At 42.1% G+C, this 143,748-nt stretch overlaps 1 protein-coding gene across 3 annotated transcripts; it reads right to left on the bottom strand.

Moving 5' to 3' along the window:
- Positions 1 to 82,689: 82,689 nt before the first annotated feature.
- On the bottom strand, positions 82,690 to 139,932 carry LOC145343007 (coiled-coil domain-containing protein 192-like). Of its 3 annotated transcripts, none has more exons than XM_080188732.1 (7): positions 139,756 to 139,932; positions 139,523 to 139,577; positions 134,580 to 134,684; positions 113,379 to 113,510; positions 100,823 to 100,879; positions 98,503 to 98,635; positions 82,690 to 84,246 (listed from the first exon to the last, which is right to left on the bottom strand). In XM_080188732.1, the coding sequence occupies exons 1-7, from the start codon at positions 139,851 to 139,853 to the stop codon at positions 83,864 to 83,866; spliced, it is 963 nt and encodes a 320-aa protein (XP_080044858.1). In that variant the 5' UTR covers positions 139,854 to 139,932; the 3' UTR covers positions 82,690 to 83,863. The 3 variants fall into 3 exon arrangements, with proteins under 3 accessions (XP_080044858.1, XP_080044859.1, XP_080044860.1); XM_080188733.1 differs by having other exon boundaries at positions 98,503 to 98,629; XM_080188734.1 differs by lacking the exon at positions 139,523 to 139,577 and having other exon boundaries at positions 139,711 to 139,861.
- Between the last annotated feature and the right edge of the window lie 3,816 nt (positions 139,933 to 143,748).

The following is a 143,748-nucleotide window of genomic DNA, read 5'->3' as shown; positions in this document are numbered from 1 at the left end:
ATATTTCAGAATTTGGGGTGGGAATCATCTGTCAGAACACTACAATGGCTGGGCAGTTGGTACTTGCTCACTTGTCCACATGTTTCTTTCTTCACTGAGGCTGCTGGATTCTGTTCCACTTTCAGATTGGTCCTTCCCCAGTTCAGGCCTGCCTGACTGCACACCATCTCAGCTGTTGACATATTATCAGTGTCCTGGAAATAGCTTTAATTTTTTAAGTGCTTTTTCATTTTGCTTCATGCTACAATCACTTCAGTCACTTACCCATGTCATGTTTTCCATTTTTGGGGTCATGGTATTCTCATATATGGTTTTGAAATCTATAAATCATGCAGAGCAACAAATTGCCCATGCAACTACCTAGATACCAGGCCCTGGAATTTCTTCCAGTGTCCTACTCAAGTCATCTAGGGCATTAGCAGACCAGCAGGGAAATCTGCCTGGTAAAACACACTATCACCAAGCCATCTCAATCTCATTTTTATAACCCCTAATCATAGTGAGACTGCTGCTGACTGCCCTTGCCCCACCAGCTAAATACAAATACCAGTGGTGGTGCCTGGATTCTGAGTCTATTTCTGTCCCATCTGCCACTCCCTTACCACTGCCTTAAGGGTTTTTACAACAGATGGGGGTTGTCCCAGGGTCATGGTGATAATAATGCTGAATCATAGAATCCCTACAGTGCAGAAGGAGGCCATTCAGCCCATCAAATCTGCGCTGATTCTCCACCAAAGCAATCCTCCCAGGCTCTATCCCTGAAACCTCACACATTTACCCCTCTAACCCTCCCCCCACCAACATACACATTTTGAGACACCAGGGGACAATTTAGCATGGCCAATCCACCTAACCTGCACATCTTTGGAGTATGGGAGGAAACCTGAGCACCCGGAGCAAACTCATGCAGACATGAGGACAACATACAAACTCCACACAGACAGTTACCAAGGCCGTGATGCCTCAGGGAGTATTTGTTGTCTCCTACTTACTAACAGGCACCTGGCCAGAAGACAATGATGAATGCATAATCCCTAGCCCTGAAGCCGGAGTTGAGGTTGTAGTAAATTCAGGGTACCTTTGTCGAGGCATGTAGATGAAAACCCCATTTCTCTCTGTCTATCAGTCAGAACTTGCCCGAGAGTTTATATGAAAGGGAAAGTAACTAACCACAACACATAATTTTATTGTTTTGTACACAGCTCAAATTGATTTTTATTTTACAAATTTATATTGTGTGTTTTCCTTTCGCTCCATGAATGCATTTACATTTGAGTGAAACAAGGGCCCACCCTGTATTGCAAATTATATGTTTGTCAGATTTATTTCTTTGACAGGGTTGTGCAAGAACACAGTGCGACAGACAAAATCTGTGCAAAGCTATAGCAATTCTGGTCACATGATTTTTGACTTGACAAACAACCATTATCTCAAGAGATTGCTATTGTCCAAGCAAACATCTCCTGTCCTTTCTCAGGAGCTATGAGTTGATTTGAATTCAACCTTGTGATAATAGCAAAGATGACATCCACTTGTAGTTTCCTTGCTTCTAGATTCTCCACGGCCCTTCTAATTGTTATTGCAGCCTAAAACCCAGTCACCTCACGATGTGTTTGTGTAAGCCAGGTGACAGCTGTTTCACGCAGAGTGGCAGTTTGCCATATTTGTTTTCCAAATACGAAGGTTCAGTAATGAAAAACACAGATGGATAATATTGCTGAAGCTCATTTCCCCAGAGTAATGGGAGCAACACATTGTATGGAGGTACAGGACAGAATCAGGGATCAGTGGCTTCTGGAAAATAAACCCCAACTGTCACTGGTTATACAACATGTACATGTTGTAGGAATAAATTATGTCAGTTCTCTCACGAGAGGGAAAATTCCACCCCAAGGTTAATAGAACCATGTCTGGAGGAAGCGAACAGGTCACAGTGACACAGCTAAGGATGTTTAACAAAATGACAGGTCGTGAAACATGGTATAATGTGGGAAAATGTAAAATTCTCCATTTTGATGGGAAGAGTAAGAAAGAAGCTTATTGTCTAAATTGGCTACAGAACTCTTGAAATGCAGAGGAACCTGGGTGTCCCAGTGCATGAATTGCAAAAGGTTAGTATGCAGTTGCAGCAAGTGATTAGGAAAGCTAATAGGATATATTGTTTATTGCCAGGGGAATTGATTACAAAAATAGAGAGGTTATGCTTTAGTTATGTAGGGCATTGGTGAGATCACAGGGTGGGATTTTCCCTGAATTGCACTAAATGCAGTAACAGGCATGAAAATCTGTGTTTTTTCCACTGTTTGGTGGGTTTTCACCCTGTCATCCTCTCGCTGCATTATTACTTATACAGACATGGGGAACTGCTTAGAATTGCTTAGAACATTGGAAGATAGCTTCTGATTCACCCTACACGCCATGATCCTTAGTGTTTCCTCACTCCAGGCACTGTATTTAAGCAGCTTCAATATACACCTATCTCAATCTATGCGGTCCAGGACTTAAAGTCATAAGCTGGAATTTTACTGTCACCTGCCACGGGAATCGGAGTGGGCAAGGGGCGGACGATGGAAAGGTCTGTTGGCCTCCGGTGGTACTTTACAGTTTTGGGACAAGGGAGGCTGTAAAATCCCATCCACAGTTATAGAGATACACAACACGGAAACAGGCTCTTCGGCCCAACTTGTCCAGGCTGACCAGGTTTCCTAAACTGAACTAGTCCCATTTTCCTGCATCAGGCCCATATGCCTCTAAACTTTCCTATCCATGTACCTGCCCAAATGTCTTCTAAATGTTATAAATATTTCCGCCTCTACCAACTCCTCTGGCAGCTCATTCCATATACAAACCACTCTCTGTGTGGAAAAATTGCCCCTCAGGTTCCTTTTAAATGTTCCCCTCTCACCTTAACCTATGCCCTCTAGTTTTGAACCCCCCTACCCTCAGGAAAAGACCTTGGCTATTCACATGATCTATGCCCCTCATGCATTTATAAACCTTGATAAGGTCACACCTAATCCTCCTACAGTCCAGGGAAAAAAGTCCCAACCTATCTACTCTTTCCTTATAATTCAAACCTTCCAGTCCCAGTAACATCCTTGTAAATCTTTTTTGCACCCTATTCAGTTTAATAACATCCTTCCAAAGCAGGGCAACTAGTATTGTATGCAGTTCTCCAAATGTGGCCTTACCAATGTCTTGTACAGTTGTAATATAATGTTCCAGCTCTTATACTTATTCTCTGACCGATGAAGGCAAGTGTGCCAATCGCTTTCTTCACTACCCTGTCTACCTGTGACACCACTTTCAAGGAACTGCATACTTGCACCTCTAGGTCTCTCTATTCAGCAATACTCTCCTGGGCCCTACCATTACTGTGTGAGTCCTGCCCTGGTTTGTCTTATCAAAATGCAACACTTTGTATTTATCTGAATTAAACTCCATCGACCATCCCTGGGCCCACTGGCCCTATTGATCAAAATCATGTTGTAGCCATCGATAACCCTCTTTGCTATCCAGTACGCCACCAATTTTGGTGTCATCCACCAGGCATCCTATATTGTCATCCAATCATTTATATAAATATCAAACAACAGTGGACCCAGCACTGATCCTTACAACACACTGCTGGTCACTGACTTCCAGTCTGTAAAACAACCCTCTACTACCATCCTTTGTCTCCTACCAACAAGCCAATTTTGTATCTAATTGGTTAGTTCTCCATGGATCCCACGTAATCTAACCTTACTGACCAGTCTACATGGGATGTCTTGCTAAAGTCCACGTAGACTACATCTACTACACTGCGCTCATCCATTTCTTGGTCGCCTCTTCAAAAAACTCTATCAAATGTAAGGCATGATTTCCCACATACAAAACTGTGCTGACTACAAATATCTCTGCTAGGGGTCCCACAATTTCTCCCCTAGCTTCCCACAATGTCTGGGATACACTTGCTCAGGTTCCAGGAATTTATCTACCTTTATGCACTTTAAGACATCAGCATCTCCGCTTCTGTATTGAGGACACTTTTCAGGACATCACTATTTATTTCCCCAAGTTCCCTAGCTTCCATGTCTTTCTTTATGGTAAATACTGACGAGAAATATGCATTTAGCATCTCTCTTTAAGGGGCTTTATTTTCTCCTTAGTTACTCTTTTGCCCTTAATATACTTGTAGAATCTCTTTGGATTCTTCTTTATCTGCCAAAGCTATCTCATGTCTCCTGCTGGCCCTCATGATTTCCCTTTTAAATGTACTCTTACACTCTGTATACTCCTCAAGGGATTCACTTGACCCCAGCTGTGTTTGTGTTAAAGAAGAGACATTTAATGTCTGACAGGCATATGATTGACATAGTTATCCTCAGGTGGTCTGCAAGCATTTTAAGGTGAGAGTAAATACAGCCCAGGATCCCTAACTAAGAGTTCTTGATGTCAGTGTGATTTGAAGATTGCACCACATATGATTGAGTCATCTCTAAATGGATTCACAGCAGGGAAACATCATTGGCTGTCTTGTCTCAAGCGTAAATTATCTGATTCATCATCAATGTTGCACTGAGGGTGTTGTTCTGTTGCTTCAGATGAATCTCCTTGACAATGCTTGTCAGATTGAAGGCAGACAGCTATGAGCTCACTGGGGATCATACAACAGCACCTGTCTCTTGTAGGATGGCATTGCAACTGGGATACTGGAGAGATGCTTGAAGAGAAAGTGTCTTTGGGTATCTGATGCCAGAACGCCTTCCACCAGTTAGCACCTCAGTTTAGCAGAGACTTCATCATCCTTCTAAGGATTAGGACAGTGAGCCTCATGTGTAACTATACACTCCCATATTGAACTGCATGGATGAAATGAGGTAAATAACAACTCTGGTGCTCATATAGACCCATGATGGAAAGCACTTGACCAAGAGGATATACTCACTGCAATTCATCATCCTCCTGGTATAAACTGGTGGCAATGAGGGCAAGCCTGTGCTATTACCTCTGAGGTTGCAGGATGAATTGAGGAAGCTGAGGTTGCAGGGAAAGCTTCCTCAATTCATCCTCTCACTCCCTTTGATACCCTTCTCATCAGAGGAGATGTGCAGCTCCTCTATCTCATCATCCAGCAAACCCTCCTCCCTCTGCAGCGTGCCACGATGATCCATGAGGCTCTGTGCCAGGTGATGGAAAAAATGTTCAAGCCTTTACCATCACTGTTCATGGTTCCAGTCCTTTAGGGAAGGAAATTTGCCATTCGCACCTGGTCTGCCCAACATGCGACTCCAGAGCCCCAGCAATGTGGTTAACTTCCAACTGCCCTTTAAAGGCAATTAGGGATGGACAATAAATGTTGGTTTGATTGCCCCTGTGTTTGGGCATGAGGATTGCAATTCTAAATTAGTCAATGCCACGAGTCCTCCTGAGGCAGGCAGCATGTAGATTTTGTGTTAGCTTCTCATCTGAAGGATTGTAATGCGCAGCCCCATACTGTGCATGCTGCTGGCCTCTGCATATTTAGTAAGGAGACAGGTAATGGCAGTGACATAGTGGTATTGTCACTCGACCAGTAATCCAAAAATGCTGGGTAATGCTTTGAGGATCTGGGTTTGAATCCCAGCACAGCAGATGGTGAAATCTGAATTTAATAATAATCTGGGATTAAAAGGCTAATGATGACCATCTGGTTCATTAATGTCCTTCAGGAAAGGAAATCTGACATTATTACCTGGCCTGGCCTATATGGACATAGGGCATTAGTGAACCAAACGTGTTTTTCCAACAGTCAAAAATTATTTCATGGCCATCAGTAGATTTTTAATTCCAGATACTTTATATTGAATTCAAGTTCCACCATTTGCCACGTCAGGATTTGAAACCCAGGCCCTAGAACATTAGCTGAGTTTCCGAATTAATAATCTAGCGATAATACCATTAGGCAATCATCTACGTTCTATTGAATGTACAATTTCAAAATTTGTAGGTGATACCAAATTGAGGGCATCATCATTATTAAAGAAGAATCTAACCAATCAACCTAACCTACACATCTTTGGAGTGTGGAAGGAAACGGGAGCACCCTAAGGAAACCCATGCAGACATAGAGAGGATGTGCAAGCTCCACACAGATAGTGACCCAAGGCCAGATCCAGGTCCCTGGCACTTTGAGGCAGCAGTGCTGACACTGGGACACCGTGTTTGATCAGGTAGAATGGAACAAATGTTTCCACTTGTGAGGAAGACAAAAATCTAGCAGCCGTAAATATAAGATGGTCAAAAAGTCCAATATGGAATTCCAGTGAAAGTTCTTTACTCAAGTTGACAGATCTAGTTACCACAAAGGGTTTTGAGAAAAAAATTATAAGCACTTTTAAGGTAAACTAGGTAACCACAGGAGTGAGAATGGAATAGAAGAGTATGTTGATAAGTTTAGATGAAGAGGGTGAGAAGAGATTCATGGAAAGGATAAACACCGGTGTAGCCGAGTTGGGTTAGCCAAGCAGACTGTTTCTGTGCTGAGAACTTTATGTAACTTGATATATTTAATAAACAATGTCAGATCACCGAAGGAAGAAGCTAGAGACAATCAATTTAAATTTTTATTGTACTGACTTATTGCCATGTAGCCCTCAAAGCAAACAGAATGTATGCCAAGAATTTCGGCAGGACCGGAAATTTGGCTACCTCTTCAAAGTTTCTGTTCTATCTGTGACTGGTCCCACTATGGACAGGATGGGAAAATCCCATCCATAGAACTTAGAGGTGGGAAAGTTGATTTGTTTCTTTTCTGAGGTGATGCGTACGTTATATTTGGCCATCATATTTTACTTTTAAACCTGATCTGGCTTTCAGGGTTAAAAATTAGCCGATACTTGTTTTCAGGCAAGAAAGCGGGCAATGCTGTTGCAATGGCTACTCAAGCCTAGAGGTCCGTAGCTGGTTTGGGTTTAATTAATTAGCTGAGAAAGCTGCAGAGGCCTTGTTGTGCATTTCCATTTGGACAGGTTGGTTATTGGGCCATTTCGATTACTGGTGGCAGTCTGGAGGCACATTCCAGGGCCAGCTACTGGGAAATTGGAGTTGCAGGAATATTATTGCTTTCCTTGACGTTATAGCAATGTGTTGGCAGGGATGGTTTACTAGACCGATTGGCTGCTGAAGAATCTTGTGCAGAACAGGCTCATCGCTTCCTGCACTCATCAGAATCCAATTTCCCAGAGAGGTTCATGAACAACAAGTTGATTTTATGCCTTTACTGTCATAAAATTTCCCAAGATGCTTCAATGGAGTGTTATAAAACAAAAATTAACATCAAATCAAACATAGCAAAAAAAGCGTAGGTGGCCAATAGCTTGGTCAAAGGTAGGTTTTAAGGAGCGTCTTAAAGGGAAAAAATACAAAAATCGAGAAGTGGAGAGGTAGAAAATTGAAGAGTTTAGGCAGCTAAACACACTAATGTGCAGAGAATTTAATATCAGTGATGCTCAAGAGGCCAGAATTAGATGAGTGCAGATATTGGAGAGTCCTGGGGCTGGAAAAAATCAGAGATAAGGAAGTAGTGGTGAATAAGTTCACAGACAGCAGAGGTTTGGATGGCCTCATGTTTATGGAGGGTGGAATGTGGGAGGAATGCATTGGGTCCAAAGATGTGCAGTTTAAGTAGATTGACCATGATAAATTGCCTCTTAGTGTCTAAAGATGTGTAGGTTAGGTGGATTTGCCATGGTAAATTGACTCTTAGTATCCAAAGATATGCAAGTTAGATGGATTGGCCAGCTGAATTGCCCCTTAGTGGCCAAAGATGTGTAGATTTGGTGGATTTATCATGATAAATTGCCCCTTAGTGTCCAACGATGTGTAGGTTACATGGATTAGCCATGGTAAATGCATAGGGTAAAAAGTCTGACAACACCAGGTTTTAGTCCAACCTATTTATTTGATAATATACTTACAAGCTTTCGGGGTTAGTCCCTTCGTCAGGTGAATGGAGAGTTCTGGCCTCAGACAGAGCATATAAAGCACAGACAGTTTAGAGATTACTGATTAGAATGCGAATTCTTACACCTAACCTGCTGTTCAAGACCTGAAGTGGCTGATAATGTGAGTGGAATGTGGTCACTGTTCTCCTGAAGGCTGGGTAGTTTGCTGCGAACAATGGTCTGTTTGAGGTTGTGTGGTTGTCTGAAAGCAAGAAGTGGGGGTGTGACCACAATACCACACAACCCTGCCACAGCAACCTCTGCAAGACATGCCGGATCATCGACATGGATACCATCATCACACGTGAGAATACCATCCACCAGGTACATGGTAAATACTCTTGCAACTCGGCCAACATTGTCTACCTGATACGTTGCAAGAAAGGATGTCCCGAAGCATGGTACATTGGGGAGACCATGCAGACGCTACGACAACGGATGAATGAACATCGCTCGACAGTCACCAGGCAAGACTGTTCCCTTCCTGTTGGCGAACACTTCAGTGGTCACGGGCATTCAGCCTCTGACCTTCGGGTAAGCATTCTCCAAGGCGGCCTTCACGACACACGACAGCGCAGAGTCGCTGAACAGAGACTGATAGCCAAGTTCCGCACACATGAGGACGGTCTCAACAGGGATCTTGGGTTCATGTCGCACTATCTGTAACCCCTGTGACTTGCCTGGGTTTGCAAAACCTCACTTACTGTACTGTCTGGAGACAATACACATCTCTTTAAACTGTGATCAGTGCTCCTTCCACTCACATTATCAGCCACTTCAGGTCTTGAACAGCAGGTTAGGTGTAAGGATTCGCATTCTAATCAGTAATCTCTAAACTGTCTGTGCTTTATATGCTCTGTCTGAGGCCAGAACTCTCCATTCACCTGACGAAGGGACTAACCCCGAAAGCTTGTGAGTATATTATCAAATAAATAGGTTGGACTAAAACCTGGTGTTGTCAGACTTTTTACTGTGTTTACGCCAGTCCAACGCCGGCATACCCACATCACAAATGCATAGGGTTACAGGGATAGCCTGGGGGAGATACACTTGGGTAAGATAACCTTTAGAGAGTCAATGCAGACTTAGTAGGCTGACTGGCATCCTACTGCACTGTAGGAATTATATCAATTATTTCGATTAATCAAGCCTAGAGGTAACAAAGGAATGAAAGAAGTTTTAGCATTAGATGAGTTGAGACAGGAATGAAGCCAGGTGATATTATGGAATGGAAATAAGCAGTTGGTGGTACACGTCTTCCAAATATTTAACTGGACAAAATTTCTACTGATCCAGTAGTGAATGTTTAATAAGCAATCTGATAATTTAGCAATAATGGGGAATTCAGAAAAAATATTGGTAAAGTAGAACTAGGTGTCGTCAGCGTTTATTTAAAACTAATGCTGTGATTTCTAATGATATTGCTGAGGGGTGGAATGGAGTTGAATATTAGGAGGGGCCCAGGATGGCACCAGAAGTAATATGAAAGTGAGTAGAGAAATCAGATGATCCTCTGGTTATGATAAGATCGATTAGTGAGGAACTAGGCATGTGCAGTCCCACCTGAAAGGATAACATTGGAGAGGCACTGGAGGGGATGGTGTGGTCAATCATTTCAAAGGCTGCTGATAGGTTGAGAAGGACAGGAAGCTTGGATTTTGCCACAGTTACATTGGTTTTCATTTGTGACTTTCATAAGAGCAGTTTTGGTACTGTGGCTCAGATAGAAACCTGACTAGAAGGATTCAATCATGGTGTTCCAGGAAAAACGGGCAATGATTTGTGAGATGCTTTTACGTGTCAGTCCTTCATTAATACACACAAGGGTTGTTCATGCTGATTTTAGGTGGTTGCCAAGAATGTCTAAAAAGAGAGTAATTAATTTAGTAGTGGTCTGAACAAGTGCACAAATTGGGCATGAGCTGCTCTGTTTTCCATCTCCCATCTTCTCATGTTCTTAATTTCTCTCATTTGTTTAATGTTTATTTTCATTGCTTGACTGAAATGATGTGTTCCATCCATCATCAAACAAACATTCACTAGTATTTCCTCTCATTATTTGCTTTTGTAATTGTTCTTTTCTACCAAACATATACTTGCTTATTTCTTAATTCTGAAGATGGCTCTGGCCCAGAATATTAGCTTGTTCATTTTTGTTTTCAGATGCTGTGTTTTTCCAGGTTATTGTGATAACGTTTTTGATTTACAGCTTTTTCTGTATTTTGCTATTCAATGAAATGCTGAGCTATTTTACCATTCAGTTCAGTGCAAGTCTCAAACCACCACACATAGCATTCTACTCAGATTAACTGGAAACAAACTCAACATTCAATTTGTAAAGTATAGTGGAAAGATCTGAACTCTGGAAATAAGGACCATGTGGCTGAAACTAAATACAGAGTGGATTTTGTTATGACGAATGATTAGAACAACACATTAACTTGTTGTGCAATAAATGAAAGGGACTTTGCAGTGCTATATAAAATGCCAAGTGGAATGTATTTTTTCAAGTTAAATGACAAGATGGAAAATGTCCAACGCATATCTCCAGGATATCACTGCAGGAGTTCCTCAGGGTAGTGTCCTAGCTCCTTCATCGCTGATTTTTCTTCCATCATAAGGTCAGAAGTAGGGATGTTCGCTGATGATTGCACAATGTTCAGCATCATTCGCGAGTCCTGAGGCAGTTCATGTCCAGATGATCTGGACAATATCCAGGCTTGAGCTGACAAGTGGCAAATAACATTCAAGCCACACAATTGCCAGGCAACGAACAAGAGAGGATCTAAACATTGCCTTTTAATATTCAATGGCATTACCATCACTGAATCCCCCATTATCAACATCCTGCGGGTTCCATTGACCAGAAACTGAACTGGCCTAGCCGCATGAATACTATGGCTACAACAGCCTGTGGTGAGTAAGTTTGCTCCTGACTCCCCAAAAGCTGTCCACCATCTACAAAGCACAAGTCAGTACTGCATTGGAATAATCTCACTTGCCTGGATAGGTGCAACTTCAACAACAGTAAAGAAACTTGGCATTTTCCAGGACTACACAGCCTGTTTGATTGCTACCCTTTCCACAAACATTCAATTCCCCACCACCAATGAACAGTGGCACTTGCGCACCATCTACAAGATGCACTGCAGGAACTCACCAAGCTTCCTTAGGCAGCATCTTTCAAACCCACAACCACTACCATCTAGAAGGATAAGAACAACAGCTACTGGTAACACCAGCACCTCCAAGTTTCCCCTCCAAGTCACTCATTATCCTGACTTGGAAATATATCGCCGTTCCTTTACTGTTGTTGGGTCGAAATCTTTGAATTCCTCCCATAACAGCACGTATCTATACTGCTGCAGTTCAACAAGGTAGCTCACCATCACTTTCTCATGGGCAACTAGGAGTGGGCAATAAATACTAGTCTAGCCAGTGACGCCCAGATCCCACAAATGGATTTTTAAAATGTACAAACGAACAAAATGCTAAATCTGGACTGATTAATCAAAAAGACTGATTTAATGTCTGGAATGAACTCTGGCTAAGGTTATAAAGGAAAGATCCTGGTATCACTGAAGTTGCAACTAGGTGCCGTATACTTTCTATTATATGGAAGGACAAGCCAAATGAACTGAATTGAACTGAGACATCCAATTCCAATCAAATGATATTGTTCTAGTAGGAAAGCTGAAAATATTTGTGTCAAAATTAAGATTATATAATCGTTTATACAATACCCTCAGCATCTCAACATTCTACTTTCCAGAGAACTTCAACTGCCACTTTCAGACAATATGTTTTCACAATACAGTTAACAGCACATAACCATGTTTAATGGTATCATTAGAATGCAAAAGCTAAACTGTAGGAAATGATATATTTCAGAATCCCAAAACAAGTGGAATCTTTTAAACAACCATTATTTACCAACAATTGGTTTCTAAAATTGGCATACGTTTTCTAAATCTAATCTCAGATTGAGTTTTGCCTCTTGTGATCTTGCCATTTGTTTTACCAGCAAGATCAGCCTCGTGCCCAGAAAGGGTATAGCGCTGATTTAAATATTAATGACACGTCATTAATGAGCCTGTGACGCAATTGCTCACATTATATATTAATGATTTGAAAGAGAGAACTAAACGTATTATCTCCAAATTTGCAGCTGATACAAAGTTGTGTGGGAGGGTGAGCTGTGACACCAAGGAGGAGGGTGACACTAAGAAAGATGCAGAGATGCTTCAGCGTGATTTGGACAGACTGTGTGTGTGGGCATTTGCATGGCAGATGCAGTATAAGGTGGAGAAATGTAAAGTTATCCCCTTTGGTAACAATAATAGGAATGCAGATTATCACTTGAATGGTTGTAATTTGACAGGGCTGGAAACTCAGCGAGACCTTGAAGTCCTCAAGCATCCATAGTTGAAAGTAAAGGGGCAGATACATCAGGCAATAAAGAAGGCAACTGTTATGTTCATAGCAAGTGGATTTAAGTATAGGGATAGGGATGTTTTGCCTCAATTGTCTAGGGCTTTGGTGAGGCCACACCTGGAGTTTTGTATGAAGGAAGGATGTCCTTGCTATAGAGTTAGTGCAGCAAAGGTTTACCAGGCTGATTCCTGGGATGACACATCTGTCACATGAGAAGAGACTCAGATGGTTAGGATTATATTTACCGGAGTTTAGAAGAGTAAGAGGGGATCTCATAAAAACTTATAAAATTCTAACAGGGTTAGACAGGGTAGATTCAGAAAGAATGTTCCCAGTGGTGGGGGAGTCTAGAGCTAGGAGTCATAATTTGAGGATAAGGGGTGAACTTTTTAGAACTGAGGTGAGAGAGATTTCTTCACCCAGAGGGTGGTGAATGTGTGGAATTCAGTACCATAGGAAGTAGTGGAGGCCAAAACGTTGTCAGATTTCAAGAAGAAATTAGATACAGCTCTTGGGGCCAAAGGAATGAAAGGAAATGGGGAGAGGGGGGATCAGGATATTGAATTCGATGATCAACCATGATCAAAGTAAATGGCAGAGTAGGCTCGAGGAGGCGAATTGCCTACTCCTACTTGTAATATCTATGTTACTATGTCCGGGCTCACTTACCTCTGCCCCTGCCTTGCCAGTCGAGGTCCTCACTGGTGAGAATCACAGCTGGTTCCTACCGACACGATGACCTTGCTGGTACCCACTGGGCTCCTTAGCACCACCAACCTGGAATCCCGGCAGTGTCAAGGGGCAGGGCTAGAGGATGTGGGGCGTGAGACGGTGGGGTTTGAGGAGGGGGCAGGACCTGAGGGGGCAGGACTAGACAAGGGAGGTGGGGGAAGTTCGTAGGAAGGAAGGGAAGGGGGAACTTCGCAGGAGGGGAGCTTGTCAGTAGGGGTGGCAATTGGTGGGGTGGACCAATTGGGGGGGCCTCAATTGGCCAGGGCGGTGATCGGGGTGGGGGGGGAGCAATTTAATTGACCAGGACAGCAGTTGGGGGAAGACAATGTCGTGAGGGAGGGGGAGGGTGATGTATATTAGGGCAGGCTGGAAGGGAGTGAGAGATCTCCCAGAATACTATGTACACACCCTGGTGGTTCTCTAAAATCCTGAGTGTGGTTTTGTGAAAGGGAAATAATTTTTGACTAATTATTAGAATTCTTTGAGTAAGTGAGAAGCATTGCAGATAAAGGGGGACCTGTAGATGTGGTATACTTGGATTTGATGAAGTTCCAAATCAAAGATTATTATGCAAAATAAAAACTTATGGTTTAGGCGGTATGATATTTATATGGATAGAGGATTGATTAACTAATTGGAAGCAGGGATTAGGGATGAATGGATCATTTCCTGTTTGTTAAACTGTAACTAGTGGAGTGCAACAGGGATTGCTAAAAGGACCTCAACTATTTACAATCTATATCAATGACTGGGATGAAGGGACTAAATGTATGATTGAGATTTTGTTGATGACGCAAAGATAGGTAGGGGAGTAAATTGTAAGGAGTACATAAGGCGTCTGCAAAAAGTCATAGATAGGTTCAATGAATAGGCAAAAAGTTGACATAATGTGAGAAAATGCGAACTTATCCACATTGGCAGGAAGAATAGAAAAATATTTTTTAAATGGAGAAAGATTGCAGAACTCAGTGGTACAGAGAATCAGGGTACCCATGAACGTGAACCACAAAATGTACAAAATGTACACCATGTGATTAGGAAGGCAAATGGAATGTTGTTGTTTATTGGAGGGGGAACAAAATATAAAAGTCAGGAAGTTTTCTCTAGTTGTACAAGCCCCAGTGAATATCTGGATATCATGTTTTGGGCTCCTTAATTGAAAAAGGATATAGTTGCATTTGAAGCAATTCAGATAAGGTTCACTTGACAGAGAGCAGAGTTATTAAATATTTTTAAAGCCAAGTTGGATAGATTCTTGAATACCAACTGAGCTAAAGTTGAGAGTGGATTGTCAGGAAGATAGATTTGAGGCCACAATCAGATTGGCCATGATCTTATCCAATGGAAGGACAGTCTCAAGAGGCTGAATGGCCTATCACAACTTCTAATTTGTACATTCATATGAAGCTTTGTCAACCTGGGAGACAATGTACGTCAGCAAGCATAAGGGCTGGGAGCACAGATGAACAGGACCAGAATACAGCAGCAGAGTTTTGGATAAACTCAAGTTTGCAGATGAGGGTAGGTAGGAGAAAGACAAGACCAGCATTAGATTATTTGAGCGGGATTTACCAGTCGCTCTCAAACCCAAAACCGGAAAATCTTGACCGGGGTCAATGGACCTTTGCGTGGTTCACCCCTTGCCTGCTATGATTCCTGTGGCGGGCGAGACGGGAAAATTCCCCCCTTTGATTTTGGAATAGTTGAGTCTAGAGCTAACAAAGGCATGGAAGAGTTTTCAGTTGCTGATGCTCAGCAGCCATCAATGAAACCAACAGGAAGTTGAACTACACAGCTAAAACCAAATACAACGTGAAGGAACTTATGTTCCGGTTAGTCCTTATCTTAAGCACTTTTAATTCACTGAAGCCAGTTAGTGAGAAAAAAAAACAGCCACCAATCTTTTACTCAGTTTAATTACAGAATGTGACATTAAAAATGTCTGCCTCCTCTCTAATCAACATCCAGTGTCCCAGAAGTCTTGCTTTATATTCCAGTCATGTGATGAGGTTGTGTTACGATTCACTCAGTCACTGTGACAATATACGCTTTTTAGAGCTACGGACAGCAGTGATAGAGGCTTCAACTTTCCTTCTATCACATGGTTAACCAGAAGTTTCTCCTATTCTTGCTGTCTGCCATTGGCATATGTTGGAATGATTTGTGGGCAATTAGTCAGTCTGTTTGATGGCATTATCAATGTGCCTTCCTTGGGCATCAGGTCCTCAGATGGACTCAAACCCAGAGTTTCTGGCTCACAGATGCTACCCTATGCACCATAAGTCATCACTGTATGTATCTTTTTATTAACTCTTCCATCAGTGTCATGGGATTTGAACACAGGTCCCCAGATTGGGCTTTTGGATTACTACTTACTATGCAATCATTGACCCACACCATCTGGTATTCCCAAGCAGTCTCTCATCCAAGTATTAACTAGGCCTGTTGGGTTTTTTCAGACTCAGTTATATGTATGGTCGTTGGCTTTTTTCTTAGGAGCACAAAGACAACCCAGTTATTGTTGTTTCTCTTCTAAACCTAATGGTGCATCAGGCCAACTTTCATCTGAGTCCACCTGTTTTTTTTTCCTGGAACAGGTCACTCCAGGCTTATAGCTTGAGGGGTACCATTCTGCATCAAGCACAGTCGACCAGGAATCTCTCCCACTTTTACTTCCTGCCATTGGCATGTGTTAGAAGGGTTTTGCAGGTTGATACTGAACCTGTTGGCCACGTTATGAACACATCTTTTTTGGCTATCAAGTCCTGGGGTTGGGACTCAAATCCAGAGCTTCTGGCTCAGAGGGAGGGATGCTACCCACTGTGCCACAAGACCTTATTGTAAATCTCTCTTACATGTGCTCAAGACCATAACCAGTGCATCCAGTCCACCTGTATACCTTTCAACATTAGTAATAGACTATACCATTAACAAGTGCTGTGCTTAGGCCCAGTTCCTGGTACAGACACTGTCATCAGCTTGGTAGAATGTTACCAGTGGGATCCCAGAGGAACCTGTTTATGGGATCTCTTTTGATAATATTATTATAAATGACCTGAAGCTAGGAATCGCAAGTACGATGATTAAATACACAGATGATGTAAAGGTAATTAAAATTACCAAAGTTAAAAGTCACCAAACCTGAACAGGATAAGCTACAATTGAATATACTTCGAATTGAGCGAACAGTTGGCATATTGATAAGTGAAGTTCAATATAGGGAAATGCAAAGTACTTCACAAGGACAGAAAGATCTATTGCTTAAATGGAAAGAAAATAATGAATGGAATGTTCCCTTCCTGGCCACCACAGGAATCATAACGGGTGGGATAGGACAGGACCATGTAAAGGTCAGTTGATCTCAGGCAGGAATTTTGTAATATGTATGGAACACTAAAGTTATTTGAGGCTCTGGGTAAATAATAAACTAAAGCTAATATAATAATCCCCAGTCAAAGTGAGTAAAGCAAATTAAATATTGGGATGTAGTTTAAAATAAGTCCATTTTGAACTAAAATAGTGAAATAATCTTACGTTTGTGGTTAGAATGTTGCATCAAGTTCTGGTTCAACAGTCTGACAAAGATATTGTAGTTATTAAAAGGATACAAAAAGAAAACCAGAATGATAGGCAGGTTGAAGGGTTTGGATTAGAAAGAGCAATTACAAAAATTGTGTATGTTCTCGCTGAAAAAGAGAAGACAGATACCTGATGTGACTATGGTCAGCGCTATACCAAACCTTTCACATCCTTCTCTCCACTATTCAAGACCCAAACGCTCTTTCCAGGCCAGCCACTTACTTACACTTGTTTCAGCTTAGAATATTGCATTTGCTGCTTAAAATGCAGTCTCCTGCATGGAAACCAAATGCAGGATGGGGAATTGAGAGCACCTCCATTCAGATCAGACTCCGAGCTTCTGGTTGCCTGTCATTTTAATTCGGTGTCACACTCCGTCTCTGACCTTAAATATATTCCTAAACTGTTCCAGCCAAGTCCACTGCACAGATTAATAAAGGCAAAAAACACTGCAATTATTTAAGAAACTCTTAGATTCAGCTACTGGCAAATTGTAGTAAGATCTACTCAGATTAATTAAATAGACTTTCTGAGCCTTAAGGATCCTGCAATGATGATTTCAGTAAAATGCAGCTTCTTTAAAAAAAATTACATACCTGCCAAAATTCTGCATGAGACAGTCATAATATTTTCAAATTGCAAGCTTAACTATGCAAAATCAAATCAGCCTTTCAATATACATAACTAATTTAGTGCCCATTGTATACATCTAAATTATATGCAATGTGGCATGTGGAAAGGACTATAACTGATGGGTAGCCTGCTTTACTTGTTTTTTTCATTAGTGTGCATCCTTATCTAACAATCCCAGAAAACTTAGGAATAGATAACTTTTGAAGCTTTGTCATGAGGGAAAATGGGGCAACCAATTTGTGCACTACAAAGTCCCACAAATAGCAATCTGATAGAGGCAGAATTGGCTTTATATAAATATTAATTCACATATTGTGCTCTGTTTAAGTATGATTCTAAGCTTGTGACCAGTCTAAGATGACCACTTTGGTCTCATGTACCCTGCCTTTCAGAAACTGTTCTTGGTCTTCAGCTTCCAGACATTATTATTGGCAAGGTTTACCGCTCCCATGGTAGCAGATGGGAGGTAGAGACAACAGTAGAATTGCTTGAGTCACATCAGGAGGCAGTTTTTTATTGTTTTCCAGCCACCAGAAAGCTTCCCAGCTGTGGGGCGGACGAATGGATCAGTAGTAGTTAGGTAATAAACACTGTTAATCAACCAAGTAACAGTGATTATGTTTTAGCTAATTGGGATTTTGCGAGGAGCGTACAGGTGAGTGGTGGAGGGAAGTAACAGCTATTCCTAGCAGCTGTGCACTAAACTAGGCAAACTGTGGGACAAAGAAGTGAGAGTTACCCAATGCTATTACAGATGGTGAGGCTGCTAGTGGAAGGGTATATTCCAGATCTGATGTGCTGCAGATGGAGGCAGGGTTAGATGTTTGAAAGACTCGTGGCCACTAAGGCTTTATTTGCCAGGGTGGGGAGAGGGGGGTGGGGGGGCCTTGTACTTAGAGTTTGAATCCTCCAGTGAGAAGGAGAGTGGCAGAAAGATGGGATTACAGCCACATGGAGTGCGGGAATGAATGAAAGCGGCGAGGGAAATTCCAGTGGCCTGAGTAAGTTATGGATGTAGACCAGCAGGAGAGCACATGGAGACAAAAGGGCAGCATCACGGCTGCAGAAGAAGCCACCAAGCTAAAGGGGTTAACCATTAGAGACTATCTCATGAAGACTCATCTCTCCAGGTAGGAGTAGAACCCGTGGGAGGCTGGAGCAGGAATTCAGGTCACTGGGGTGTGGTGGGCATCTACTATTTGCTGTAATGAAGGTGACACCCAATTTTTCCACTAATAGCTCATTCCATGGATTATCTGGAGGTATATGTGATATTTCTCTGTCAGCGTCAGGCAGGTAACAGATGGCATGTGTAGTCTGGTTGGTCAATACATCAGGTTCACCATCGATGAGACCATTTAGACTGAGAAGGTGGTCAGCTGCAGCACCATGGCCGGGTTCCTTCAAACGGAGGAACTGACCATCAAGGATTCTGCAAGGCAAGCCCCTTTCTCAATTGCTCAATATGCTCATGTGTCTGCAAATACTCTTAAGTGTATCCTGGAAGTGTGCCTGAGGTTTCCAGGAAGCTGCCGTGGTGCTTTCAGCCTTAGACAGTCCCAAATGCCTCAGCTCTTCAGGCTGAATGGCTTTGCAACTGAAAACTGAGGGGATAAGTGGCTATCCACTGAGGACGTGGCTACTGAAGCCTGAATAAAGAAGTATCACCCAATGATACCAGAAATGTTAGTCTGTGGATTTACACACTCACTTGGTCCTCTCCTTCCATCTAGAGTTGATATGGGAGTCTGCTTACTTTCTTGTTTTGGTGTATGAGATAACTGCAGCATGTGCCCTGTGGTTGCTTGAGCTCTACAGGGACCCAATCCATTCAGGGCCACTCATATTTGTGCAGACAGTGTCTCAGTCATTGGATCAACAAGTAGCATGTATATAACCGTCAAAAAGATCTAGGCTCTGCCTCCATTGATGGAAGTGCCTTGAGAGAAACCCCCATTGCCTTCAACTTTCCATTTCCTGGCACTTGCAGAATCCACATGTCTTCCAGCGGTTGCCTGGAGTGGTTCATTTCCTGGCAATGGGAAGATGCCTGGTGGCCCCATCTCACCAACTCATCGCTGCACGCGTATATGGATAAGGACATAACTGTGAAGATCTGTGCACATTTCCTGCATCTACATGGTGATATGTTCTATACATCTCTCCAAGAGGATAGGCATTCTGTCAATGGAGGAGGCCGTGTGCCATTTCTATGTAGGTGCATAGGATTAAAAAAGATGTACAACACAGAAACAGGCCATTCAACCCAGTCAGTCCAGGCTTAGCCTCCTTCTTTCCAGCGAAAACAACCCCAAATGCCTCAGTCTCTCCTCATAGGACCTCCCCTCCATACCAGGCAACATCCTGGTAAACCTCCTCTGCACCCTCTCCAGGCGCAACATCGTGGGCCGAAGGGCCTGTTCTGCGCTGTAATGTTCTATGTTCTATGTTCCATGTTCCACTCGAGCCTTTTCCTGCCATTTGTCATCTAAACCTACCGTTGCAGCTACCTATTCCCTTCTCCCTCATATATTTGTCTAGCTTCTCCTTATATGCATTAATGCTATTTACTCAAACCATTCCATGTGGTAGCAGTGCTCAGCAGTTGGTGTCATCAGTTTTATACGTGCAACAATTGTCCACTGAGGATACCTGCTCTAGTGGAGGGTGTACAGAAATGAAGTGACGCTGTCTCTTCAGATTTCAATAAATCTGGAATAGTTGTCCAGTGGAGCAGATGCCCTTACGTCCTTGCTGGCAGAGAGGGGTGGTGGTGGTTTGCGGCGGGGGGGGGGGGGGGGGGGGCGGAGTTGATATGAAAGATCTGCTCCTTCAACCATCACCTGGTGCTTCCACTTGATTGCAAGCTTCTAGGGACGTGAAAGACCTTCTAAAGGCACCACAGGTCATATACATAGCTGAAGGGATAATTGACATGAATACTGATTCATTCACTCTCTGTTGCTTCCACACCTATGTCGCCATGACTGACTGGTTGCCCTGCCGTGACCCATCCCATTTCCATTGTTTCCTCCTCTATTGAAGTCACCACAGCAATGAATGACACTCCACTTCCAATCCCTTTACGTTTCCTGACATAGTGGGCCCTATTTTACCATTTTGATTCAAAGTGCTGGGTGGACTTGAAACTGGGAGTGTTTCAGATCTGGCTTTTAGATCCGTTCTCAGATGCCCCCACATGTACTCTGCCTGAAAAAGTATCACTGATTCTGAATCATGCTGCAGGAGCTTGTGGACAGGGCTTAATGTGCCCAAAACCCTGCAGCTCCAATCGGCACCTCCAACCACGCATGCGCAAAAATAAATGATCCCCTGCCAGTTCCCTCCCTGGCCAGATAATGCTTCCCCCTGGCCCCCACAACATTACTGACCCCCTTATGCCCCACCCCCTCCCACTACCCAGACCATTCATAGACCACCCCCCCTCCCCCCACTGATTTCAGGCAGAGTAACAGCAGACCCCCCTTCCCCCTCACTCAACTCAGGCAGAGTAACAGCAGACCCCCCTTCCCCCTCACTCAACTCAGGCAGAGTGACAGCGGGCCCCCCTTCCCCCTCACTGTTCTCAGACAGAATGGCAGTGGATCCCCCTCCTCCCCACCGATCTCAAGCAGAGAGCCATTGGATACATAATTCCCCACTAACTGGAGTGCCCGAATTGGATTTCTGTGGAGCATCTCTGTTTTGTGCCGATTCTGGATGGTGAAAGTGGTGGTAATGTTGGGAAGTGCTGGTAAGGTTGGGCATGCAGTCCATTAAGTCAATTTAACTGCATACAGATTGTGCTACTCACCTCACGCCTGACTTTTCAGACCTGAAAACGGCGCAACTTGATGGTAAAATCTGGCCCTGTGAGTGCCCTTCTCCTGCCAGGACAGTCAGGCAGTGTTACCCCTGTCTCATGGCCCAGCCATGCTGTTTACCCTGAGACTAGAATGCCTGCATTAAACAGCTACTCAGCCGTTGGGGGAGGATTTTCTTGGACCGCTAGCCCCAGCCGGGAATCCCAATAACTCTTTGAATTGAACGAGATGGCCAACTCAGGATTCTCACTGGGCTCCCAACCGGCAAGAGCAGGCAAGAACCTGATCACTGCTGATTTAAATCTATTTAAATGTAATTATGCATTAAAAATGTAATGGATGCTCCAACCTCCTGGTATACTCTCAGCACTCCAGCTGGAAATCCAGGATTTGACCCAGTGACAGTAAAGGGACGTCGATATATTTCCAAGTCATGGAAGGTGAGGACTTGAGGGGAATCTCCAGGTGATGGTGTTCCCAGCTATCCACTGCTCCTGTCCTTCTAGATGGTACTGGTTGTGAGATTGGAAAGTGCTGCCTAAAGACCTTGGCGAGGTCACGCAGTGCATCATGTAGATGGTACACATGGCTGCCACTGTTCATTGGTGTGGAGGGATTGAATGTCTATGGAATGAATAGCAATAAATTGGGCTACTTTGTCCTGGATGGTGTCATGCTTCTTGAATGCACTCACCCAGGCAAATGGAGAGTATTCTATAACATTTCTGACTTATGCCCTGTAGATGATGAACAGGCTTCGGGGAGTCACAAGGTGAGTGACTCACCACAGAATGTTTAGCCTTTTACTTACCCCGGTAGCCACAGTATTTATATGGCTGGCCCAGTTCAATTTTTGATCAATGTTAACTCACAGGATGTTGATAGTGGAGTATTTAGTGATAGTAATGCCATTGACTGTCGAGGGGTAATGGTTATATCCTCTCTTTTTAGAAATGGTAATAGTCTGGCACTATTGTGGTATGAATGTTACTTGCTATTTGTCAGCCCAGCCCAGATATTGTCCATGTTTTGCTGCATTTGGACATGGACTATTTCTGTACCTGAAGAGTCGGGAATGATGCTGAACATTGTGCATCATCAGCGAACATTGCCACATCTCACCTCACATTGGAATGAGCTGAAGATGGCTGGACCCAGGACTCCACCCTGAGAAACCCCTGCAAGGATATTCTGGAACTGAGTTGACTGACCTCCAATCACCATCCTTTTTGCCAAGTATGACTCCGCCAAGAAGAGTTTTCCCCCTGATTCTCTTTGACTCCAGTTTTAGAACAAAGAACAAAGAACAACACAGCACGGGAAACAGGCCCTTCGGCCCAACGAGCCCGTGCCGCCATTTTAACATTGTGAGTTCCCTCTTCCACCCATGACCCTTGTCTACGCTTATGGCACTCCACATTGGAAACCAGATTGAGGGGAGACTAATTTAGGGACAATTTGTTACCCCAATCAGCCTAAGAGCACATCTTTGGGGTGTGGGAGGAAACCGGAGCACCCGGAGGAAACCCACGCAAGCACGAGCAGAATGTGCAAACTCCCACAGACGCCAGCCCAAATCCATGTATCTGCACAGCAAACAGTGATAGTCACTGAGCTGTCGTGTTGCCCATCAGCTGGTCCAGTTTAAGCACACACTAATGACTTTTTATTAGGGCTGCTCAGTGCCATGCTCAGACAAATGCTGCCTTGATGTCAAGGACAGTCACTGTCACCTCTGGTATTCAGCTCTTTTGTCCACATTTGAACCAAGGCTGTAACAAGGTCAGGAGTTGAGTGACCCTGGAGGAACCCAAGCTGAGTGTCAGTGAGCAGGTTATTGCTGAGTAGGTGCTGCTTGATGATCGAGAGTAGACTAATGGGGGAGTAATTGGGCAGATTGGATTTGTCCTGGTTCTTGTGTATAGAACATATCTGGGCAATTTTCCACATCGCTGGGTAGATGCCAGTGTTGTGAGTGCACTAGAATAGTTTGACTAGAAGTACGGCAAGTTCTGGAGCACAAATCTTCAGTACTATTGCCAGAATATTGTCATGGCCAATAGCCTTTGCAATATCCAGTGCCTTTAGGCATTTCCTGATATTAATAAAATGAATCAAATTGGCTGAAGACTGACGTCTGTGATCCCATGGACCTCCAGACGAGGCTGAGATGGATCACCCAGTCAGCACAACTGGCTGCAGTGGAGACTGTTGAAGTAAATCCAGTTATAACACAAAAAGATTGACCTCAGAAAAGATGTAGGATGAAGTATTTCCTGCATTAGTGTGAGACCGGGTTATTCATCCTTCAGATACTCAGAAAGAAAGAAAAGCAGGAATTGTTCTTCAATATCAGTTGAACAGCTGATCACTGATCCAGGAGCCTCACACACCTGGCAGTGTTTTGCCCAGCATGATTCAAATGAGGACATTTTTGAGTTTACAAGTGGTTGAATCCAACCTCGGCAAAGCTGCCAGTGCCAGTGGGAAATGTACTGGTTGTCCTGCTGGTGACAGCACTTAGGCTGGAACTCTCAAATGCCCCGCTACTGCTGCCAGTGAGAACGGAGAATTTGTCACTTGGCCACATCTCCATTCACAGCAGCAGGACTGGAGAATCATCAGCGAACATTGCCACTTCTCACCTTACATTGGAATGAGCTGAAGATGGCTGGACCCAGGACTCTACCCTGAGAAACCCCTGCAAGGATGTCCTTGCCATGGGCTAGGTTGGAGAACTCCAGCCTTAGTTTTTAACTAGGAGAATCACGGTTTATTTGATTTATGGTTGGGTCATCCACACAAACAGTAAAGTCCAGTCCAATGTGTTCATTGAGCGATTGATGTGAGAGGTGTGTAAGACACTCTTTGGAGGATCCTTCAATCTGAAAATGGGATTATCAGAGGAGCAATTATGTGATAATAGACTCATTGGATCCATACAGTGCAGGAGAAGGCCATTCAGTCCACTGAGCCTGCACCCACAACAATCTCACCCAGACCCTATCCCCATAACCCCACGTATTTACTCTGCAAATCCCCTGACACTTATGGGCAATGGCATATAAAGGCACAAACTCAATGTGGAGATGCCAGCCTTGGACTGACGTAAACATAGTAAGAAGTCTCACAACACCAGATTAAAGTCCAAGTTGCAATCAACCTCACCCACACATCTTTGGAGGATCAATTATTAAAGTTGTAATAATTCTACATCCAACCAGAATTTACCACACATTCTATGGATTTCAAAGGCAAATGAGACTTTCATTCTCAAGACTGAGTGAGCAAAGGAGAAAGACTAAGATAACGATGGGTATAACAGAACTGAAAGCAAATAATAGAATGTGTTACTGTTTGGTTAAAAAAAAACTCCAACTACATTTTACAAGACCAGAAAGCAGTTTTATAATATTAGTTTTTTTACTGTTGTGAACGTGTTTGATGTTTTGCAGTCACCCTATTTGTTTAATTTCTGTAAACAAATCTTGTTAGTTCATTCTAAATATGATCCCAGCTTGAATATGGCATGTTGATAAAGAGGTTAACTGGAGAAGGCACTAATTTCACATTCTTTGAGCCTTAAGTGTTATAAAGTCTCTGCCAGAACTCAAGACCTCAAGGCTCAGCTTCTGGTCTATAGGTGAAATTAGATTTTTTTCATAGGAGGTGAGATTGGGACAAGAGGGAAGTGCTTATTAAATATCTTGCTGGTGAGTTATATCTGTCTTATCACATTTGGGAAAGGATGCCCCAGATTCAGTATAGCTGCCTTTTTGATGGAAAACCCACTATTTTATATTTCTGCTGTTGACTAAAGACCTAATTATTGGCCAAACATCCACTATAGCCCTGTTCTTTGAAGGCAATGTTGCAGTGTCCTCTGCTACCATCATCATTACCACTCGAATCTTTTTCTCTTCCTCTAGATTCATTGCAGTGCACTGAAAAACCCAAAGCTATGAATTTGGCTGAATCACCTGGAGACGGCAAAGAAAATTTTCAATATTGCTTTTCTTATCATTAAGTGCTGCATCAAGCGGTTAAAAGGGATAAAATTGATACATTTCTAAGAAAAGCCTGGAACGATTCTCCCAAAAAGAATTCTAAGCCTGCAAAACGACCTCCACTCAAGTCTCCTGGCCCATTGCACTACAAAAGGATTGCAGCGGGCTGAGAGAATCGCTTCCATCTTCATTGGTTTCAATCTGTAAATTGAAATAGTATGCTTGATACAAGGACACAATTTTTGCACAGTTTACAATAATTATATATAAATTGCACTCCTTCTATTTAAACCTGTTAGCCAAAATGAACTAAAGTAATGTGATTAGAAGTTTTTAAAATTTTATATACGTGCATAAAATTTTCATTTTTGCCAGATTCCAATACTGGCCAACATGATGAGGATAGTTCCAAATCAGACCAAAGCAAGTTCTCATATTGCATTTGATTAAAATTTCAGTAGGAGTTGCAGAGCCCATAAAATACTAATCTCAATGTTCTTGGGCTGTGGAGATGTCTTGAGGAGCCTGGGCAGCTTTAAAATTAAAATGGTAAAATGTTTCCTCTTAATAAAGAATGTGTTTATAAGATCTTTCTAAATACAAGATGTGGAGGGAACTTTGCTCCAAAATATCTACAGTTTCTGAACAATATGAAGCAAAGTAGTCTAGCTTGAAGAAAAGTTTAGTTTAGTGATAGATTAATTTCAGAGGGTACTTTTTGGGCAAATCCAAAATAAGGGAACCAAAATTCTAATCATAAACTGACACAATCAGAAGCTAAATTTAACAGATTATCATTGGCAAAGATTTCCCAATTTGGCATTCCACTTAGTCCCTAACCCTGTCCTTTTCAGCAGGATGATAGTAATTTAATTAAGTTTGGTAAATTCTCAACATTAATCTCGCCTTTATTGGGGTTGCTGCTGGAAGGTGGATGATTAAGTAGCTGTTAGGAGCCCCTGCTGCAGCCGTACAGTCCAATTCCAATTCTCTTTCTGCACCTAGTGGTGCACTGAGGCAGACGTTCATCAGTTTCCATTGCTAGTTATTTCTGGAATAGGTCGCTAGTCTATTACCAGCGGCTTATAGCTTGAGGAGCGCCGCTCCACATCAAGCGTGGCTGACCAGGGGTCTCTCCTGCTCTTACCATCAGCCATTGGCATATTCAGAAGGATTTGAAGGCTGACACACTCGACCTGTTTTGACTGTGTTATGGACACACCTTCCTTGGCCATCAAATCTTGGGCTGGCACTCAAACCCAAAGTTTCTGGCTCAGAGGATGGGATGCTACCCACTGCACCACAAGACAACTGCAGCAATATAGTGAATAAGGCTAATTATTTTCTCTTCCTATCTAAAGCCTGGTATCATTTTAATTGGCCTACTGAATTGTTGAATGTAATTTTCAAATCCAGGTAAAAATCCAGAATCCACATAATTAAACCAGATATTGATTTGATTGTTATAAAATGGCGGTCATGTCTATGCTGGAACTTTCAATGATGAAGATACAACTACGAGTTAAATTGTAAACCATCATTGCAAACCTGGACACTAGGGATTCTTACTGCATAGTGTTGCTAGGCACAATTGATGCAGAGTATGTCAGATGATTTTCTCTAACCATTTCCATCATTAATGGTTGTTCACCAATATTAGAGGCAATGTATTCTGTCAGAACATGTTAGAGTGCCAGGCACTGAATGCAGCTTTGGACAGAGTGTGAAAGTATGGTGAGGAGAGGCGGTTCGTTGAGGAAGGGACCCTGTAGGAATTGGTTTCTGCTATCCTACAGTACAGTCGTACCAAGTCGTAAGGGGTAGCCCATTTAAGACAGAGATGAGGATAGTAAATCTGTGAAATTCTTTACTGCAGAGAGCTGTAGAAATTGGGTTATTAAGTATGTTCAAGACTGAGATACACAGATTTTTAATCAGTAAAGGAATCAAGGGTTATAGGGATGATGGGTAAGTGGAGTTGAGGATTATATAAAATCAGTCATGATCTCATTGAATGGCAGAGCTGACTCGATGGACTGAATGGCCTACTTCTACTTCTTTGTCTTAAAGAATCATAGAATCCCTACAGTGCAGAAAGAGGCCATTCAGTCCATTGAGCCTGCGCCGACAACAATCCTTCCCAGGCCCTATCCCCGTAACCTCATGTATTTACCCTGCTAATTTATCCTGACAATTTAGCATGGCCAATCGACTTAGCCCACATGTCTTTGGACCATGAGGGGAAACCGGGGCACCCGGAGGAAACACACACAGACAGGGGGAGACTACACATAGACAGTCACCTGAGGCCAGGATTGAATCAGGTTCCTGTGGTGTTGACAGACTTTTTGCTGTGAGGCAGCAGTGCTAACCACTGTGCCACTGTCTTATGATGCCAGGAGGAATGGGAGTTTACATAATTTTAGAGGAAAACACAGCTTGTTGAATGTGTGTAAAGTTACTGATTGGAGCAGAGAAAAGAGAAAGCACAACATAAAAGTTCCTGGTGCTGTTGCTGAAACAGGATCTGAATAAAAGAGCACTGGCTGCACTTAATGGTCTTGTACCTACATTCTTATTTCTTAAAGTGTGTTTAACAAAGTAAAGATGCAATGCTAAACAGCCATAAAATAAATTTGTCTGTGAATATTTTCTTTGCAGTTGTGCTGTTTGAGGAAGAAGAAAATAAAATTGTATTGCAAACCTAAATGTTTTATGTAGATTGCTTGCTGCATATGCAATGACACTACAAGAAGTCTGGCAGTCCAAGCACAGTTCAGTCAAATATGTGATTGTTTTGTGGAAACATGCATGAAGTCTTGAACATTGACTATAAAGATATTCTTAAAATAGTCTGAGTGGCAGGCAAAGTAGTAGTAATAACATCATTGACTAAACATTGCCTATACTAAACAATAAAGTGGAAAGAAAGGACATTTGTGAGGACTAATTGTAGCTGAACTATTCAAAGGTAGTCCTGAAGATTCTTTTAAAAGAGGAGATGGGGCCAGAGCTGGTCGTGAGCCAGTAGACCACTGAAGCACTTCTAAACTGCAGACTGTTCTTGAACAAAGTGACACTGGCAAGGAAAACTCTGAATGATCTCATGGTTCAAAGGCACAGAAGACTTTATTATGGGAATATTCATGGGTAATCACACATTTTATCGGGAAAATAATGTGTAGAAAAATGGGAAGAAATCTGAGGCAGCCTGATGATATGCAAGGAAATGAGGAAGAGAAAGAAAGAGGGAGAATGTAAGAACTGGTGTTTTACTAAAAGATGAATTATAGATTGTGCAAATTTTAATGTTATATTCATACATTTCTCTGTATGATTAGTCTCACAGAACTGCAAGCAAAACACATGGGCCTAATGAGAGAAAAGAGAGATATCCAGAAACAAAAATATTTACAGAAATAGGTCAGTCATGATCTGGAAGCACTATCCAAGTTAGCTATCCAGATACTTCTTTCATGTTTGTTCTTCATACTGTTCTGAGTGCTCACATACTGTTCTTCACGGATGTAAAAAAAACAGCAAAACATGCAACAATGAACAAAGACAAGTCTCGTGCAGTAACTTAAAAGAACTACAATATCAGGATCAGTAACCATGTAGAACAGGCTTTGTTCTTCTCTTGTGCCATGAGTCTCATGCACAATTGTTGAACTTGGCAAGCTCTATATGTTAGTCAAGCATAGGATGTGTCCCATACATGAAAACAGACCTGCTGTGCAAAGCTACCACCATTCTGTTTTTTGTAGGTGATTTTAAAATTGGCCTCTCACTTCTTATTAATTAGTTGGGCTTAATAAAACAATATATTAGAATTCACTTCACGTTATTTTAAATTCTATGTGTTGATCTTATGTTATTGTGTATAAAATAACTTTGCATGATTCTTCCTTTGTGACTGTTTCGATGTGTTTCTTGATCTTATTCCAATTGTGTCTCACTCTCTTGTTTGCTTTCCTTTGTCTGGTTCTCAAATATTTTCCGTCATTGTTTACATTTCTTTCCAATTGTCAATGCTTTTCTCTTTTTTATCCTTCTTTCTGTCTCCTCTTCTTTTTGCATGTATCACTCTTGCCCTTTCTGTCTTCTGTGGTTTTCTCTCTTGAAGTTCTCTCCCTTCTCAACTCCAAAAGACAGCACTGGCCTCAAGCACTACTGAATCCAGAGACTCCAAACGCAAAGGAACACCAAGAGAATTTACAGGCCTCTCACATGTTGAAAACATCTTGAGAGGGAATTGAGGCAGACCTCATCAAAAGCAAAATCTGTGTGTTCCCCAGCATTTTCCCCATGCTTTAAGATCTCTAAATGATCATCTACTAGCCACATACTAATCTATGAGAATTCCACTAGTGCATTAAGTATTTGTTTAGGATGATTTAAGTTTTTGTTAGCTGAATGGGCATTAGGAACTATTCCTTTTGGCAAGTTAAAGCTGCCACGTTGTAACACATTATTACAATGTGTCATGTGCATTGTTACTTCTTTTTGAAGTTTTCAAAAAAGATTCAATGACGCAAACAGGACAAATAGCATTATACAGTGCTAAAGTCATGAAGAAAGTTGCTAATCAGCTTCCTCGTTTCATACCTGGAAAGGAAATAAATTAATATATTGTAGTCACACCCAAATATCAACTGGTGTGTTATGAAATAGGTGTAAAGTTTTTTTCTGATGCAGTCATTTCAGTTGTCTTTTGAAGAGGTTTGTACGAATAAACTTATTCTTACTGTAGCTGATCAGTATTTTCATCTTTACAATTCTCTGTTATCTGCCATTATGCACATGAAGATCTCCTTCTCACAATATTACTTTGGATTAATTAGATCTGGACAAACACAAATAAAAACACCCATTTTCCATGCTTTTATTATTATCTTTCTATTTTTCAATATTGGCCAGGATTTTCCGGGCATCATCCGTGGCTGGGATCTTCCAGACCCACTGCTGTAATGGAGATTTGGCTGAGCCCCAAATTCTCCGTTCTTGCTAGCAGCAGTCATGGGACATACACAATTGGAGCATTCTGGCCATCGTTTACCTTTCTTTCAGATTTTAAATGCTATCAATTTATGACCATCATACTGTTCAGTAAACACAATGGCCCAAATTCTCCGAACTTGTCCACAACTGGGATTCTTCAGTCCCGTTGCTGTGAATGGTGATTTGACTGAGAACCAAATTCTCTGTTCTCGCTGGCAACATGCCAGGACAAACGAGACTGGAGAATTCTGGTCAACATTTCCTTACAATCTACTCACACAAACTTGAATGGGTCTGGATTATGGCATTGTGTATCACAGTAAACTCTGTAATGTGTGGTTGATTACTTCCTTTTTACATTGGAATATGTTTAGCAAATTGAGCTAGTTTGACATTAAAAATGGATCCCAATTGTGCTATGACACATTTTGTTCAGCGTTGGTTTTTCCTCAGGATTCGTCTCCCATTTTGTTAATTTACTTCACCTCTCTAATGCTGATATGTCATAGAGTCATTGAGTCATAGAGGTTTATAGCATGGAAACAGCCCAACTTGTCCATGCCGCCCTCTTTTTTTTAAACCCCTAAGCTAACCCCAATTGCCTGCATTTGGCCATATCCCTCTATATCCATCATACCAATGTAACTATTTAAATGCTTTTTAAAAGACAAATTTGTACCTGCCTCTGGCAGCTTGTTCCAGACACTCACCACCCTCTGTGTGAAAAAATTGCCCCGCTGGATACTTAGGCATCTCTCCCCTCTCACCTTAAACCTATCCCCTAGAGTCTTAGACTCCCCTATCTTTGGGAAAGGATATTGACTATCTAGCTAATCTGTGCCCCTCATTATTTTATAGACCTCTATGAGATCACCCCCCAGCCTCCTACGCTCCAGAGGAAAAAGTCCCAGTCTATCCGGCCTCTTCTTATAACTCAATCCATCAAGTCCCAGTAGCATTGTAGTAAATCTTTTCTGCACTCTTTCTGGTTTAGTAATATCCTTTCTATAATGGGGTGACCAGAATTGCTCACAATATTCCAAGTGTGGCCTTACCAATGTCTTGTACAACTTCAACAAGATGTCCCAACTCTTGTTTTCAATGTTCTGACCAATGAAACCAAGCATGCCAAATGCCTTCTTCGCCACTCTATCCACCTGTGGCTCCACTTGCAAGGAGCTATGAACATGTACCCCTAGATCTCTGTTCTGCAACTGTCCCCAACACCCTACCAATAACTGAATAAGTCCTGCCCTGGTTCAATCTACCAAAACGCATTACCTCACATTTGTCTAAATTAAAATCCATCTGCCATTCGTCAGCCCACTGGCCCAATCGATCAAGATCCCGTTGCAAATGGAGATAACTTTCTTTACTGTCCACTATGCCACCAATCTTAGTATCATCTGCAAACTTACTAACCATGCCTGCTATATTCTCATCCAAATCATTAATATAAATGACAAATAACAGTGGACCCAGCATAGACCCCTGAGGCACACCACTGGTCACCTGCCTCCAGTTTGAAAAACAACCCTCTACAACCACCCTCTGGCTTCTGTCATGAAGCCAATTTTGTATCCATTTAGATAACTCACGCTGGATCCAAGTGTGGCATGTTGCCATTGTGATCAGTAGCCCTTAATAATTAAACTCAGAGGCACAAACTTGGGTTCATCCTGAAACATATTCAGATTAATTTGAAAGTACTTTTATAGATAGAATTTTTCTGCAGAGTAATATTTAGATTTTGGTAAATTAAGTGCTATCTGCCATTACCTTTTGCAATTACTACTCATCTTTCATGCTCCATCCTATGTCCTTTGAATAATCTGATTTTGAATTAATGTAGTATTTGCAGCAGATGCTCACAGGCCAACAGCATCACATGTCCTGATATTGTCAAGGAACTATAATTGAATGGCAAAAGATAAAAACTAAAATCAGATTAAAGACTGCTAGTTGGACTGCAGCCACTACAAGGTGGTTGCTACAGAGCAAGAAATCTGGAGTTTTATGGACATCATCTGGATTCAGGTGTCAGATCAGATCAGTTTTAGGTTGAACAGAGGCTAAATTGGTGTCTTGTTAGGTGAGCAGGCTGGATTAGAACAGACTTGGTTTTAGCCCAGAGAGACAATTACGCAAAACAGATATTTTTAATAAGCTAAGTAATAAAAGAGGAAAATAACATGTCAAATCAGAAATTTGAAAGCTACTGAAAAATAGAAAGCTAATAATAAAAGCATGGAAAATGATTGATTTATTTGTTTTTGTCCTGAAATGATTAGGCCAACGTATTGCGTGATTAGTATAGAACACATTTCCAGAAGGCGTTTGACAAGGTGCCACACCAAAGACTGTTACATACAATAAAGGTATTAGAGTTGATAGAGGATTGGTTAACTAACAGAAAGCAAAGAGTGGGGGTAAATGGGTGTTTTTCTGGTTGTCGATCAGTGATTAGTGGAGTGCCTCAGGGGTCAGTGTTGGGACCACAATTGTTTACAATTTACATAGATCATTTGGAGTTGGGGACCAAGTGTAGTGTGTCAAAATTCGCAGATGATACTAAGGTGAGTGGCAGACCAAAGTGTGCAGAGGATGCTGAAAGTCTGCAGAGGGATATAGATAGTCCAAGTGAATGGGCGAGGGTCTGGCAGATGGCGTACAATGTTGGTAAATGTGAAGTCATCCATTTTGGGAGGAATAACAGCAAAATGGACTATTATTTAAATGGTAAAAAAATTGCAGCATGCTGCTGTGCAGAGAAACCTGTGCAAGAATCACAAGGAGTTAGTTTGTAGGTGCAACAGGTAATTAAGAAGGCAAATGGAATTTTGTTCTTCATTGCTAGAGGGATGGAGTTTAAAAACAGCGAGTTTATGTTGCAGCTGTATAAGCTGCTGGTGAGGCCACACCTGGAGTTCTGTGGACAGTTTTCGACTCCTTACTTGAGGAAGGATATACTAGCACTGGAGGGGGTGCAGAGGAGATTCATTAGGTCAGTTCTGGAGTTGAAAGGATTTTGAGGAGAGACTGAGTAGACTGGGGCTATACTTATTGGAATTCAGATGAATGAGGGGAGATCTTATAGAAACATACAAGATTACGAAGGGAATAGGTAAGATAGGAGCAGGGAAGTTCCACTGGCAGGTGAAACTAGAACTAAGGGCCATGACCTTAAAATAAGTGGAAGCAGATTTCGGACTGAGTTGAGGAGGAACTTCTTCATCTAAGGGTTGTGAATTCCCTGCCCAGTGAAGCAGTTGAGGCTACCTCATTGAATGTTCCTAAGGCAAGGACAGATAAATTTTTGAACAGTAAAGGAATTAAGGGTTATGGTGAGCAGGCTGGTAAGTGGAGCCGAGTCCACGAAAAGATCAGCCATGATCTTATTGAATGGCAGAGCAGGCTTGAGGGTCTAGAGGGCCTACCTCTGCTCCTAGCTCTTATGTTCTTATGTTGTGTTAACACCAGTGTTACAGGTTCACTACAATATAAAGGAGGCAAAATTGTGTGGATTATATAGAGGGATGCAGACTTAATGGTGAGCAGTACCATGGTGTTCTTGAATGGGAGACTCCTTTAGGATGCATTGAAATGTTAGGCTTTAATTATATGCTCAAATCCATGATAGAATATGAATCCATAACCCTCTTAAAAATTGTTCTTTTGAAAGATGGCCCAATGAACACAATGGTTACTGGGGCCATCAAAAATTGATAGTGTTGATTTTTTCAACACAAAATGCAGAATTGTCAGGTCTCCACACCGCTCCAAGAATTGAGCAGGATATCCTGGTCAGTGAGTAGACAGTAGAAATCAAACTACTGACACATGGTAAGCAGTAGAAAATTACAACTTCTTAAACAATTGTGTTATTATGACAAGGTACCATTAAATGGTTGCAATAAGCACTAAATGTTGGAGTGGTTCTCTTTATGTGAGATGCAGTGTGCAGTTCTGGAAAGAGACAGGATGTCCCAGAGCAATCTAGGAAAGGATTTATTTGTTTAGAGCTAAGAAGCAATAGAAATACCATTACACTACAGGGCGTATTCTACAGACCACCATCAAGTGGGAAAGATACAGAAGATAAATATTGCACAGAAATTATAGCAAAGTGCAAAAACTGTTCAGTAGTTAGTATGGGGGATTTTATACTATCCCAGCCCATATTAAAATAATTGTGTAACAGGCAGTGAGGAGGAGTTCATGAGAATTTTCTAGATCAATATGTTGCTGGCCCAGTGGTAAAGGAGGCATTGGTGGATCTGTTTCTTGAGAATGAGATGAATCACAAGGAACTTACAGAGAACAATTATCATGGTATCATCCAAAATAAACATAGTTAACTGGCAGAAGGCCAATTTAAGTGGGGTGAGAATGGATTTGTCTCAGGTAAATTGGGATCGAAGACTGACAGACAAAGCTATGGGCTGTCTTTAATGGGAAGATGTTTGGGTACAGTCAAGATACATGCCCACAAGAGGGTAATGTGAGACAAACAAAGCCAGGGCTCCCTGGATGATGAAATGGATAGAGAGTACGATGAAGCAAGCAAAGTGTTCATTTTGTCTGTTCGATAATGCAACTGAGAGCTGGGCTGAATATAGAAAATTCAAAGGAGAAATGAGAAAAGTAATGAGAAAAAAAAGAGAGAATGTGAATAGACTGTGAGTTGACACAAAAGGGTACCCAAAAACATTCTTTAAGCATATAAATAGTAAAAAAAAATTTGGAATCGCTTAGGGACCAAAAGACGGATTTACTCTTTGGGACAGAGAACATGATCGAAATATTGAATGAAGACTTTACACCTGCCATTACCAAGGAAAAAGATGCTGTCAAAATTATAGTGAAAGAGGAGGTACTTGGAACACACAATGGACAAAAAAATTGATCATGAGGCAGGATTAGAAAGACTGGTTATACATTTAATATTTTAAGTCATTAGGACTGGGTGAAGTACATTTGACAATACTGAGGGTAGTGAGGGTAGAAATAACAGAGGCACTCAACAAAATCTTCCAATCCTCTTTAGATGCAGGGGTGATGTCAGAGAAGTAGAGAACTGCATATGTTACACCCTTGTTCAAAAAAGGGTGTAAAGATAAGCCTAGCAACAACAAGCCAATTAGTTTAATCTCTGAGGTGGGGTAAACTTTTAGAAACAGGAATCTGTAACAAAATTAACAATCATTTTGAAAAATATGTATTAATTAAGGAAGGAAAGCCAGCATGCATTTGTTCAAGGTAAATCATGGGTGGGATTCGCCAGCTTTCCAGCTGCATGTTTCTCGGCAGTGGGAGATGATGCACCGTTTGCTGGCGGCAGGATTCTCTGGTCCCACTGTTGTCAATAGCATTTCCCATTGATGTCACCCCATGCTGACGGGAAACCCGTGACAGAAGGTGCACTGCCAGTGGGACCAGAGAATCCTGAAGGCGTGAACAGCTGGAGAATTATGGCACATATTTAACTATCCTCTGAGTTTTTTGCTAAGGTAACAATGAAGATTGATGATTGTAATGCAGTTGACATGGTGTACATGGACTTCCAAAGGGCATTTGATAAGGTGCCACATAGCAGGCTTATCAGCAAAGCTGAGGAATGAAAGGAAAAGTAACAAGGTGGATATGACGTTGGCTGAGTAACAGGAAACAGCAGTGCTGAATGGTTGTTTTTTTTGGACTGGAAGAAGTAATACAGGGGTCGGCATTGGAGCACTTCTTTTCTTGATCTATATTAATGACCTGGACTTGGAAGTGTATGGTACAATTTCAAACTTTGGAAACATGCTGAACTGTGAGGAGGATAGTGATAAATGTCAAGAGGACATAGGCAGGCTGGTTGAATGGGCAGACACGTGGCAGATGAAAATTAATGCAGAGAAGTGTAAATATTTGTTGAGGTATCTAAGAAGCCTAAAACAATATATTTTAGAACAATGGGTGGGATTTTCCAGCCTCGCTTACCCTGAAACCGGAAAATCCTGCACAAGGCAACGGACTTTTCCATGGTCTGCCCCTTGCCCATTCCAATTCCTGTGGTGGGCAGGACGGTAAAATTCCAGCCTATGAATTTAATGATTGACCTCATTAAAATGATATTGAATATCATAATAGAAAGAAATAAAAACACATTTGAAGCAGAAAGCGGTGAAATGGAGTTTGAATTATGATCTGGAGCAAGAACCAGAGAGGGAATATTTAAGCTAAGGACAATTTTCAATCATTATCTAGAAGTGAATAAGAACATTTACATATGCTTGATATGAAAAAGCGTTCAATCATGTTTATCACCCAAAGTTAATAGATATGTTGATGAGATTGTGTCAATGAAAATAAAGATGTGAGATTTATCCAGAGCCTATACTGGGACTGAATTGTGAGCATCAGGCTAGGAAGTGGACAATCAGAGATGTTTCCAGTGAGGAAAGGAGTATGACCAGGCTATGTATTATTGCCAAAATTAATCAGTTTGAACACAGAACAAATATTCAGAGAGTTTGATGTGCTTCTAATGGTAAAAATTGGAGAACATATCAAAATTGCGGTACACTGACCACACAGTGTTACTTGCAGGATCAATAGAAGCCCTACAAGATATCATGGATCAAGTAAAATCTAGGGCCACAATTCTCCCATCTGCACCCACCACTTTTCTGGCGGGCCTGGCTGGGAGATGCGCATATGTGGCTTTGAATGGGAATTTGCACAGGGAACACATACTCATCTCTCAGAGCCGGTGGGCAGTTACCCACTAGACCACACAGGAAACCAGCAGGTAAAGCAGGTAAGTAATTTAAATTTTTAAAAACCTATTTTAAATATGTAGATTAGTTAATTATCAGGACCTTTCAGGTCCTGATCGTATCTCCCACCCCGCCAGGAGTACTTCATTCTGGTGGGGTTCAGATTAGCTCCCCACTTTCGGGGAACTACTGGGAGACCCTGCCGGAAGGAAGGGGTACAATCGGGGCCCCCCCAGTGGGTCGGGCGGTGGGCGGGTGGTGCCTCTTGGGAATGGGCAATCTGGCAATGCCAGCCTCTGCCTGCTGGCACTGCCCAAGGGGCAACGTGCCCATGCCCAGGGGCACTTTGGCACTTTCCATTGGACATTGGGCAGTGCCAAGGGGACAGGGCCTATTGTGTGCGGGGCCTGGGTGCGATCGGTGTGGGTGGAGGGTCCCGCTGCCAATCTGCATTGGGATCAGTCTGGGATGGAGGGAGGGCAGCAATTGGGATGTGCTGGGAGGGAGGAGGGCTGCCAGGGTGAGGGAATAGGAGGATCAGCACTGCTAGGGGTTGGGGCCTGGATATTGGGGTGCTCCAGGACAGGGGAGTTGGTCAGAACTGGCCCAGGAACTGTTGTGGGGGCCACAATTGGGCCGTGAGGCGGGGGTGGAGGGGCAGCACTGCGGATGTCCCAGGCTGGCCAGTGATCGGGCTGACCAGAAAATGGGAGTTTGACAGTTTGGGGCCACTGCACATGTGCAGAGTTCCAGGACTATCAGACTCTGGCGCAAATAGGAACCCCCCCGCCCCCCAATCCCCGGCCCTGGCTTTTTAATGAGATTCATGACTGGGCTCTCTGTGTTGCACAGAGTGGGAGATTTAGGTGAGAAGCTGACCTGTCAGAACTGGCGCAATCTAGAACAGCTTTGTCTCTAATTCAGCACTTCTGGGAGAATCGCCTCCTACAAGTTTAGAATATGGATTGAGTATGAACACCGTAAAGGCAAAACTAGTGGTATTTGAAAGGTACCAGAGTGAAGATTGAAGTGGATATTACCACACGGAAACACGTAAATAAGTTTGTCAACTATGATAACTGAAAGTAGTGGATGTGATGCTGAAATCAGAAAGATAGAACTAACAAGAAATAATGTGAAGATGAAAAATGTGTTAGCAACAAGAAAACTCAGCTTGTAACAAGGAAAAAGCTCGTAAGATGCTATTTTCTATCCACTCTGCTGTATGCCTCAGAAACCTGGTCAACAAATAATAATCTATAGAGGCCTTTGAAATGTGGAAATTACAATGCATGTTTAAAATTGCATGTACAAACCTCAGGAAAAATGAGGTGGTGGTTGAAAATGCAAAAACTCTTCCAAAAAGTGACATCCAGAAAACAAAATGTCAATATTTTGGCCATTAGATCAGAGCTGAAAAAGAGATCTCTTCATAGAATCCCTACAGTGCAGAAGGAGGCCATTGAGCCCATCACGTCTGCACTGACAACAATTCCACCTAGGCCTTATCCCCCTAGGCCAACATATTTACCCTGCTAATCCCTCTGACCCTAAGGAGCAATTTAGCATGGCCAATCAACCTAACCTGCACATCTTTGGAGTGTGGGAGGAAACCAGAGCACCAGGAGATATGGGGAGAATGTGCAAACTCCGCACAAGCAGTGACCCAACCTGGGAATTGAACCTGGGTTCCTGGCGCTGTGAGGCAGCAATGCTGACCACTGTACCATTGTGCTGCTCTAGAAGATGAAGTGGAGGGCTGCAGAAAGATGGATCAACACACACACAGTTGAACTATGGGCATCACAAAGTAATTACAGATGAGCTACAATAGATGTGTGAGAATAGCAAGAAAGACAAATGTGACAAACCATAATAGCAGATCTACTGACAGGAGTAACTACAAACAGAAACATTTCTGGGTATTGAGGGTATTGAGTTTAAAAATTGGCAAGTCATGTTGCCGCTTTATAGAACCTTAGTTAGGCCGCGCTTGGAATATAGTGTTCAATTCTACCAGAAGGATGTGGAGGCTTTGGACAGGGTTCAGAAAAGATTTACCAGGATGTTGCCTAGTATGAAGGGCATTAGCTATGAGAAGAGGTTGGAGAAACTTGGTTTGTTCTCACTGGAGCAACGGAGGTTGAGGGGACATCTGATAGAAGTCCACAAGATTATGACAGGCATCAGAGTGGATAGTCAGCAGCTTTTTCCCAGGGTGGAAGAGTCAATTGCTAGGGGGCATAGGATTAAAGTGTGAGGGGCAAGTTTTAAAAGAGATGTCCGAGGCATATATTTTAAAAAGAGAGTAACTCATTGGCGGGGGAGGTAGTGGAAGCGGATACTATAGTGACTTTTAAGGGGCATCTTGACAATTACACGGATGAGATGTGAGTAGAGGGATATGGTCCCTGGAAGCGTAGGGGGTTTTAGTTAAGTCGGGCAGCATGGTTGGTGCAGGCTTCGAGGGCCAAAGGCCCTGTTCCTGTGCTGTAATTTTCTTTGTTCTTTGTTCTTCCTGCAGAACATAAGAACATAAGAACATAAGAAATAGGAGCAGGAGTAGGCCATCTGGCCCTTCGAGCCTGCCCCGCCATTCAACAAGATCATGGCTGATCTGTCGTGGCTCAGTTCCACTTTCCCGCCCTCTCCCCATAACCCTTAATCCCCTCTCTTATCAAAAACCCATCAACCCGCTTCTTAAAAATATTTAGCGAGGCAGCCTCCACCACTTCAACGGGCAGAGAATTCCAGAGATTCACCACCCTTTGAGTGAAGAAGTTCCTCCTCAACTCCGTTCTGAACTGCCCCCCCTTTATCTTGAGGCTGTGCCCCCTAGTCCTACTGTCTTTTTTGAGCGGGAAGAGTCTTTCCACCTCTATCCTATCCATCCCATTCATCATCTTATACGTCTCAATGAGATCTCCCCTCATTCTTCTAAACTCTAACGAGTACAAGCCTAGTTTATTCAGCCTCTCCTCATAGCTCAACCCCCTCAACTCCGGTATCAGCCTAGTAAACCTCCTCTGCACTCCCTCCAAGGCCAAAATATCCTTGCGCAGGTGCGGCGCCCAAAACTGCACACAGTACTCCAGCTGCGGCCTCACCAATGCCCTATACAGCTGCAGCAAGACCTCCCTACTTTTATATAAGTTCACTAGAGGAATTTCACACTCACTCGAATAGGAGTGGGCATTAAATTTTCTTTGTCCAAGATTGGGTGAATTACATTGTTGAGCATAGTCAGCATAAATGTAGCATTATACCATGAGGACTTGAATGCACATTATTTAGAGGGTTAGGATGGGGGGGTTAATATCTGTACAAATTGGGAGAAACAATGCCTTGTTGCATTGTTGGAGTATTAATCAATCATTCCAGTGAATTATAATTGGATTTTGTATTTTCCATGTTGTGCAAATATTTCTAACAATACCATGAATGGAAAGTGTCTTGTATTTTTTCTAAAAAATAGTGATAAACTTATACCTCAATATGTCCTTCTGCCTGAAAGGGTGACTGCTTTCCCAAACATTTTACACAAGTCAAATGTACATTTAATAGTATAGATTGAGGCAATGAATGAAATGGCCAGTATAGTATAGAAACAATGGACTGAATCCAAATTCTGAAAAACAGATGGGCTGGTTTGCATCAAGGGTTAAAATGCAAAAAACTTCTGTAGTAGAAACAAAAACCACCTTAAATTCACCCACTTCTGGTTTTAATAGGGGGTAGCACAAGGGGCGGGCAACCAATTATTTTGTGTGAAGCACCCAGCAAGGTGGCACAATGGTTAGCACTGCTGCCTTATAGTGCCAGTGAGCCAGGTTCGATTCCAGCCTTGAGTGACTGTCTGTGGGGTTTGCACATTCTCCCTGTGTCTGCATGGGCTTTCTTTGGATGCTCTGGTTTCCTCCCATCTCCAAAGATTGCAGGTTAAGTTGATTGACCATGCTAAATTGCCCCTTAGTGTCAGGGGGATTAGCAGGGTAAATACATGGGGTTATGGGGACATATAGGGCCTGGGTGAGATTGTTGTCAGTGCAGGCCTGATGGGCCAAATGGTCTCCTTCTGCACTATAGCGGTTCTATTCTAACTTTCTCATTTAAATATTATAATAAGCCTGCTAGTCTTCATTTGAACTCTCATCCCATTTTTAATCACAGGTGGCTGGGTTTCCCCAGCCTTGTGAAACTCAGTAGCTGAAGGATGGCAATAAAGATTGACTCCATGAGTTAAATGCCTTTACAACATTGCCTGCTGGCCAGGAGGAACAGGAGTGGTTCCTCAAGGCCTGACAAATTCTCCGACAAACCAGCTCCCTGCAATCTTCCTTCTTCTCCCAACCACCAGTTATTATTTGCCCCTTTTGAGTCAACAGTTGCCTCAGCTGTTTCTAAATGGCCAATGTGCAAGTATCTGAAAAAACAAAGGATTCTTACTTGGAATTGGAACTGTGTCCTCTTAACTCATATCGTCCATGGTTTCTGGGCAAGTTGCAGATCTACTAAGAGAAGCATTGATGGTATCCAAAATGGGATTCAAATCATTAACACAGCTGTAACGATTTCAATCAGGCAATTGAGGTTGGCCTATTTCCAAATTAATGGTCCAATCAAGGAGCCCCATGCTCTATATCTAAAAGAAGCGTCAGTTCCTCTGCCACTCCAGCTGTAGACTGCATTCTGAGTGCGCTCTGTGTCGTGTCATTGGCCCTTCTAAATAAAGGAATTTTGGTGAAGGGATTTTTGTGTTGGAGGGCTCATTACAGCAGCACTGGCTCCAGATTTGCATTGGTTTTGGATGGCAGCACTTGCTTCAAGATTTGTTTGACATCATATTGGGCTGGCTTAATTTGCCTCAGGGCAAATTTTTAAAAAACTGAAGTTGTGGTGAAAGGAAGGGTTGTGGCCAGATGAAAATTTCCCCCATCTTCCCTTTAAAGATCAGAAGAACGTGGCAGAGCGTGGTACTTCTCACAGAGGGAAAATACTGGGATCTCAATGTCATCAAGTCGAATACACTCAACATTTGCACAGATTCATTCCTTTGTATTTAAAATAATTCTGGACTATTACGTGATCATTTTCACACCTGTGTTATTGTTTTTTTTATTTTTATTGGTTCGACTCACCGTCTCCATCTGTGGAATTACAGTAAATGGCCACAGGGGAAAAATACACACAGGATTAACTGTATCAGTGACACAGCTGCATTAATCATTCTGTGTTTAAATTCAGTTCTTCTTTCACACACGAAGCAATCTTTCAAGTGCTTTGGAAATTCATTCATTGATTTTTCCTGTAAGCATTATATTACGGTACATTTCAGAAAGCGTATCTTCTATTAACAAGTAAACAACACACAGCGCAGAATGTCCATAAGGCCACTTTTGAGCAAATGCAACACCTACAATGAATTGTGATTGAAACCATGAAGTAGTAAGTAGTGTTGCTCTATGAATACAAAATTTCTGATTAAAATAGATTTTTCCTGACTGCATTGGCTGATTACTTGGAGTGTGGCACACAGGATCTTTTTCTGAAAAATGGTGAAGGAAATTCTGTCATTATCATGTGTTGTAATGGTGCTAGGATTTTTAATAATCAAACGTCCGATTATAAAAGGAAAAAAACTAGATGTATTATGGCTGAAAACAGACTTACACAATACAAGCTCCATTTGCAGATGATGTATTGCAGATTTTCTCTAATTGGTTTCTTCATTGTAACTTCCATATAATATTTGCTGATTCTAAGGGAACATTGTTAATTACTTGTATCAAACTAACACATAAGTGAAATGCCACAGTATTATTTTATTTATTTTATCATTTTACCATTTTATTTATTTTATCTGATTATTGCTATAGCATGCTTCTGCACTATTGCACTTTAACTGAAACAGCAGTGCCATTTACCACATAGAACAGGAGAGGTGCAAAAAAAATCAATCCTTTCCCTTAAAATATCCAAGTCCAAAATAATAGGTCAGGAATTTGTCTTGGGCGGTAGCATGAAACAGTCAGCACTGATTCACTGCCCATACTTCTCTCCACTCAATATTCAGTTCCACTGACTTGAATAGAACTGAATATCAGGCAGGTTTCTAACAAGTAGCCAAAGCAATATTACCAACCAAGATGAATTTCTGCATCAATGACTAAAAACTGAAAGCAGCGTTGTGAAAATTTAAGCCCACAAATCCACAAAGCCTTTTGTGGTCAGATCCGAGATGGAGTTAAAGTGCTGCCCAGTCCATAGATGCATAACTGACTCAATTTCAAATCCTGCAATCATGAATATTTGCCCAAGCCATCTTCGTTGCAACTTGGGTGATTGCTTCAGCAGGTAGAAGAGGGAGACGGATTACATTGTGTCATAGCAAATATGCCTATTTTGCCAGAAATGCATTTGCATGGGAGCAGATAAAGCAATATTCATCCACTTTGGCAAGAAGAATAGAAAAGCAGCATATTATGGAAAAGGAGAAAGATTGCAGAATTCAGTGGTGTAGAGGAATCTGGGTATCCTTGGCAATGAATCACAAAAAGTTAGCATGCGGGTACAGCAAGTCATTCAGAAGGCAAATAGAACATTGGTGTCTGTTGCAAGAGGAATGAAATACAGAAGTTGGGAAGATTTATTGCAGCTCTACAAGACGTTGATGAAAACACATCTGGACTACTCTGTATAGTTTTCATCTCCTTATTTGAAGCAAGATATAAAAGCAGTTCAGGGAAGATTCACTCAACTGATTCCTGGGAAGAAAGGCTTATTTCATGAAGAAAGGTTGAATCTATTGAATATGAGATGACCCCATTGAAACATATAAGATCCTGAGATAACTTGGTGAGGTGGATGCTGGTTGTTTTTCTCTTGTGGAGAAGACTAGAACTAGAGGTCACAGTTGAACAGTCAGAGGATTCTGTTTTAAGATGCCCAGTCCCCAGACCCCATTGGCTTGCCCCACTTCCCCCCCAACCACCCCCCCCCCAACAGCGTCCCCAATCCTTTCCTGCCCCAAAAGCCCGTTTCTTACCTTAGTCTGGTATCTTGCAGTCTTGGCAGTGCTCACTACTGAGTGTTGGCACTGCTCACACTGCTGCAGTTGCAAACCATCAGATTGACTGGCAGCTTTTGAGGATGGGACATCCTCCCACTGAGCCATTAGGGTGTTACAATCCATTTTGTTTTCATTTATCTTTATTTTTAGGGTTGATTGACTTAAATGATCATTTTCAGTGCACAGATGTTCTTGCAATGTAGGGAAACTTTCCTTCCTCAGTATTTCTTGCTTCTCACAAGTTAAGACAAGTCAAGAATGAGGAAAGAATGAAGAACGATGAGGAAAGTTGTAGACTGCAGGAAGACATCAATGGACTAGTCAAAATAGGACTAGTCAAACTGAATTCAGTTCACAGAAATGTGAGACAATGCATTTGGGCTGGCAAGGCAAGGGAATGCAATGATAGGAGACCGAAAAATATAGAGGACAGAGGAATTTTGGAGTACATGCCCACAGATCCCTGAAGGTGGCTGAACAGGTAAATAAGATGATCAGGAAGGTGCACAGGGGTGGAATCTTATGACCTCATCGTGCCCATTTTGTGGCGGGACAATGTCATAAAATCAGGCATGATGCGACTAGTGGGAATGGTGCCCATTTTCACATACAGATGACCCAGATGCCTCACCACAAACATGGCCCACAGATGTGAGAGTTTCTGGAACATCGAATGAGGTGGAAGCTGACCCAAAACCGGCCTCGGAGGTCCCATCAGCTGCTTCTCTGAGGAGTCTCCTGAACTGTCAGGCGTAGGATGGGTAGCAGCAGAAGTGGGGGCTGTGATGCCAGATGGCCTGGGAGGTTGGGGTCACCTTTCTACAACATAGGACACAAGGTTAAGTGCAAGGGAAGGAGAGGAATCTAAACTGCGTGCAACTTACCTGAGATTTTTCCAACAAGTAGAGGATTGGCAGGTGTTCACTTCTATGCTCTAACCTGATCATGGTCCACATCCCCTTCTCTTCTGCAAGCTGCAGTGCCCGCTCCTCAAAGGGGGTCAGGACCCGGATCTCAGGCACGCCACCCCCTGTCTTCACCCTCTCCCGATAATTACGGGCATTCTTCTCCTGTGGGGACAGAAAGAGCCATGTAAAATATAATGACACGAGCCCTGAAGGCTTTCAGGGGATAGCCCTCAGAGGGGAAGGGGTCTGATACTCTTGGGTGGGGGAAGGGAGCTTGGAGGTCAGGAGCTGAAAGAATGCAGGATGCTAGGGGTGGGGGGGGGAATTTAGGGGTCATTTAGGGGGAAGATGCTGGATGAGGTAAAACACTCATCCTTGATGCCCGGATGAGGTCATTCAGTCTTTTTGCGATACTGCTTCCTGGTTCTCCAGACCCATATCCTGGCACTAACACATGCTGCCACAGCCTCCCATCCTCTGGGATGGCATCCTACTGGAAGACAATGTCCTGCCTTGTCCCCACTGCCTCCAGAAACCTGGCAAGATCAGTACTGGAAAATCAGGAGGCTGCCTTCCTTGGGGTTTTTAATGAACTCTCCCCTGTTAGGGCAGATCAGCTGCAGGCAGATTAGGTGAGCCACACACCCATTAGAACATTCCAATGAATTTCATGCAGTTTGCCTTGTTACCATGGAGGAGAAGTCGTCAGCACTTGCAGATGTGCTGATGGGTGGGGGTGGGTTGCAGCGGGGGGGGGATGGATTTGTACCTCTTTTGAAAAGAATGGTTCGATCAAGCAGACATAGTATGGATTCATGAAGCGAAAGTCGTATTTGACGAATTTACTGGATTTTTATGGAGATGTAACGAATGCGGTTGACAGAGGGGAACCAGTGGATGTGTTGTTTTTAGATTTCCAGAAGGCGTTCAGTAAGGTGCCCCACAAAAGGTTGCTGCAGGAGGCTAAGGTACATGGAGTTGGGGCTAAAGTGTTAGCATGGATTGAGGATTGGCTATCTAACAGGAGGCAGAGAGTTTGAATAAATGGGTGCTTTTCTGGTTGGCAGTTGGTGACTAGTGACGTGCCGCAGGGATCGGTGCTGGGGCCTCAACTGTTTACCATATACATAGACGATCTGGAGGAGGGGACCAAGTGTAGGGTAACAAAGTTTGCTGATGACACAAAGATGAGTGGGAAAGTGAATTGCACGGAGGATGCAGAAAGTCTGCAGAGATTTGGATAGGCTGAGTGAGTAGGCGAGGATCTGGCAGATGGAGTATAACATTGGCAAGGGTGAGATTATCGCTTTGGAAGGAATAATAGTAAAATGGGTTATTATTTAAATGTGAAAAATTACAACATGCTACTGTGCAGAGGGACCTGGGGGTCCTTGTGCATGAATCACAAAAACTCAGCCTGCAGGTGTATCAGATGATCCCTGCAGGTGTATCAGATGATCAAGAAGGCAAATGGAATGTTGGCCTTTATAGCGAGGGGGATAAAATATAAAAGCAGAAAGGTCTTGCTGCAGTTGTACAAGGTACTGGTGAGGCTGCAACTAGAGTACTGTGTGCAGTTTTGGTCCCCTTATTTGTGAAATGATATATTGGCCTTGGAGGGAGTGCAGAGAAGGTTCACCAGGTTAATACCAGAGATGAGGGGGTTAGCTTATGAGGAGAGATTGAGTAGATTGGGCCTGTACTCTTTGGAGTTTAGAAGGCTGAGGGGGGATCTTATTGAGACATATAAGATAATGAAGGGGCTAGATAGGGTAGAGTCAGAGAGATTCTTTCCACTTAGAAAGGAAACAAGAACTAGAGGACACAGCCTCAAAATAAGGGGGAGTCAGTTTGGAACAGAGTTGAGGAGGAACTTCTTCTCTCAGAGGGTAGTGAATCTCTGGAATTCTCTGCCCATTGAAGCGGTGGAGGCTACCTCGTTGAATATGTTTAAGTCATAGGTAGATACATTTCTGATCAATAAGGGAATTAAGGGTTATGGGGAGCAGGCGGGTAAGTGGAACTGAACCACTTTCAGATCAGCCATGATCTTATTGAATGGTGGGGCAGGCTCGAGGGGCTAGATGGCCTACTCCTGCTCCTATTTCTTAAGTTCTTATTTTCTGTGATGATCGGAGATGGGGAGGGAGAGGGTCATGTCAGTCAGCCACCCGGGCCAGGGAATGATGAGGTGGCCATATGAAAGGGAGTTGGGGGGATGTTAAGGAGGTCAGTAATGTTGGGGAGTCTCCGATGTCCATGGTGTGGGTGCGTGGGGAGTAGTGTGAGAAGCTGCATGTGGCCTGGGAGGGTTCAGCCAGGAGAGCTGCTTTATTTTTTGCTTTTTCTGTGCAGTTTATGGCTCTGATCTGAGCTGTCTGGCAAGTTAAGCCCCGCTCACTGCCTCTAGTGGCTAGAAACAGTCCAGCCCATATTTTCAGAGACTGAGTGCATAAAATTGGACACGAAAACTCACCTGAAAAACAGATCAGGAACTTTCCCATTTTCATACTAGCTGGAAACTTAGAAAAAATCTCGTAAAATTCCACCCTGGATGTTTGCCTTTATTCACCAGTGATATAATATAGGAACAGGGAAGTTATGCTGAAACAGTATAAACATTGGCTAAGCAACTGTTGCCAAGTACTGCATGCAGTTCTGATGATAGAAAAGATTTGGTTGCATTCAAGGGGGTACAGAAGAGATTTAAAAGGATGTTGCCTGGACTGGAGAATGTTAAGCTGTGGGGAAAGTTTAGATAGACTAGAGTTCTTTTCTTTGGAACAGGGGAAACTGAGGGAAGCAATAATTGAAGTGTATTAAATGATGAGGGGTCCACATTAAGCAGATTGAAAGGTCCGATTCCTTTATCGATGGTTTCATAACTAGGGGACATACATTTACAGTAAATGGTAGGAGGTTTGAAGCATTTTCACCCAAAAGCTGTTGGGGATCTGGAACTGTTTGCAAGGGTCATAGAGACAGAAGCTCTCATAATATTTAAAAAGAACTTGGTGTGCACTTGTAGTGCTATAATCTTCGAGATTAGAAACTCAGCAGGAAATTGGGATCAGGCTGGATGACTCCATGCAGACATGATGGGCTGGCTGGCCTCCTCCCATTATGGATTCTATGATTCTATTCTAGCATTTATATAATTGGAATTTACAAATAATTATTAGAATAGTGCGTAAATGCTTGAACATATCAATAGATAGCGAACAACATTTGGATGACTTTACAGCTGGCTTCAGAACGCCGTATTACATTTCTTGCAACCTTGAGTTATTTGCAGAATACTGCTAATGTAATGTGTGCTTTCTAATTGCTGGAGTGAACACCAAGAGCCAAATTGCAGCCAAATCAAAGTGGGTACCATCTCGAGTCAGCTATTTTGAGATCAATTATATACTTCTCGTGTTTTATTACTGACATAATGGAATCGCTTGCAAGCATTTGGTCACCAGCTGAAGAAGAACATTTTCACTGGACTAAGCCTTCCATTCCCCCACCTCAGCAGCCTTTTTTATGGCAGCTGCTTAAATATTTCCTTGAGCTCAGATTTAGGTTAGATAGCATGTGGCTGGAATGATCTGTATTATGTAACGTTAACAATAATTGTGCTAGGTTACTTTGGGCAGTAATATCTGTCACGTTCATGTAACACTGACCCCCCCCTCCCTCCCCCCCTTGACTGCTATGGATAAAACCACTTGGCTGGATGGTGTAAGATTCCAAAAGAACAAGAACAGCAAACTCACTGATGTCTCCTAGATTTTTATGCATAAATGTGCGCCAGTGATTGATTGGTTCACACTTATGGATGTTCCAGGCCCCAGATTTCAATTAGCAAAAGAAGATAAATGGAATTAATTTTCATGTAACTATCGGTCTGTTTGTGCCTAAAAATGGGCCTATGAAATGGTAGAGGAATAAATGTTAGCACATGATGGTAAAGACAAGCTATAGTAGATGAATGGTTTTTCAATGAATCACCAGGTTGTTATACAAAGTGATTCGGCAATGCAAATATTTGCTGATGGGATTAAATTGGAAGAGAAAAGGAAGGGATAGAGCTCCAGAACCCTACCGTACGTGGTCACCTCCAATACTGTATGCCACTTTCCACTAATAATATTGGTGGTACCCCATCCATTGGTGGTAGGATCTGATCGGGCAGTATCTCCTCTGTTGTGGTGCGCCAGCTTCTCCTGCAAGAAGAATGGAAGTGGGTTAACATGTGCTCCCTTGTAAGGTTGAAAGAAATAAAAGGCAGTACAGCACGGTGCGTACGATGACACAAAAAAATGGTAGCACCAGCCAAGAGTGGGGCAGCATGGTGGCACAGTGGTTAGCAGAGCTGCCTCACAGCTCGAGTGATCTTGATTCAATTCTGGTCTTGGGTCACTGTGTGGAATTTGCATATTCTCCCCCTGTCTGTGTGGGTTTCATCCTGATGCTCCAGTTTCCTCCCACACTCCAAATATGTGTAGATTGAGATAGATTGGCCTTGCTAAAATTATCTCTTGGTTCACCAAGATGTGCAGGTCACATGGATTAGCCGTGGTAAATGTGTGAGGTTATGGGGACGGGGCCTGAGTAAGATACTCAGAGAGTTGGTGCAACTACAATGGGCCGAGTGACTCTTCTGCACTGTAGGGATTCTATGATTCTACGATTCTATAAATTAATGGTTGTAGGTTTTGAGGGTGTGAATAACAGCGGAAGGACATTCAATAAGTGCTCTGTGTTGATTTGAGGAGTGACATGGAGAGGAAGCTGGGACTAAAATAGAGCATTTTTTGAATTGGCAGGCAGTGACTAGTGAGTCACTAGTGCAGGTAGGTATCAGTGCTTAAGCCCCAGCTAGGCACAATATACATTAAAGATTTGTTTGAGGGAACCAAAAGTAATTTTTCTAAGTTTGCTGATGACATGGTGGTAGGAGGATGTACAGAGGCTTTAAGATGATTTAGATAAGTTGAGTCAGTGGGCAAATACATGGCAGATAAAGTTAAACATCCATAAATCTGAAGTTATCCATTTTGAATGGAGAAATAGAGTGGCAGAGTGTTATTTAAATGGTGAAAGATTGGGAAATGTTAATGTACTAAGGGACCTGCGTACCCTTGTACACTAGTCACTGAAAGCAAACATGCATTGACAACAAACAATTAGGGAGGCAAATGGTATGTTGCAAGAGGACTTGAGTATAGGAGCAAGAATACCTTACTGCAGCTATACAGCGCCTTGGTGAGACCAGTCCTGGAGTATTGTGTGCAGTTTTGATCTTCTTCTCTAAGAAATGATATACTTGCCAGTGTTGGTTACCAGACTGATTCCTAGGATGGGAGGATTGTCACATGAGGAGAGATGGGGTTGACTGGGCCAGTATTCATGGAATTTATAAGAATGCAAGGGGATCTAATTGAAATTCTAACAGGGCTGGACAAACAGGAACTTCCCCAAAAAATGGCCAAGTGTCAATTTTGGCATGAAAATCCGTGTGATTCCACTGGTCCGAGCGGCACGATTTATACAGAAACTTCTAGGGACTTCCAAAGAAAAAATTCTCCCACGTGAAAAAAGCTGCACCTGAGGTGCAAAGTGGGTGATTTGCCTGCCCCCGGGGTAGGTCTTCTGAGCACTTTAATCAAGGGACGCTTTAAATGGCTCCACAGCATTTGCTCTTAATCAAGCCAGGAGGGTGGAAATGAGGAAACCTGCTCCACAATAAATGGAGGGGGCCCTCACCTATATGCTGGATGCTGTGGAGGAGAAACGGCCAACAAGATACTCTTGGGCTGGCAGGAAACCTTCCAGCAAGATCACAAATAGTCGCAGCACTGAACATGTCAGCAACCTGCACAAGAGGACAGGGTTACAATGCCACAAGAAGATGAATTATCTACTCTGTTCTGACAGGGTAGCTGCTCCCTGCCTCTTCTCTGCCTTCAACCCTCTGAAAGTCACCTCAATCCCAGATGCTACCGCCTAGCAAGGCCCCAGCACCTGACTTCACACAAGCTTCCTCACACCTCCTGGCACTCCTCTTTAGAACACTGTGCTTATATGCAGTATCACGTATCCACACATGCCAAGTGTCAGCGACATCTGATCTGGCAGACTTCCACTCACACTGCCCCATTTGTGTCTCTGTAGGAGAAGTTTGCCCACAGCTGCCGCGAGTGAGAGAAGATGGGCGATGGGATGCCTGAGCTGAAGATCCTGCTTTCTTTTGAGGAGAAAACCCTGGAGCTTGCAGAAGAGGAGCAGGAGCGGGCCCATGTTAAGAGCAAGGTGGGCCTGCAAGAGAAAGTGAGGAGTCACCACACTTTCATCCAGATGACCAGTCTGAGGTGAGTTCTCTCTATCTCAAGTCTTTGCCTTGCCATAAACTATTACCATGTTACTTTCTTTGCAGAACATCACCTATCAGCCTGGCCAGTCCACCACCAGCGTCCCACTGACCATTCTGGACATGACTTTGGAGGAGATACCCGAGGAGGACACCAAGGATGCGTCACAGTTATCACTTGCAAATCCATCATCGCAGAGGCACACATGTCAGTGGGCAATTGTAGCAGGCCACTGACCATCCTGGACATGACATGGACACAAGTGAAGTTAGGCACTAGTAATCATGGGACATTGTCACTTGTCACACTTTGATATGTCACTGAATTAAATGTTACTGTTGCTCACCAATTTAATGCCTCAGAATCTTTAATCTCCCAGTGGCATGGCACTTCTCCCCATCAGGACACAGTTGTTCTCAGTGGGCCTCCATGCCCACCAGATGGTTAGGTCCTCTCATTTTAAATGTTTCATTCACAGTGATAGGACTCAGTCATGATTCAGTGAACTCTAGACCCGCACCCTTATCCCCCTAGAGCAAAGGGACAAAGGAATGTAGCACTGAAACTCACTCAGACATGAGCCAGAGAGTCAGCATGCTGGCAGCAGACAGACAGGAGTCAGACATGAGCAATAGCTGAGATGTGTCAAACTCTAGACATGCCAAGGCAACGGAACCGCATCTTCAGGCTGGTGCACCACTCATTATGCACCTTACTGTACCTGGTCCCTGAAGTGATCTGTGACCCCGCAGGAGTGTCATCTGCCATGACCTGAGGAACTGTCACTTGTCTCTAAGGAACCATCCCAGTAGCCCGGGCTGTCCCTCAAACATTCCAGGGATATAAGTATTTCCAACACTTTCTGTTTGATACCAACATCCACAGCATTTTGCTTTTATTCCCCACAGATTAATGAAGTACAAGCTGACAAGCATAGAAATCTGGATGACATTCTTGGCCTCCCTTAAGTGATCAGGTGAAATGTAAAAATTGAAAAGAAACTCAATCCAAAGCTCATTCAGCCTGTAAACTGCACAGGTGTGGTATTAGCTTATCTATTACAATGCAAAATTACTGCATGGTTAAAATTGTACAAGAACTTATCCCTATGCCAACATTTGGCTTCATTGCTGTTGTTGAATTATTTGCCTGGTAAATCCTTGCTATAAAGCATAAACTGACATTATTACCACCCAACAGCAAATCACATGTCACCCACATGGAATTTAGGCCAAATGAAAAAAATTTCCAGGTAATTATCAATCTTTTATTTTCAAACTCTGCAACCTGTTATTCTGAAGTGACCTTGTGTCCTCCAGTTTGTAATTCCTGCAGTATTCTGGCAAATAAGTTTCAACTCTTAGCTCTTAAACCTCGAGTTCCATAATGTAGGTTATCTGGAAAGTGACCTGTGTTGTGCATGCTACTCCATCAAAATGGTTGGAGAAGTGGATTGATTATTTATGCCATCTTTGTGCTATTCTCCTTAGTACTGAATTCTCCAGTCATTCATGCCGGCAAGATTCTCCAGTCCTGCCGGCCATGGGAATTTCCATTGACAGCAGTAGGACCACAGAATCTCACTGCTAGCAAACAACATGCACCTCCTGCCAGTGGGAATCACATGGCTGGGAGGCTGGAGAGTCTAGCCCGTGTTATACAGTTCCAGCTGATCTTCAGCAGTTTTGCTCATTGAAGCAGAGAAATATGCAGCATTATCAGGGTGACTAAGTTACAGTGATTAAGTCAATTGCTAAACATTGCATATATATGCAAATCATGATATGTTTGGGTTTACACCCTATAATGATGTGCTTTCTCCCCCCATGGAAACCATGCATTAGCGAACTTGGCTAATGTTTTAAGAAAACATTTTTTATTCTTTCGTGGGAAGAGGGCATCACTGGCTACGCCAACATTTAATGTCCAACCCTATTTGCCATGCTTGGGCCATTTAAGAGTCAATCTGATGGAATTTCTCTGACGTTCTTATCCATTGCTGCTACGTAATCCAGATCTCATAGCAGTACAGGAGTGTGGTTTTAAGTTTTAATTATTAGTGACACAAGTAGGCTTACATTAACACTGCAATGAAGTTGCTGTGTAAATTCCCTAGTTGCCATTCTCCGGCACCTGTTCAAATACATTGAGGAAGAATTTAGCATGGCCAATCCACCTAACAACTGATAATGACAACTGTTCTGTACACTCGGACTTTATTGACTTGCAGAGATCTTTGTTGTCAAACACTCGCTGCTGTAGTTTTTAAAAGGCTGAGCTGGCACAGCTGATCCAGTGTTGGATCCCCACGGTTAATAGCGGTCTTTTTGAAAGAAGTGGCTGCCAAGGAAAGAGAAGTACTCAATAGAATCAACAATTATGGGAAGTGGAATATTTGGCTGACCAGATGTGTAGATGCGTTTTGTTTAGACAACTTTCAAGGACAGACTGACGGTCGACAGAGGGTCGATGGGCAGGGCGAGCTGGTATGACCACAAGAGAGGCAGAAAATTGGGTTTGCACCTGATGTCTCACCTGTCACGATCTTACCGGCACCAGATATCCAATGAGATTAGCCTGCCTGAAAAGGGTGCAAGACTGATCTCAATATGGGGGAGCAGCATGGTGGCACAGTGATTAGCACTGCTGCCTCACAGAGCTAGGGATTCAGGTTTGATTCCTGGCTTGTATGGAGTTTGCACGTTCTCCCTGTGTCTGCATAGGTTTCCTCCAGGTGTTCCGGTGTCCTCCCACAGTCTAAAGATGTGCAGGTTAGGTGTATTGGTTGTGCTAAATTCTCCCTCAGTGTACCCAGAGTGTGGTGACTATGGGCTTTTCACAGTAACTTCACTGCAGTGTGAATATAAGCCTACTTGTGACTCATAAATAAACTTTAACTTTTTAAATTCTATGTGTGCAGTATGCCAATTACTGCCAATGCAGTAATCATCACAGTCTATATGTGCATTGGTGCTCTTCTGCATGCCACCTCATTGCAGTCCCCTCCAAAAAATGACTGTCTGCAACATCATACTCAAGTGAACTTGCTCATGCACTATCTTTCTCCCTAGTCTGGTTATAGCTCTCTTATGCCTAGTAACTCAACATGTGCTGGTTCCAACTCTATATTACCCTCTAAAGTCTGTTCAGTGCCAATGTCTGAGCTAGTGGCTGTAAGTGTTCGGATCAAGGTGCTTTATCAGAACACTATTCTCATCCGCCCTCCCAGTACTGCCACCCTGACGCCTGTCTTTACTGTTGCCAGTCATTCCAGTACGCTGCCACCCATATTGAAATGGGCAAGCCTTATGTTGCACCTGCAAAACCCAGAATTGCTCAAGGTCATCCTGCAAGACCATTTTCAGCCTCTATCAGCATAAACTAGCAGCCTTCCACCAGCCTTGCTGCAGCTATTTAGTCGCAATGTGAGGAGCACAAGGGTAGGAAAAGGCACCAATAAGACAGGCCCTAAGAGAATGCACAAGAATAATCAGTTTTGTATGTATTACTGGATACATTGTTCAGTAAACATGTTATGCAATGGTTTTTTGATGGTGTCTTGAACTTCAGGATTTTGGATAACTGTAGTAATCTATAGCAGATGGATTGTAAAATAAGAATTGTGAAGCAAAATTGATGTGGGGTTACTATCTCAAGGGAAGCACAGTCCAAGTATCTGTTCACAGAGGGCTCAACTGGAGCAAAGGGGGTTCCAGAGACCTCCTCCTCTTCCTAACCTGGTCTACAAATGGTTGGTGGCAGGGACGGCTCCTTCATAATAATCAATTTGTCAAGGACGCAGCATTCCACCATGAATTTCACGACACAATACAGCGAGTAGTGTCGTGCTCCCCTAAGCAGTCCAGGCAGCTGGAACATTGTGTGGGGATGTCAGTGGTCTGCTCCATAACAGTCTTGGCTGCTGCATGGTTCTCATTGTAAGCGCACTGTCCTTGCTTGCTTGACAGAGGGGAATCATTAGCTAGGTGTAAAACAGGCACCTTTTGTCCCCCGGCTGTCAGCCTCTGGTTGTTCATGATTTGCCAAAGACTTTGATTTGATTGATTATTGTCATATGTATTGATATACAATGAAAAATATTGTTTCTTGTGTGCTATATAGACAAAGTACAACATTCAGAAAGTACGTAGCATATCTTTTTCTCAATGGAAGAAGGTGGAAGAGAGTATGCCCAGGGTATATGGGGTCCTTGATTATGCTGGCTGCTTTTCCAAAGCAGCGGGAAATATAGACAGAGTCAACAGATGGGAGGCTGGTTTGCATGATGGAATGGGCTACATTCAGAACCCTTTGTAGTTTCTTGTGGTCTTGGTCAAATCAGGAATCATACCAAGCTGTGACACATCCAGAAAGGATGCTTTCTATGTTGCATCTGATGACAATCATAGCGGACGTGTCGAATTTCCTTAGTTTTCTGAGAAAGTAAAGGCATTGGTGGGCTTTCTTAACTATAGGTTCAGCGTGGAATGACCAGGACAGCCTGTTGTTGAGCTAGACACCTAGAAACATGAAGTTCTCAACCATTTTTACTTCATATCCGTTGATGTAGACAGGGCCTTGACCTCCACTATGCCTCCTGAAGACAATGACAAACCCTTTCATTTTACTGACATTGAGGGAGAGATTTTTGTCATTGCACCAGTTCACCAGATTGCCTATCTCATTACTGTACCCCATCTCATCATAGTTTGAGATCCGACCCACTACAGTAGTGTCATTAGCAAACTTGAAAATCAAGTTGGAGGGGAATTTGGCCACACAGTCATGGATGTATAACGAGTATAGTATGGGGCTGAGGACACAGCATTGTGGGACACCGGTGTTGAGGATAATTGTGGAGGAGGTGGTCTTTCGGTCTTTACTGATTGCAGTCTGTGGGTTATGAAGTCTAGGATCCAGTCACAGAGGGAGGAGCTGAGCTGTAGGCCACAGAATTTGGAGTGAGTTTCGTAGAAATTATGGTGTTGAAGGCTGAGTTGTAATAAATAGGAATCTGATAAAAGTGTATTTGTTATCTAGGTGTTCCAGGGCTGAGATGATGGGTAAAGCTGACAGCTATAGGCTGCTGCCAAGATAGTGGGCAGTCACTGAGAGGACCCTCTGTGAATGGTTACACACCAACTGGATGTAAATAGAGTGGATGTCTTTGCAGTCCCAATGCATTTCCCCAGTAACAGATGAGTTTCTTAGAGCCATGTGCATGAAATCAATGGGACATTGCACTATTGGGAATCCTGCTAGCCTGGCAAAGCTCCATGCTCTCTCCTCCTGCCTCTCTCCGGTCAAAGCTTTTTGTGGATAAGCACAGTATTAGTATTAAGCTTTGCATTTTATTTAATGTTATATTTTTCCATTTATTGAAACAAAGTCTACTGAGCCATATCCATGGTCTTTTCTACATCCACGTCAATCTTGCAAAGCCACTGATTGGACTCTTCACTATGGTACCTACTCATTGACCCCTACAGTATAGAAGAAGGTCAATAGGACCATCATGCCTGCACCTTACTGCGTGCCTTAATGACAATAGTCCAGTGTCACGGTCAGACCATGGTCTGCTCTGACCATGGAACAAGTATTTTCCTGTTGACTCAATGCCTTACTGTAAATTCATTTTTCCACTGTTAAATAAACCAAATAATCTAACATCACTTTGTAGAATTAGTTGCAAACAGTACAAGTGAAATAGTAAAACTAATGTACAATGTAGTACATAAGGTTTCAATTTTTTGTTCTTCTTCAAGTGATGAAAGTGACTAAAATATCTGGATAACTCATTGAATTAACGCAACCCAGCCACTTCCCACAGCTTCTTTATTGTTTAAATGTATTGACAATAGGACACACTTCAAATGGAGCTCAGGACCTTTAAGCCAAAAGAGGAAATGTTGGAAAATCTCAGTAGGTCTGACGGCATCTGTAAGGAGAGAAAAGAGCTGACATTTTGAGTCCAGATGACCATTTGTCAAGGCTAAAAAGCATAGAAAGTGGGAGATACTTATACTGCAGGGTAAGGAAATGAAAGATGAGTCATAGCCACAGAAACCAGAGGAAAAGATTGCTAATAGCTGTCTACGGAGAGAATAAAGGGTGTAAATGGCCAAACAGCAGAGAAGCTGTGAGATGTGACAGATGAAGATGTTGAGGGGGAGGGAAGATGGGACAGAGGTAAAATTTAGAAAAGGGGAAGCAAAGGGGGAGAAAAAGGAAGGGAAGTGGGATAAAGTAGGGAGAAAGAGTGGGGGGGGAAGAAAAATGAAGAAAGACAATAAAGAAATAAAAGGTAGATAACAGCAAAAAATTAAATAAAATTGAATGACTTTCATGTTGGGAATCCTTTTGCAGTAAGTGGGCTAAAAGAGGGTGGCCCTATTGTAATAGATTGAGGGCCACTCTCTACTTTAATTTTAAAGGATTAAATTACAAATGCAATTTCTCTTATGAACTCCCTGGCTCCAACTGCGAGTCCCTCCTCAACCTGTGGTCTGAACCCTCCTGCTGGTTAGCTCAGCTTCCCAGTGGGGAATTCCATAAAGTCCTCAACGATCATGTGGTCCTCGGTACATGCCCCCCATCTTCAAGGGCCACACTACTACACCTATGAAGACTACAGTTCAATATAATGTGGAGCTGCACAGAAAAAGCTTGATATTTGAGTCTATAAAGGCCCATATCATCCAATCTCCAGATAGCCGTAATCCATAGGAATTGTTTGAACTTCTGATGGCAACTCCTCTGCTCCCCAGAGCCCTCTGAAAAGTCTTCAACTCTGAGTTTGAGTTGGAGACTACGGACAGTTCCGACTTTGCATACTTTGTAGTTACCCAGGAAGTGTTGGGCAGATTAAAAACAAGTCCAACACCAGGACAACCACAGAAATGACCTTCCCCCAGTCACCCACACTGACTCCCATGCTCCTCACCAACTTCCCCCAAACCCCGAATATCCCCAAACCACCCAACTACCCGCAATCCTCTGACCAATCCCTGTGATTTCCCAATCTCCCACTGATGCACCTAACTCCTCCCCCAACCCTCCAATTCTCTCCACTGACCCCCCAACCCAAACAGTCAAGCCATCACAACTTAGCTATTCTGTACCCGCTGACTGTGCCCCAAACCAGACCCCATTAACCCGTTACCACCCGACTACACCGCCAATACCCATTTACCCACCTGATCCTACCCACCTATCTACCCTCCTTCACCCACCTCTAAGCCCCCTTGTCATCATAACCTCCCAAAACTTTCACTTCCTTCTACTACCTTCGCTGCTCCCACTCCACATCGAACATTCACCTTTGTCCACCCATATGCCCATCTCTTAAAAAACCCTAACACTATGCACTCCACAGCTCTTCCAGAATTCCCACACACCCTACAACCTGAAACATGGATGTCTTCTTTACTATTTTCATTTGTATCCTCAGCTTTAAAAAAGGTCAGATTTATTAGATGAAATTTAATAATAACCAAGCCTACACATGTTGAATTTCCATGGAAAAATGCACAGAATTATAGAATTTGAACTGAAAAATATCCATAATACAAAAATGCATTTGAATGAATCACTGCAAACCAGAGACTCTGAGAATACAAAGGGACAATTTTCCCAGTCTGCTGTGCTGCTCGAGCACTGCAGTGGGCCAAGAGACATTAGCGGAGGCCGTTTCGTGGGCTTCCAGCAAGTCTCCCACCCAAAGATCTTCAGCGTAATCAGCTCTGCGCTGGAAATCAGTGCGGAGCTGATTTCAATATGCTAATCCAGATTTAAATGTCATTAGCAGGCCCAGGACTGAGGTCTCCAAGTCTGCTAGCATCTCCACTCCCCGCAAAGGGTGTTTCACTACAACGGTATTTACAACTGCTTCCTACTCGCGGAGAACAGGTGGCTCACCCTCTGCAGGGAAGAGAGGCCATTAAGCACCCCCCCCCCCCCCCCCCCCAGGAGATTGGGAGTAAATGGTGTGCCGCTTGGGCATTGTTAGCTGGGCAGTACCAGCCTGGCCTCCCTAACAATGCCCAAGGGCACTTTGGCACTGTCCACCAGGCATTGGGTAATACCAAGGGGGCAGGGCCAGAGTAGGACCTATTGTAGGGCAATCATTGGGGGCAGAAAGGCCACTGCGCATGTGCCGATCTCTGCTTTGGCAGATTGGCACATGTGCAGAGACCCACTCAGTGCTGTGCTGCCGGCTTCTCAGGCGGCAATAGGCCCCACCCACAGATTTTGCAATGCACAGAGTGTCGGAGATTCACTTTGCAAATCAGGCTAAAAAAATCAGTAGGAGCTACTTCCATTCTCACGTGAATTGGGGATTTAAAATATTTTTGGGAGAATCCCAGCCCAAGTGCTACATAATACACTGAAGAGCAACTTGCATCCGATACAGTATATTCATCTGCTGCTGTTGTAGAATACAGGAGGATGTTGCAAGCATGTCCTACTGGACAATCCATTTCTCCAAGTGTTAGTTGGAACAGAACAGTTCATTTCACGTATTGGAACTCAGAGTTTAAGAGCCATGATTGACACTACAGAAATCCTACAGAATACTGCAAGGGTTGTAAATAGGGTATACAAGGTGACTTCTGAAATATAGGTTACATAATTTGAAAATAGAAAGTTGCTGATTTACCTGGAAATAATTTTAATTGGCCCCCAATTCCTTGTGGATAACATGTGATTTGCTGTCAGGCGGTAAAAATGCAAGTTCTTCTTTTATAGCAAGAGTTTACCAGACAAATAACTCAAGGGACAGCAATTAAGCCAGTGGTTGGCATGGAGATAAATCCTTGTGCAATTTTAACCATGGTAGCAATTTTTACATTGTAACAAAGTAGTTTTGCTTGGATTTTGGTGGGTGTACTCAGTTTATGATTTAAGTTAATGCCAGTCGATATATTGAGAATTGATTTTTTTTTGCCATATACAACCCCAATGACAAAAGTAATTAATCTTGCCATATTGATGCCACAGAATGCTTTCTGCATCATTTGATTGATACAATTACCCTTTTGCAGACACACTCGACATCATCCTTCTGCATGATCTAACACTGTCGTGAGAAAGGGGACAAACCATTCAAAAGTCTGATGGCAGCAGGGAAGAAGATGTTCTTGAGTCAGTGGTATGTGCCCTCAGACTTTTATAGGAGGAAGAGAGTATGTTGAGGGTGCATGGGGTCCTTGATTATGCTGGCTGCTTCTCCGAGGCAGCAGGAAGTGTAGACAAATCAATGGGTGGGAGGATGGTTTAAGTGATGGACTGGGCTTCGTTCATGGCTTTTTGTAGTTTCTTGCAGTCTTGGACACAGCAGGAACCATACCAAGCTGTGATACAACCAGAAAGAATGCTTTCTATGGTGCATCTGTAAAAGTTGGTGAGACTCAGAGCTGACATGCCAAATTTCCTTTTGAGAAAATAAAGGCATTGTTGGGCTTTCTTAACCACAGCATTGGCATGAAGGGACCAGGTTGCGTTGTTGGTGGTCTGGACACCTAGAAACTTGAAGCTCTTGACTATTTCTATTTTGTCTCCATTGATGTAGACCGGGGCATGTCCTCCACTACGCTTCCTGAAGTCGGTGATTATCTCCTTCATTTAGTTGACATTGGGGAGATATTATTATCACACCAGTTCACCAAATTTTTATCTTTTTCCTAAACTCTGTTGTGTCATTGTTTGAGATCTGACCCACTATGATGGTGTCATCAACAAACTTGAAAATTGAGTTGGAGCGGAATTTGGCCACTGTTATAAAGGGAAGATTGATCTCCCCTCTTTGAACTAACACCTAACTACTCAAAGAGGAGTACTTCACCTCATAATCTGTTAAAACTGTATGAAAATAGTACGATCTGCTTTTCAGCAACTTTTAGTGATTAAATCAAAATAACTATCTGAGATTTTCTTTTTAAAAACAACAAGTAACACTTTATTTATTTAACTAACAATAAACAGGTTAACTAAACTATTAACAAACCAAATAAAACATTATTCTAATGGAAAGTTGTTTAGATAAATATAATTCCCACTTATTAACAAAAGAAACTAAATTTTTTAGTCACTCTCTAAATTACCACCAGGATTTATTTTCCAGAACTTTGTCTTCTTTCTTCTCTCTGGAATCTCTGTCTTCTTTTGATACCTTTGCAATTCAGATGAGGCTTTGAGCTAAAAGCTATTAGCTGTAGCACAGAGCAGTTGCCGTGTGTCTCTGGAGCTGAGAGCTGTCTCTTATACCCCTGATGACATACCAACATCCCCCAAATAGGATTGATTCCCAGGTTACCAAAACATCAAATTTAAACCTCGTCCTCCGCTCACCCATGGCTATCATTCCCATGGTGGGTGCAACAGCAAAATTTGCTATCATGTCTCAATTTTACATTATTGATATGCTAATATTTTAATTTAATCAAAATGAGAGATCAGCGCAGTTGGTAACTTCCCTGCTTCTGAACCAGATGTTCGAGTCCCACCGTAGGACTTGATGGCCATGGAAGATGCATTCATAACACGGCCAATAGATTGAGCGTCAACCTGCAAATCCTTCCAACACATCGATGCCTGATGACAAGAGCAGGAGAGACTCCTGGTCAGCCATGCTTGATGCAGAGTGCTGCTGCTCAAGCTTTAAGCCTCTAACATCAGACTGGTGACCTGTTCTAGGAATAGCTAGCTATGGAAACAGGAAGTCTACCTTAATGTACCATTACATCCAGGAAGAGAATTTGAATTGAAACTGTGAGAGTAAGGCCAGTCCAACACGCAAACCAGCCTCCTATCCATTGACTCTGTGTGCACTTCCACTGCCTCAGAAAAGCATCCAGCATAATTAAGGATGCCATGCATCCCGGACATATTCTCTTCCACCTTCTTCCTTCAGCAAAAAAATACAAAAGTCTGAGGTCACATACCAACCAACTCAAGAACAGCTTCTTCCCTGTTGCCATCAGACTTTTGAATGGACCTACCTCGCACTAAGTTGATCTTTCTCTACACCCTAGCTATGACTGTAACACTACGTTCTGCACTCTCTCCTTTCCTTCTCAATGAACAGGAGACTTTGCCTGTTCTGTGTGCAAGAAACAATACTCTTCACTGTATACTAATACATGTGACAATAATAAATCAAAGCAAAGATAATTTTTGCTCACAATTTGTTCAGATATTGAATCCTGTGTTCTCAGGACAGGTGTTAAGCAATGATGCTTGGCACCTTGCACAGACACAGAGATAAAGTGCAAGGTGGAATCACTGCAGCACTAGCTTCTCTGAGCTAGTTAATATTGTAGATCCATCCCATTAGATCCATTGAGGAGATACTGACATCATGGTCATGTCACTGGATTAGTAATCCAGAGGCCCAGGCAAATGCTCTTGGCATTTGGGTTTAAATTCCACCATGGCAGCTGGTGGAATTTAAATTCAATGATTATAAGAACATAAGAACATAAGAAATAGGAGCAGGAGTAGGCCATCTAGCCCTTCGAGCCTGCCCCGCCATTCAATAAGATCATGGCTGATCTGTCGTGGCTCAGTTCCACTTTCCCGCCCTCTCCCCATAACCCTTAATCCCCTCTCTTATCAAAAACCCATCAACCCGCGTCTTAAAAATATTTAGCGAGGCAGCCTCCACCACCTCAACGGGCAGAGAATTCCAGAGATTCACCACCCTTTGAGTGAAGAAGTTCTTCCTCAACTCCGTTCTAAACCGCCCCCCCTTTATCTTGAGGCTGTGACCCCTAGTCCTACTGTCCTTTCTGAGCGGGAAGAGTCTCTCCACCTCTATCCTATCCATCCCATTCATCATCTTATATGTCTCAATGAGATCTCCCCTCATTCTTCTAAACTCTAACGAGTACAAGCCTAGTTTATTCAGCCTCTCCTCTTAGCTCAACCCCCTCAACTCTGGCATCAGCCTAGTAAACCTCCTCTGCACTCCCTCCAAGGCCAAAATATCCTTGCGTAAGTACGGCGCCCAAAACTGCACACAGTACTCCAGCTGCGGCCTCACCAATGCCCTATATAGCCGCAGCAAGACCTCCCTACTTATCGTCAATTGTAAAAAAAAATCATCTGATTCACTCATGCCCTTTAGGACCCACTTCAATCCACTGGGGGAGGTATGGTCCCGGGAGGTGCCTATTCCAATTGGCCCGAAGGAGGTATTTCTCCAGCATATCCACTCCTTTTGGCGCCAGGCTTTTGTCGAAAAGAGAAACAGAAACGCTCTTTAGGGAAAGAAATCTGCCATCCTTATCTGGTTTTTTGTCATTTATTTTGGCTACATATCATGTTTCTTATTAAACATAGATATTAAATAATTAATCAACACAGGGAAGATAAATAGCATCAGGAGATGCTGGAAAATCTCAGCAGGTCTGACAGAATCTGTGGAGAGAGAACAAAGCTAACATTTCAAATCTGATGACCCTTCATCAGATGTGAGCTAGCTTTTCAAGCGAAGGGTCATCCACACTCAAAACGTTGGCTCCATTCTGTCTACAAATGCTGTCAGATTTGTTGAGATTTTCCAATATTTTAACTGCTAAATTAATAGTTGCTCACAGAGGGTGAAAACTAAGAAATTTATACTTTGAATGGGAGAATCTAATTGTCAGCATCAATTGGTCAAGTATTTTGATCAATACCTAACCTCCATCAGCAATGTGCATGTGCTGCAATTGTTATGTAAAGGAACTAATTTGCCTAGAATTGTGTTAGCCTCCCAATTAGCAGCAGCGGATGAGAGAAGGTGAGTGGGTTTAAGCAATGGCAGGTCTAAAGGATGAGCTGCAAACATTGCAGAGGTGCACGGTGGCACAGTGGTTAGTGTTGTTGCCTCATAGCGCGAGGGACCCCGGTTCAATTCTGGTATTATGTGGCTGTGTGGAGTTCGCACATTCTCCCCATGTGGGTTTTCTCAGGTTGCTCTGGTTTCCTCCCACAGTCCAAATGTTGCTAAGTGGATAGATCTTGCTAAATTGCCCCTTACTGTCAGGGGGATTAGCAGGATAAAAATGTGGGTTTACGGGGACAGGGCCTGGGTGAGCTGTTGTCAGTGCAGGAATGAAAGGCTGAATGATCTCTTAAACTGTAGGGATTCTATGATTTGCCCAAAGAGGTGGAGGAAGATGCAGTGCAAATGGCAGTAAAAAATAGGTCCCTCTCCTCATTTATTGCTTTCCTCACGGAAGGTACTGATGGAGGCAGTGATGAAGAGAAGAATCATCCTTTTCCCCGCCAGCTGAAAGTCTGCAAGGCTCATCAATATGTGGAGGGACACACAAGGTCAGCAGCACAGAAACAGGAAGAAGAAACTGGGTGCAGTTCAGGGATTACTTCAATTTCCTATTGAGATCTAGAAAGGTGAGCCCACGGAAATGGCTTCCTGGTCAGCAGTTACCAGAGTGTAAATGAGAAGGCCACCTTGAGGACATATAGAGTCCTCCTGATTATGGAAGCAATTTGTGGTCAGCAACATTAAGGTCTCCCTCAATAAACCTCAGCTGCTAGGCAGAAGGCTAGAGAGCAGACTGCAGAAATTTAACACCAGGGAGAATGAGAGGGCATGCTAGGACAATAGGCTGCCGCAGTCAGTGTTGCTGATGCTTTTTGAGAAGCTGACGTTGACCTGACTAGACTGTCAAGCCATAGGGACATTGAATACAGAGAAATGCGAGTCCGCCTCAGACAGCATGTATCATCTCAACATCGCCATGTTCAGGGGAGGCATTGCTCTCTGCCCAATCAGCTATCAATTCATAAATGGCCATATCATTATTTTTAGCAGCCATCTCATTATTTTAGCACCATCCTTTGTCTTTTCCAATCTCTCATCACTTTCTTCATTCTCTTTCATCTCTCAGAGGGCCAGCAGCAGAGGGGAAGAAGCCCACATTACACCAATAAGTTCCTGAAGAGTCAAAGGAGGAGTCTGCACTATCAGATGATCCTTGCACACCCTCCTATAGCACAGATACTCACACCTCACAGGGTCTTCATGCATTATTGGAGAATGGCTGTAAAGATGCACTTTAAATACTTCATTTGAAACACAAAAGGTATGTGTTAATCAGAAAACAACAGCCTGGTGGCTGTAACTAGTTCCCAAAATGACCTTTTGCTGAAGAGAACTTCACCCACTTGGTGATTCCACCCTTTGAGACCTGATTTGTCACACAGACCATGCGACATCTACTGAGCTGTGTTGCCATTAAAGGGACAATCACCACAATGGTACAGGGTGAAGTACACATCACCATAGAGCAGGAGGATACAGAGTCGGATGTGGTCAATGACCATTAGAAGATGGAGGACAGGCACAATCCTGCTGAGCAGGGAGGAGGTGCAGTGCCTCAGAAACAGCTGGCCAGAGGTCAAAGTCAGCTAAATGCTATGGAGTATTGGGATTAGAAAAAAGGAGTCCATTTATGTCATGTGCCCCTCAGTGACCCATACTTTATTTGCACAAGCTTCTCCATTTAGAGAGTGATCAGCCTCACAGACAGCCACGTACAGCATGACTCATACTGGATATAGGATCAGTGCACGGATACCGTGATTTGTAGCATGGACTCATCAGTGACCCAAATAGCATAATGAAGGAAGGAGTGGGTGGCAGCCTGCATCCCAGCTGCTGGTTCCCTTCATGTCACAAGTTTATGAGAGGAAAGTGACTGGTATATGCAGCTTTGAACAGAGGACAGAGGAATTTATCAACCTATCAAACGTAGGTTGGAATTCTCTGGCCGTTCATGCCAGCGGGATTCTCTGGTCCTTCCAGTGGTTCACTCCATACCGTGGGTTTCCTGGCAGCCTGGGATGGCTTCAATGGGAATGCCCATTGACAGAGGTGAGACCAGAGGATCTCACCACCAGTGAACGGCACACCATTTCCCACACTGTCCCCTCACCAGCATAATGGGGCAGGAAAATCGTGCCCTTTGAGGTGTTGAGACATATTTGATTTAATACAGCATTAATTTTCATATATGTAAGCATTTTTAACACAGCAACACATACCAAGGCATTTCAGACAGGAAAAAAACAACAAATTCCAAACTATTACAGGGAACTTTGGAGAGATAACTGGAAGCTCACAAATGCTGTTTAACCTCTGTGATGAAGAGACAGTAAGTTCACACTGCTAGTTCCAGGTAAAGTGAAGACTAAGACCAACAGTTATCAAACTCTGAATAGACGGACTCAGATTGTGCACCTTAAGCTCAACAACATTTGATTCTTGTGGCAGTAATAACTTGCTAAATACCTGCATGCATAGATTTCCCTGCTTGGGAACAAAACTGCCAATTTTGGACCCATTGGAAAGTTCTTGGAAAGAGAATTGATTGGAGGCTGACTGCCATTTAACAGATTAATTTAAAAGCATCCATGATTCTGCAGTGCCTTTTGTTCTGTCAAATAAATATGCCATTGTTACTTTCAGAGGTGAGGCTGTGATCTGAAGCCTTGACCTCAGTGCCAAATCTTCAAAGCTATGTTAAAGAGATGCAACAAAGTACATATTACTGCAAACACCTAATACAACACCCATGACATTTGAAAAGTGTGACTAATTTGACTGAACAGGGTTTACACATGCTTCAATGCAACATACATGTGGGATCATCAATAATACAAGGTCCCTTGTCAATATTGTAGAACAGTTTGTGTGTTGTACCATCTTTGATGTAATACATTTGATACTGAAACATACACCGCAACATCTCTAAAACTGTCTGTGTGGAGTATGCACATTCTCCCCGTGTTTGTGTGGATTTCCTCCGGATGCTCCGGTTTCCTCCCACAATCCAAAGATGTGCCGGTTAGGTAGATTGGCTATGTTAAATTGCCCCATAGTGTCAGGAGGACGAGTTAGGGTAAATGCATGGGGTTATGAGGGTAGGGCCTGGGTGGGATTGTGAGGAGTGCAGAACCAATGGGTCAGTTGGCTTCCTTCTGCACTGTAAGATTCTATTTTATGCCACAGATAGCCATAAAACTGTTAACTTGTCACGTTGTTACTTATGCAGCCCCAGCTTAGAAGAGACTGGAATGTGCACTAATTTATAAAATTTTGTTGAAACAACTCAATTGAAATGTCCTGATTATTTTGATGTGTGGTGAGAGAATTTGTTGGCAGGTGTAATACTGTACAGAAATAAAGGACTGGATTTTGCAGCCCTCCCAGTGCTATATTTGAAGGTGGCGGGGGGGTTGTTTGGGGAGGGGGCTGGGAGCTGGAGCTCCCAAGAAACAATGTGTGATGTTCCCATTGCCTTCCCACCCACCTCTGGCCCGTCTCCCGGTTTATGATGGGGGGTTGGCGGGGTGGGGGGGGGCGTCAGTCAGATCACTCATCCTTTGGCATAATGAGGCCTGTAAGTGGCCAAAAAATGGGCGTTTAAAGGCATCATTTCACCTATGCCACCATTCGACCCACAGCAGGGGAGGACCAGGCCATCTGAGTAGCCTGGTAGAAGTGGGTGAGACCTCCTTTTTGGGGTTCCCTATTCTCGACCTTTAACAATTACCGCTGTTTCTAGCATAAAATGGCTGCAGGTGCTCTTGTTTAATGTCATGACTTTGTTTTGAAATGAGTCTAAGCAGGCTTGTCTACCTCACATAAATCCTGCTTTGCTGATTCATTGTTAATGTTAATCGATTAATATTTGTAGAGGTGGAACTAGGTATTCAGAAGCAGTAGTACAAAAATAAACCTGTTGAAATGACAGCCTTGGAAGTAGCAGACTTTTCTATTCTTCCTGACAATGTGGACGTTCAGAATTCCCACATGATACCCCACGAAATGCAATAGTGACCACATGATTTTCCACCAGCCATATGGATCTCACCTGCTGGGTGAAATTTGCAGGTGTAATTGGCAGCACAAACAATGTTTCAGACAAAAGGCAATAAATAAATGGATCTGTTGGGTAGAGTGTTATACTTTTGACTGTATCAGTGCCCTTGTTGACACCCAATGCATTTTGGCATACTACAGCACTAAAAAAGGCATTTAAGTCCAAGCAAGGTTGTTATTACAATGTTTTATTTTTGTTGGCACTATTCAAGTGTTTAATGCCTGAAATGTTATTTATTAGTTGTCAACAAGTGGAATTATATCCTCTATGGGGAAAATCCAGGACGTATGGTGCCACATATTTAAGAATTATATTTACAAAAAAAACTTCTGCAACAAGTGACTTGGGATTTAGAAGCAGGTGTAGGCCATTCAGCCCCTCAAGCTTGCTTCATCATTTGATAAGATCATGGCTGATAGTGGCTTCAACTCTACTTTCTTGTCCATCTCCTATAAACTTTGACTCTCTTGTTAGTCAAGGTTCTATCTAACTCAGCCTTAAAACTATTTCAATGACCAGTCTCCACTGCTTTCTGAGGAAAATAACCCTACAATTAATGATTCTTTGAGAAAAAAATCTCCTCATCTCCATCTTAAGCTGTGTCCTCGAGTTCTAGTCTCTCCGTCTCTCCCCCAAAGAGGAGACATCTTCCTGATATCCACCCTATCAAGTCCCTTCAGTATCTTACATATTTCAACAAGGTCACCTTTCATTCTTCTAAACTCCAATGGATATAGGCCCAATCTGTTCAACCATTTTTCAAAAGATAGGCCCTCCATCCCTGGAATAAGTCGTGAAACTTCTCTGCTTCTAACACAATTGTATCCTTTTCAAATAAGGAGCCCTTGTGGCGTATCACGTGGGAAATGTGGAACTTGTCCACTTTGAAAGAAAGAATAGAAAATCAGCATATTATTGAAATAAAGAAAGAAGTTACAGAACTCTGAGGTACAGAGGGATCTGGATGTCTTGGTACATGAATCAAAAATTTAGTATGCAGAAACAGCAAATGATTAGAAAAGCATATGGAATTTTGTCACTTATTGAAAGAGTTGTTTATCCCAATTTTAAGAGTCTCCCTGACACTTGATTCTTAGATGCCTTTTAAAGTATAGGGTGAAATGTATTCTGCATTTACAGTGAGAAATAGATAGTTGACTATTTCAAATGCTTCGGGAAAGTGTAATCCTTAAGATGGCATATACAAGCTTCCTGTAAGCTGATGTGAATGAAGTCTCTGATAGGCATTGCAGAACCCAAGGCAGATTGAAAATCTGGAGTCTCGTTCCACCAAGGCTGGTACATCATGTTGGGGGGAAGAGGGGGTTGGGGGGGTGCGGTTGGAAGGAAGGTTGAGCCAGGATTTACTCCAGTTTTTACGCGAATTCAACAGCTAGAATTTTTGGGGGACAATCGTTCCCTAAGCTTTTCATTTGGCTTCTTAAAATCACTGAACTACTTTTTCAGCTTTGACATAATGCAGAGATCATGAGAGAAGAGTCAGGCTACATGTAAAATGCACAATTAATATTATGTCCAAACCCTCCCCTCCTCCCTCCTCCCCTCTCCCTCCATCTCCCTTTCCCCCTTTCCCTCCCTCTGTTTTCCCTCTCTTTCAATGCCCTCCAGTTCCTTTACCTCCCCTCAGCTCCTTACATACCTCTTTCCCACCCTAATCTCCTTGATTACTGAAAGACAACAGAACTGTTGTGTTAAACTGAAAACAAACATTTTATCGCAAAAAACTTGGAAAAGATTAAGTAATTAAAGAAAATGTCGTACTGTAGCTACTGAAGTAAAATATTTAGTTAAGTGTTAACATGGAATTAAATTTTTGAATTTATAACCTTATTTTTGTTCATAAATATTTCCTATTAAACTTTACAAAATTCTACAAATGCTTCATTGAAACACTAAAACACAGCATTTAAATATGAGAAAATTATAAATGAATGACATAATTGAAATAAATAAGGCAGAAGGATACTAATGATAAGCACATAGTTCTTTAGATTTTCCACGGCCCCAAAATGTGACCTCTCTTTTGCTGAATGTCATGCAATAAGATATCCAAATCATTGTCTGAGAAATTCTGACCTCGTCTTCCCAACTACATTTTCAGTTTCCATATTCTAAATTAAAACAAACACAATTAAGCATGCCACGTGTAATGTTACATAATGACATAATGCAGATTAAACTAGTAGTTCCACAGATTTAAAACAAATAACAAAACCTATGTTCACTTATACATTTTAAGTAATATTCGGCTTCAATCATGAAATAAAATTTAAAATTAAACTTTAAATGAGCCAATAACTGCTTAAAAGATATAGCAAAAATAACTTCAACATATCTTTATAACAGCAGGGATCCTTTTGATCTCTCTGCCTCCACTTTAAAACTGCAGCTTCGAAGCATGACCTCATGGCACATTGCCAATCTGAACCCCTCATAAGGGGCTGCGTCTAGAGTCCTCCTGTGCCACGCTGGGGCCTGAGGAGGTTGTCCTGATACAGGCTGAATGTTGCTGCTGCCATCGGGAATTAAATCTGGATTTTTGAATGCAGGTAGCTTCGCAAGAAGTTCTCCTATTTCTGATGGCCCATGGCTTTCAGTCACTAGGAGGGAGTTAAGGGCTAGTACATTTTCAGCTCCCCACTGAGCATTGTCATTGGAGAAAGTGTGCCTTGTATCCAAATTGCTCCTCTTGCATCTATCAACCAAACACACTTCTTACTCATGGCAGTGAAAAGTAAATGTTGCTATGATGTAATTTAGTTTGAATCTATTCTCTTCTGGTGGATAGTAGAAAAAAAATTAGCCAGAACTTTGAAGCAATTGCAGTTGTTGCAAATTGTTCTTTTACAAAACTCCAGCTATGTTTATCTATTTAATGTTCATGTTCTTTTTCACTGAATAATAACAGTGTGTACGTGAAAAGATTTTGACAAATATTGTTTGTTTGCAGACCTGATGGGATGGCATCAGGAGGGCAATCATCCTTGACCATCTTATCCAAAATCAAATTGGGGCCTTGTTAAGGATTTTGAAAAATTGAGAGTACACAGGCCTATTGCCATCTCACTAACTGGTTAGCATTTCTTCAATTATCTCCACTGCTACTGCCGCTCAGAAGTGGCAGCAGGGTTGGTAGTGATGGTGGTGGGAAGGCTGTTGGGGGAAGGGGCTGCAATCTCTGTGGATTTTCCTGCTTTCCTCTGACTTACCTCTACTTTCTGACTGAGCTCCAATCATGTGAGTGTGCCAGTTAGCTCTGGCAAGCAATTGTAAACACACAAATGGAGTGACGTTGCCAACATTGGCAGGCACTGGTAGGTTCTCCCTTGATAGGAGGAATCCTGTCACGAGAATACCATGCCTCACAATGTGCATTCACCAGGAAAACGGGGAACTGGGACGACACAGAAATTGGATGGAAATACTGTACTGCTTCAACTTAACCCCAATGAGGGAAATCCTGACCTATGTATCTTAATGGAGTTCTAGCTGGCTTCCACCTCCTCAAGAATAAAGTGTCTTCTAATTACCTTTTTAAATAAAGACAATGCCCCTTTAAGCATAAAAATATGTTCATTTTAATTTTGTCCTGTTAACGCCCTATGTTGTAGACCAGTCATACTTAAAATTGCTGATAACCTTTTGTTTGGTTCTGGTTAAATCAAATACCTAAACTGTTGGAGAATTTAAAGTCTCTCCCCAGTCTGCCTCCTCTCCACGATCCCTCCACCCCTGACGGCTGGAAGAGAGAAGGAAAGGGGTAAATCAAAATGCTTTGAAATTTAACATTGGGCTCCCCAGACCCTACAGCTAAATGGAGATGGGAGTAGACCGTTCCATTCAGGAAGTGCTTTTAATAGCACTCCCTCCCAGTTGCAGGTTTAACTTCCACCCCAAAACGATTACAGCCAATCAGTCTGGCCGGCTGCCAGGAGGGGAAACAAAGCGAAAGATAAAGAGGCTCTGCTGTTAAATTTGGAAGCAATTCTACATCCCTGGCATTTCTCGAAGTTCCCATTGCTCCCTGCGCAAACACTGACCCTGCTCCCTCTTCCTCTCCCCTCAGGACCACAGTATCAAAACAGTAACTCATACACTGTGATACATTCCTCCCATTGCAGACATTTTATGCCACTTCTCTGAACCTTAGGAAATGTATGATCGCTGTGACACTTCGATGCTGTGTAAATGTAAATAGTTAATCAGTGATAAGCGAGGATCATGTACTTAGAATGAATTACTGTGTATTTAATCCCAAATAGCACGATAGAAAGTTTGGCAGGTAGTTGACAACAGAAATTCAATCAAGAAGCTTAGTCATAAGCCACAAGGCTAAAGCTTGAGAGTTTTATCAAGCTCAGCAGAATTCAGGATTGAATTATTGCCTTAAACTCTCTCTTACTGTTTGTTACTTTCTATAATATATAAAGTTTACAAAATACTTTATAATGTAGCATGCCAAGTGTGTTGAATGCAGTTGAGGCAGGATCTCAGTTTTTATATCACATTAGTAATACTTATTTTGTTTTGGCAGCAGATTAGCAAGAAATCTGCTAAACAGTGAGGCATATATTCAGAATTAAGTGTTTAAAGGTACAATTTGAGAGCACTGAATGACAGCCATGTTCAATTAGTACCAAACACAAATGCAGCATTCAGATCGACAACCTTTTATCTTTCACTGAATCGAAGTTAAGCCTTCTGATATGAAGCCACCTCAGCCTTTCTCCCTGGGTCCATCGCTAAGGACTTTGAACATGTAAGGAGTGATTTAAGATTGCTGGCTGTGCATTGTTCACCTGAAAAATAGCATCCAGCCATTGAAAATCAGGGAAGATGATGCCCTTTGCTGTGACATTCAAGGTCTGCTTGTTGTAAGTTTTAGAGAGGCCTGCAAATGGATGTGAAGCATGTCGTGCAGGAGGCTGCTGAAATAGACATCATACCACACTCAGCCCATTTGTACCAGTCTGTGCATAGCCATACCAATGTACCTTGAAGCGATCACTGACGGCCATAAGAGAAAAGACCTAGAAATTTTAAGAGGAAACTTTTGTAGAGCCAGGAGGAATATCCGCAATGAGCATTATTACTAGCCCATGCTCAATCCCCTCCAGGAATCATCTTCTCCCCAAAGCTTGAACTGCTGGTCACTTCAGAATAGAAGCCAAACCAATGACTCACCCTTCTACAGCCAGGAACCTACAATGTGGTGCCCAGAATACAGGCTAAGTCACAGTGCTGGACTTTGAGGCAGGCCTCATTCTTGCTGGTTGGGAATGTACTCACTGGCCTATGGATCTCCAGGCTGTAGCTCAGGAAACTCCCAGCTTATAGATGTCCCTTATTTGTGTCCCAGCCCTCTAATACGGATGACTTTAGTTATAGATAGAAGTTTCAGTCAAATAAGATCCAATGGTAACTGGTGGAGAAGACCAGGGTCAAGTGTACTCAGTGATGTTTGTTTCCCTTCATTATCAACGATGCCCATCTCTTGCATACATTGAGTGTTTTAACATGCTGTGGCGGCTGACTGCAGCCTTGCATGTCTTTCCACAGTACAGGTGAATATGAATTGCCTGATTTTGGTGGAACTGTCTGGTCTTTCTAGTTTGCCTTTTGTCCTTTGCTGCCTGTATTCTTTGCTGTTTGAAGAAAACAATGCCACTCCTTAAGATCATTCCCCAGGTAAGTCAGACAGCATGGTCAGTGCAGGCTTGCAGGGCCGAAAGGCCTGTTCCTGTGCTGTAATTTTCTTTGTTCTTTGCTCTTTATAGTTCTTTCTTGTGTATTTTGCTCCCACTATGTGGTAGACATCCCATATTTCCTGAAGTTCGCCTTCAAAGAGTCCCTAAACCTTATCCTCAGCCTGCCTCATGAGTGGTGTCTATGTTTAATTTGTGAATACATAGGGATTTTATCATCAGTCATGTCCAGTCTACCTGATCCAGGCTCTGATGATCAGTGGTTTAATTCCTGACTCTTGTCAAACTTACAGTCAGAACAGGCAGGAAAACATTCGTTTTTCAGCTCCACAATTACATCAATTCAAGGTGGATGAATGTCTATTGTAACTGTGCGATTAGATTCTATTCACTGTTGATTTTTTTAAAATTCATTTTTAGAATGTGGCTGCTTAGGTCATCATTTGTTGTCCATCCCTAATTGTCCTTGAACTGAGTGACTTGCTAGGCCATTTCAGAGGGCATTTGAGTGTCAATCATATTGCTCTGAGTCACATGTAGGCCAGACCAGGTGACGATGCAGATTTCCTTTCCTGAGGGACATGAGCAAACCAGATGAGTTTTACAACAATCAACAATTATTTCATTGTCATCATGAGACTTCTGGATTTCAAATTTCACCATCTGCCATGAACCCTAAAGCATTACCCTGGGTCTCTGGATTATTCAACCAGTGATAATACCACTACACTACCACCAATATGTGTTTAATGCTTTTGACTTAAAATGGAATTATGCTTTATTGCTTTTGAAGAGAAAATTGGGATTTATTAGAGGTGGAGGTATGAACAATTACCTAGTAATTACCAGGTAAAAACCAGGTATCATTCTTTCTGGTTGTGTCACAGGTTGACATGACTCCTGCTCTGCCCAAGACTGCAAGAAACTTCAAAAGGTCTTAAATGTAGCCCAATCCATCACGCAAACCAGCCTCCCATCCATTGACCCTGTCTGCACTTCCCGCTGCCTCAGCAAAGCAGCCAGCATAATTAAGGATCCCACGCACCCCGGACATTCTCTCTCCCACCTTCTTCCATTGGAAAAAAGATACAAAAGTCTGAGGTCGTGTATCAACCGACTCAAGAACAGCTCCCTCCCAGCTGCTGTCAGACTTTTGAATGGGCCTACCTCGCATTAAGTTGATCTTCCTCTACACCCTAGCTATGACTGTAATGCTACATTCTGCACTCCCTTGTTTCCTTCTCTATAAATGGTATGCTCTGTAAAACATTTCTTGGTGCAAGAAACAAAACATTTCATTGTATATTAATATATGTGACAATAATAAATCAAAGCAAATCAAATAAGATAGGCAAAAGCAAAATACCATGGATGCCAGAAATCTGAAATAACAACAGAAAATGCTGTCAGTACTCGGCAGGCCAGGCAGTATTTGTGGTGAAAGAAACAACCTGTTGACACTGGAAGAGGTTGTTATTCATTTCCTGCACACATTACTGAAAGATCTCTGCAGGCAATGAGATAGGTGCAGGGCTGGTGAGCTCAGAGTGAGCATCATGGAGAAAGCAATGAGGCTAGCACACCCAGTATCAATATTGACAAAATAACTTGCAATAAAACAACACATTTTAACAAGCACGTAGAATTGCACATTAACGAGGGTCACACAGAAATCATTAAATTTGTGAAGAGCTTGTATAAGCCACTTGTGACTCCCTGTTTTATGGGTTTACCCATTCCTAGATTATCCTTTATGTAATATCTAGGGCCTAGATTCAGAGAGTTGGTACAATTAATATCACTCCACATTGGAAGATATAGATTTAGTCACCAGCTCAATCTATTCAACAACAAAATATGAGTTTGCTTTTCAATATTTTTTCGCCAAGCATCTTTCAGTTTTGCTCTAACTAGACAAACTAAGTGGATTGCTCTGTGAAAGAGCAGCCCCCAGGCTTGATAGGTCAAATAGCTTTCTTTTTGTGCTGTGCAGTTCTGGGATTCTACTAAAGTAATTACTGCCTTTTTGAAGACAATTCCAGTTCAGGCATATTATTTTCAGCAGCAGTAAGAATGGTGGGTGAGGATCTTTGTACGTCAGCCTGACCTGATGTTAATGTCAGAGAATTGTCTACGGTCAGCATTGTTTATATATTTAAAACAAGCCTCTGGGAGTGTAGCCTGCATTTAGGAGTTCACCACAGTGGGGACAGGAAATGGATAAGCTTCAAGATTCCCTTAATGCAGCCGCTTAACAGGCCAGACTACATTCTTAAGGTTTCTCACTGAATGCCTCTACTGGAAGAGGAAATATTACTGATAAAGAATGTTAGACAGGGTGTGACCTACAAACCTTTCTTCTCATTTCCAGTCAATTAGATGGCAATGTGTCAGTTAAATGTTGGCATTGAGTCATGCCATGTTTCTCAAACTTTTAAAAACATTTTTGCACTGAAAGGGATTGAGGTATGGATTATTTTTAAATGTGCTTTTAAATTAAAGTTTGCTTTAACTCAGTTTGACCTACAGGACAACAAGGATGAGAACGATATGAATGATTGCTCTGACATGACATGATTGGATTGCACTGTGGCAAAGTCGTTTTTCTCCCAGGAATCATGCACAGGATGATGTCATTTGGCACCGAATACATTGTCACGTGTTTGGCCAAAATCAAGACGAGTTTGTCAGCTGTATGGCTGATGTTAACAGAGACACTATCACCTCCGCTTAACTCAAGATGCCTGCTGTAAGTGTTATTGTGTAGCAGTTAACTCGTCAGCTTTCTCATCAATATGTCCTGGAATAAATATCTCGCTCTCAGTTTGCTCAGGAAGTGGAACAGAGTAAAGGGGCAATTGTGAAGGTGAACAAGGCTTGTGCATAACCAAATATTCATTTTAAGAGTACATATTGAAACTGCACCATTGTATTTTTGTTGCATTTTAAATTGTTCAGAATAACCACTAAAAACACTGTGCACAAAGGAATTTTTTCACGTACAGCTCCCAGTTTTCATTTTGTGTTGTGGTCCCTCAGCACATTAAAAACCATTTAAACAGTAAAATCAATTTCAGTTGTTGAAGTCCTAACTGTCAAGCTTTCCACCCTTTACTACCAATATGCCATTCATTCCAGATGTTAGCAGGCATCATTACGTTCAAGCCAGTCATAATTTAATCTAAAATGTATGTACATTAAAAAATAGACAAATTCAAATACACAGACACACAATCAGCAGCTGTCAGTGGGAAGTGAGTGAGGACAGGAACTCTTGCTGACTTTCCCTCTAGACAAAGGGCATTAAGACCATCTCAGGCACCCTTACTGTTATCCTTAGCAACATATATTAACATACCAATAATCATGGACCCAGCTGTGTGAAAGTATATTACCTAGTTATCTTGTTAAGGCACTCGTGATTTCCTGTTTTATGGGTTTAACATTTTTAGATTATCCCTTATGTAACATTACATAATCCTTAGATTCAGAGTGTTAGAACCAATGCAGGCTGCTCCTTCACTATTCTATTTTCAGATGACCTTTGCCAGCTTCAGGGCATTTTAAGTCTTCCTTTGGTTTTTTTTTGTGTAGTGGTAATCCTGCTCTGGTATTGCCTGTCTTCTTTTGGGACCACTGGTAGGCACCTCCTTGCTGATGCATATTCCACTGAGAATCAGGCATAAGAGATAATGAATACTCCTTGGCTGCAACCAAGGAAACTGGCTAGGGTCATGATGGGGTGGGTCGATGGGTGGAAAAATCAGTCAAACCCTACAAAAGCAGGAACAGGAATATGCAGACCTCATGTCTTAACTTACACATGATCCAGGCTACCTGGATCAAGTATCAGAAGGTGCTAGTGCCTGCAAAATTGCTGTGAAACACCACTTTCAGGACAGAAAAAAAAGGAACATATTGGTGGAATTATTGAAGGAAATGAAAAAAAATTTAATACATATACTTACACTACAGCTTGTAAAGAAACAAAATTTTGGACCTTAAAAATGACCTCTTGGCAAGTTCCCATTTCCCAGGAGGACAGATTAGGAATAAGGAATAGATACCCTTGATGTCAGGTCTCCATCTTCTTTATATTAGCCGAGGATTTCTGGGGTTCTTTTAGGGAGCACAAGATCATTTCGCCGGGGCAGGTATTTCAATTTACATAAGAACATATAAGAACATAAGAAATAGGAGCAGGAGTAGGCCATCCAGCCCTTCGAGCATGACCCGCCATTCAATAAGATCATGGCTGATCTGTCGTGTCTCAGTTCCACATTCCCGCCCTCTCCCCATAACCCTTAATCCCCTCGCTTATCAAAAACCCATCAACCCGCGTCTTAAAAATATTTAGCGAGGTAGCCTCCACCACCTCAACGGGCAGAGAATTCTAGAGATTCACCACCCTTTGAGTGAAGAAGTTCCTCCTCAACTCCGTTCTAAACCGCCCCCCCTTTATCTTGAGGCTGTGACCCCTAGTCCTACTGTCCTTTCTGAGCGGGAAGAGCCTCTCCACCTCTATCCTATCCATCCCATTCATCATCTTATATGTCTCAATGAGATCTCCCCTCATTCTTCTAAACTCTAACGAGTACAAGCCTAGTTTATTCAGCCTCTCCTCATAGCTCAACCCCCTCAACTCCGGTATCAGCCTAGTAAACCTCCTCTGCACTCCCTCCAAGGCCAAAATATCCTTGCGTAAGTACGGCGACCAAAACTGCACACAGTACTCCAGCTGCGGCCTCACCAATGCCCTATACAGCTGCAGCAAGACCTCCCTACTTTTATATTCTATTAGTTGCCTAATTAGAGGAGCAACTGAGCAAACCAAGTATTGGAGCTAATTTTGGACCTGTGTGGAGATGGCTGAAGCTATCTGTCATTAAGTATTATAAATTAATTTGACATCAGATTTGATACTTTTTTCCCAAGGTGGAAGAGTCAATTATTAGGGGGCATAGGTTTAAGGTGCGAGGGGCAAGGTTTAAAGCAGGCAGATTTTTTACACAGAGAGTATTGGGTGCCTAGAACTTGTTGCCGGGGGAGGTAGTGGAAGCGGATACGGTAGTGACTTTTAAACGGCATCTTGACAAATACATGAATAGAATGGGAATAGAGGAATATGGTCCCTGGAAGGGTAGGGGGCTTTAGTTGAGTTGGGCAGCATGGTCGGTGCAGGCTTGGAAGGCCGAAGGCCCTGTTCCTGTGCTGTAATTTCCTTTGTTCTTTGCCCTTTATCACCTCCAGAATAAATTGAGATGCAGGAGGCCCAAAGCCATCAGAAGCATGTAGTTGCTCTCACACATCTTCCCCTTTTGCTGGCACTAGGCCTGTTATGATTAGCTTATGCCAGAAATGTTTTAATGACAGGAAATTTAGGCACACCTATGCCAATGCAGAAGCCAGCAGGAAGACTAGCTGGCATTTAATTTTTATTTTACTTAATCATATCTTTGAAATATAACCTAGTCATGTTGGTTCGAAAATAAAACTAAAATAATACAGTTGTGCAATGATTATACAATGATAGCAGTTTCCAAGCATCTGTATGTACTGATAAAGATTAATATGGATTTCTTTATTAAAATTAGCTAAATCATTTTGGAAAAGAAATGAATGAAGAAATTGAATTTCTGTAGGGGTACGGCCAATTGTTCGCCTCAACTTTGGTGGAAGAATCTCAAGGCTTTATGCAAAACCTCCATTGATGTTATAGTGGATATTCAAGAGGAAATTCAACATGAAATTCTCTCATATTTCAATAACACTAATCTTAGGCCAACCAGGTCATCTCATACATATTACCCGGTCTAGTCGTAATATAACATATCTGAGGTAAGAGCAATGGTGGAAAGGGTGGGAATTAAGCATGGAAAGATGGTTTAACTTGCAATGTGAGATGTCTTCATTTGTGAATAAGTTGCGAGTAGTTATGCTCAGTTTCATGGTGAGACAATGGCTGGAATTCTCCAGCTGTTCACGCCAGCAGGATTCTCTGGTCCCACCGGCAGTGCATCCTTGCCTTCAATGGGAAATCCCATTAACAGCAGTGGAACCAGAGAATCCCGCCACTAGCAAACAACACATCAACTTCCACCGTTGAGAAAAAGATGGCTCAGAAACCAGGGAATCTCGTCCACTAATGTTATTGCTACCAAAAACACATTTTGATTATTCCATTTTAAATTACTTCTAAATTCTTTAAAATTTAAATATTTCATTTTCTATTAATATTAATGAGAAATATTAAGAATTTGAAACCACTTGATTCTTGCCTTTTTGTTACATCTTTCATCTTCATCCTAAAGGTTTTCCTGATCAAGCCTTCAGACCGAACTCAACATTAAAATCTATTGCTGCAAAGCTAATTTAAATGTAATCCATTAAATTATGAAAACCTGAGACAAAGAGAATTTTTTCTGTGGTAAAACTGATGCAGCTTGTGTGAAATGTTGGGAACAGCAAAGGGTCAGTAGGCCTAATACAATTGTCCCATTCAGTTGAGGTAGCTTTTTGCTTGCAAGTCTATGTGGCAACTGTTCAACATATGGCACTGCATGGACTGGTAGGGGTTTTATCAGCAAGATTATAATCACACAAGCTTCAGTTTTACAGAATATTTTTAGAGCACTGGCTGCCATAAATCAGGCAGGTTTAAAGATCCAGCCAGTGAGAAGGAATGTTTGTCCGTTAAGTGTTTAGTTTGGGGTTAGGAGGTAGTGTCAGGCATTTGAAGGGTTGTGGAGAGAGGGGAAGGACAGCCGGGGATAGGGGTCAGGAGTGGACAGCTGGGGAGGGGGGTCAGATGGTATGAGGGAGTGGGGAGGGGAGAGGTGTATCTGACTGTCTGGGGGGGGAGGGAGTGGTAATAGGGAAGACGTCAGACACTTGGTGGGGGGGGGGGGCGTTGGAAGGTAGGACAGCTGGGGGCTGGAGGGGTACTTGTCAAAGGAGGAGGGCAGATGTTTGGCAGTGGGGGGATGGGGGCAAACAGTTTGGGTAGAACAGATGGTTGTGCCAGGCTCACGTCAGGGAGAGGGGGGCAGATGGTCAGGTGGTGCAAGGGGGGTTTGTTGGGGGGTGCTATTTGGGATGGAAGGCGGTGTTGAGGGTAGGTCTGTACAATAGTTATCCAGATGCTCAAAGTAGTTTTAATCCTTCTAACATTTTCTTGGTAAATATTGCTGTAACACATTTGGAGCCATCCAAAGTTTGTGGTTTAAGGATAGGCAATAAATGCTGGCCAGCCAGCAACGCCCATGTCCCACAGAAGACTAATAAACAAAAATGTCCAATCCTGATCTGGGAAACTTTGGGAGGGGGTTGGAGGTTCCCCAGTGAATCATTAGGGTACTCCAGTTACGCTTGAGCTCAAATGTTAGATCCCATCTCATCTGTTATGTATTTCTACATTTTTTGTTTTTATTCCAGATTTCCAGTGTTAATAACCTTTTCTGTTAAGGAGGCAGCAGGTGGAGAGAGCATCCTAAGAACCCAGGACATTTAAATGCTGCTTTTCCAGAATTTCTGAAACATTTCCACCCAGGTTATGGTGGATGAAAGGGAGAAATTCATGGAAATTCAGTCCCAAAAAGCCAAAGCTATGGAATCGGCGTGGGCAGGGTGGAAAAGTTGACAGACTATTGAAAGGTCCATTGACCTCAGTAGGTCTCAGTGGGAGACCTCCTCCTGTCTCGGGGAGGGTGTGACCATAAGATCCCACCCCATATTACCCAACCAATTAACTAACCACTCTTTCCTGAATTTCCTCATCAGTTAGATGTTAATCCTAGCACAGGAGTAGATGCATTTGTCTCTGAGTCAGAGAATTGTGAGTTCAGATCCTGTTCTATGACTAGCACACACTTTGGCTGACATTTCAGCGCAGTAATGATGGATTGCTGTCCTGTTGGAATTTCTATCTTTTGGATGAACTATTATTTTCATCTGCCCTTACATATAAAATTATCGCATGGTACTCTGTGTAGAAGAGGAGGGAAGTTTTCCCAGAGGCCTGGCAGTTAATCCTCAGACAACAGTGTGTTTTATCATCGATTTTGTGGGACCTTGCTGTGTGGAAATCGGCTGTAACCATTCTCTGCATTACAAGAGTAACTGCATTTCAAAAAGTACTTCATTGATTATGAAGTGTTTTGATCGGTTTTGAGATTATACAAGCTGCTTTATAAATGTGATTTCTTTTGTTTCTTTTCTGTACTCAATAACGTTGATGATTATTGCACACTGTACTTCTGGCCCCACAGCCAAGTTTCTCAATTTAAACAAGAACGTTCTTGAATCATTTATTTACACTCCATATTTTCATAACCATGGTGTCATAAGAACATAAGAACATAAGAAATAGGAGCAGGAGTAGGCCATCTAGCCCTTCGAGCCTGCCCCGCCATTCAATAAGATCATGGCTGATCTGTCACTGCTCAGTTCCACTTTCCCGCTTTCTCCCCATAACCCTTAATCCCCTCTCTTATCAAAAACCCATCAACCCGCGTCTTAAAAATATTTAGCGAGGCAGCCTCCACCACTTCAACGGGCAGAGAATTCCAGAGATTCACCACCCTTTGAGTGAAGAAGTTCCTCCTCAACTCCGTTCTAAACCGTCCCCCTTTTATCTTGAGGCTGTGCCCCCTAGTCCTAATGTCTTTTTTGAGCAGGAAGAGTCTCTCCACCTCTATCCTGTCCATCCCATTCATCATCTTATACGTCTCAATGAGATCTCCCCTCATTCTTCTAAACTCAAAACTGTTGAGTTTATCAAATTAATAAATGCTATTACAAAACTGGAAAAATTATCTTTCCACTAAGCAGTACTGAGGCAATAATTTGCATTTCTATAGAGATTTTAATACAGTAATGGATTCCAAGATGTTTCACAAAACCTTTATCAAGAAAGACCTGACACCAAACCATATTAAGGAGATGTTAGTAACTAAGAGCTTTGTCAAAAGTCTGAAAGAGCATCTTAATGAACACAAGCATTGAGGCAGAGAGGATTAAGGGCCATCAGTCTGCTGCAGAGAATGTGTTTCTAAGTAACAGATGCAGTTCAGTTACAAAGAAACATACCGTCAACACATGCTCACCCAGTGCAGCTGCCATTGCACGCAGGATTATTTTACTGCAACTGTGTTTGAACTACTGGGCATTTAATGAAGCAAAGCAGGTTGGACAAGGAGACACAGAGGTGTAATGGTTCTGCTGCTTAACTTCTGCAGGGATAAAATAACTCAGAGGACTAGACTTTAATATATTCAACAGAATTAGGGACAAAAATGGCCCATATGTAGTAATGTTATACAGGATGCAATATACTACACTTAACCTCTTTTGCTGCACGTTACTTGATTTTTGTAATTGCGCTGGGTGAATTTAGATTGATTCAGACACTACAATAGACGCCCATATTTTTAATGGTAATTTATATGCAAAGGTAAAATGTACATAAATTATATTTTTTATTATAAAGCTATGCAGACACATGGGGAAATGCAGACAATTACAGGGTAATATTGTTGCTACAGTTCCAATAAATTGTAAGTCTAAAATTGAACCTGCATGACTCTCATGCTGAAATTCTGTTGGACCAGAGCTGTTTCTGATGGGCATATATATTTTCTGATTAATGTTGGATGCCTTCATAAGTTTGAATTCAAGACTTTTTTAAAAAAGCAGGAGCACCTTGAATTTAGATAGCAACATTCACATCAGGATGTCCCAAAGCATTTTTTCAGCTATTGAAATGCTTTTGAAGTGTAGTCATTGTTGTAATGTAGGAAAATTGATTTAGTTCATATTATTCACATTTTCCAAAGCACCCGTCTCATCTGCTGCCCCAGATATCCTGTCTCAGTGGGCATGACAAAAGCAATTCAATTGCTCAGTTGATGTTCCAATGTACCGCTGTGACATGCTTATGAATTACTGCCCTTAACTTCTTTAAGATAGGATTAGCTTTGATCATTTTTATCATTATGAGACCTATCTGAAGTCAGGTATTCCACTGGAAAGGGCTGTAGTCTTAAACCTTGATCACTTTCTGCTGTGCAGGTGTTATTGTTGAGTGGTGCTGGTAAATTAGGCTGCAGTAGCCCATGTGCTGAGGCTCCACCAGCTGGTTGAGCGAACTGTTGTGTTTCAAGTCCACTCAGCCGCACTTCTTTCTCCTTCAAAGTCTTTTCCAGAAGGAATATCTTTTCTTGTTGTTGTGACAATTGACTTGACAGTTCAAGGACAAGACGTACTCGACTTTCACCTCCAATGCTAAGCTCGTGATGTTCAGTGTCATCGCTACTGCCATCTTCTTTGAAATGCTTATTGTTCAATTCCTGTTCTGCAAAATGAAAGATAACAAAGATAATAATCCGATTGTTCACATTTTCAATACGTTTAAATGTTTTATGATTCTATATTGTTGATTAGGACCTTTGCCCGCTAGCAGCATGGGCTTGTAAATGATCCATTACACACCCCCACTCACTTTTATACTGTTAGGCTTCAAGCCCCAGAAATCTGCACAGGTATGATCTACACAGTTATGGCAGGATTTCACACACTGAGAAGTTATACTGCTGACTTCACTGGATGTTGTAGAGTTGAGGGACTGGCCTCCCTCTGTGAGTCTTTGTTGTTGTGGGGCCAAATATGTGGAACCCCCCCGTTAAAGACATTTGAAACACAGGTAGTTGATCTTGGAGGAGAAGGGACTAGGCACATTTTATCAATGATGCTGCTTCAAAAATATTTAAACAAAAATGGCAGACCTTGGCAGCCCAGATCCCAACCAGTAACTGAACTGACAAGTTGCCACCAATTGTGGTAAGATGCACCTAAGTGGTAACAAATGTACCTGTCAGGATGCTGCTGCTGATCTATATTACAGAGCAAAGACCAGGGGACCCAGACATAAGGAGCCCAGATTCTGCCCCCAAGAGGCAGAAGTCCAATCTTGTTTACATTGTTCTTCATGATTTCTAACAAACCTTTGACAGGAATTCACCAAAATGGCTAGATATTTATATTTGATTTGATTTGATTTATTTTTGTCACATGTATTAGTATACAATGAAAAGTATTGTTTCTTGCAGGCTACATAGACAAAGCATACTGTGCATAGAGAAGGAAAGAAGTATAGAATGTAGTGTTACAGTCATATCTAGGGTGTAGAGCAAGATCAACTTAAGATGAGGTAGGTCCATTCAAAAGTCTGATGGCCAAAGGGAAGGGATTAGAATTTAAAAGCATAGAACAAGACTAAAAGGTAGAATTACAGAGTATGCTAGACACAGCTTGCAAGAAGTCACCAAGCTCCAACTCCATCTTGGATATACACCTGCTTCTCTCCTTCTCCTTTTTTGATCACTCCAACCCTGAAAGCAATTTATACTGGGGTACAAGTCCCATGGTTTCTGACAATATTCCAGTCACAGTCTCAGGTGGTCAATCTTTCTGCTTGGGTCAACACAGCAAACAATGCAAAGTTATTTCATCTAGGGAGGCAACACAGCTGATGCTGATCCAATATTCACAACATCTACATTTAACAACTGGTATTACTGGATAGCAATCAGCAGAAGGAAGCCTAACTGATATTGTGTCTCAGTTCAATGCTAGAGTATTAATGCCCATTGCAATATGCTGCTTGCAATTAGCTTTCTCAGAAACTGTCAATTGGGCTCATCAGATAGTGCAATAACCCACAAAGCCATTGAGAGAGCTTGTAATTCAGGCATTAAATTTAAGATGCTCCATGGGTATTATTATCCACACACCCTGCCTCACAGTTTCCTGATGCAATGTTCCAGCTCCCTGTCCCTGGAACCACATTACGTCATGTGTCCACAAATCAAAGACAAACTACAAATTAAATGTGTGATTGCATATGGAGGAAAACAAAATAACTAAATGCAACAGGCACGACAGGGTCGACCAGTTAATTAGAATGAGGTAAAGCCAATTCTTGGCAATGATACAAGGCTTTAATTGTAAGGGAGTATTATAGATAATCAAAACAATTATGAGTAAAAGTTCTGTGAGGCGCTCGTTTTCAAGCCATGTCCTAAATATAGCTAGTTTTCACGTTATTTTCCCCCAAAAGTTATACAGTTGTTCAATTGAGTCTCTTGTTGATGTGATTGTATTTGAAGATGATGTTGTACTTATATTATCTGTTGGACATTTATCTTTTTGTGTTTTAAGTGTGTTTTGTAGAAGTTTTAAACAGAAATAACCTTGCCCACTGAAGTGCCTTTCACAACTTCATAGAAGTGTTTTTTAGCTACTAAAGTACATTTTTGGTCAATGCTGTTATGTAGGAATTTTGAAACCCAAATTATACTTAACAAGATTCACAAACAGGAAGAATCAGAAGTTGGAGGTGAAATTGGGTTTTTGGGTGCTATGAGTCTCCTTCAAGTTCCAAAATGGCGTTTGCAGCACATGCACACACTTCTGAGGCAAAGTGTGCCAGACACCATATTGGTAAAGGGGTTAGTGACACTAACCTAATGTTCCCGGATCTATGTACAATAGGCAGATCATGTGTTCAACTGCAAAAAAGACATCCCACCTTGCCCCCACCTCCAGCGCTATTTAAAGATATCAACAACTACTTGCAGGTTAGTTACTGTTTTTTTTCTGGCTGTTGCTGCAATTCAACTGGTTTTAGTTGCTTTCAGGCATGTTTCTAAATGTTTATATGCTGACTTGAAAGCTTCTGCATAGGGGAGTTGTTCCCGCACTAGACTAGGAACCTTTTCTTATGGTACTGAGCATGAATGGGTGAATGAACAGAACAGATCAAGCTGCTAGAATAAAAACAACATGACCAGATTGGAGGTGGAGAGATGGGGAAACAAGACTCTTAAAAGGAAGCTTTATCTGCAGAGGATCTTAGAGAAGCAGATTTGTTAGACAACTACATGGAGATCCTATCCCAGTCCTATCCTGTAGATCAGTGGTGGGCAACCTGCAGCCGAGGGGTCACATGCAGCCCATCTCGGTTCTGAATGTGGCCCATGAGACATCGTTGGGTGGGGCGAACAAGTAAAATTCTGCCCATTGTGTGTCACCTTCTCCTGAAAATAGCAAGTTTGTTTGTGAATGCTGTGCAATCTATGTTGGTGATCTGGCCGTCAAGTTTGAGCAGCTGGTAGTGTGTGCAAGCTGTGAGACAAGGGAATGATGCTTGAAATGGTGCTAAGATTTTGAGGGTGAGATGAAGCATACAAATTAGTTTGTTATGAATCCTGACCTATAGATCGTTGGTAAAGGAGTGACAGAGGTGTGGGGAATTGAGTAGTTACTGAGGCCGATGATGCAGTAGGCAGGATGTCACATTTAAAGATGCAATTGCTGACCTTGACCATTTGTGTGCTTTCATTAAACTTCTTCCTGCACTGCATCCACGTTCTTGGAGTTAATGTCATGGTATTGACCTCCTCCACCATCTTTCCAAGTTTCTGTCTGGATACAGTTTGACCTCCTTCACCAAGATTTCCAGTGCACCATCTGAAAGCTTTGGTGCCAGCCTCTGCCATGGTCAGCCATTGTCAATTGTTGCACAGCACATAATTCCCAATGATCTTACAAAATGTGAATGCGGGAGGTATGATCAGTAAGTCCACAGATGACACAAGAATTGGTGGTGTGGTAAATAGCAAGGAGAAAAGCCTTAGGTTATAGACAAGGTGTTCAGATGGGCAGAATAGTGGAAAATGGAATTTAACCCTGAAAAGTGTGACGTGATGTATTTTGGACAGACTAACAAGGTAATACACAATGAATTGTAGGATGCTAGGAAATACAGAGGACCAGAGGGACTTTGGGATGCATGCCCATAGGTTCCTGAAGGCAGCAGGACAGGTAGATCAGGTGGTAAAGCAGACATATGAGATATTTGCCTTTTTTAGCTGAGGCATAGGATATAAGAGCTGGGATGTTATGATGGAACTATATAAAATATTTGTTAGTCTACAACTAGATTAATGCCTGCAGTTCTGGTCGCCACATTATAGGAAGGATGTGATTGCACCAGAAAGGGCGTAGAGGAGTTTCATCAGGATGTTGCCTGGGCTGGAGTATTTCAGCTATGAAAAGAGGCTGGTTAGGCTGGGATTGTTTTCCTTGGAGCAGAGGAGACTGAGGGGGGGTCTGATTGAGGTGTACAAAATTATGAAGGACATAGATAGGGTAGATAGAAAGAAACCTTTCCCCTGAGTAGAGGGGTCAATAATCAAGGCGCATAGATTTAAGGTAAAGGGCATGAGATTTAGAGGAGATTTGAGGAAAAACTTGTTCATCTAGAGAGTGGTGGGAATCTGGAACTCACTGTCTGAAAGGGTGGTAAAGGCAAGAACCCTCATGACATTCAAGAGGCATTTAGATGTGCACTTGAAACACCACAGCACACAAGGCTATGGAACAAGTGCTGGAAAATGGGATTAGAATGGATAGATACTTGATGGTCAGCGCAGACATGATGAGTCAAAAGGTTAGCTTTAAGTAGCACTAGAAAGTAATGATATCAGAGCCCCAGAAGCAAATGAACAGCGCAGACAACACTGACTGCATACAGAAATGGTTAGAATGTCCAGCTGCCTCAAAGTTGGCACGCTGCCAATGTTCCACTGAACGAGCGTAGGTTCGTTGTACATGATGGTCCCCTCACCTGCTTTCCTGGATTAAGCCATCTATCTCCCAATCTACTTTTGTACCCTTACTTGAAGGGTAAATGTTGGCCAAGGCAACAGAAACCCCTTGCTTTTCTTTTAATGGTGCCATGAGATACTTTACATTCAGCTAAAACAGTGAATGTGGCCTCACTTTTAACAATTCATCCAAAACCACTGCTCTGATGCGGTTGGCTCAGAACCTCGAAACTGTGACCATCCGATTCAGATGAGGAATGCTGCCATTGCTCCAAAGGATGGCGACTTTACATTATTTATTTGGTGATAAGTTTAAAGAACCTTAAATTGCATATTTTTAATGCTTGCATTTATTTTTCATGAATAGTGCATTTTGAAGTTTTATTAACTAATAGCTGTTTTCCAATTTATAATCATAATTAATTGAGACCAAGGTGCCTTGTAACTAATCTCTTACCAACCTCCTCTCCTCTATCCAAACTTGCTCCACTGAAATCATGGAGAGATGTTGAGAGAGATGTTAATGTGCAATAACATTCAGTTCAAAGATCTTACTACGACACAGGTTTTTAGAACCAAGTCAAAAAGAGCTATGTTGAAGCTGAAGAGATTCTATGAAGAGTTCAAAATGACGGGCTGGACCCATATCCTGTTCCTGTTCTCAGCATTTCTGATATTGGCAGCTACGTGACTAGGGATGGGGCATAAATTGTACATATAGTATTTACCAATCAGCCTGGCTATTTAAAGAGACAGGAGAAACAGGAAGTGGTGAGAAAGTTGAATAATTGCTGTGTGTTCTAGGATTTGGTACTGGAAACACAAACAGCTTTAAAGACCCGGTGTAAAGAATTCTCAGCCTTTTAATGAGCTGTGTGAAGTTTCAGATTTATGCTGAATTTGCCTCTGAGATAGAGACTGCTGTAGATCCTCAGGGAAGAGAGGGGTGAATTGGCTGGAAAAAAAATCAAGGACCCATTCCCATGCTATCTCTTCATTATTCTCACTCACCTGATGGAGCCGCGCTCTGAAAGCTCATTAACATGTTGGACTTCAACCTGGTGTTGTGAGACTTCTTACTGTGCCCACCCCAGTCCAAACCGGCATATTCATACCTTCATTATTCCTTGCCTCATAGGCTTAGAGGACAATATTTCAGACTGCCAGTCGCACTGGGTGTGCAGAGTGTTGTCCGTGAAAGTTGAAGAAATAGGTGCAGGATCCTCAAACGAGGCATGTAAAGAAAGGTGTGACAGAAGTGTGCAGCTAAAGCCATGGGAATAGGGCATGAGATGGTTGAACATTCCATTAGAACAGCAAGAAGGTGAGTTATTACCCTGAGCAAAGAGTATATTGGAATAGGTACGACTTCTCTGAAATTAACTGAAAGGCAGTGCAACACTTAGAATATCTTGGGGAATGGTCAGAGAAATCTACACCATATTAGAGGCAGACATCATACCTCTAATAGTAGGTGCCTAAGCTCTGCCAATTGCAGTGAAAGTAACCATGGCCCTCAACTTTTATGCAATTGGATCCCTCCAGGGTTCTGCTGCAGACCTCTGAGGCATCTCACTATCAATCAGGTGCCTCACACCAATGAACACTGTCTTTTTTGATAGAGTGGGGGAGCAAGTTACTTTTCTAACAGATCAGGCTCTTTATAGTAACTAGTGCAAGGTGTGATAGATAGCACACACATCTCCATCAAAACACCATCATAGGAGTTGTAAAGATATAAGAATAGAAAATCCTTTCATTCCATCAACATGCTGTTTGTGTGCGACTACAATAAGGGTTTCCTCCAAGTCTGCACACAATTTCCTGGAAACTGCTATGGCTCTTTCATCCTGAGGGAATTAAATCTGTCACACGTTTTTTGCCACACCTAATGTCTATGGCTGGCTAGTGGATGTCAAAGGTTACCCTTTGAGGACTAAAATAGGAAAAAGAAAATACTGGACTTGCTGACAATTTGAAATAAAAACAGAAAGTGCTGGGAAAACTCAGCAGATTTGGTAGCATGGAAAGAAAAACAGAGTTAATGTTACGAGTTCAATAGAACTCTTCTTCAATGTAATAATAAGTCACCATCAGACCAAAACACTCATCGGGCAGGCTCCTGGCTTTTTAAAAATGCATTTCCAATGCTCAGACCACTCAGGAGGTGCACTGCAATACTTTCCCGTGAGAGTTTCATGGATAATGGTGACCTCCTGCTTCGCTGTATAATATGGAGTGTAACAGATTTGAAATCCAGAACCCAGTGAAGTAGAGCACTCATCAGAGGAAGAAGGAGATGGAGCTAACTCAGATAAGATGTAACCAAGAACGGAAAGTTGGTGGATGAGAGGGACACAGGGGAAAATGATGCCAGGCATCCCCAGGTACCTAGGGACTGCTCAGCACATTCTGCTTAGTCGTAGTCAACAAGGGGACCTAATTCAGAGATGCTTCTCCTAAACAGCATTGAGAATATCAATACACCCTTGGAAACAAATGGCTGTTCAGCCATTGCTAGATTTGATAATCCTGCCACCTCACAACTTACAGGAGAAGCCCATTCCACCAGGAGAAAGAAAATATAAAAGCATTTGTTGAAACCCTTTGGCATCACAATGGGTGAAGTCTTCACCTTCATGAGGCAGCACTCAATCATCTTGAGGTACAGGCCATAAGATGCTCTCAGACAGAAAAACCCTGTGACAGAGGGACACTGTGACAGAAAGACCTGTGACAATGGGATCCATAGAAAGAGGGAGTTGCATTGAGCACTCCTTTCATAGTTTGGTGATCTTTATACCAGCTGATGGGGTGGTTACATACAGCAGAAAGATTTTACTGGCTCCCATTACCCAAATGTTGAAGGAAGTTACACACACCCATTAGGTAATGGTATCCTGTTGGACATCAACACAAAATCCAGAGCCAGTCAGCAATCATGGAATCCATCTGGAATGGAATTTGAAACCCGCACCATTTGATTCAGTGGCAAGTCAGGTAAGCAGGTAAGCCAAAGGTATACTTCTTTCTGTGTGATATTCTACAAATTTTATGTATGAATGTAAAGCTCTTTGATTGTGCCAGCTGCACAACACGCAAATGTATATTTGCTAGAAATTCAACGCAAATGAAAAAAAGTGCAATTTAAGGTACAGCAGTGAAACTCGGAGGCTGGGGGAGAGGACAAGATAAGCTGACATTAAGAATTACTCATTAAAGTCTTAACTTGATAGAGTATTGTTTAGATATTTTGTGAGTTGTCTCAGGGATATGCTTGCATTGAAGGCAGTTCAGAGAAGATTCACTGGACTGATTTCTGTGACGAAGGAGTTGTCTTATGGGAAAAGGTTAAGTGAGTTGGGCCCATACTCATTGGAATTTAAAAGAATGAGAGGTGATTTTATTAAAACATACAAGATTTTTAGGCGGCTTGATAGTTTAGATGCTGAGAAAATGTTTCCCCTCCTGGGAGAATCAGAGGTCACTGTTTCAAAATAAACAGCCACATATTTACTGAGGAGAACAGGAACTTTGTCTCACAAAGGGTCATCAGTGTTTTGAAGTCTCTCTCCCAGTGAGCAGTGGAGTCACTGAATATATTCAAGGCAGTGTTAGAAAAGAGAGTCAAGGGTTATGGGGGCAGGTAGAAAAGTGGAGTTAAGACTACATCAGATCACCCATGATCATACTGACCAGCGAAGGAGGCTTAAGGGCTGAATGGCACACTCCCGATCATTGTTCTTATGTTTACTATCCTTCGTTATCTTGAATTTAAAATATAATTGTCTCTCCCTTCATTCATGTGGCTGTTGTTGAAAAACATTGTGACCAATAATGCCCCGTAATCAAATCAGAGTTCACGACCTGGCAGAAAGCCATTTATAGTAGTGGTTTCCATGACCGAAGCCAATGTTGGTTTTAAATTAGAAACAAAGGAAAGAATCAACAGACCACAAAACATCATATACAGAGACAGTTAATCACGGGATGCATTTACCAGCGCAGTCATGCATAAAGCTGTGGAACTGGCTCAGACACCCGGCAAGGCATTGCATCCGCCACTTTTAAATCATGTTGACTGCACTTAGTCCTTGTATGAATAAGCCCTCCTGTGGACAGGTGCAGACCAAACTTGTATGGATACAAACTCCCTTCAGAAGGCATCTTGTTACTGCTCGTTTGGAAATTCCTAATCACAATGGGTACTCTGTGAAATACACTGTCATTTCTGGAAGGTTCAATCAAATATAGCTTAAATGAATACTGCTTTTGATATTCAAAGAGGATGTGAGCACAACCTGCTGCTTTAATGTGTTAATGAGTATTTTCGCTGTGTGAGTGGTTGTTCAGAGGTCTGGCTGCAGTTTAGCTTGGTGATTTTTTTCAGAATTAATTTCACGTTTTTTCCACAGTTAGTAATTGATTACATTTATTTGTTTCATTTACTCATGAAGTTTTAATTTTAAAAAAAGTAGGCTTTTAATCTTTGGTTAGATTGACAAATTTACCAATCCCATATTCCCATTGGAAATCTAGGCTCAACTTGTAGTCTAGGTGGACTACAAGTTGGAAAATCAACATGGCAGTGTTGTAGCTTTTTCTCCAAACCATAGAAACCCTACAAAAGTGCAAAAGGAGGCCATTCTGCCTATCAAGTCTGCACTGACAACAATCCCACACAGGCCCTATCCCTGTAACCCTATGTATTTACCCTGCTAATCCCTGTAACCTATGCATCCCAGGACACTAAGCAGCAATTTAGTATGGCCAATGCACCTAACCAGCCCATCTTTGGGCTGTGGGAGAAAACTTGAACACCCAGAGGAAACCCAGGCAGATATGGGGAGAATGTGCAAATTCCAGACAGACAACAAGACCTAAACGCGTCACAGACCCAAGCCAGGAATCGAATCCAGGTCCTTGAGCTGTGAGGTAGCAGTGCTAACCATTGTGCCATCCCACCATGTTCCCTTTAAGGTCAGTTCTCCACTAGAATATAGAATCAGTGAATTTATTTTTTATATTGTTTTCCCCTAAATTTAAGTTAAAAGAAATGAAATTTATTGCACATTATCCATGCATTTTTGAGTTCAAATAAAACAAAAATTTGCAATTAAATTTTAGATTCAATGAAGAAAAGCAATTTTAAAAGGAATTAATTCAAATCCTTAGTAAATGTTAACAACTATCTGTTGAGAATATAATGCTAGAAAGAGTTCACATAGAACATTGCATCCTCAATATCTACACCCTGTGGAATTTCATTCAGCTATCTACGCAATACAGGTGGATGAAGCTGAACTTTAAATGTATCTTCACTTATCAAATAGTATTGAGAAAACATGAGTTCCCTGTTCCAAACAGGGAAAGCAGCTGTGTTTGTGCTGCACCTGAACTGCCATAATGCTCATGTTGATGTTTCCGTGTTTTATCAGGCTCAAAACTAATTTTAGAATTTGCCTTTTATTTCTGGGAATGATTGCAAAATGTAATCATAAAAAAGCAGAATGCTTAACTAACTGTATCCTATTCAAATTTGGGGAGCTGATTTCCATGTAAATTGGCAGTGAGATGAAAATCAGGAAATAAATGCTGACTTACTGCTGGAAGTCTGCCCCAATTTTTGGGCAGAACTGGATTTTGGCAACCAGCACTGCTGTCAGTAACAGGCAGAGTCTGAATTAAAAACTGGATTCAACCAACATTATCCAAAATTCTCCACTGTCAGTAAGTATTGCCACTATTACCTCCTCACTTTTCTCACAAATCATAGTGGTAAAGGCCATCAAGCAGCCATTATATTCACCTGCACTAATTTTAAAAGTTGCAATTATCTTGGAGGTGCTTTGCTGACAATGTTTGGTTTCCTGGATGGCTTTAAAGTGTTTGTAGCACCTGTACAACCTCCTGAAATCTTAAGGGACTTCTGGCAGCAGGAGGATCCTTCTGACATTTCCCCTCTGGCCCGAGGAATAGAAACAGAAGTTATAACTGGAGCTGGCAACTGCAGGGAGGCCGGATGAATGAGGTATGCTTTCCAAAATTATTACCATTCTAACAGAGTGTGTAGGTTCAGGACAACTTACTTGTACTTACTGAGACTGATTGAAGGAAGCTGACTGGGATTTTCTAGTCAGTCTGGTCTCCGGTGGTGGCAGAGGACAAATTCAATGCCAGGAGGCTCAGAGGGTCTCCTTTGTCTGTATGGCAGCATGGTGGCATTGCTGCCGCACAGCGCCAGAGACCCGGGGTTGATTCTGGCCTTAGGTGACTGTCTACGTGGAGTTTGCATGTTTTTGCCATGTCTGCGTGAGTTTCTTCCACGTGCTACAGTTTCTTCCCACAGTTCAAAGATGTGCAGGTTAGGTGGATTAGCCATGGTAAATGCACGAAGTTATGGGGATAGGGTGGAGGGGAGGGCCTGGATGAGATGTGCTTTCTGAGAGTCAGTGGGTCAATTAGCTTCCTTCTGACTGTTGGGACTCTATGGTTCTACAGTATGAGTTCAACAACAGCTGCAGATCCTGTGAGGTGGTGCCCATCCCTCCCCCAACATTGCTGGACTGGCTGCAAAGGCCATTTTATACTTCACATTTTGAAAGGTTGGAGAGGGCACTGCCATTTTAGGATGCTTTCTCTCATTTACCTGCCATGGTATCCAACTACTGCTTTCAAGAAGCCTTCTATTGGCATCTCACCTGCCATCTTTAACTGGACAACAATTCCACCTTTTGCCCACTAATTGTCAATTTGTGTAAAATCACAGTGAATGACTGTTTTCCATTTGGGCCTGGCAGCAGGGCTCATAGGCCTGCAGGGCAATTCTGCCCATGGTTGTGTTATTGTTCACAAGGGGCCGGTAGCACTGCCACAGACATCATTACATTGACTATTCCAGTAAAAGTGACTGCAGCTCTGAACTTTGTCTTCAGCTCCTTCTTGGAAAATAATTATATCCATCAGATCAGATTAAAGCAGGTGGCAGATGTTGAAGCAAACACGTTCATCTCTTTCCCTGAGGAGAACTGAAAATAGCAGGAGAAGGCTCTGGTGCTTGCATAGACTGTAGGCATTCCTTTACTGTAGGGTATTACTTTGAGATCCTTCACTTGTTTCCATTCTATTAATGTGAAACTGGTATATGATGACCCAAAGCACATAAAGCAAGTCAATGTCCACTTTCCATACAACTACCATGATGTTTTCATCTTGCATCTGTCTTTGATCCATCCATTCTTTACGTCGATGCAAAGAGTGAAAGCTTGGCTGGTCAGGACATACATTCTCCTTTATCAGCACTGCCTGACATCGTAGGACTGCAGCAGGACTGCCACTAACAGTTTTTTGTGTCCTCATATCCACATGTGTTTCCTGCCAGTTGGAATCCTGCTGGGAGTCTGCTTTGCACGTAAGAAAACCCTCATCCAAGAAATGGCAACAGGATTCTGTTCACATTGGAGAAGTGAGCAGAAGTCCCAGCCCCCCCATGTAGTACATCGAGAAGGAAAGTAGCGGTCATAAACTCTATGTCTGGAATTATTAAGGAACTAACATATATAAATAAGCAATTCTGCAATTTCACAATGGGGCCACTAATAATATCTCTTTCTATATTATCTTTTCCCCACAAACTGCTCAGAAGACATTCTGAGAAAATCTCCATTGCTGACATTCCTCATGTCCAAAATAAGAAGGTAAAGCAAACTAAACAAAATCACAAGATCACAGCTACTGGCTCTATCTACACTGTGCTGCATAGTAGTAAAACGTCTGACAACACCAGGTTTAAGTCCAACCGATTTATTTGATAGTAAACTCACAAGCTTTTGACGTTTCTCTCTTCTTCAGGTGAATGGAGAGCTCTGGCCTCAGCCAGAGCATATAAAGCACAGACAGCTTACAGATTATTGATTAGAATGCGAATCTTTACACCTAACCTGCTGTTCAAGTCCTAAAGTGGCCGACAATGTGAGTGGAAGGAGCACTGGTCACAGGTTAAAGAGATGTGTATTGTCTCCAGTCAGTACAGTAAGTGATCTCTTACAAGTTAAAGAGATTACAGTAAGTGATCTCTTTAACCTGTGATCAGTGCTCCTTCCACTCACATTGTCGGCCACTTTCGGACTTGAACAGCAGGTTAGGTGTAAAGATTCGCATTCTAATCAGTAATCTGTAAACTGTCTGTGCTTTATATGCTCTGGCTGAGGCCAGAACTCTCCATTCACCTGAAGAAGAGGGAAACCTCAAAAGTTTGTGAGTTTACTATCAAATAAATTAGTTGGACTTAAGCCTGGTGTTGTCAGACGTTTTACTGTGTTTACCCCAGTCCAACGCCGGCATATCCACATCATGACTGCATAGTAGTAGCAGATATCCTTGCAGCATCTCTGTATCCACCTCTTCATTAACTTGGGGCCTATGAAGACAGTTTCTTGGGTAAGCTCATTAACACCTGCAGATATGGTTGTTATCACCTTGGCAAATGCAGCCAAGCACATGAGACTTGCTCTCAAATCATACCGAGCCACTTTTTTTCAAGCAGTGTTGCTGAAAACACAGATTGGTGTGATTTGTGTGCTTCCAAGTGTTAGGCATTTTCGTATCTATGCGATCAGGTTTATTTTCACCCATCTTGGGAATAGAAACCTTTGCCTACTTTAGTCCTTTTCAAAGGTATGAGCATCTTTATCAGGAGTCCAGAAACCAACAAGTGGATCCAGAACACCTTTGGTGTGGCATAACTTGTTCGGCATTTCTCTCTTGGGCCTCTGTCCTTCCCTTCATAAAACTTGGAGAAATTTGTGGTAGCACTAATCGTGGTTATTGGGTAACAAAGGAGCCTCAAAATAAGTCACTAAGGTTTATGAGAACCTCACAGCAGCAGAGAAAACAAAGGAAATGCAGAGAAACAGAAATGGTTTTGAGATTATCCTCTGAATCATTTTTATTAGGCCTCCAAATCTATTTCTCTATATAGCTCATTGCCTCTTGGCCCTGTGGCCTGTTTTAGGCATGAAAACTCTTCAAACATAATATTGGTAAATTAGTCATTTGAACACTATAGATCTGAGTATGGGAGACATGAATCACAAACTCAGCAGTCGTCTGGTGAACTTATTTCTGATGTGGAGGTATTTCCGTCAAAGTTGCACTCATCTGTGCCTCACTAGCTTCAATGTCTGGAAACCAAAATCAGCTTCGCTTTTTCTCTGTAGTCTTAATTATAAAGAAATACATATCCTTGCTAATGATCATGGAAAAATCTATGTTAGTATAAAGCAGGAGTAACCCACTGCTGGGTTGGCGTAGTAGCACTGTAGCTCGCACTGCTGCCTCACAGCGCTAGGGATCTGGGTTCAATTCCTGGCTTGGGTCACTGCTGGCGTGGAGTTTGCACATTCTCCCTGTGTCTGTGTAGATTTCCTCCAGGTGCTTGGGTTTCCTCCCACATTCTGAAAGATGTGCTGGTTATGTGCATTGACCCGAACAGACGCCAGACTTGGTGACTAGGGGAGCTTTACAGTAATTTCATTACAATGTTAATGCAAGCCCTACTTGTGACTAACAAATAAAGTTTAACTTTACTTTTTTGTAAGCACTAATAGAGGAAAATAAACGTCAAGATTTCGGAACTGAAAGATCAAGTGAGGATGCAGCGCCACTCAGTACAGTGCTGCCATCTCCTGGCTACACCCAAAGACACACAAACACCTGCAGAATTGCCACGTGGGGTCAGATATCTGCAGTTTTTCCGACACACTCTTGTCATTTGTTCAGACAGCAGCATGGAACATTACTGTCACCAATGGATGTTAAAATAATAAATACTATCAAGCTGAATTACAGGACTCCACACTAGGCGGGGAGGCTCTGTGCTTATGCAATTTCAGTGAACAGTGTAATAGCCATATATGCTTCATCATCAATGTGATACCTACCTCTGGCAAATTGAATTTGTTTTTCCAACATCTGAATTCTCTCTCTTGCTTCCATTGCGCTGATTGCAGCATCTTGCTTGATCTGAGCTAGCTGAATCTGTAGCTTCTTCACCACTCTTTTGTGCTTCTGTTTCTTGATTAAAATTAAAATTCAATGTCAAGTAAAAGGGTAAATAAACGCTGTAGCACTGACTGTCCAATCCACAATTCCTATCAGTGTTACTCTGAAGTGACAGATGTTAAGTGGGCGAACACATCGGCTGCTTTGTGCACAGTAAGGTCCCACAGATAACAATGAGAATGATCTAATCCGGTTTGGTGGTGCTGGTTGTTAGTATTCAATAAGATGCTGGAGAAACACTCTGTTTTTCTTTAAAGAATGTCATAAAATATTCAATATCCAACCGAACAGACATACAAGGTTAGTATTTTAGCTGAGGTACTCTCTTGGTACTACTTTATGTATTCAAATCTCAGGGGGTAATTTTAATCTAAGCCGCTGCTAGGAATCTGATCAGATTGGCATTAATTTAATTCAGCATCCAATCATATTTTCTGGTGAAGCCAATGTACAGGAAGTTTTGGGTGGTGTATACGATGGGTAGCATCTGAACATGTCAGTGGTTTAGGTTAAGCCCTGCTGCAGTGGGTCCTAAATCCACACTTTAGCATGTGACTGTCACCAGCCCAGCTTGTCAGCTCATCAGTACACTCCTCCACAAAGTTTTCAACATACTTGCAAATATTGGAAAGAATGTTAAGCCATTCAAATCTGCTAGAAGGCACAAAGGGAAATCATTGTTCAAAGCTTAACACCGTCATGCCGAAGGAAAAAGAGAATCATTGTGAAATAATTTCCCAATGTGTGAAACACACAGGACACCTAGATTGGTTGGTGCCAAAACCAACTGCTATTCCGGCAGCATGTACAATGGTGCACTGAATCGGTGATGCCCAAACTAAATTGCTACTGACCACCAGTTCAGTGCCATCCTAGTTCCTAATTCATTAAATGCAGCAGATGAGAAAGTGGCAGGAGTTTATTGAGTCCACAGTACAGAAACAAGCCATATGGTCATATGGTGTAGGCCATCGTTTATGCTCCACATGAACCTCCTCCCATCCTCCCTTATTTCATCCTATTAGTATACTCTCCGATTCCTGTTTCTTTCTCAAACACTTCTCCTTAAATGACATTGATGCTATTTACCTCACCTACTCCCAGTGGCAATGAGTTCCACATTCTTGGGCAAATTCCCTATTGGATTAGTGAATATCTTATTTTTATCATAGAATCATAGAATCTCTATAGTGCAGAAGTAGGCTATTCGGCCCAACAAATCTGCACCGACAACAATCCCACCCAGACCCTACTCCTGTAATCCCACACATTCATCCCGCCAAGCCCTCTAACCTATGCATCCTGGGTCACTCAGGGGCAATTTAGCATGGTCAATGCACCTAACCTGCACATCTTTGGACTTTATGACTTATAGTTTTGTATTCTCCTCCATAAGTTGAAGCATTTTTTTTATCTCATCAAACCTTTTGTTATTTTAATAAACACCAGTCTTTTTTGTTCTGGAGAAAGGAGCTCCAACCTGTTTAGACTTTCCTGATAGCTATAAATGCTTGGTGTTGTTATCAGCCCTGCAAATCTATTTTTGCGACTTCTCTGGTACCTCTATGTTCTTTTTATACTCTGGAAACCAGAAATATGCAAAGTACTCCAAGTGTGGATTAACTGAGCAGTATGTTCCATTTTTCAAATCACAACTCACCAAGAATTGGTAAGTATTTTAGGAATAAAAGAAAAACATTTGGTCTGACAATCCTGTCTTTCTTGACTGACCTGAAAAAAATACTTTTGCTGAATTATCCCCAAGATTTCAGAATTAATCCTGTCGTAAGTGAGCCACTAATGTGACAGCCACAGGTACATGACCAACATTACAGCAGGAGGCAGCCAGTGGCAAAAAGAGAAGAAATAACCCTCAAGAGCATAACACAATTTTAGCGACAAAGTATTGCTGCCTGGTGGCATTCAAGCCAATGTACAGTAACAATGGGTGGCATCTGAACATGTCAGTGGATCAAACTTCCTGATTTCTTTAGTAATCTAAAATCAATGGCAGACAACAAATTCTGCAAGATTCACTGGGATTAATAATTTTCAAAAAAATAATTTGAGTTGCAATTCATCGTGATGACTAAGGAAACTTATTAATTTATATCAAACACATTTATTTGATTTGTAAACCTCTGGACTGAAGACAAATATATTGGTAAATTGGAATGATAATAATTTAACCATACTTACTAATTGTACCAATTGTCCTTGGACACATTTATTTTCTGCTTCTAACCTCTGGATGTACTACAAAGGAGAAAAGCAAAGCAGTTTTATAAAAGATAGCCCCTTGTCAGAGAAATACAGCCTGGAAATTACAACATGTAACACCTCTTGTTTGTATCAAGTTACTCTGTCCTGTTCTTTAATGAAATTAGTAACAGGTCTATTTTAGGCAGTTTAACACCTCTCAAAATATCATCTAAAGGAATTTGATATGAATGAATTATTTATTTACCAACATTGTATAGCATATTGTCCAAATTTACATGTATTTTTAATGCTGTACTAGCTTGATTACATATTTTATATTTTTAATAGTGGATGATAACTTTTTAATATATATAGATTATTTTTGTACATGTGTTTCCAGAAGCTGAAATAATGTAAATGTTATGTTAGTAGGGTCTAATGATAGCACTACATAAGATCATTTGAGAAATGGGAGATGCAGGTCATGAAATTTGATAAGACCCATAAGTAGCCATAGGTTCGGATTGCATGATTAACTCGAGCCCATTGTTTCTGATGCAGACTTGTCCGCAAACTTTATACTTCTGGCTTACTTAAATGGCTGTAGATTGTAGGCAGCACTAAGCATGATGTTGTGTCTGGGTGCCTGAACCAGACACACAAAACTGTGAATGGCTAGCACCAATTAAAGCTCACCTGCATTTCTTAAAGGAGAAGCACATTCTGGCTGGAACAGGTATTAGAGCTGATTGTGGGAGAGAGTGTGAGCAAGAGGAACACTGAATTAATACATTGTGGGAGAGAATGGGCCTCAAGTTTGTCTGATGCTGCACTGGAAATGCAGGGCAGGAAAGTTGTCTGGGGTTGCTCTAGGCAAACTGTTGGAAGAACTGTGAACAGTTCTGGGCAAAACAACTTAAGAAGGATATACTGGGCATGAGCAAGTGCGCTGTTGATGAATTCGGATGATACCAGAACTCCAAGTATAAAATTATTCAAAAATAGGTGGGAAAGCAGGCTGTGATGAGGAAGATCTGCTAATGGATTTGACAGGATTGGGCTAGAATCTTGCACATGGAGTTTAATGTAGATAAATGCAAGATTATCCATTTTGGCTGGATAAATAAAAGGGCAAATATATAAATGGGAAACAGATTCAAAAGGCGTCTGTGCAGAGGGATCTGGGTGTCTTTGTACATGAATCTCAGGAACTGGGAATGCAGGTGCAGAATGTTATAAGGAAAGCAAAATGGAATCTTGGCATTCATTGCAAAGGAGCTAAATTGGCCAAGTGTTGTTACAATTGTACAAGGCATTGGTGAGATCATACTTTGAGTACTGTGTTCAGTTTTGGTTACCTTCTTTGAGGAAGGATGTGGTGGCATTGGAGATGGTTCAGAAGGGGTTCACTGGATTGATTCCAGGTTTGAAGTGCTATCGTATGAGGAGCAGTTGAGTAGCTTGTGGGCTTGTACTCACTGGACTATAGAAGAATGAGGGGGATTTGATCAAAGTATATAAAATCCTCAGCGGGATTGATGAAGAAAATGTTAATCAAATGTTCCCATTTCTAGAACAGTCTCGGACAAGGGGTCATAGTCATAGAGTAAGTGAAGAGAGATTCAAGACAGAACATAAGAACATAAGAAATAGGAGCAGGAGTACGCCATCTAGCCCTTCGAGCCTGCCCCGCCATTCAATAAGATCATGGCCGATCTGAAGTGGATCAGTTCCACTTTCCCACCCTCTCCCCATAACCCTTAATCCCCTTGCCTATCAAAAACCTATCAACCGCGTCTTAAATATATTTAGCGAGGCAGCCTCCACCACTTCAACGGGCAGAGAATTCCAGAGATTCACCACCCTTTGAGTGAAGAAGTTCCTCCTCAACTCCGTTCTAAACCGCCCTCCCTTTATCTTGAGGCTGTGCCCTCTAGTCCTACTGTCCAGAGATAAGGAGAAGCTACTTCTCACAGAGGGTTGTGAATCTATGGAATTCATTGCCCCCGCATTCAGTGGATGCAGAATCAATCAATGGATTCAATAAGGAAATAGATAAATATTTGATCAAAAGCAAGATAGAGTGTTATGGGAAAAGGTAGAGAGGTGGAGCTCGGATGAGATGGAGATCAATGATTACATAGAATGGCAGAGTGGACTCAAAGGGCTGAATTTCCTACTCTCGCTCCTAATTCTATGTTCCTAAAATGTGAGTAGATAGATATGGCAGTCAAGGCTAGATTCTATTCCCAAGAACCTGGCTTAGTGCCACAAGATATTCAATGACTGCACATGAGCGGTTAAGTTCAATGCGTCTTCAAATGCTATATCTTCCCAACTGCCCCAATAATATCACAAAAGGCTCGATACACCATATCACATATCTACCAACTATCTCTATGAACCATGACTCTTTCCTAATATTCATATTTCTCGCATCACCCTCACACAATTAATTGCAATCCTCACCCCTACATCTCAAAGCTCACACATACTGCAAGCCGTTCAACCATGACAGTCACGTCACCCAAATGTATTGTACCAGATTCAGTGACACATTTTCATCTCTCTTGTAGAGCAAGGTAGTGCACAACCAGAATTAGTAGGAACCAACTGGTTGGAAAAAGTCACCCTGCATTTCTTGATCCCATGATTGTCAATAGTGGAATGACCAAAACTGAAACCATTAAAGTTGACAGTGTGTTCATACTTAATCTCACCTTCTTACAACCAGTTTCCTTCTCATCCTACACTTGCTTCTGATTTACAAGTTGTAGTTGGTGTAACCATGTTCCTCTTGCACTCTACTCCCTCATCACACCCCAAGCCTTCTGAATTTCTCCTTCAAGATACTCAAGAACTGAAAACTGACCAGGAGAGGGTGGAGAAAACAAAGAGGAGCAAGAGAATGAAGAAGAAGAAATACAGGGCTGGATTTAGACTGGCATCTCGCCCAGCACTAAGAGATCTGATGGGGAACCCCTATCAGCTCCATAGAGAAGGCCTGGCTCTATCAGGCCTGATGTGGGTATTGCCGGCGTTGGACTGGCGTAAACACAGTAAAAAGTCTGACAACACTGGCAACCTCTGCAAGACATGCCGGATCATCGACATGGATACCATCATCACACGTGAGAATACCATCCACCAAGTACATGGTAAATACTCTTGCAACTCGGCCAACATTGTCTACCTGATACGTTGCAAGAAAGGATGTCCCGAAGCATGGTACATTGGGGAGACCATGCAGACGCTACGACAACGGATGAATGAACATCGCTCGACAGTCACCAGGCAAGACTGTTCCCTTCCTGTTGGCGAACACTTCAGTGGTCATGGGCATTCAGCCTCTGACCTTCGGGTAAGCATTCTCCAAGGCGGCCTTCACGACACACGATAGCGCAGAGTCGCTGAACAGAGCCACATGAGGATGGTCTCAACAGGGATCTTGGGTTCATGTCGCACTATCTGTAACCCCCGTGACTTGCCTGGGTTTGCAAAACCTCACTTACTGTACTGTCTGGAGACAATACACATCTCTTTAAACTGTGATTAGTGCTCCTTCCACTCACATTATCAGCCACTTCAGGTCTTGAACAGCAGGTTAGGTGTAAGGATTCGCATTCTAATCAGTAATCTCTAAACTGTCTGTGCTTTATATGCTCTGTCTGAGGCCAGAACTCTCCATTCACCTGACAAAGGGGCTAACCCCGAAAGCTTGTGAGTATATTATCAAATAAATAGGTTGGACTAAAACCTGGTGTTGTCAGACTTTTTACTGTGTCTATCAGGCCTCCCAGAGGATTCAGGATGCCAGCCGTGGAACTCCCATCTGCCAGTCATTCTGAGACTGGCGGCTCCTCATATCTGTCAGCATCAGTGAAAGCGGTGGCAGCTGTCAGCATTGCATCCACCAGAAGCCCAGGATCCAATCAGTGGCCCTGGGCCAATGGGAAGTGAGGGACTACGAGGATCACAAGGTGAGGACTGGAGGAGGGAGGAAGAGGATCAGAGGCTTACAGCAGCCCCCTCCGTTCCCCAACAGGCTTTGCCAGGTGATTGTAAAGTGGAATGGGAAAGCCATGTGACTCCCATTTAATCCCAGTTCCAGCCCTAAATTGTGGTGGCCTCAGAAATAATAAGTGTCGATTGGTTCATGAATGAACCCAGCTAGCATCCTGGGAGTCCCATGCCAGTCCCTTCTACGCTCCAACTTAACTGGGGGAGATTTTGCCATCGCTGGGAGACTGACACAGAGCTTCTCCTGTGATTAAGTGGGGCCGTCCATCATAGTGCCTGCCACAGTGTGTCTGCATTAAATTCAGGTTGCTGCAACTCAATCTCATTTTCGTAGCCATCAGCTTAGTGGCTGATACTACTTTAGAGGGCGCATTAGAGGCAGAGTCTGTATGTAACAAGACAGTAGGCATGTGTGACCTCCTGCTAGGGCAAGAGACAAGGGCAGTACAGGTGTCAAGTCTCTGAATGTCACAGCTGAGCTCTGCTATACAGGACTAGGAAGAGAACTTGTTAAAGCAGTATACTGAAAAGGCTTAGTGCACTGGCAGGCCTGCCAGAAAGACTGTGGTCACTGTACAAGAGCAGGGAGAAGTCCAGCTCCAAACTTAGCACAGGGATTTGCACAGAGGTTGGAACCCAGCATGGAAGTGGACTCGTGATACAATGCTTGATGGCTGATGTCTCAACCGCCATTGCAGTACAAGCAGAAGATACCCAACGTCTAAGTATTACGGTGGTGTGATAACCCACATGACTTGCATGGGGAATCACTGATTGACTTGCTTGTAGGATTCATTGAATACAAGCTCCTTGGGGATTAGTAATTAACTAAACAGGTGGACCCTGTTGGTCCATTATTTCACTGTCCCATTTGGGACCAGTTGTATTCACCACAGGCTTGTGGTTTTGCTTTAATTTATGCAATAAAGCACTGTTCCTCCACAGCCAATTCCTAGAGTTATTATAGGTGGAAGCTCAGATCCAAACCATGCAAGCTCAGCGAGCAACTCTGTGTTCAGTGAGAACGAATTACAAATCATTCTGTCTTGCCACAAAAAAGCAATTGGAGTGAGCATGTAGTTTCACATACATTGCAGGCTTCCTTACAGTGCAGGTTCTAGTGACTGCTTGCACATCACCTTTTGGGTATTGTCAATTGCATATTAATTGTATTCAGGTGTGGTCATTTATTGATGATTTACTATTGTTCCTTTACACAAATAGAAGCAGACTGTCGGGTTTGGAGGTGCATGTTTGCAATATGTCTCTGTAAATAACAGCTTACATGTTGTACATTTAAGGCTTCAATCCTACAGGTCACCATCTGACTATTAGAGATAGAAAAGGTGCAGCCTGTCAGTTGTGCCCTCCATCAGAAACAAAACAGATGCCACTTCCTCAACATCCAGCTTGTGTATGAGCCTAGGCAGCAAATCATGCAGCTCTGTGCTTGATATCCTCTAAGCAGTCATGGTACCTTCATTTTATTGCACGTCTGCTGTGTTAGATGCATTTGAGCCACCACTGCAGAACAAAAGGTGGCTACTGGACGATAAGGCCTATCCGTTAATAACGTGATAGATGTTTCCAGTACACAATCCATGCACATGAGTGCAGCATGCAATGTGAGGAATAGAAACTGGCTCACAGGTGTGGAGTGGGAGGTGAAGGGGCACACAATTGAGAGGGAAGGTGGAGGGTGGGGGGCCCAATGCTTTCTTGATTTCCTGCAATTTGGTTTGGAAGAGGTAAGTTGAGGATAGCAAACTCGCTCAGAGGCCAATTGGAGTCATTAAGTCACCAATTGGGGAACCTCCTATAAAGCCTGCTTTCCCCGTCAAGGAATATGGCAGAGTTCAGCACTGACTTAGAATAGTTGTTTTTGCAGAGTTCAGAGACCATTTTTCAAACATGCAAATAGTGGCCAACTTTATCAGGACACTGGACCAATGTTCCCTCTAATTTATGTTTGCTGTGCACGGTGATTTGTCACATTGTATGGTTCATTTAAAGCTGGCATGTAGCTGTGCATGGGTGCATCTTAAACATTGGAACATTGCCTGTGCGCAACTGATTTGTTCTTGATGTAGCATATGAATATAAACTATGCTGATTGATAGATAGTCTCAATGATAGTGATGTGGTGAATTGAACAATGTTTAATGTTGTGATGCAGTTGACAGGATAGCATTGATTTTGACCACAAGTGTTAGGGGATTGAGCTATGAGGAGAGGCTGAATAAACTAGGCTTGTACTCGTTAGAGTTTAGAAGAATGAGGGGAGATCTCATTGAGACGTATAAGATGATGAATGGGATGGATAGGATAGAGGTGGAGAGACTCTTCCCGCTCAAAAAAGACAGTAGGACTAGGGGGCACAGCCTCAAGATAAAGGGGAGGCGGTTTAGAACGGAGTTGAGGAGGAACTTCTTCACTCAAAGGGTGGTGAATCTCTGGAATTCTCTGCCCGTTGAAGTGGTGGAGGCTGCCTCGCTAAATATTTTTAAGAAGCGGGTTGATGGGTTCTTGATAAGAGAGGGGATTAAGGGTTATGGGGAGAGGGCGGGAAAGTGGAACTGAGCCACAACAGATCAGCCATGATCTTATTGAATGGCGGGGCAGGCTCGAAGGGCTAGATGGCCTACTCCTGCTCCTATTTCTTATGTTCTTATGTTCTTATGTCACTAAACTTCTCACTGCACTGCATCCAGGATTTCGGGGCTTGATGCCTGGCGTTGACTGTGTGACTACTTGCCTTTTGAGCATGTATGTAGAGTGTCTCCTGGTTCCCAATGGATGCAAAGCATCTCTCTTCCTTTCCATCATCTCCACCAAGGACCCAAGTACATTGTCTAAAACTTTGGAGCCTGGTCTCCCCTCTGCTGTGCAATGAGTCAATCGTTCATAGGTCATGACTGTCAGAGCTTGCTCCAAACATAATGCATCTGCTCTTTAAGATAGGTGTTCCCAAACTGTTGAAATATGGGGTCTGAAAGAGCACTCCCACTCTTTTTGCTTCTACATGCAGGTAAATATGCTTTAAAAACGTTAGATCATTTGTCATATGCTAACAAGTGGTCACTTTAATTTTCTCATTTATATAGACGCAGATTTATATTTTTGCAATACATTGCTCTATCAACCTAAATCCTAAATGTTTCGATGTTTGAGACTTAACGCTCTTTTAATTGATAATGCTAGTTTAATTTGTAATAAGCACACATTAAGTGGGGCTAGTTACTCATGATAATGGGCCCCTGCTGAAGCATTCACTCAATGAACAGTGGGTTGACTGTGGCTAGACACTGAATCATTTAAAAAGGCAGGCAATGTGAAGCTGACATGTTACCTGAATTAAGAGCCGGCAAGGCTATTGAATTTAGTCCCTGGAATCTGTTGTTTATTTGCCCCTTCCTTTTATTATAGAAAAATCATTGAATCCCTCTAGTGCAGAAGGAGGCCATCTAACCCATCAATCCTGCATCAATAACAATCCCACCCAGGCCCTATCCCTGTAAGCCCACTTACACTGCTAGTCCCCCTGACACTGAGGGCCAATTTACCATGGCCAATCAGCCTAATCTGCACATCTTTGCAATGTGCGAAGAAAACAGAGCACCCAAAGGAACCCCGCACAGACCAATGGGGAGAACGTGCAAACTCCACACAGACAGTCACCTGAGGCCAGAAATGAGTCCCTGACACTGGGGCAGCAGTGCTGAGGTAGCAGTGCTAACCACTGTGCTAACGTGCCACCATGCTGCCCTATAGCTCTCTGGGCTTTGGAATTGTTGCCCTGAACTGGATAGAGCTGATATTTAAAAATGATATTTAATTAAAAACTGGGAAAGTACAGGCCTAGTCACTTAACTTCAATTCTAGACAAGCTACTGGAAGGGCTCGTTACAGGTACAGGACACAATGTTTGCGCCCCCACCTGGTGAATTAGGTATCTGGCGATGGCTTGCATTCTTTGAATGTGGTATCTAGAAATGTACTCCCACTCCTTCTGTTCCTGCATACAGGTAAATATACTTTTAAAATTTAATTGTTTGCTGCATGCTAACTGATAGACCCTTTAGTATTGATATTTATACAGATGTACATTTATATTTTTCCAAACTGTGACAGCTTAAATCCTAAACATTTCAATATTTGGGGTTTAACATGTTGAATTGCTAATGCTAGTTTAATTTGTAATAAATAAGTCTATGTATTTAAGGAGTGTGATTCTTCACTGAAGCTGAACTGAAATCTTCCGAGAACTAGATTTCACTACAGAAACCTATATTTCTAAACAATTTGGAAGAATTTAAAAATCACAATTGAAAATGTTGAACTGGACCTATTAACACAGGGCATATTTGATATTTGTTAAGTTCACGAGTTCAGTATTTGTTCAGTGGACATATTCTTGCTGTAATTTTCAAGAATCAATGTTCTACAGAGTGCTTTTATCTCACAAACAAATACTCATCATGAGATGTAAATAAGCTATAAATCATCTCAACCATTTTTCTCTCATAAAAAAAATTCTCTGGGAAACTAAGTACATAAACAGATATGGATTCCATCTGGAACATTTCCCACTGACTGAGAATGGAAAATTCACTGCTTAGATGGGTGGCACAGTGGTTAGCACTGCTGCCTCATAGCCCAGAAACCTGGGTCCAATTCCAGTCTTAGGTCACTGTCTGTATGGAGTTTGCATGTTCTCCCCATGTCTGCATGGGCTTCGTTTGGGTGCTTTGATTTCCTCCCACACTTCAACAATGTGTGGGTTAGGTTAATTGGCCATGCTAAATTGACCCTTAGTGTCAGGGGGATTAGCAGGGTAAATACCAGGATTATAGGGATAGGGCCTGGTTGGAATTGTCAGTGCAGGCTTGATGGGCCAAATGGCCTCCTTCTATGCTGTAGGTATTCTATGATTCTAGCTCTGTTAATAAAGTATATAATAGTGATCAATACACTGGGAGCTGTATTTAAGTAAAATGTTGACTACATAAAAGAGCTGAGAATGTGTTGAGTGTTGCAAAAAATACTTCTCAGCTAAAGCCTTATAGTAGAGAACAGCCCCTCTTAGAGAGCAAGAGATCAAAATAGATTAATAATTAGATTTTCCAAACATTATTTTAGCATCAGTGGCAGGGCCAGGTGACCAGCTGCCTAACAGTCTATCTCTTAGTTACTAGAAACTGAACGTCACTGAGCTGTGTTGATTTTCTGCTTCATTTTCTTTACCTTTTGTGAATTCCTCATTTCTATAGATCTAGATTGTCTTCAATAATTTCATCATGCAAAAAATTGGAGATTCTTTGTCATTAACATTAAAGATCCCAATAAACTCCATGATGCTAGAAAAGATGCTCCAAGTGTCATGTCTAATGGAATCATAAACAGGATTATAATATCTACAGTGTACAATGAGTAATCATCACTCAATTTTATTTTGTACTCTGTATCTGTTCTCATCCAATCATTTATATTTATCCATTGCAATAAAAGTTTCCTTTTGCAGTAGAGTTTATACTTTCAATTGGAAATTAGAATTGCAGACTTTTTAATATACACGAACCTCAAAGCAAGATATGGGCCAGAACTTTCTGGCCGTTCACACCTCGCTACCACAGAAAGCGAGGACAGAGAATTTGGCACTAAGCCAAATCTCCGTTCACTGCAGAGATACCAGAAAATCCCACCAACGTGAATGGCCAAAAAATTGCGTTCATGAAGAGAGAGAGAACATAAGAACATAAGAAATAGGAGCAGGAGTAGGCCATCTAGCCCTTCAAGCCTGCCCCGCCATTCAATAAGGAAGTATCAGCACTTTGTGATGCCGTGTTCTAATGTGCCAAAATCATGGAATGATAGTGTGTTTTTGTCCACTGTGATCCACATTGCAAGTTCCCATTCTCGGTTCGATGACATGGATTTATTGGACTAAACTTTTGGGTTAAGTGTGGAAAATGCAAACCTGGACAATTGCCAGGTCACGAGCTTGCCTCGAGTAGGAAATGGAAATGATGCATAACATTCGCCTCTTATGTGATGTTCGGCATCTAATTAGCAGCCACTGGGGTAGGAACAAAGGCAGGAATTTTAACGCTGCCCGATTTATACAGGCCTTGGCATTCATTACTGTGGTTGCTGTTTAACTCAATCTGCAGTCATCTCCAATATGTCCCAAGAGACTCTGTGACCAAGAACCCTGGGCAGGGCTGTCCTCCTGTACTCTGATGCCAATGCAGACCTTGATGCTATGTTAGAGGCTGTGAGGGAGAAGAGGGAGTTCCTATTCCCAGGGTGTGACAGGAGAAGACCACCCTCACAGGCTAACAGTCAGGCAGCAGATTGCTATGATTGTGAATGACAGAAGTGGCACCAGGAATCTTGGACTCTGTGCTAGAAATGGTTCAATGATCTCCTGTGCTCTCAAAAGATCAATGCCACCCCTTACCCTCAGGATAAGTCCTTGGGTACTTAGCCTCCAGTAGTCATATCAGCTGAGGACTTCCAGGATCCTACTACTCCTAAATATGGGAGGAATGTGTTTTCAGAAATATCAGAAAGACTCTGAGCCAAAGGACATCTCTTACTTTGCTACACTGTGCATTTATCAATTGACCATCAGCTCATTTTGTACCCATTAAGGCCTCAATGACCTGTGTGGTCTACTTATTTCCTAAGTTTTTGTACTGTTATAGTGCTAATGAGGACCTGCCACCACTGTTAGGGACCAGATTAGTTACTCATAGCCTAGACCCCAGCTGTTTTTGATTTTGGCATTAGTTTGAGTATGAAGTGTTTTGCTCCATGTAATTCTACTGACCCACTAGAAGCTTTATTAAAACAAACTTTAAGTAACAATACAATTTAACGATAACAAAAAGAATTAGCGTAACTTTTACCAATTGAAAAACTTAATAAGGTATATTTCTTAACTGCTAGCTGTATTTATTAGTTCCAATTTAAGCAATATTCCTCAGAGTCGTAACTTCCTCTTCAGAATCAGTTAGCAAACACAGATCTTTATCTGAGTTGTTAGTCCTCAAGCCTTTTAACACTTTTGGAGGTTCTCCATCAGTTCTCTTAGCGGTAGTGAGGCGCCAGTCTAAATCCTGCCCTGGTGGTAATGGTAGAGTGGAGGAAATGCTGGGCCATGAGTTGACAGATTGTGATCCTGCTCCTGCTGATGGCCCACAGCACCTCATGGTTGCCCAGTGCTGAGTTGCTACATCTGTTCAAAATGTATTCCATTTAGCATAGTGGTTGTTTCACAAATTTTGTTTTGCTTCACAAAATGGTGGAGGGCATCCTCAACATGATGACAGGACATTGTTTCCACAAGGATTGTACAGTGCTCAATCCAACTGATACTATCATGGACAGATGCATCTGCAACAAGCATATTGATGAGAATGAGGTCAAGTATATATTTCTCTCTTGCTGGTTCCCTCACTATCTGCTGCAGACCCAATCTAGCAGTTATGTTCTTTACGATTCAGCCAGTTTGCTCAGTGATGTTATGGATTGTTCCTGGTGATTGACATTGAAGTCCTCAAAAAGAGTACATTCTTGTGTCCTTGCCACCTTCAGTGCTTCCTCCAAGTGGTGATCAACGCGGATGAGCACTGATCCTACAGCTGATGGAGGGAATGGAGTGGGTACTTTTTCATCAGCAAGAGGTTTCCTTGTCCATGTTTGGCCTGATGCCATTAGATTTAATAGGATTCGGTGATAATTTTGAGAGCACCCAAGCACCCCGACTTTATACCGAGGTGCCACCATCTCAGCAATCGTGTTGGTGGTGTCTGGGCCATTGTCTGTAAGGCACGATTCTGTGGGAATGACTACATCAGGCTGCTGTTTGCCTAGTCTCTGAGACGGCTTTCTGAATTTTGGCACAAGTCCCAAGATGTTAGTAAGGAGGACTCTGTAGGATTGACCGGGTGAGCTTACTTGATGGTTGATAGTGGGTGGTCCATCCAATTTCATTCCCTTTAGGCTGTTTAAGTGGTTTGGTAGAACTGACTGGCTAATTGAGCGAGCACGTAAGAGTCAACCATATCATTGTGGATCTGGAGTCACATGTAGACCAAACCAGGTAAAGATGGCATATTTCCTTCCCAAATGGGACATTAGTGAACCAGATGGGTTTTAATAACAATCAATAACTTATGGTTACCCTTAGACTTTTAATTCCAGATTTTTATTGAATTTAAATTCCACCTTCTGTAGTGAAGGAATTGGGTCTCCGGAGCATTAAGCTGGGTCTTTAGATTATAGGTCCTGTGGCAATACCATTACTCCACCCTGAAGAATGGAACACTTATTCCTACTTCTGAGTTTGTGGAAAAAAATGATTTGAATCCAGGTCACACTTTTTTCAGATTTTTTTGCACAATAGGGTAATTCAGCCTCTACTTGTCTTTTTTGCAGTACTCTGTTTTTCAAACTGTACACCTGACCTCTACTGCAGAATGCATATTTAAAAATTTGTCAAATTCATAATGAGGAATGATTAATATACCTTGTCTTTGGCACACAGTGTTTCCTCATATAATCCTGCAGATTTTAACTTGTTTCTCATGACCTCCAGCTGCTCCTCAAGCCATGTGACCTGGTCACTTAGATATATTTTACATCCTTCCATTTCTGCTAGCTGTAATACAAATAAAAAACAGTTTTTATAATATGTATTTCAGGAAGAACAGCTTGGTTTCTCAGAATTATCTGTCTTCATTTGCATAAACAAACAGCACAGTAAGTTTGCACAGTATCATTTTTCCATCTGAATCATAAGTCTCCATGCTAAATGCAGAGGTTATTTTCCTGAATTAACAATATTTTGTGAAATCAAACTGTAATATATGGTGTGCAAGTCAATACTGAAGGCAAATTTTAACAACTGTAATAAATATATAGCGTAATGACCCAGATTTTGTGGTCAGGAATGACAGCACCTACACTTTTGTACTGAATCCTGAGGTAATTGGAAATCCATTTCAGCACGACACCCACTGCAGGAGATTCAGGACCTGAGAAGGTGGAAACTCCTTAAGCAATCTGATTGAAAAATCCTTACTGAAGCACACAAAGTCTGAACCAAGAAGTATATATTTGAACAGTTAATTCAATTTTGTACAGAAAGCTAGAAGAAAAAGGAGGAAAGAAAGATGGGATTAAAAGAGATAAAAGATTCCTAAAGGAAAAGTTTATTTTTGTTTAATTTAAAACGGTAATTAAAATCTGAATGAGACTCCGAACTTGGAACCAGATTATATTTAATAAAATGACCTTGTTGGAGCTCATCTGCATAGTTGAAGATGGATCCTACATGCTTCCAGAGGATGTCCTGCTTGGCAACTCAAAAGAACAAAATTAAGATGAGGACACAGCAGGAAGGCAGTGAGAACACAGTAGGTAAGTCTCATTCTAACTGTCATACCACCCTGTTTCCACACGGAGAGGGCAGTTAAAATTGGGTGGCAACAAACTTTTATCTTTATTAAATACTCAATTCCGTCCCTGCCAACTTCCCACCCAACCCATCAACACTGCAGCTTCTGCTCTGATCCCTAGCTTCCTCTGGATACTCTAATAATTCTAATCCCTCCAAATCTTCAAATCAGGATTTAGCTTTAATCATTTGAGAGCTGGATTTGATTTAAAGGTAATATTTTCAAGATAAATTGTATCAAAATGCTTTTTATGGTAGCATTGTCAAAAAATTCCCAAATATGACACGGGGATACTGCATGTGTGTGACAACATAGTTTGAAAACTTGTTAATGGTGTCAGTTCTGGCTCAATGACTAATACTCTGACCTGAGTCAGAAGTGATGTGGAGATGCTGGTGTTGGATTGGGGTAAACACAGTAAGAAGTCTCACAACACCAGGTTAAAGTCCAACAAGTTTATTTGATAGTAAACCCACAAGCTTTCGGAAATGCTGTTCCTTCATCAGGTGTGTAGAAAGTTGAACTTTGAGTCTTCTTACTAAGTCAGAAGGCCATGGTTCAAGACCTATTCCAGGGATTTCTAGATTGATAGTCCAGTGCAGTACTGAGAGGGTGCTGCACTGTTGGAGTTGCCATCTCGTAAATGAGATGTAAAACTGAAGACCCACTTGCCCTCCCAGCTGAACATAAAATACACTATTCAAAGATCAGGGGAGCTCTTCCTCATGTCGGGACCAATATTTATTCCTCAACCAACAATGCTAAAAAAATTGATCTGGTAATTATACAGCAGTTTACTCTGTACATAGTAGCCGCTGAATTTCTTACAGTAAGTAGTGACTACTTTTAAGAAGTACTTTGTTAGCTGTAAAACACTTTGGAGTGTTTTGAACCCATGGAAGATGCAACTTAAATGCAAGCTTTTCTTTATACTAAAGCTTCAATTTTTCAGTTAAATTTGGTAGCCTTCCAAAGAAACATTAGATAGGGATACAGAAAAATGATCATAAATTTCAGACTACAAAATGAAAGCTGTAATTATTATTTGTATTTACAAATGATTTCTTTATAAAATGGTAAACTTCCCAAATTTCATCAGGTGATTTTAAAAAGATAGTATAATAGCAACAAAGTCTTATTTGTATATGCAACATTTTAATTTTGCATTCCTGCAAATGTAATGGCTGGTTACCCAGGTAATGTGGTTTCTGGTGGTGGAAGGTCGGGGGAGAGTGGGAGGAGGAGGGGAGTTAGTTAATTATCATGGGCAACATGGCCTCCTCCAACACAGTGCATTTTTACCAGTGGCACGGAAACATCAGACAGCATACATACCCAAGGGCCAATTCAGTTCTTGATGAGCCAATTAACGGCCACTTAAGGACCTTATCCCACTGCCACTGGGATTTAACCAGGGGCTGAGAGACCTGTGCTAAGTGTCCAGTGTAGCAGCTTTCACTGGGCGGACTGCATGCAAGGCAGTGTCACTTTAATAGGCTTCTAGATTATCAATGTTTCAAAGTGGCAAAATACTTGGAAAAAGAAAGCCAAATATTTCATGCTGTCTCAAAACTGGTACTTTACATCCACTGAACTTCCCTTAATTAACCTGTAACTGACTCAGAATATCACTAATCCCATTAGACTTTGGCATCTTAATTGATTGTCCAATGAAACAAAGATACACTAATGCAGGAATAATACATTGAGTGCTGTATGATAAAATAACCTATTTGTTAAATAGCTGTATAACACTTGACTTGCCATGAATTCCATAGCAGAAAATCTGGTTTTTTAATTTGAAAATAAACAGTTCAGTCAATGCTTACTGGAGCTATTCAAACACACGCTGAGTTCTTAATTGAGAATTTTAACTTAAATTTTAGTTATTAGTCAGAAGTAGGCTTACATTAACACTGCAATGAAGTTACTGTGAAAATCCCATAGTTGCCATACTCAGGTATCTGTTCAGGTACACTGAGGGAGAATTTAGCATGGCAAATGCACCTAACCAGCACATCTTTCGAACTGTGGGAGGAAACTGGAGCACCTGGAGGAAATCCACGCAGATACGAGGAGAATGTGCAGATGCCACACAGGCAATACCCAAGCTGGGAATTGAACATGGGTCCCTGGTGCTGTGAGGCAGCAGTGCTAATCACTATGCCACCTTTAGCCGCTACTCATGAGTTAAGTTGCAGTCAGAGGGGGTGGAGATATCTTCTGTGTAATGTTTGTTGTGAAATTTCCACATCTTCATTATTTGTAACAAATAGCCAACCTAGAACTGTCCTCACTATATTTATAAAGGTGCATGTCAAAAAGTTGCACTTTTTCATCCATGGTGATGTCCACATATTTCCAATTTATTTTAGTTTGATTTCAAATACTGGCGGAGATAATTTATCTGGCAGTCAAAATTATAGCATTTCAAGTGTTTTAGTTCCCTGATAAATTTGTAAGAAGATTTAAGAGAAAATGTTAATTTTCTTTTCACAATGCATTACATGTAGATAGAAATTACTGTGTAACTAATAATCATAGAGTCATGGAATGATACAGCAAAGAAATAAACCATTTGATCCATTGCACCTGTTCCGCCTCTTCAAAACAGCTATTCAAAATGACTCACGCACTTGATCTTTTCCCACAGCCCAGCAAGTGTTTCATAATACAAGGTTAGATTGGTTTACTCTGTATTTGCTTTCATATTAAGTCTGTAATGCAGAGAAAAGTGTAATTAAAAGGATATTTCCTATAAATTTGCAAATACAGGAGCCAATTTTTCAAAATAATCTGTGGTAAGTCACCATCGTGATCTTTAATCTTTATGTGATATTATTGTCCATATCCATGTAGCATTGGACATGCACAAAATTACTGATCAACATTGAATTAATTGGCTTTGTATGCACAGAGACAAAAAACCTGTTCAAAAAAATGTAACTTTTGTCCTGTATTCATAGAGTCACAGGATCCCTACAATACTGAAAGAGGCCAGAGTCTAAGTGTTGCTCAACATAACACAGTAGAGAGTACTCTTTCCAGTTTGAGGATCTACAGAACAATGTTGGGCCAGTAGGTTGAGATCTTTAACATATATCCCATTTGTGGTAATTGCATGTTAGAACAAAGAACAAAGAAAATTACAGCACAGGAACAGGCCCTTTTGCCCTCCAAGCCTGCACCGACCATATTGCCTGATTGAACTAAAACCCCCTACCCTTCTGGGGGCCATATCCCTCTATTCCCATCCTACTCATGTATTTGTCAAGACAGCCCTTAGAAGTCACTACCATATCTGCTTCCACTACCTTCCACAGCAACAAGTTCCAGGCACCCACATCCTCTGTGTAAAAACTCTGCCTCGTACATCTCCTTTAAACCTTGCCCATCGCACCTTAAACCTGTGCCTCCTAGTAATCGACTCTTTCACCCTGGGAAAAAGCTACTGACTATCCATTCTGTCCATGCCTCTCATAATCTTGTAGAATTCTATCAGGTCACCCCTCAACCTCCGATGTTCCAGTGAGAACAAACCTAGTTTTCCAACCTTTCATCATAGCTAATGCCCTCCATACCAGGCAACATCCTGGTGAATCTTTTCTATATCCTCTCCAAAGCCTTCAAATCCTTCTTGGGAGTGTGGCAACCAGAATCTTTTCTATATCCTCTCCAAAGCCTCCAAATCCTTCTTGGGAGTGTGGCAACCAGAATTGAACACTATATTCTAGTACAGCCTAACTAAGGTTCTATAAAGCTGCAACATGACTTGCCAATTTTTAAACTCATTGTCCCAGCCGATGAAGGCAAGCATGCCATATGCCTACTTGACTACCTTCTTCTCCTGCATTGCTACTTTCAGTGACCTGTTACCTGTACACCCAGATTCCTTTGCCTATCAATACTTTTAAAGGTTCTGCTATTTACTGTATATTTCCTATCTGTATTAGATCTTCCAAAATGCATTGCCTCACATTTGTCTGGATTAAACTCCATCTGCCATCTCTCCGCCCAAGTCTCCAACTGATCTATGTCCTGCTGTATTTTCTGATGGTCCTCATCGCTATCCACAAATCCGCCAATCTTTGTGTCGTTCGCAAACTTACTAATCAAACCAGTTACATTTTCCTCCAAATCATTTATATATATTACAAACAGCAAAGGTCACAGCACTGATCCCTAAGGAATGCCACTTCTTACAACCCTCTGCTCAGAAACACTTGTGTTAAATTGTAGACAAGTGGTCAGGATTAAAAGGCGATTTACTTGAAACGTTATAAATAGACACAGACTAAAATGCTAGTGGTTAGTTTAGGTGTATGTTTGTAATATGCAACTCTGTAAGTAAATACAAAAAAGTGTGCAGAGATTAGTTCTAGTTCTGTCCTTCACTAACTGGCTTTCTAGAGTAAGAAAATCTGTGCCATACATGGATGTACGTCACGCTGCCCCTGGGCACTTGAAATAAATGTTCTGCTTTCCAGTGTTAACACGAACAACACTAATAGCACAAGACAAATGCAATTTTGTTACAAAAATCTATTTTTCCTTCTTGACTTTCCCATAGTCTACCTTTCTTCATTCTTTCATAGGGTGTGGACATTGGAGGCTATGCCTTTTATTGCTCATCCCTAATTGCCTTGAGAAGGTGGTTTCTGGTCAATGATTAACCCAAGAATATTGGGTTAATCCCAAGAACCCAGTGATGGTGATGCCACTGTGTCAAGGCAAAATGGTTAGATTCTCTCTTATTCGAGATGATCATTGACTTGTGTGGCGCACATGTCATTTGCCGCTTATCAGGCCAAGCCTAAATGTTGTCCTGGTCTTGCTGCATTTGGACACAGACTGCTTCCATATGTGAATGGTGCTGAATATTGTACAACCATCAGCAAATATGCCCAGTTGCAACCTTATGATGGAAGGAAGGGCATTGATGAAGCAGTTAAAGCTAGATGGGCCGAGGACAGTATACTGAAGAATACCTGCAGCAGTTTCCAGGAACTGAGATGATTGACCGCCAACTGCAGTGTTTTGTAACCTTAGCCTGACAGCAAACAAGATCAGATTCCCTCAATTAATTTGCTCAACTGTGGCCAGGACAGGTAATAGGATCCAGTGAATCCAATTTGCCCCCAGCCAAAGGAAAAAAAACAGTTAAGAGTTTTACCTTCCTCCCAAAAGTTTAAATTTAAGTTATACTTTAGCTGGATTGTAGTCTTTAGTACTGTTGCTGGCATGTTATCAGGCCCAGAGCGTTTGCAGTATTCAATGTCTTCAGCCATTTCTTGATCTCATGTGGAATGAATTGAATTGCTAGAAGACTAACATCTGTGATGCTTGGAACGTCAAGAGGAAGCCAAGACAGACCACCCTCTGGGCACCTCTGGCTGAAGATAGTTAGTTGCCAATGCTTCAGCTTTGCCTGTGCTACTGTTGTGTTGTCTCCATCATCATTGAGAATTGGGATATTTGGGGAGCATCCTACTCCAGTCAATTGTTTAATTGTCCACTGCCAGGACTACAGAGCTTATCTGATCTGTTGGTTGTAGGATCACTTAGCTGTGTCTATAGCATGTTGCTTCCACTGTATGGCATGAAAGTAGAGCTATACTGCAGCTTCAGCAGGTTGACATCTCATTTTTAGGTACACCTGGTACATATTCCTGGCTTGCAGGAGTATGTAGCTATATTTGAATGGATTTTCACAGAATCACAGAATTGCAATGGTGCAGAAGGAGGCCATTTGGCCCATTATGTGTGCAATTTTCCTGTCCCACCCTGTATGGAAATCGTAGCGGGTGGGACAGATAACGAAAAGGTCCATTGACCTTGGGCAAGACTTTCCAGACTTTGGCGAGCACTAATGGAAAATCCCATCCTATGTCTACACGGGCTCTCCAACCAAGTGTTATGATTTAGTCCATTCCCCTGCCTTTTTCCTATACCCCTGAACATGGTTTCTGTTCAAGTAATCATCTAATATACTTTTGAATGCCTCAATTGAACCTGCCTCCAACACAATTCCAAGCAGCGCATTCTAAACCTGAACAACTTGTCAGAAAAAAACTTTTTCTCACATCACATTTGCTTCTTTTGCAATCACTTTAAAACTGTGCCCACTCAATATTGATCCCTTTACAAGCAGGAACCCTATTTCTATTTACTTTGTCCAGCCTCCTCATGATTTTGAACATTCTATCAAATCTCCTCTTAGTCTTCTTCTCTTCAAAAAGAACAGTTCCAACCTCTCCAATCTATCCTCATAACTGAAGTTTCTCATTCCTGGAACCATTCTTGTAAACCACTTCTGCACCCTCTCCAATGTATTCACAATCCTTCCTATAAAAGGCATCCCATGGGCTTGTCATCTCTAGCTGTCAAATCATACAATCTACCAAAACATATTCTCATCTGAGGGAACATTAGTAGTAGTATCAGCAGAAGCTGCACACACAACAAGGTGGGAAGTCACTATTATTTTAAATAACATTCCACCTGAACAACTCAAATAGCAGGAACCTTTGCATCAACATCCTCATTGTCTGTCTTATAATCCAACTGTCTCTTGGTAGCAGTTGTAATAGCCCTGTGGAAAGAGCCGTGAGATTGTGATATAGGCAAAGGTATGTTCAGTCAAGGATGCTGTCTCTGTAGCATATCAGAGTAGGAGAGCTGATACTTATAAATGTGGATAGCTTGCAGGTGCAGCAGGTGGTCAGGAAGGCGAATGGGATGCTGGCCTTCATAGCGAGGGGGATTGAATATAAAAGTAGGGAGGTCTTGCTGCAGCTGTATAGGGCATTGGTGAGGCCGCAGCTGGAGTACTGTGTGCAGTTTTGGGCGCCTCACCTGCGCAAGGATATTTTGGCCCTGGAGGGAGTGCAGAGGAGGTTTACTAGGCTGATGCCGGAGTTGAGGGGATTGAGCTATGAGGAGAGGCTGAATAAACTAGGCTTGTACTCGTTAGAGTTTAGAAGAATGAGGGGAGATCTCATTGAGATGTATAAGATGATGAATGGGATGGATAGGATAGAGGTGGAGAGACTCTTCCCGCTCAAAAAAGACAGTAGGACTAGGGGGCACAGCCTCAAGATAAAGGGGAGGCGGTTTAGAACGGAGTTGAGGAGGAACTTCTTCACTCAAAGGGTGGTGAATCTCTGGAATTCTCTGCCCGTTGAAGTGGTGGAGGCTGCCTCGCTAAATATTTTTAAGAAGCGGGTTGATGGGTTTTTGATAAGAGAGGGGATTAAGGGTTATGGGGAGAGGGCGGGAAAGTGGAACTGAGCCACAACAGATCAGCCATGATCTTATTGAATGGCGGGGCAGGCTCGAAGGGCTAGATGGCCTACTCCTGCTCCTATTTCTTATGTTCTTATGTTCTTATAGCATTGGAATACTGAAGAGACAAACACAGCCCACTCTCCCGGCGGTCATATTCTGCAGGTTCCTCAGAAGATGCACAAGGAAAGCCCTGTCCCCATGCAATGACTTCATGGCTATCATCCAGGAGGTTTAAACTTCCCATGATAAATTTCCCTGCACTGGGAATCAGCTGAAACTCCAACTTAAATTGGAGACATTGGATGGTTCCAACTCTCTTACCAGAGTAGTTTGGAGGATTAAAAAGATTTCTAACTCCAGGTTAGCTGTATTACTGCCCCCCTCCCTGAACAGCCACTGGACTTTCCAACTATGCCCCTGACTGTCGATGGCGCTCGACTCATCGATCGACAGTTCCGACGTGCCACTGCAAAAAACCGCACCTACCTCTTCAGGAGATAAGCACAGGACACGGCAGACAGAATACCTTTCGCTGTCCAGTACTTCCCCGGAGTGGAGAACCTGCAACATCTTCTCTGGAGCCTTCAACATGTCATTGATGAAGATGAACATTTCCCCCAGGCCATCCCCACACCCCCACTTCTTGCGTTCAAATAACCGCACAATCTCAAACAGATCACTGTCTGCAGCAAACTACCCAGGAGAACAGTGACCATGACACCACACAACCTTGCCACAGCAACCTCTGCAAAACTTGCCGGATCATCGACATGGATGCCATCATCTCATGTTAGAACACCATCCACCAGGTACGAGTACATTCACTTCCAACTCGGTCAACACTGTCTACCTGATACGCTGCAGGAAAGGATGTCCCAAGGCATGGTACATTGGGGAGACCATGCAAACGCTATGACAACGGACGAATGAACACTGCTCAACTGTTCTCTTCCTGTTGGGGAATATTTCAGTGGTCACAGGCATTCGGCCTCTGATCTTCGGGTAAACGTTCTCGCAAGGCAGCCTTCACGACACTTGACAGCGCAGAGTCGCTGAGCAGAAACTGATAGCCAAGCTCTGCACACATGAGGACGGCCTCAACCAGGATCTTGGGGTCATGTCATACTATCTGTAGCCCCACTACTTGCCTGGGCTTGCAAAATCTCATTAACTGTCCTGGCTGGAGACAATACACATCTCTCTAACCTGTGCTTAACCCTCTCTCACTCACATTATCTGTACCTTTAAGACTTGGTTACCTGTAAAGACTTGCATTCCAACTGAGTCTGTGTCTTTATATACCCTGTTTGTGAACAGAACTCCCACTCACCTGATGAAGGGGCTGCGTTCCGAAAGCTAATGGCTTGTGCTACCAAATAAACCTGTTGAATTTTAACCTGGTGTTGTGAGACTCATATGCACAGCCAGTTTTAAATATCAATGAAAAGGTTTGGTCTTCCAAATTTTGAGACTTTGCATGCCCACAGCATGGGTTTCACTTGTTAAAAAACAGTCAAACCTCTGGTCTTATGAACTCAACTAGTGAAACAGACTTCTTAAATTTTCTAACTGTTTCTTTCTGTGGTTTAGCATTCATTTTGCTGTATTTTTCTCCCTACGTTTACCAAGTCGTCTCCATTTTTCATCTTTAGTGTTCCCTGGTCCTTATACAATCCGTACCATCAGGTAATAGGAACAATTTTTTATTGTCTACCTTATTTAAACCTGTCTTAGCCTTGAAGACCTCTCTGAGATCTCCCCTCAATCTTCCTTGCTCCAAGGAGAACAAACCCAGCCTCTCCAACATAACCTCGTAGCAAAATTCTTCATCCTGGAACCATTCAAGTAAATCTCCTCTGTTCTCTCTCAAAGACCCTTATATCCTTCCTAAAGTGTTGTGACCAGGACAACATGTAATCATTGTGTTGTGGTATCAGCCAGAGAAAACAACTTATAGTAGGTGACTTCCATTAGACCATAAGATAAAGGAGCAAAATTAGACCATTCACTCCTTCGAGTCAGCTTCTCCATTTGACCATGGCCAATATGCTTCACAACCCCATTCTCCCACCGATTCCCTGTAACCTTTGATTCCTTTACCAATCAAGAACCTATCTAACTCTGTCTCAAATAGTTGATGAATAAGTCACACATGATTTGCATGTAGAGATCAAGGCTTGTCATAGCATTCCAATGCCCTTCAAAAATTGGAATTATTCACAGCTAAGGTTCAGGTGATGTTTTATCACAGAATTATTATGCATATGCCAAAAGACAACCAAGTATTTATCGTGCATCTTCCAGGTTTCTGACATTATTTGAAGAAGCAACGTTAAGTGGGTGGTTTTTTTGCTCACCAGAGCTTTCCTCTGCAACAATGACTGCTGATAAATCCCTTAACAGCAGAGTATTGGCTGTCCATATGCTTCAAATGTTACCTTCTAGAGAATTGGTTAGTTCCCAAGCTAGGTTTGTGTGACAGTGGTGGGTTCCATTAGAAAGATGTACAAGAAAAATGAGCAGTACATTTGTTTTTGTTTTGCTACTGATAGTAACACATTTTCTTTCTCAATTTGCAGCCAGGTACAACAGAACAAGGTGTTGATCTCTTCAGTGCAGGGAGTACGTCTGCTCATAGATCAGACTTAAAAGAACTACTTTTATTTTGATGCACGTCTCAGCAGCAGCACTTCACATCTACAGCATCTCCCCCACACCCCACTAGTAGTGGTTCAATTCAGCAGGGTTTAGTATCGCTCTTTGCAGGGAGCTGGCGGCCAGACCCACTGGAATGAAGGGGAGGGCAATCAAGGCCCCCCAGAGGATTGGGTACTGGCGGGATGTCCCTTGGACATTGGCTGCTTGGCAGTGCCAGCCTGGGTCCCCTGGCACTGCCCAACAGCAAAGTGCCAATGCTCAAGGTGCATCCCCAAGTGGGGATGGGGTGGGGCGGTGGGGGTGTCACAATCTGGAGGCCGGCAATTCAGGTTACTGTGTATGCGCCGATCTCCACACTAACAGTTCGGTGCATGTAGAGTAGCCTGCTCAGCAATATGCTGCTGGCCTCTCTAGCAGGAATAGGCCCCACCTGTTGAATTTCAACGGGATTCACACTAGCACACTCTGCAGTGCACAGTGTAGAAGATTCATTTTGAAATTCCCGCTGAAAGAAATCAGCGTGGTTTACTCAGTTTCTAAATGAATTTGACACTTAGAAACGTTCTGGCAGAATCGCGCCCAATGCTTTTATTTCTGATTTCCAGCATCTGCAGTATTTTGCTTTTACATAAGTGATGTTTTTTTCTCCAGTTGTACAATTGGTGAGACCACATCTGGAATACTGTGTTTAGTTTTGGTCTCCTTATTTAAGAAAATACATTAATTTTACTGATATCTGGGATGAGGGGTTATGTTAGGAGGAAATTTTGGACAGGCTGTACCTGGATCCAGTGGACTTTTAAAGAATGAAAAGTGATCTTGCTGAAACATATATGATCCTGAGGGGACTTGAAAGAATGAACGCTGAAAACATTTTTCACCTGTGAGGAAGACTAAAGCTAGGCCATAATTTAAAAATAAGGAGTCTTCCATTTAAAACAAAAGGGGAGATTTTTCTCTCTCAGAGAATCAACAGTCTTTGGAGCTCTCTTACCCAGAGAGGGATAAAGGCAGGGTCACTGAATATTTTTAAGATAGCAGTAGATGGATTCTTGACTAATAATGGAGTCAAAGGTTATTGGGGTAGGTGGAAATGTGGAGTTGGGGCCACAGCTATGGTCTTATTGAATGATGGAGCAGGCTTGAGGAGCCAAATGGCCTATTTCTGCACTCAATTCAGATGTTTGTATTTTCATATGAACTAATCAAGAAACCCAAGGGGAAAGGAAAATAAAGGGAGCCTTCCACCCTGCCACTGCAATTATCTACATATTGATGCAAAAAGGAACAACTGTTATATCCATTCAGCTATGCTTTTCCAGGGGAAAACTGTCATTTTAGTTTTAATTTTAATTTGTGGCACAGCAACTCACTAATGGGATAAGAAAAGTTACATAAAGCGTGAATTCACCAAAAGTAAAACTGTTGAAGAGATATAAGGTGAGATATCTACCAAGTGAGTGTGATAGCAAGAAAAACATCTGTCTGCAGATGCTGGGTAACAAGGGTTAAATTAAATGATATCAACAATGGAGACCTTTCAGAAATTTGCAATGACAGAAACGAGTGTGAAGTGATTCATTTGGATAGACAGAAAGAGGAATGACAATATAGGCTGAAGGGTACGATTCTAAAGAGGGTGCAGGAGCAGAGGAACCTGAGGAGCACAAATCATTGAAGATAGCAGGACTGCTTGAGAAAATTACTAACAAAGAACAAGCGATCCTAAGCTTTAAAAACAGGGACATAGAATGAAAAGCAACAAAATTATAATAAACTTCTCTGGAACCTGGTTCTGCCTCAACTGGAGTACTGTGTCCCATTTCCAACACCACATTCAGGAAAGATGCAATAGCATTAGGGAAGTTGCAAAACATTGAAAGGTTCCAGGCATGAGAAACTTCAGTTATGTGGATAGATTGGAGAAGCTAGGGCTGCTTTCCTTGGAGGAGGGAAGACTAAGAGGATTTTGATAGAGGTATTTAAAATGATGAGGTTTCTGGATAGAGTAGATAGGGAGATTACTGCTCCCATTGGCAGAATGATTGAGAACCAGAGACCATCAATTTAAGTAACTGGCAATGAAACAAAGGTGACATGAGGAAAATGTTTTTATGCACTGAGTGAATTGAATCTGGAATGTTCTGTTTGAGAGTATGCTGGAGGTCAATTCAATCAAGGCCTTCAAAAGAGAATTGGTTATTAGCTTAAGCAAAAAAAATTTATATGGCTATAGGAAAAAAAGCTGAGGAGGGATATGGTGGTTAGCACTGCTGCCTCACAGTGCCAGGGACCCGGGTTCAACACCGGCCTTAAGTCACTGTCCGTGTGAAGTCTGCCTGTTCTCCCGTGTCTGCCTGTGTTTCCTCCTACAGTCCAAAGATATGCAGGTTCAGTTGATGGGCCATGCTAAATTGACCTTAGTGTCAGGGGATTACTAGGATAAATATGTAGAGTTATGGGAAAGGGCCTGGGTGGGATTGTGGTCGCTGCAGACTTGATGGGTGAATGGCCTCCTTCTGCACTGCAGGGATTCTATAATTCTATGATTCTACGAGCGCAATGGAGTGAATTGTTCTTTTAGGAAGCTGTTACACACTCATTCAGTGTTATAACCATTCTATGATTCCATGGTACTACCATACGTGGAATGTTATATTTTATCAACAAATTTAAAAGGGAGCTGTTTGGATAGGAAAAACAATTGGGGGGAGTGTGTGTGATATTTTCCAGATTTGGATGTATAATCGGCTTTCTGAACCTGAAAGTTCCTCCATTGCAAAACTTCTCAAAATGTATTTTTAATGGCTGGTGGGGCTGGAAGCGTCAGGAGCATCCAAGGTTTATTACTATGGAGGCCAGGATATAAACAAAGATTGGGTGTTTATCTAAAGTTTCTTCATTTCATACAAAGGAAAAGATTCCAAGAATTTCAAAGGAATCAGTAAGTCACTGTAATAACTATTCAAATGTAATGCATCTATTTCTCTCAAGAACTGTTAGAAAGAAGTAAAATATTTCATCAGAATTTTGAGAAAAATTCACACGAGATTCTCAGAACAATTGAAAATGTTACATTCATGGGGTAAAACAGTCTCTCAATCTTTCTTTTATGAGAGATAATTATATTCCAAATAAATTGTCCCAGAAGCCTATTGGCTGTGCCAGTGGCAACAATTCAAGAAAATGAAGGACAAATGACAATTAACTTTTTTTTAGACACAAGAAAGGAACATCAGAAAGGAAAACATAAAGCAGATGGAACACATCAGAAAGCTCAGGGGAAACATAAAAGCTTTAATATACAAGGATGAAAGCAACGTAGAAGGGATCAGGAGGATAAGTCAAATATATATCAATGTGCGCATGACTGCCAACCTCAGTCAATGATCGAAAAGGTGAAAGCAATTTACTGTCATCTGCAAGTCTAACAAAAGTACTGGTGTTCGGTTTGATATGGCAAAAGGAACAGCCAAAGACGATGATATTTGGTTACATATAGTACAAGGCCAGAATTTTACACTCCATCAACCTCCCCCTCCACCCCTGGGTTTCAAGATGGGGAGGGAGAGTAAAATAGCATGGAAAGGATCCCACCTGCACTGACCCTGCGTGGCGCACAGGCCTCAGACAGGTCGTCTGCCCATGCCCCAGTTAAGGTCCTTATATGGCCACTTAATAACCACATAAGGAGGTTTTCCCATCCACCCTCAAATTTGGGACTGGTGGGCATCTGATGACTGTGGGTGGGAAACAGAAAAAGATCTTACCCTCAATCCCAGGCAGGAAATGCTGTGGGTACCTCAATCAGAACACTAGGGTAAGGAGACTTTTAATATTTCCTCCCCATGCAGCTCCCTCCCGCAACCACCTTGCATCTCTAACCCTCCCCTCCTTGAGACATAAGAACATAAGAAATAGGAGCAGGAGTAGGCCATCTAGCCCTTCGAGCCTGCCCCGCCATTCAATAAGATCATGGCTGATCTGTCGCTGCTCAGTTCCACTTTCCCGCCCTCTCCCCATAACCCTTAATCCCCTCTCTTATCAAGAACCCATCAACCTGCTTCTTAAAAATATTTAGCGAGGCAGCCTCCACCACTTCAACAGGCAGAGAATTCCAGAGATTCACCAACCTTTAAGTGAAGAAGTTCCTCCTCAACTCCATTCTAAACCGCCTCCCCTTTATCTTGAGGCTGTGCCCCCTAGTCCTACTGTCTTTTTTGAGCGGGAAGAGTCTCTCCACCTCTATCCTATCCATCCCATTCATCATCTTATACGTCTCAATGAGATCTCCCCTCATTCTTCTAAACTCTAACGAGTACAAGCCTAGTTTATTCAGCCTCTCCTCATAGCTCAATCCCCTCAACTCCGGTATCAGCCTAGTAAACCTCCTCTGCACTCCCTCCAGGGCCAAAATATCCTTGCGCAGGTGCGGCGCCCAAAACTGCACACAGTACTCCAGCTGCGGCCTCACCAATGCCCTATACAGCTGCAGCAAGACCTCCCTACTTTTATATTCAATCCCCCTCGCTATGAAGGCCAGCATCCCATTCGCCTTCCTGACCACCTGCTGCACCTGCAAGCTGGGTTTTTGCGACTCATGCACAAGGACCCCGAGGTCCCTCTGCACCGTCGCCTGCTGCAGTTTTTTGCCACGTAAGTAATAGTCCTTCCTACCATTCTTCCTACCAAAGTGGACCACCTCACACTTGCCAACATTAAATTCCATTTGCCATTTCCTGGCCCATTCGCCCAGCCTATCTAGATCCTTCTGCAGACTCTCCACACCCTCCGCACAATTTGCCTTTCCCCCAATCTTGGTGTCATCAGCAAATTTCGACACCCTGCACTCGGTTCCCTCCTCCAGATCATCTATATAAATGGTAAATAGCTGAGGCCCCAGCACCGACCCCTGGGGCACCCCAATAGTCACCAACCGCCAATCCGAATAGCACCCATTGACCCCCACTCTCTGCCTCCTATTTGACAACCAATCCTCTATCCACGCTAACACCCTACCCCCAACTCCATGTCCCCTGACCTTCTGCAATAACCTCTCCCTGGTACTTATCAGAACTGTAACTATGGTCCCAGGACTTCCAGCCACTATGACATTGTGCCTGAATGGCTTGGAGAGCTACTAGCCAATGTGATTGGTGTCATGGGGTATCCTTTCTTTGAAAAGGTTACCAGTCTCTACTGGGATTGTACCACATGTTATATACCAGAAAGCAAGGTGGTGAAGGATAGGGCAAGTACAAAACTTTACAGAATGCATTTGTAGATGGAAAACGTTATAAAAACTACTTGCTAGTTGTGGAAGAATGAATGGTTAACTGGCGAAAGGGTTGCCAGTCAGGCTGACAATTTTGTTCTCAATAGTTTTGAGATTTTTGAGTATCATTGGTGCTTGCACTCATCCAGGCAACTGGAGAGTTTTCCATTACACACTTGATTTGTGACTTGAAGGTGATGGAATGACTTTGGGAAGTCAAGAGGTGAATCAATCACCCCAGAACATCCAGGTCTGACTTGATCTTGTTGCCATAGTATTTATGTAACTGGTCCAGTTAAATTTCTCTTCAACAGTGACGCTCAAGGATGTTGATAGTGGGGAATTCAGTGATGTTAATGCCATTGAATGTTAAGGAAAGATGGTTAGTTTCTATCTTGTTAGAGATGGTCATTGCCTGGCACTTGTGTGGCACCACATTACTTACCATTTATCAACCCAAGCCTGAATGTTGCCCAGGTCTTGTTACATGCAAGCATGGGCTGCTTCATTATCGAAGCAATTCCAAGTGCACCTGAATACTGTGTAAACCATCAGTACATATCCCCACTCCTAACTTCCTGACGGAAGGATGGACATTGATCAAGTGGCTGAAAGTGGTTGGGCCTAGAACACTACCCTGAGGAATTCTTGCTGTGAATTCCTGAGGCTGAGATGAGTGGCCTCCAACTGCAACCATCTTCCTCTGTGATAGGTACAACTTCAGCCAAACTTGATTCCCATTGACTTCAATTTTACCCAGGTTTTTTAATGCCTTGATGTAAAGGATAGGTACTTTCAGCTCACCTCTCAAATTAAGATCTCTTGCCATTGCTATGACCAGGTGAGAAGGTGTGAAGTGGATCACTTCTATTCAATCTACTCAGATGTCGCAACAAAGGTTTAAGTTTCATCTGCATGAGGACATATCTTTTCCAAATTACATTGTATTTAGTTATGTAGTGAGCCAACAGGAGCCAATCAAACAAGGTTTTCTTGTTTTAAAGAGCAAATTTATTTACCACCAAACCCAAGAAAGATAAATTTAAAAACACATCCTACACATACAGGTATCAGAAATAAGGACAGTTAGAGTCCAATAAAAGAAAAGAATATGTAATTAGGTACTCTTTGCTTGCCCTTGAGTGATAGATTATTAAATGTTGTGGCCAATTTAGGTTAGCCGGTTTCTTGGGTGCGGTCAGATGTAGAAGTTGTTGCACTTATTATGAGATTTCAGTTCACTGATCGTTGACTTCTCAAATTGGGTGACATACACTTTTCCTAAAGAGGTAAAGGGAAAGAGCACAACTTTTTAGTCTGTTTCCTCTGCTTAAAAACTTACTGGGCAGTGCCTGTGTCACTTTCAGTCTTTCCTCATTGCCTGCAGCCTGGCCTGTTGTACTTCATCATTGTGTATTTCCAAGGAGATTTCTGCCTGTAGCATCCATTGTTTCAATATCTAGCACTCAGACAGCGGTGAGTTTCAACAAGAGAAATGGAAAATACTGAAAAATCTCAATAGGTCTGACATCATCTATGAAGAGAGGACAGAACTAATGTTTCGAGTCTGGATAACTCTTCATCAGTTTCATTAGATCTTTGAACTATAGGAAGAGTCCCTCCAGTTACACTCCCCTGAGGGTGTTTTGTTTGCTTTTTCACCTTCACCTTGGAAGGTGGCCTTGCATTTTTAAGTAGTTTGTTCTGCCTCATTTCAAACTGCAAAACTTCCAGTCAGCTGGAAGTTGGAAAAATATTTGTTTCCACATTGAAGGGCTAATGCGACCCCATGATTGGATCAAGATTGCAATGAGTACAGATGCTGAGTGGTTCTGGTGGAATGCAAACTGAAAATCAGTCAGCAGGCTAGTGGTGAGTTTGTGATGCTTGATAATACTGTTGGCAACATCTTCCATCACTTTGCTGATGACTGACAATAGACTGATGGGGTGATAAATTGCACTTGTCCTGTTTTTGTGAACAGGACACACCTTGGCAACTTTTCACTTTGTTGGGTAGATATCAATGTTACAACTGTGCTGAAACATCTTGGTTCAAACATGCAGCCTATTTTGGAGCACAAGTTTTTGGCACTACAGCTGTGATTTTGTCAAGGCCATAGGCTTTGACGTATCCAGTGAGCTCAGCCATTTCTTAGTACTACAAGCAGAAAATTGAACTGGCTGAAAACTGGCATCTCTGATGCTGGGGACCTTGGGAAGGGGCCAAAACAGATCACTTCGTCAGCACTTCTGGGTGAAGATGGTTTCAAATGCTTTAGCCTTTTCTTTCACATTGATGTGTTGGATTCCTCCATCATTGAGGATGGGGATGTTCAAAGAGCCTCCACTTCATGTTAGATGTTTAATGGTCCACCACCATTCATAATTGGGTGTAGCAGAATTGCAAGGGTTTGATCCAATCTGTTGGTTGTGCAATCATTCACCTATGTCAGAGGTTCCAAAACTTTTCAGTAACGTGGCATTACTTCAATGAGACAAACAATTCCATGGCACGCCCACTTTTCTCAGCTGAATTGACTGTTCGTAAACACCACATTTAATTACATTTACTATGGTTATGGTCTTATTGGAGGGGTTTGCAACATGGTACATACAACAAGATAAATAAGGATCAAATGCATTAACATTTCAAATCAACCACAGAATACACCAGTGAGTACAGGCTCATTTCAAAATCTGCTCAACTTGACTATTTCTAACTATTCATTGCCCTAAATCTGTTCTATCCGCAGCATTCACTTCAGGCATCTGAAATTCACCTTTGTATGGTATGAATTGAATAAGTAGAGGAATCAAACTCATCCATTTCTTCTTAGATTAGGGAATTTAAAATAGATTTGGCAAAGAAATATGGACATGGTTAATTTTGCTGCATTTGCAAGCTTGCTTTGTCTTATTTTACTATCAGTAAAAAAGCACATGAATGCCATTGCTTGTTGAACATAGCAACTTGGTCTATAGCATGATTCTTGTACAGTTTAGCATGGAGTCCAGTATTGTGCTTTCAAAACATTGATAACTCATTTTTAGCTATGCTTGGTGCTGCTTCTTGCATGCTGTCCTCCATTCACTGAACCAAAGTTGGAACCCTGGTTTGCTATTAACAGTAGTGAAGAATGTTTCAGACCCCGAGGTTCCAGATTGTGGTGGGATAGAAACACTAAGGCATTTGTTTCTGCTGATGATGCACAGTTCTTTGTTGATGCCCAGTTTTGAACTGCTACACCTGTTCTAAATATATCTCATTTAGCACGGTAGTAGTGCCATGCAAAACAATGATAGATGTCCTTGATCTCTGCAAGGACTGTGCAGTGATAACTCCCACCAATACTGCCACAGATAGATGCATCTGCAATGAATAGATTGATGAGAATAAGGTCAAGATGTTTTCCTTCATGTTGATTCTCCCACCACTGCTGCACGTCCAATCTCCTGAACCACACCATGTGATGGACATTGAAATCCTCCATCCAGAAAACAATCTGTGCTCTCGGTATCCTCAGTGGTTCTTCCAAGTGTTGCTCAACTCAGGAAAGTACTGATTTATCAGCTAAAGGAGGGCAGTACATAGACCATTGAACATAAAATCCTTACAATGAAAGAGACCATTCGGCCCATCACGTCTGCATTGACTCTACGAAAGAGCATGTTATCCAGGTCCACATGCCCACCCTATCCCTTTAACGCTGCAAATTCACCATGGCCAGTCCGCCTTACCTACTCACCTTTGCATATTAAGGGGCAATTTAGCATGGGCAATCCACCTAACCTGCACATTTTTGGATAATCAGATAGTTGGATAATCGGATAGTTGATAATCAGCAAGTAGTTTCTCTGCCTGAGATGTGATTGGGAGTAAATGTTGAGGACTCCTAGACCCAGTCATTCTTGAATATCACCACTGCTGCTAACGCTAGTGAGCCTGTCCTGATAGGACAGGTGCTACCCAGGGATAATAATAGAGAAATCTGGGATGACTTGATGAGTGCAACTCTGTCAGGTTTTTGCTTGACCAGCAATGGGGCAGCTCTCTCATTTTGGCAAGGGTCTCCTGATGTTAGTGAAGAGGACTTTACAGGTTTGTCTGGCAGCATGAGCTCCTGTCATGTCCAGTATGAGGTGATCTGGCTGGTTATATTCCTGTTTTCACTTTAATAATGATTTTATAGAATTGATTTACTAGCCCATTTCAGACAGTAGTTAAGAGTCAACCGTGTTGTTGTTGGTCTGAAGTCACACGCAGGCCAGAGGGACAAGGATAGCAGATTTCTTTCCCTAAATGGGACGGGTGAAACAGATGGGTTTTTAATGACAATCTGATGGTTTCATAGCCACATTACCGAAGCAAGTTCTGTATCTCAGATTTAAATAATTAATTGACTTTAAATTCCTCAGCTGCCATGGAGGGATTTGTACTCGTGTATCCGGAGAATTAGTCCAGGCCTTTGGATTACCAATCATAATCGCTATCCTACTGCCCAAATACTTAAAATGAAGAGATGTTGCTCATCACAGTGATGCTCAGGACAATAAGTTCAAATTGTAAATTTGACATTAAAAAGGAATTTTGATCTCTTGCTTCCTCTCATGTGAAATTGAGTACATGAGCTAAGAGGAAGATCAACTCAAAATGGATTAGTATTGCTGTATAATGTAGATTTTGCCCAGCATCATTGTATAAACTGAAGCCACAATCAATGTGAAGTAAAGCTTACTTTGCTTCTACACCTTTTAGGCTAATTGCTGTTTTTCTTTGACTAACTTGTAATTTTTATTTATATTCATCACAGCTTTAGCCTATTTCACTTTCTTCTGTCTCAGTTCAATATTAAGTGCAGTAGAATTTAAAATAAGCAAGAAATAAGCATATGAGACCAAAAAACAAAGTGCTTGAATATGTGTTTCTATGCTTCATTTACTAACATTGGTAGAAATATAATTTGTGATGCACAATTTACACATAATAAATGTTGAAAATTAAATTTGTGTTTATAAAATTCACTTTAATATATTCCAAAATGAGTTACCTCATTCATTAGCGTTCTTGCTGTGTCCTTTGCCTTTTGAAGCTCACTTTCTAGTTCCGATGAATCTGGGATAGAACCAATCTGCGTGAAGTTTAAATCTTGTATCTGAAAAAGTAAATAAAATCAAGACTTCTACATCACAAAGCATGGCACTAATTAAAATTATTCCATCGCCAAGAAAGTGTTTTTTTTCATTTAATGTGTCTTAACACTAGTTCTATATCTTTCAACATATCCAACATGCAAGTCTCAAGAATCAACTATTTCACATAATGAACAGTTTGGTCGTATCTTGTAAATGTTTTGAAGTAGAGACAAATCACAGCTTTAGAATGAGTTAAAGAACCAAGGCTGTGCTGGTGAATTAAATTATGTTATTGCAATTTTACACCAATATAAAAGAAATCACATGGACTGCAAAACATAATAAGATATAAAAAGCGGTGCAGGGATTGGGATGCACCATGAACCCCCACCATTGTTTCCAATGCAGCCAGCATACAAGCTTTGTGTAACCTGCTCATTTAAATGATTATATTGTGCAACCAAGGCAAACCATGCTGTTGAGCAGATGCAGGTCTCAGCAGGGGTCCCAAAGATGTGAAAGGTCAGTATTAATTAAAGCTAATCTCAGCTAATTAAAGCCGGTCTGCATCCCTTATTGGGAAGGTAGATTGTGACTGGAGGTGGGGCTGTAACTGAGAATGTCAGCAAGAAGATAACAGGATTAGAGCAACATAGCAGAGAATGGGATTCCAAGAATTCCCAGTGCTGCACTGAATGCTTTAGTTCAGGAGGTGCAGAGGAGGAGGTCAGATAGCATCTGTCCACAGAGGCCAGGAGGTCCTCCAAACAAGTCCTTAGAATGCAGTAGATGCAAATATTAGTGGCTGTCAGTACCAGGAGTCTAGCCGTGAGGACCTGGATGTAGCACTACAAGAAATTCAATGACAGTAGACAAGAAGTCAAAATCATCAAATTCCATGTCTGATCAACAGTCAACCTGTCTCACACTGCTGAATCCACCGCCAAAAAAATAGAGGGAAAAAGGAAGGGATAAGGGAGAGAGAAAATTACAAGAGAAAGCAAATTCTTTTTAAAAAATCCCTGCATTGTTAAAAGTAAATTTTTAATGCCAGAGATGTAATTTGGAAACAATTAGAACTTATTATCCTGTTAAAAGATCATTGACATTTGAATGGAAAGGCCCTGACATTTTCTGATGTGTTTAATAGATAACAAAGAGGGCAAAAATAGAAGGCAAATTCAAATTCCTTCTGTAAATTGGATAAGGAGTCCGGAATTTTCTAGCTCACACATGGTGGGACTTCCCGCAGCAGAGGCAGATTGCCATTGGCAGCATCTTCCAGTCCCACGGAAGTTCATTTGTATGGCTCGCCCATCCTGCTACCGGGGTACATGTGATGAGGTCAACTTTGGCAGGATGAGAGGACCCGCCACCAGTGGAAAGGGCCAAAAATCCCACTCTGAGTCTTTCAGTGAGATAAAGGTAAAGTTTCTGGACTAAGGGGGCAAATTAGACAAAAACTTCCTGAATTCCTCAGTTAACACAAGCAAAAGCCAGATTTACTCGTTAATAAAAATGAATACTGTTAGCCTCACTATTGTATTTGTCACTAAAGATGTATCAATACTACTTCAAATAACTTTATTCAGAATGTGTTAATTATAATGACACTTTAGACATATTTGAAATATACCACAAAATAATTTACTTATTGAGGTGTTCATAATTATAAAGGATTAATTTTTACAGGCAGGAAGATTGATAACCTGAGGACAGAAGTTTTAGATAACTGGCAAACTAATGAGGATAGATTTTTAAATGCAGAAAATTTGTTATATTTGGAATGCAGATGCAATAGTAATCTTAAAAAGATTAAAAAATAGAAAATATATAGAAATAAGATAGAAAATAGGAGCAAGATTGGGCCATTTTGCCCTTTGAGTCTGCTCCACCGTTCACTCTGATCATGGCTGATCCTCCAACTCAATAATCTGTTCACACTTTCCTCCAATATCCTTTGATCCCTTTAGCCCAAGAGCTGTATCTAACTCCTTCCTGGAAACATACAGGGTGGGATTTTACGGCCTCGCTCGACCCACGACCGGAAAATTCCACCTGAGGTCAATGGACATTTCCCTTGTCCGCTCCTTGCCTGCTCCAATTCCGTGGTGGCCGGGATGGTAGAATTCCGGTGACAATGTTTTGGCCTCAACGGCTTTTTGCGTGAAGAGTGAAGAGATTTCTCCTCGTCTCAGTCCTAAATGGCTTACTCCATACCTTCAGACTGTGACCACTGGTTCTGGACTGCTTGCCATTGGGAAGATCCCAATGCATCTACATATCTAGTCCTGTTAGAGTTCTATAGGTTTCTGTGAGATCCCCTTCATTCTTCTAAACTCCAGCAAATATAATCCTAACTAACTCAATCTCTCCTCATACATCATCCCAGGAATCAATCTGCTAAACCTTTACGGCACTCCCTCCATAGCAAGAACATCCTTCCTTGGATAAGGAGACTAAAACTGCCCATAAAATTCTAGATGTGGTTTAACCAATCAGGTGGAAGATGAGGATTTTTTAAATGTAGAAAGTAGTTATGTTTGGAAAGTAGACTGAAATTCTCCCGTCTTGCCCGCTGCTGAAATTGTAGCAAGACAGAAAATTTGGCGAATCATTCAAAGGTCCACTGAGCTCAGATGAGAGTTCCAATCTTCAGGCGTGTGCAGCTGGAGAATCCCATCCGTAGATTCAACAGCAACTTCAAAAGGAAATCCATCCTTGGTTCTGTTTCATTTCTCATCTACATGCTATCCCTTTGTGACATAATCTGAAAACATAACATGATTCACATACACACTGTTGCTACTCATGCCTTTTTCATCATCATCGCTTTTGATCCTTCCATTATCTGATCTGTCTCACTACTTGGGCAATATCTAGCATCAGACAAGTAGAAATTTCCTCCAGCTAAATATCAGGAAGACTGAACCCACTTTCTTTGCTGCCCACCACAAACTCTGGTTCCATGGCAATTGATCAAAGCTGAACCAGGCCAGTTGCAGCCTTGGTGTTTTGTTTGACCCTGAGAAGAATTTCAGCTCACGTTATCTGTTCCATTGTCAACACTGCCCCCTTCTATTTCTATCACATTGTCTGACCCTGACCCTTTCTCACCTCATCTGCTGCTAAAACCCTCATTCATGTTTTTGTTACATCTACACTTGACTGTTCCAATGGTTTCCTGGTTAGCCTCCCATTTTCCATGCTACATTATCTTATGCTCATCTGAAATTCAGCTGTTTTTTAAGCATATTTTCACACACATGTACATTTTTCCCTTTGGATAATAATGGGTAGGAGGTGTAGGATTCCTGAGCTGATTACCAGCCCAAAGAACCATGTTGTATCCTTGGCCAACACACCTGAGGTGAGGGGCAAAGTTGAGAAGGCAGGGAGGGCCTTCATGAAAAACCTCGGCCAGTATTGGAATTGAACCCACACTGTTGGCATAGCTGAGCATCACAAACCAGCTGTTCAACCAACTGAGCTAAAGTGGAATTTGACAAGGTCAAAGAAAGTAAAAGCTCATGGGATACAGGGGAATGTGGCAATTTGGATCCAAAATTGGCTCAGTGACAGGAAACAAAGGGTCGATGGATTTTTGTACGAAATTAAAGCGGTTTCCAGTGGTGTTCCATAGGACCTAAGATTTATTGTATATATTAATTACTTGGGCTTAAGTATGGGAGATATGATTGAGGAATTTGGAAATGGAAACTGGTTGTGCAGTTGATAGTAGAGAGAATAGTTGTGGACTCCAGAATGATATCAATGGCTTGATTAAATGAGTGGAAAAGTAGCAAGTGGAATTCAATCAAATGTGAGGAAATGCATTTTGGGAGGGTGAACAAAGTCAGAGAATGCTCCATAAACAGGAGGATATTAAGAGGGATAGAGAAGTGAGAGGTCTTGGAGTGAATGTCCACAGATTCCTGAACGTGGCAGAATAGGTGATTTGATTGAGATATACAAAATTATGAGGGACCTAGATAAAGTAAACAGGAAAGACTTGTTTCCTTTGGAGGAAAGATCAATTTTCAGGGGGCACAGATTTAAGGTGATTGCAAGTAGGATTAGGGGAATATTAGGAAAACCAGAGCGTGTCAGATGTCTGGAATTCACTGTCCTTTTGGTGATTGAGGAAGAAAACCACAGCTCATTTAAAAAGTGCTTGGATCTACAACTGAAGTGCTGAGGGTGCGCGGTGGCACAGTGGTTAGCATGCTGCCTCACAGCGATAGGGATCTGGCTTCAATTCCCACCTTGGGTCACTGTCTGCATGGAGTCTGCATGTTCTCCCTGTATCTGTGTGGGTTTCCTCCAGATGCTCCAGTTTCTTCCCACAGTCTGAGAGACATGCTGGTTAGGTACATTGACCATGCTAAATTCTCTCCCAGTGTATCTGAAGAGGTGCCGGAGTGTGGTGACTAGAGGATTTTCACAGGAACTTCATTGGAGTTTTAATGTAAGCCTACTTGTGACAATAATCGATAAACTTTAAACCTGCAAGGCTACTGACTAGGTGTCAGTGAATGGGATTTGAATGGAGAGTAAGTTTTTTTTCCCCCAGCCAACGTAGATATAACGAGCTGAAGGGCCTCTTTCTGCAATGTAACTTTTCTCTGGCTCTAAGCTTTTGGTCATCTGACCTGGAATTTGCTCTGTGTCTCAATTTTTTTACTGATAACACCTTTGTTAAGCGCTTTGGGATGTCTTGCTACATGAAAGATGGTGAATAAATGCAGAGTGCTGCTTATTCTTGCCTCAACATTAAGTGAAACTGCAGTTTGTTCAAAAAAATGTTCTGCAACAGACTGACGTGAAACAACAAAAATGTTGATAATTATGTTCTCACCAAGTCGTCAATGTAATTCGGAGTTTCCTTTACACAGCTGTGAGCCTGTGCTTTTCTGAAAATAAGTAAAATAAATTACCACGGTTATTATTTAGTTACGCAGAAGAATTTTACGAAGTGCGTTGCGATGCCAATTCAGGGCAGAATTTTCTTGCTTAACCCATCAAAAGAGCATTTAAAGATGTTACCATGCGAGCTGACTGAGTGTGAAAATAGGAGTGGGAACGCGGTACCTGCGCGCTTTTCGCAAGGTGGCAGCGTTCGACACTCGCTTGTTCACTTCAGGTTTGACCGAGATCATTTTAACAGTGGTGCTCGCTGCATGTCCCATTTCCTCAGCAGGGCCTTGGTACTGAGCGGCTCACACTGGGAAGGGGAGACGTCAGTGCAGCGCTCCAGCATCTTGCTCCTTTGTTTATTGATACATTGGCGTCTCCTAGCAACGACATTGTCACAGCCGCGGCGCATGCGCCGATTAGCCTGCCCTCCCTGCCCCCCGACCGAGCCATTTGAGAACTGCCTTTCAAGCCGCTGTTTTGTTCCAGGACAGGAGTCCAGAGCAGATGGAAATAAGGCTTGAGAGAGGTGGCAGATGCGCCATAGAAGCATCCTTTTGTATCCCAACTTGGTATGGCTTCTACTCTGACCTATGGGGTGGCATGGTGCTACATTGGTTAGCACTGCTGCCTTACAGCGCCGAGGATCCGGGTTCAATTTGGGGCTTGGGCCACTGTCTGCATCAATTCCCTCCAGGTGTTCCAGTTTCCTCCCCCAATCGGAAAGACGTGCTGATTAGGTGCATCAGCCATGCTACATTCTCCCTCAATGTACCCAAACAGGTGCCAGAGTGTGGGGAATAGGATTTCACATTAACTTAATTTTAGTGATCATGTGACACTAATAAGTAAACTAATAAACCAAAACTGCAAGAAACTGCAAAGGGTTGTGAACAAAACCAGTGCATCATGCAAACAAACTAGCCGCCCATCCATTGCCCCCCATCTACACTTTCCACTGCCTCAGGAAAGTATCCAGCATAAACAAGGACCCCACACACCCTGGACATACTCTCTTCCACCTCCTTCCATTGATAAAGAGATACAAAAGTCTGAGATCACATGCCAACTGACTCAAGAAAAGCTTCCTCCCTGCTATCATCAGACTTTTGAATGGACCTATCTTTTATTAAGCTGTTGTGTCTCTACACCCTAGCCATGATTGTAACACTATATCCTGCACCTACTTTCATTCTCCCCTATGTACTCTATGAACTTTGTATAGTGTGCAAGAAACAATATTTTTCATTGTATCCCCATACACGTGACAATAATAAATCTGGAGAATGTTTTCTTGCTGGACACAGACTGCGATGGAACTCAGCACACCTGCAAAGATTATGTACAGTCACAGTTGTGCATCAGATCTATTTGTTTCCACACTGCTCTTAAAATTGTACTACTTCCTTCATATTGCCTCTCCTCATTTTTCATAACAAAATTTCCCCCTGTCTGTCTTGCTTCTCCTGAAATCTGTTACCTTATCCCTCATTCTACATTTTCAAGTTTTAAGTCATCTGCAAACTGTGAAATTATGTCTTCTATACCTGATTCCAGGTTATCAAAATATGTCAAAAGAGCCACAGTCCTCATATTGACCCATAGGGAACATTTCTACACACTTCCCTCCAGGTGGAAAAACAACTATTCACCACTACTCTTTGCCCTCTATACTTTAGTCAAAAGTGTATTCATATTGGCACTATACATTTACACCCAGAGGCTTTAATTTTACTGACAAGTATTATGGAGTACTTGTTAAACACCTGTTGGAAGCTCATATGCACATCAACCACAGTACCCTTATCCACCCTTTATTACTTCAACAAAGAACAAATCAAGTTAGTCAAACTTTATCGATTCCGTGCCGGTTTTCATTTATAACCCAGATGTATTCAAATACCAATTAATTTTGTACCAAATTATCATTTCTGAAAATTTCCCCATCACAATGTTAGGCTGGCTGGTCTGTAGTTGCTGGGTTTAACCTGCTTGCTGTTTTTCTTTAAATTAAGTGTAACATTTGAAATTCTCCTCAGTCATCACCTCCATAGTAAGTCTCACAACACCAGGTTAAAGTCCAACCAGTTTATTTAAAATAAGCTTTCAAGTTTTTAAGCGTTCAAGTACCTCACCTGCCTCCTCTTTTGCTTTGACTTGGGCAGCATCTTCTTACTTGATGAAACAGCTTAAAGTGCTCACTTCAAATTTCAATTATGCCCAATGCCATAAATGTATTTCCGTTTTTTGCCTGATCACTGAAAAGTTATTTGGACAATCAAACACAAAATTCTTAGCAAGGCCAGATTTGGGCTGCATGCTGATACTGTCAAGACTTACAAGACTTAATGAATAGTACTGTAGCTACTTCTGAATTAAAATCAGATGCAGTTTAGGACAATGTGAGTGAAAAGTAAGTCTTAGCACACTGTCCATTGTCACACAGTTGAAAACAAGCCTGAATCTGTAATGCTTCATGAATTACAGTTAGCATCAGCTGCTGGCTGCCCACTCACATTTCAATTGTAAGGTAATAGGAATGGATGTTGTAAATGGCATGATCATTACTACCGTATTCCAGAGTGATTCACACATTGTATATGACCCAAGATGCCCTTTTTATTTCTGAATAATTTAAGCCACAGGGAAATGAGGATAAATAGAGAACTCCAATCATTAAAAATCAGGTGAAGTGTTATTAGAAGTCTACTCTATTCCTTGTTTTAAAATTGGCTGTATTGAGAAACATAAAGAAGGACAGTGAAATGTTTTAATCATTGTAAAAAATTAAATTCAAATTGCATTGCATTTAATATTGCAATGTTCCATTAAAACAGTTATAACATTGATTTAACATGTACTAATGAAATCAAATCCAAGTGGTTCCTTGATTCTATCTATTCTATTCAAAAGTATGTTGAAATTGAAAATAAGTTTAACAATCAACAACAACTTATATTTACATAGCATCTTTAAATCTAATGAAACATCCCAAGATGCTTTGCAGAAGCATTATAAAACAAGCTATGACACCAAGCCATATAAGAAGATATTGCAACTCTTACTGTCTGTTTTTATATTACTGGCTAACTTTCTTTCCTGCTCTAATTTCTCCCTCCTTATTAAGCTTTTAGTCATTCTTTGATGTTCCTTAAATTATGTCCAATCTTCTGACCTGCAACTCATTCTTGCAAAATTATATGCTTTTTCTTTCAATTTGATACTATCTTTAACTTAGCCACAGATGGTGTATTTTTCCCTTAAAGATTTTCTTTCTCACTGGAGTGTATTTTCTTTTGTAACCTGAAATTTCTTCTTAAATGTCTGCCACTGCATTCCCAGTGACCTATCCCTTAACCCAATTTCCCAATTCACTTTATCCGGCTCTGTCTTCGTGTCCTCATAATTGCCCTTATTTAAGTTTAAGACACTAGTCCTAGATCGACTCCTTTCTCCCTCAAACTCAATGTGAATTCAACATATTATGATCACTGCTACCTTGGAGCACCTTCACTATGAGGACAGTAATTAATCCTGTTTCATTGCATATTACCAGATCTAGTATAGTTGTGCTTTACTAGATAAAACGTGCTGCTCAAAGAAACTGTCCGTGATATTAGGTCAGATGACCAAAAGCTTGGTCAAAGATGTAGGCTTTATGGAGTATATTGAAAGAGGAAAGTGAGACAGAGAGGTAGAGAGGCAGAGAGGTGTAAGGATGGAATTTCAGAACCAGTAGTGGAGCATTTCATAATTGGGGATAAAATAGAGGTCAGAATTGAAGCAGGTATTTCAGAGGGTTGTGGGACTGGAGGAGAGTACAGAGATAGGGAGGGGGCAAGGCCATGGAGGGATTTAAGAAGAAAAATTTTAAAATCAAGAACTTGCTTGACCAGATGCCAATGTATTCAGTGAACACAGGGCTAATGGGGAAATGGGAATTAAGACACAGGCAGCAAGGTTTTGGGTGACCATATGTTTATACAGAGCAGAAGGTTGGAAACCAGCCAGGATTGCATCGAGATAGTCAGGAGTGGGTTGGAGTTGGTAGCAAGAGAATTGTCACTGGTCACCTTTATTTTTCATGAGATTTTAGATTCTGCATAAAATGTCACATGGACATTATCTGTATTTGATGTTAACCAGTATTAAATAATCTACAAATAGTGC

Source organism: Carcharhinus amblyrhynchos, chromosome 5 (genome assembly GCF_965287045.1).
Source record: "Carcharhinus amblyrhynchos chromosome 5, sCarAmb.v2.hapA, whole genome shotgun sequence".
Lineage (NCBI taxonomy): Eukaryota > Metazoa > Chordata > Chondrichthyes > Carcharhiniformes > Carcharhinidae > Carcharhinus > Carcharhinus amblyrhynchos.
Note: the sequence above shows the minus strand (reverse complement) of the source record. Positions and strands in the feature narration are given on the sequence as shown.

Bases quoted from the DNA above. Each gene is read 5' to 3' on its own strand.
- LOC145343007 (XM_080188732.1), bottom strand. From the start codon at position 139,853: ATGGGACATGCAGCGAGCACCACTGTTAAAATGATCTCGGTCAAACCT. The intron at 113,511-134,579 runs GTAACTCATTTT...TTTGTATTACAG, and splicing joins CAAGAACGCTAATGAATGAG to CTAGCAGAAATGGAAGGATG. The intron at 98,636-100,822 runs GTAAGTATGGTT...ATTTTAATCAAG, and splicing joins AAGGACAATTGGTACAATTA to AAACAGAAGCACAAAAGAGT.